Consider the following 112,776-nt stretch of genomic DNA (forward strand, 5'->3'; position numbering starts at 1 on the left):
GCATAGATTGTATGGTGCCACTGACCTGCATGGTATGTTAACATCACCAAGTTCTTTGGGGCCCACCACAATGTATGCGTTATATTCACACCATCCATCCATTGCGAGAGATCATTTTAGGGTGTGAGAAAAAAAATATGGGGAGGCTCGTCACCCCAGCATAAGCCGACAGCTTGGACACGATGTCTCATATCACCATGCCCGGCTCATGAGTTTTAATTGCTCACTGGTCGCTACGGGGAGGCTCGTCACCCCAGCGTAGGCCAATAGCTCGGACACGGTATCCCATACCACCATGCCTGACTCATGAGTCTTAGTGGGATCGTATCATACTAACGGTTATGAATGGACACATCCACTGGGAACAGGGTATCCTAGATTCCATTTAGTCGTATTATACATGTGAATATACATGATCAGTCAGCTAGTGGGCTAATTTGATTGACCTAGGGGAACCATGACACAACCAGCATTGGGTGCAAGCAGCCCGTGTAGTCCAACTACTATTGGTCGTCCGTGTTTAACCCGGGTCGATCGCAGAAGCCTAGGGTGGCTGCCCTAACTTGGGCCACCCGTTGATTTTGACGATTTACCGACTGACCCAACACTGTAGGAATCCTAAGCATCACTATGGACTAAACACTACATCATGTAATTTATAGCATACATACATGTAAGCATCAATGAAACAATACATCTATTTAGGCATTTTATTGAACATGTAAGCATCAACAAAATAACACATTTAGTTGGGCATTCAATTAAGCATATGACCATCCATAAAACAACATATTCAATCACCTAGACATTTTATCAAACACGTAAGCATCCATATACAACCAATAACATATATTATAAAAAAATCAAAATGTCAACATATTAACATGCACAAATTCATCTACAAGCATTTAATCATTAACTGAGACCTTTAAGGGTCGATAAATGGAAACCTAGAAATAATGGTCTACACCTTATTACGATCCGCTCGACTCGTGACTCTCCTAGGATTAGAAAATTGGGAGAAATCAAATATTTGCATACTACATGACATGTAAATCATTAACTCATATGATTGGGATATTAGGGTCTCGTAACTTTTTATAATTTTAGTAATTTATAGTCCTTTATCTTAGTTATGCAATCCACACATAAATTCAGCCATATGCACTAATATCCACCAAACAAATCCATTAAACCTATATTAGGCGTGATAACCAGCCACCTAAGTGTAATGGTTCTCACTTATTCTTAGCTGGAGGTCGTTGAGATTCTTAGCCGGAGGGCATTTGAGGAAACTTAAGGTCAAAGGACCCAAGTCTAGTGAATAAAGCCCTAAGGCCCTCTTTTCATAACTCCTCCATTACTCCAACAACCAAAGGGAAGGTGAGAACAAGGAGAGTAAAGAGAGAAAGAGAGAGTGAAGAAGAGTGTGAGTGGACCTTAGATCGAGGTGGGGCTTAAGGAAACCCAATCTTGCAACTTCCTACCTTTTCTCGAAGAAAATCCCCCACCACAATCGCAAGAATCGCTTCCATTGATCGTATAGGTAAATCCTTTATCCCTTTCTTAAAACCCTTGTGTTGAGAAGGGATTGGCTTGGAGTTCTAACATACAAGTGCTTGTTTTAGGGATTCCGGCCGATTGACCCCAAAATCCATGCTCCTAGGTCATTTTTCAAGTCTTCAACGATCCATAGGTTCGGACTATTAATCTTAGGTGGCCTAGCACCAATTTTAGTATGAGTCTAATGATTTTGATTGCTTGGATGATGTATTTGAAGGATCTAAAGAGAACCTAGGAAAGACGTTACCTTGATCCTTTCAATTAACATGGAATAGTTATGGAATATTTATTATTGCTCATATGATTGGGTATAAACTTGATGTCTTGTTGATTCATGTATGATATTACCCTGCAGCATGTATGATTCATTAACCTTATGACATATATGTATGTTACCCTGTGCATTTTGTTCTTATGACATATATGTTATGCTTAGCTTCTTCACTAACCCACACAACACACATGCACCTTTATTTCACAACATTGTTAGCTTTACTTGGTAGAAAAATCTGAGTTTTATGTAGAGAAGTATGAATGCATGATATTGCTTATGCTAGTTGATAATCCTGATTGTTGGCATGTTATGGATTACCCTCAAATCCTTAGGATGGTTAGGAAACTGAGTTGAGAGAAGGTGGCCCATTGGTAGGATTGCCTTGAGGCTAGGCCGGTGGATGTGGGTGAGTACAGATGGGTGACAGTAGTTGGACTACATGGGTCGTATGTACCCGATGTCGTCCGTCTTGTACACGCCTGGACTTGCAAGGTCTAGTTCATGTACTGGCCATTCATATTTGTTAACCATGTTTGTCTACACTTGTATAGAACTTGGAACACTCTTCAACCGTTGTAGACCATTGATAACCAAATTGAAACCGATCCACTGCCTCGTGAGCCGGGCATGGTGGAATGGGACATTGTGTCCGAGCTGTCGACCTACGTTAGGGTGACGAGTCTCCCTGTAGTGACCGCAAGTAATTCCTTTTCTCAGCACTCCCCATGTGCTTGAAGTCGGGGATGGGGAACTTGTAACATCCCGGATTTTCTCAACTTAGCAATGGACGTCCTTGGATGTAGAACTGCCCTAGGACCTTATTTTGTTGTAACTAGGACGTAATTTAGTTAAGTATTAATAGCTTGGATCACTTTTTATACAAACTACAAAGGCCCAAGTACCACCTCTGGCAGAATCACCCAGGACCAAAACCTTTAGAAATTAGGTTAATGCTAGCAAGTGCTAAACTAGAGTGCTTATGAAATTAATACTAATCACTTTAAATATGATCTGTAAGACCCAAAACGTGCAGTATCATCAACGCTACATTACCTTGAAATCTATAATCCATCTTAAAGCCCAGTTGCTCTCGGGAGCATCTTGAAACTTCGTATCGGACCTGGATCACACGTTGAAAATTCGATTACCCCGAAACTATACGGATATGACCGCATTACTGGACTTGATAACCCCCTCGAAAATCAAATCCTAATTGTGTCTAGAAATGCACAACTTGAGCCTGGAGCAAAGTGTGTGAGAAACGTGAAAATATTTAGAAATAAAATCTGAATTTAAGTAATCTAAGTCGTGTCACTTGCGGGCCAAATATAAGGATTCAGACCATCAGAATCTGACCCAAATACACCATCGGATCAGGAGAAATGTCCCACACATGTCGGTGTACTTGTGGCCCTGATCGAGTGACGGTGACCGTTAAACTGAAACTGGTCCGCCACGACTGATCTGTAAATCCGATCGGAATGAAAACTCAGCCTGACCTAGATCCATGATCAAGGAGCTTAAGTCCGATCGCACGTGGAAAAGGGGCCACCAGAAGTGCTCCGTTGGACTGGAACAGTCTGTATTTGGATATAACCTAAGTATACCTTGGCCCTGGGGCCATTTCTATCAAACCTGGCCCTATATAAGGACCTTAAACCCTCTCTCTCTCTCAGCCCATATGAATTTAAGAAAACCCTAGGAGAGAGAGAAGAGAAGAGAAAGGAAAAGACAGGAAGTGAGAGAATGAGTTGGAAGTTCTTCCTGAGATTCGATCCCGTTACTCCACGCACTTAGCCACCCCCTCTGTATCACAAATCCGGTATTTTCGACAACGTACTTGGGTAAGAAAACCTAACCCTAATCTATTTTAAGATTTCAGATAGTGTAAGTTATGAAATAGCTAACATAATTTATGTTATAGGTTGCCAATCTGCCGTAGATAAAGACTTAGCTTTAAAACTGAGTTCGTTATGAGTCTACCGACAAAAGGTGCAGACTATAAACGTATAGGTTATGGTTTTCAAGGCTTTCAATGCCGGTTAATGGTTTATTACTGATGTGGGTGCTATTTCACATGCCAAATGCGATGTTTGTTTCGCGTTTCAGATATATATGAACTATATGGAGTTTAGTGTATTCCATGTATTTGTAGAAAGGGTCGTATACGTATGGAATTTGAACGTGTATTTGCCATGATTAATTATCGTGTGGTTATGCTAGTTGTATGTGTAATAACTCCTTGGCAAAAGGATTTGCCCTAATACGTGCTATCACCAATATATGTCATGTATGTTGGAATATGAAGTCTAAGTGTTTGTAGAAATATCTGAATGAACAAGTGTGTAATAAATTGTACTTTATATGGGCGTTGAGAAGAGATTCTCAACTATCTTAACGATATGTATGATTTCTTCCATGTAACTTACATTCTTTGTCTATTTTACTTAGGGACTACATATGTGTTAATTCATGTTTAAGTTGAAATCCATCAAATACTCATATGCTAGTATGATTGGAATTGTTGATCCATTATTGTTCTGATTAGCTTGTATGATTATCTGTTATAATTGAATGTGTTTGGGACTATGTTATAGTACAGGTAATCGGTAACAGGCATTGAATAAGTGGCTGAGGTTGACTTCGCCACACAGGACGTGTTCGATGAGTCCGAGTCGTACTTCGGTTACCGACGGTGGTTAGGCCACACGGAGTGCTTACGCACTTCATGTTGGTCAACTCAACGTGCGCTCGTACTAGTCGAGCTCGTCAAGTAACCTGATTGACCCGATGTATGTTTACCATGTATGGACGCTACTGCTTGAATCTAGGGTACCAAACTCACCAGTGAAAACCCCTTTAAACCTTGGTACCTCGATCTACTAAGACTCATGAGCCGGGCATGGTGGTATAAGACACCGTGGTCGAGCTGTCCGCCTACACTGGGGTGACAAGCCTCCCCGTAGTGACCAGTGAGCAACCCAGACTCGTGAGCTGAATACGGTAGTATGAGATACTGTATTCGAGCTGTCGGCCTATATTGATAAGGTGACGAGTCCTTTGTAGTGACTTCGAGCGTACTCTAAGACTGTTAAAGGCTACGAGCCCTTACGTAGCAACAAGAGTACACTAGGCCTTCACTGATAAGGAGACGAGCCCTTTACAGCGACCTAAAACTGCAATATCGTATGAGAATTGCTAGGACTGACGACCCTAGAATGGATCATTGTTTGAAAATTGATATAAGGGAGGTACCTTAGCTTCCCAATCCTGCTGTATGAAAAGGACTAATAAGAACTTGGTAATCACGCTCATGCACCACATTGCATTTGCCGTTTGGCGATGTGTAGAAAGCATGAGGAAGTGACTGACATGCGCGACTGTTAGACGAAGATCGATGAGGGAGTGCAGGCGAGAGCATGCATAATTTATTCATACCATCCTACATTAATTAGAGTATCTAGGGATGCTTGATTGTATTGCTTTATCATTACTGTCTGACTGAATTGATAACATGTTAACATTTGCTTTATTGTTCCACTGAGTTGATCACTCACTCCCACGTTACGAGATGGTGTCTTGAACACCAACCAGACTCTGTTGTAGGTTCAGATAATGACGCAGCCTGCGAGGCGGAGCCGGACTTTGAAGATAATGAGGAGGCATTCTTATACATGCAGTATTCAGGTGGGTTTACATAGACTGCTCTGATCGGCGGGGCTTCAGGGTTATATTTGTAGTGGACTATTACACTTTTGACATTTTGTATTTTGAAACAATACATGTAATTAATGACCTGGTAGAGCACACATACTTTGGGGACATATACTGATTGTATAATGATACATATTCATTTCAGTCTTCCGCTTGCGTATTACAACTGTCCCTAGATTATGTTTTGCAGTTTTGGCTTAATCTTATTCATGTTTATGCACCAATACAGACAACATTTAATCATCATTAAATATGTTGCATAAGTGATGCGTTGGAATTCGAGAGTTGGACTTTTACTCGACCCCCGATTTTCAAGGCATTACAGAACCCGATGGGATTAAGGGGGGTCTTGGCCTCACACGTTGGGGGGCCTTGTCCTCACAACCAGTTCAGGGCATTGATACATGGGGTGTAACAATTTTTCTAACCTGCTGGACGAATGGAATTAATTAAGAACTCAGCTAACATTATCATCACATCACACTAGATAGGTTGACAACTCGGCAGTCGAGGTCGTAATGAGGGAGTGTTGTTCATATGTGATCGTTAGACGGAATCGCTTGGGGGAGTGTTGTGGCGAGGGCATGCATCATATCATCTATCATACATATGCATTAATAAGATTAGTCAGATGTTTATGAATGATTGTCTTTCATTAAGTTCATAATATAATTAATGCTTGTTACAACTTAAGACTAATAACACCCACTGAGTTGATCACTCACTCCCACTCTGGGACGGTGTTTTAAAACATCAACCAGATTCTCCCGTAGATGCAGGTGATGAGAGTATGAGGAGCCTGGCGGCGCGAGCCTTAAGGAGGAGGACGAGCTGTCCTACTTCCACCTGATGGACGGTTCCCCGTCGGCCCAGTAGACGGGATTTGGATCGCGGAGTAGTGGACTCAGCCCTATTCTTTTGAACCTGGCATTCTTTTTGTGATTTTGTGGGCAACACCTTGTGCAACCCATTATATATTCTTTTGGACTTGTATATATATTTTACCTCTGTCATTTCAGTAGACTAGATGTGATTGTACTTCATATCCAAGTAATTCCATGTTGCGCATTTAAACATGACTAAACGCAAAATAATAAAAATCGGTTATAAGTGATACTCTGGAACTTGGGAGTCTAGTGTATGCACGACCCTCAATTTTCAGGGTGTTACAAGTTGGTATCAGAGCAATGGTTTGAAATTAATTGGGTCATGGGTCATGAACTCATTAACGCGTCCGTTGACTCGAAAGTAAACGCAACAGCGACTTATAATGATAGGAACCATCCTAGACCCCGAACTGGCAATCGTAGATGAAAGGTAAGTCTTCCAATGAGTTAGGATTGAGGAGCGAGGGAGTGAAGCGTCGCTAAGAGTCGGGTCTGAGAGTCTTATGGTATATCGATGCATCGATGGGAACGAGCCAAAAACCGATTACCGGCTGAATGTGCATCCCCAGGTCTGTGAGCATGTGCGTGTATCCATGCATTTAAACAAGATTATCTTTATGAAATTTATTTGATGAACCTTACTTGATTAAAATGATAATCATTGTAAAATATTTGTTATACATTGTTCTTGACAACTATACTTAACTATCTAATGTTTGTTAAATCTTAGGGGTTATACCTCACTTGGATAACCATTGACGCTATCAAAACGTATCCAGTGTGCAGGACACATAGATGATGCGTATACCGGTGCTTATGGGGAGTATAAGAAGTTAGATGATCTGGTGGCTCTCCATTACAGATTTCCTTCATGTTTAATTTATACTTTCATGTATCTTAAAGAATTAAGACACTGTATTGTATAAGTTTTTGGGTAACTACTCGAAATTTTGGTTATGTATAATTGAACTCCTTCTTATACTTAATTTATTTTTATTTCATTAAAATTGTTAATTCTGAATAAAAGAAAAAAAAAGTCCGTGAAATTGGTTATCTTTAAAGGTTAACACTCAGGTTCTTGGAAAACGAGTAGTGTACTCGGGTTGCGAGAACCGGGGTGTTACACGTAATGACTTGAAATGTATACTTTAGCAATCATATTGACATTGTGATTCCAACGCCGCGCAACACGTTCCATTTCGACGGCTAGATTGAAAGATGTATACCTTATTAGAATTAACACATGGCATGCACTGTACATGTGTGCACACGTGACGTGGGGCCCACTTAGTATAAAATATCTGGAATAGTAAAACGTCACTTTCAAATTAAAAATATATATCTAACGCATTTACGTCTCATCCTTACCACGTCATGCCTATCTCACGTCTCATCGCCTCTATATTCAACGATGACCATGTTGTCCTTGTGTATAAAATCATCTCACGTCTATCTCAACGACTGTGTGAAAGAAAGCGAAAGGAAAAATGAATGATACAGAGGATGAAAATATATAATTAAATGAAAGATTAGAGGAGATTAGGAGGAAGGAAAGGCGATCTCAACTGTTCATATACATCCAGTGTCCAAATCAACCATTGAGGTGAGTGCACGGGTCGTTTACCAATTGTCTTGATGTCGGGCCCATCAAATGGACTCCATCTTGATGTATATGTTGATATCTATGTCATTTTTCTATTTTGCTAGAAGGTTGGACCCACCTGTCCATACTACCCAGCGGAGCTAACGTGTGGTCCAACTAGATATGTATATGATTGATATATATGAATTTCATAATGGTAGAAGCTCATTTGATGGCGGAAATTTCATTTTTTTTCCTGTTTATTCCTCATTTATTGGGTTTTGATGGATATGCAAAGCTTAGTAAGCCCACCATGAGTTGGCCAATCTCATAGACGGAGTAGATCACTCACGTGGACCCTACGTATGTATTTACAAAAATAAACCAAAATAGGTGGTTACTATCAAATACACTCCATGCAGATGTCCACGTCAATAGACCGAGTGAAGTTTTTACTTGTAGACCTACCTTGAGGTTTGTGTTAAATCTTGACTGTTTATCTATTATGCTAGAGCATTTTATGGCTAGGGCCCAAATTTTTGGGAGAGTTTAATTATAAGTGGGCCATGTTATAGGGAATTGTGGTGACAGTAATGCTCACCATTGAAACCTTCCTGGATATTTGTCAATGCATTTATTGCCATGCTCATAAAGTCATATTGACATGTACGTGGTGAAAATATAACAAAAGAGGTGGCCCACTCATAGAACCCACATGTTGTATGCATGGCATCCAATCCATCCATCCATTTTGCTAGGCCATTTTAGCCATTGGTTCCAAATATCGGCTTAACCCATATATGGAGTGGGCCACACTATAGGAAATAAATGAGATAAGCATGTCCACCATTGAAAATCACCTACTATGACATTTATTTTCATTTTCATATGACTTTTTCAGAAGAAGATACAAGCTTGACAGTGACACAAAAGTGGGACAAATCTAGATCTCAGGTGGACCTCATCATAAGAAAACAGTGGGAATTGACACTCACATTTGGAAATTTCCTAGAGCCGTTACGTGAGGGCAGGAGCCTTTGGGCGGTAATAGGGGTCCCACTGGTGGGACTCAGCTTCGTGTATATGTTGTATCTATGTCGTCCATCCATTTTTCCATATTATTTTAGGGCTAGCAACCAAAAATCAGTTAGATATACTTTTTAGGTGGATCATACCACAGAAAACAATAGGGATTTGAACGGATATCATTGGAATCAGTTGAGTCCACTGTATTTGCAGCATGTGTGGGACCCAACCTGATAATTATTTACCACCAATCTATTGATAAGGTCACACCAACCTGGGTTAAGGGACCATATAATATCAGTTTGATCCAAAGTACAATGGTCCCACCATAAGTACTGAGGGAGTGGGTTTTAACCACTGTTAGAAACTTTCTTGAGCTGACCGTCATGTTGTATTTTATTCATGATGTTCATTCGGCAGTGGGACCCACCATAATGTATTATTTATGCCACACCATTCATCTACTCGTCTAATCATTTTAGGCCATGAAGCCACAAATCAGGCCTACCCATAGTTGAGGTGGCTCATGCAATAAGAAATAGTGGTGTCAATGATGCCAACCATTGAAGCCTCCTTTGGGGCCACCTTAGTGTTTATTTTTCAATCAAACCTGTTGATAAGGTCAGATAGACCTGTAAGAAAGAAAGTCACAAATGTTAGCTTGTTCCAAAACATGACCACTAGTCACTTTGGGGTTGACCGTGATGTATATGCTTTATCTAAACCGTACATCTGTTGTACTAGCTCATTTATGCGCATATGCGCAAGTATGGGGCCAATGCAAGTCTTAAGTGAGCCATGCCACATGAATATTTAAATTTCTACTAGAACCGTCATTTGGGTCCACACTCTTTATCTTAAGCTACTTAATGTTGCTTATCACATGATCATGTATGTACCAAAATTTGGTAACATGCTATTATACCTGGCCTTGATAAGGTCGACACGAATAATATGCTTAGCATAAAACATATCATGCTCATTTATATGCTATACGCATCATCTATATGCCTGTTATGGATTTTGATTGATCATAGCATACGCTTTTCAGATTTATATATATAGGGGACCTGTATGAGACAGGGTCGCTCGCATGATCATCATATGACTTGATGCATGACTTGAAAGAGTGATTCACACATAATGTATTATGTATGGCATGTTGCATCTACTCCCTAGCAAAACCAGGGAAATAGTTCCACGGTTAGGATATGGCTAGCATATATGAGTATGGACACCAAAAACTATTGAGGTTACAGAGCGTCACAGGCGTCCCTGGGTGAAAGTCCCTTAACCTTGTGCTACCAGTAGGATGCTCAAATATCTGGACCGAGTGAATTTATAAGCGCATGAGGGCTGGATATGGTAGGCTGCGTCTCCTAGTGTGTCGTGGTCGATTGGAAGGGGATTTGACCTTACCTGCCCGAGTGAAGATAGCTATATGCTCGGTTGAGTTTGACCAGCTTGTGAAATGAGTTAACTATCGGCGAGTCGGGTGTATTTTCGTATACCACTGACGAGGCAGATAGTGAGGTCTCTTGCACTCGCTTGGTCTCGCGCGCGATAGGCGGTAACTAGTGTCGAAAGTGTGCTAACCCCAATGATGATCCAATTGTGAACTGTTATGAAATGTGGACTAGATATCAGGATTGGCAGGTGACATGGTAACCATACATTTCATATAACATTTGAGATTGTAGATGCGTAAATATAATTCAGTATTATACAATCGTGGGCCCAATTCCCAATAGGTATGAGACTATTCGGAATCAGGAGTCTATCATTCTGGAATTATATTACATGTTTGCTATAAGACTAACATGTGTTGTAATCCTGGGTGTGAGGCCCCTACCAGCATACGATACTACGCACTACGACTCGTTCCTTCATCATGCATTTTCATATTGCATATCTGTATATGATAATTGGCTCGATAGGCCTTTTACTTTATATAACCTTGGTATGACCATTGACATTTATGACTTGACAGCATAGCTCTCCATCATTTCCATATACTCTAATATCAAGTGCACACACACATGCACTCTCTAAGCTTCGTAGTAAGCTTACGCACGTTCTTTACATGCAGGTTATGCTAGATATCATTAGTAGTGAGGCAGGAGCACACGCATGACCTTTTGGAGTTTTTATATACGTATTATATTTCCCTTTTCAGTACTGTACTCAAATCCTTTTATAATGGATATATGTGATGTTGTTTGGATTATGGTACAATCATGGTTATGTTTCTCATATATATATATATAAAATTTACCTTGAAAATCCTTCTTGTGGGATTCCGATTTCGGAACTTAGCGTAAGTTAGGAACCGAAATTGGAGCGTGACAATATGAGTAAAGGCTTGAGGGCCACCATGATCACAATGTGACATTAATGCCATTTAAAAAAAAATGAGGTGAATATATAACTTGAGTAGGCCGTGACATTAGAAAATTAGACCCATCGGATGTTAAAATCAAGCAGGGTCCACAGGCTACTTGGGGGCAGGGATTGGCTAGTGACCCCAACAACAGCTAGCTAGCCGGTGTCAAAGCTGTGTGGGCTCCACTATGATATATGTGTTTTATCCACACCGTTCAACAATTTTCCCATGTCATTTTACGTCATAACTATGAAGACGAGGCACATCAAACCCTCAGGCAGATCACGTCATAAGAAAACAGTGTTGATTAAACATCCACTGTTAAAAGCTTACCATGGCCCACTGTAATGTTTATTTGCCATCTAGTCCCTGGATAAGATCACACAGACTTGAATGAAGTGAAAACAAAAATTTGAGCTTGATACAAAAACTTCTGTAGGCCTTAAAAAGTTTTCAATGGTGAGTATTCAATCTCCACTGTTTCCAGTGACACGGTCCACTTAAAATTTGTTTCTGACTCATTTTTTGGATCATGTTATATTATAAAATAACAAAATGAATGAACGGCCTGGATAAAATATATACCTCATTCACATCAGAGATCTTTGACACGAGCTACTGGTGTTGGGGCCCAAACTGCGTCCCAGCTCAGGGTCCAGTCCTATCGCTGAAGAAGAAACTGTCATAATCCAACCTAACCTCCCATCCGTGGCTTGAAAAATGGACGGCTGTTGAAAAACAAGGCCCATTTGTCTACGGATTGCATCATCCTTTGGTGTAATTTTTACACGGTATCCCATGAAAACGTGTGGTGGACGTCATGGAAAGACAGCTTGGATGAGTACACGTGCATACATACAACGAAGTAACCGCTGCTACTCGGGCACGTTCAGTCGGGTCCAAGGTAAAACCGAACTCGAACCCGACTTCAACCATTTACAATTCTTTTGTACCCGATCAGACCCAAATAAACAACCCGACCGAACCCAGCCATGTCTGCTTAACTCGACTCCGGACCAATTTCAAATCAGGTTGGAGTATTCCAACCCCGACCCAACCCGAAAACCCTGACTACACGACCCAACCAGAACCGGACCCGAACTCAAGTTGCAGCTCTGCAACTAAAAGATCATTTTACATTTAGTCCCGTGCCAATTCCACTCATTGTTTGAGAAGAATGGAAAAGCTTGGAATTAGATTAGATGGAATTGCATTAGGTCTTGTGCCAATCCCGCTCAATGTTAGCAGAGTTGCAGCGAGAAGAATGGAAAAGCTTGGAATTAGATTAGATGGAATTGCATTGGGACTTGTGCCAATTCCCCTCAATGTTAGCAAGTTATGTAGGTCTCACCATGATGTGTGGGATATATCCACACCGTACACCCATTTTTTGAGATCATTTTAGAGCATGGGCCAAAAAATCATTTAGATCTAAAGCTCAAGTGGGCCCCACCATAGAAAGCAGCAGGGATTGAATACCTACCGTTGAAAACTTCTTTGGGGCCACATAAGTTTTAGATCTGCCATTTTTAGGCCCATGCTATAAAATGAGGTTACAAGACAGATGAACAGTTACGTGTTATTCTCAATAGTTTTGAAAGATGGTAAGTATATCCATTTAATCTACCACCATATTACAAACATCGCATCGAATTAAGCTTATTCCATGGTAACAGGGGACCGTCACTGCCATACGTAATAATTAGATTTTTTTAATCCTATCCCACCTCATCCTTCCCAAAACCATGCGCCGAAGACCTCCGACAGAGCAAATTAGGTGCGTTCGGTCGTCGCCCAAGATGGTGCAGCACTTAGAGTATATATTTTATATCCACATTGTCAATCCATTTTGCAAGATCATTTTACAGCATAATCCTAAAAATGAAGAAGATTCAAATCTTAGGTGGACCATACTATGCGAACAACGGTGACTGAACACCCTATCATCAAAAACTTTCTAAGGCCCACCGTAACGTTTATTTTCCATCCAACCCGTTGCTAAGCTCACATAAACCAGGATGAAGGTAAAAAAGCAAAGATCAGCTTCATACAAAACTCTTACGGCCTATTAATGGTCAATCACCACTATTTCCTAGGTACGGTCCACCTAAGACTTAGATGTGTTTTATTTTTGGGCTTATGCTCTAAAATAACCTATAAAAACAGATGGACGGTGTGGATATAGAATACATGCATCAAAATGGACCACACAGTAAGGGCCGCACCTTATCCACTCCCATGCACTGAACCAATCCTATATTGCATTTCTTTTATTTCCTGATTATCACAGAATATTTAATTAACATAACTGCCTAAATAGATAAAATATAAAAAGATGAAAGAGTCATACCTATGGCTTGGAAATGAAGCAAAGGCAAGGAGATTGAGTCAAGCACGTGAGGAATCATGTTACAGAAAGTGGCCAGGAGCCATGGAATGTCTCTTGCTTGTCAACCAAGCCACAGATATTGTACACATGTAGATGGGCCCACCTATTTTTCCTCCCTTAAAAATCAAGGTTAGGTTGTATCACGTCTTTATTGTGATTTTTTTTATAGATGGTTCCTTTTTGGTATTTTAAGAAGGGGTACGATAACATACGTTCGGGTGTATTGTAATAACTGTGCATTCGATCTGTGAGGGGCACACCTTGATATATATGTGGCTGAAATCCAACCTGTCCATCACTCTTTCCTCCTCATTTTAGTCCTATAAAGAAAGATCCAGTAGGAAGCATGACTCATGTGGGTCACACCAAATGGAACAGTGGTGGATATTGGGAAAGGCATGGGGTCTACTATGTTGTTTATATGTCATCGGAACCATTCATCAGGTGTAACCTACGAGGATGAAGGGACACAGTGAAATTCAGGCCATTTAAAAACTAAATATATAGGTTTTATGTGCCATTGGTCATTGATCCCTGTGGTGTGTCCCAACTGAGCTTTGAATCGAGATGATTCTTTGGATGTACGGTAAAAATGAGGAAGTACACCCGATGCACTGTTTTTAATTTGGACTTCTTACTCTAGGTGGGCCCCACATGGCTCTAACATATGCGATCATATCCCTTCTGTAAATATCACATGTTTAGGACATCTGACCAGTGCAAAAGGTGGGCCCCGTGAATTACCTGTTCAGAAACCAGGCCGATCCACTCATTAGGCCGGCTGTAGGTGTACAACCACTCAAACCGCCCACGGCCGTCCATTGATTTCAAGGTGTAGCCTGCCATCCAATGAGAGCAGATCCTTTTTTCTACACAAGGGGATCCTAGTGGTGGGGCCCACTCACCATTTTCATGGCTTGGATCTCCTATATAAGTAACATGTAGGTGGGAAATAGCACGATGCATGCTATATTAGCTGGCATGCAAAGTTGGCTCGGATATTTTAGGTGGTGTTTGGACGCACAGTTATGATATTTTTGAGTTTTAAAAAGCGTGGAAATCCGGTTGTCAGAAGGCACAGGACACGCTTCCTTTTGTATATACTACGAGGAAATTATACGAATACAGATAGCCCACAGCTTCGTACGGTACACGTATTTCCAATCCCTACCGTTGATTTGTTTTTTCCACCAAGTTATGACTATAGTGAGAAATATTTATGATTCTATAATCGTCATCTTTCAATCCTTTGGCTACGGATGGACGGATAATAAGAGGGCTATGAAAACGGTCCTCATTCAATCAAAAAGAAAAGTCATAATATCGGTTGATCGGATCCTCCTATCTGAAATTTATTTTTTGTCTTATAGTCCATCCAATCAAATTTATAACATCTGATGGTCCGGATTCCAGGAAACGGGTCCCACCTGTCAGAACTGAAACTCGTGTATACTGTGAAAAGATACGAAACACCGCGCACCATTTGATTCGTCCAATGCAAATGGGCTCATGCTACTGGACGCGGATTAGGTACCACCCCCGCCTGTCCCGAGTTCGGAACAGGCTGGGCCTCTGAAGGGCCCACCATGATTTATAGATTTATCTGTACCGTCTATCCATTTTTCTATGTCATTTTATGATAAAAATATAAAAATAAGAGATATTAAGATATTAGTTGGACCACACCAGTGGAAGAAGTAGTAATAGTGACTCCCGCCGTTGAAACCTTCGTAGGGCCCACTGTGATATTTTTTTTCAATCCAACCTGTTCGTAAGGTCACATATACCTGGATGAAGTAAAAATAAATAAATAACATAGATATCATTTTGATCCAAAACTTTCATGGCCCCTAAAAAATTTTCAACGGTACATATTTAATCCTCACTGTGTGGTCCACATGAGCTTGAACTATCTAATTTTAGGTATTTTAAACTAAAGTAATATGTAAAAATGAATGGATCGTTCTGATAGACTGACATGTCACGGTCGGACCTTCAAAACCACAGCCTGTTCCGAGCTCAGTACAGACGTGGGTAGTATCTAATCCGCGTCCCGCATTAAGACACCTAGATGGATGGAGATTTCAATTTCTTCCCATTTATTTTATCATATTTACAAAATTGCCCCTGGGAGCTTTAAAAACGTGCATGCAGCATCACGGGCAAGAGTACAACTCCCAAGGACTGCAGATACTCCCACTTCCTAACTAATCTAGATATCATCTTGATACAAAACTTTAATGGCCCTTAAAAAATTTTCAACGATAAATATTTAATCCTCACTGTGTGGTCCACATAAGCCTTGTATACTACCTAATTTTAGGTATTCTAACCTAAAGTAATATGTAAAAATGAATGGATCGTTTTGATAGACTAATACGTCACGGTGGGACCCTCAAAACCCCAGCCTGTTCCGAGTTCAGTACAGACGTGGGTAGTATCTAATCCGCGTCCCGCATTAGGACAGCCAGATGGATGTAGATTTCAATTTCTTCCCATTTATTTTATCATATTTGCAAAATTGCCCCTGAGAGCTTTAAAAACGTGCATGCAGTATCACGGGCAACAGTACCTAACTTCCCAGGACTGCAGATACTCCCACTTCCTAACGAATCTAGATTCTGTACGGCCAAACAGGTTGCAAGATGATAGATTTGCTCCTTTGAAATCACTTTCCTTGGGAATCTGTTCGTTAGTTGGGAAAAATAGCCTTTTTAAGAGTTTATTTACGAAATTGCCCCTCGTCGGTGATTAAAATTTAGGGTCACGATCATGGTCCAAAGAGTCGACGGCTCAGATGCATCGAACCAGATCGAATGTTACCGAACCTGAGTCGACTCGGACGAGTTTGGGCTCGTGGGAGTCTTATAAAACCATGGTGGTGATTTTCGGAAGCGGATTGCGTACTGTCCCCGTGCGTCCAGGCAAGGGCTCTGTGGGCCCCACCGTGATATATGGGTTTTATCCACGCCGTCCATCTATTTTTTCACATCATTTTAGGTAAACCACTTGGAAATTAGGCAAGTCCAACTCTCAAGTGGGCACCACAGGAAGCAGTGGCGATAATGAAACTCGCCGTTGAAACCATCCTAGGGGCCACCGTGATGTTTATTTGCCGTCCAACCTGTTCCTAAGGTCATATAAACGTGGATGAAGGGAAAACAAAAATATCACATTGATCCAAAACTTCTGTCGCTCATAAGAAGTTTTTAATGGTTGGAATTCAATCCCCACAGTGTGGTCCACTTGAGCCCGATACATGCCTCATTTTTTTTACTCGTGTACTAAAATGAAATTTAAAAATGGATGGACGGTATAGATAAAATCCATACATCACGTTGGGCCCCACAGTTCCGCTTCCGGGATTTTCAAAGGGGTTCGTCACGTGAGAGGGCCGAACATATGTCAGAGATGTAGGCATCTGGTGAAGGTGGGGGGAGCGGATTAGGTGCGGCCCCGGACTCACCTAAGACGGTCAGCCCTTACCGTGGGGCCCACCTTGATGTATATATTCTATATCCACGCCGTTCATTCATTTTGCGAGATCATTTAGAGGATAAGACGAAAAAACGGAGCAGATCCAATTCTCAGGTGGACCATACCATAGGAACTAGTGGTGGGTAGGTAACCATTTGATATCGGCCGTTGAATTTCGATAGTGAACAATATCTGTCCACCCGATGCACCCATTTGGTGGATCTGCAGTTATTTTGGCTTACGCTCTATCCACAATGATTTGAACGGTCTTGATTGACATGCATTTATGCCATGTTTTTACTTAGCATCAATCACCACCATCTAAGAGATGTGGGGAAACGTAGCCAGTAGACTGTGGCTTGAAACATACAATACCTACCCACTGAGACGGCTGATCCCACCACAACATCAGTTGAAGATTCTATGGCCGGATTGGAATTGAAATATCCCACCCAACTCACACCCACTTCTTATTTTTTATATAGTGAAAGAGTCTCCTCTATCCGTCCAGGAAAAAAAAAAAAAGTGTGGAAAGCTTTACACGTGTCATGTATGAGAATAGAGCATAACTGTTCATCCGAATGGTGGGCCCCACCAATGAGGATTCCAAGTTTTTGAGTTAATTGCAGCTACCTCTCCTCTTATGGACGTGGATTGCCTGCGACCCTCCGACCGCAGGAACTTCCTGCTGTGGGAAGCTAGGTGGGACCCATCCTCGTGGTTGTGAGGGGAGCGGATTATGTGAGACACCCCATACACTGAGGTGGGTAGGACCCAGGATGTGGGGCCCACTGTGATGTATGTGAAACATCTAGGCCGTTCATTTGTATTGAAAGCTTCTTTCAGTACATGATTCAAAAAATGAATCATTTCCTAATCTCAGATAGGCTATAGTACAGGAAACAGGGGTGATTGACCATTAAAAACAGGTGGGTCTATGAATTTTTGAATCAAGATTATATTTGTGTGGTCACTTTATGAAAATTTTCTTTTTAATCCTATCAATAGTTTGAATGGGAAATAAAAATTATGATAGGCCCTAGAAGTTTTTAATGGTGGTACGGTGTGGTAGACCAGATACTTAAAACCGCCTCCTTTTTCGCATCATTCCAAAATGGACGAAAATTAGATACTGACAAGTTCAATAGCCAAATAGCTACTGAAGTGACGTCACCAAGCTCTATAGACCCCCTCTACATATCGCATCGTTTTATTACATTAGAAAAAGAACGAGATCGATTTAAATTTCAACCGGACCACCACAGAAAACCGTGGGAGCAGTCACACCCATCATTGAAACATTTATAGGGCCCACCATGATGCATTTTTGAGATCCAAACTATTCATAAGTTAACATAGAGTATCAGCTTGATCGGAAACTTCCGTGGCACTTAGGAAGTTTTGAACGGTGGATGTCACTTTCCCCACTGTTTTCTATGTGGGGTCCACTTGAACTTTAGATCTATCTCATTCTTTCTATCATGCCATAAAAAGATCTCTACAAATGGATGGACGGTATGGATGCAACACATGCATCATGGTGGGGTCCACAGGGCTTAGTGACGTCACTTCAGTAGCGATTTGACTACTGACCTTGTCAGTATCTAATCCGCGTCCCTCTAAAATGAGGTGCCAAAACCGATGAGCGGCGTGGATGTAAGGAACATTCATCATGGTAGGCCCTGCAGTCAGGGGTTCACACGGAAGCCGCATCCTTTTGAGAAATCCTCCATGTCCATCCGTTTTTCCGGCTCACATCATGACTTACGCCAAAAAAAAAAAAGAAAAAAAGAGGCAGATTTAAAAGTTAAGTGGGCCATACGACAGTAACCAGTAGCGATTGAGCTTTACTGTTGAAATTTTTAATCCTAGAAGGGAATGGTTTGGATAGCATATAAACATCACGGTGGACCCAGAAAAGTTTCAACGGTAGGCATTTTCCTCCCCATAATGGCCACTTGAGTTTTTTAATTCGTCTAGTTTTCTAATCCGTGTCCTAAAATGAGCTGGAAAAATAAATGGACGGGATAGATTTCTCACAAACATCACGGTGGGCCCCACTTAGCTTCTTGAGGCAGGAACTTCGTGCGATCAACAGGCAATCCGCGACCGGCAATTATACTTATTTCGTCTCAGCTTTCGGTAATTGTATATACCTTCCTCTTTTAAAAAAATTAATGGAATATTTCAAATTACAAGCGCATCCTTTTATTTTTCGGGTATATAAAAACTCATCCAACCCGTCCAGCATGGTCTGTCCACCTTAGAAACTGTACATCCAAAAGACCATCAGAATCCAACCATCGGATTGCCTCCGTTGTAAAAAACATTGGACAATTATCCAAAAGATTCTAAATTCACGCGTTGTCCACCTGATGATGGGATGAACCTGATTTTTGGGCCATCGAATTTTCATAGTGAATTGACCATATTGGACGGATTGGATGATATAAAAAGATCACAGTGGGCCCACATGTATTCAGCTAGTTGCATATGAGTATGGTAAAAATAAAATGGTCGAATGCACCGAGATAACATGCTATGACAGATGGTGATTCGTTAGATATGGATAAGTAGAATAAGTTATTTTACACTCGCGCGTGGGGCCCACCGTAATGCTTTCATGGCATCCAACCCATAACCCATCCAAGGGTAGTTCAACCATGAATTTAAGATGACTCACCACTCAAGCCTATCCAACCATCACATGAAGACTCTTGCGTATGGGGCCCACCATGATATTTTCGCAGTATCCCACCCATCCAGAAGTGAGTTCGACTCCCATTATGAAATTGGGGTGGGTCAAAGCCCAACCATCATGTGGGTCATCATATGAATTGGAGGTTGGTGGTGGTCCAATTTTTATTTTTTATGGTGTGGCCCACCATATTTTTTGTGGGATCCAACTAACTTGGTAAGTAAGTCCTATCCTTATGATGGAATTTTGAAAAGACATGCTTATAAAATCATCAGGTGATCCCATGGATGATGGTTAAATAGATCTGATTTTTTTAGGGTCCTACTTTCGTGATCGGGCCACACTTCTCTATGGATTAGATGCCATACTCAGAATGTTTTTAGAGTCATGCTGAGTGGAAGATTTTAATCTGAGAGACACTAACGGTTGGGATCGTCCAATCAGCTTAACCTTTTCGAGTTGTGGGCCTCTGTGGTGGGGGCCACCTGGTGATTAATCTGATTATTATCGACAATGCGTTACGTTTTTTTGAATTTGTTGTGGGGCCCGCAGAGATGTCGGTGAGAAATTCACCCTGTTTATCGGCCCTCTCGGTCTTGTTAGGAAATGATTTTTAAAAAGGAGGCAGATTAGAACTTAAGTGGACCTCGCTTCAGGAAACAGTGGGCCCACCATTGTGTTTTTATGCCATCCAAATCATTCATAAGGCTATTTTAATGAGGAAGAACTGAAAACGTAAACATTAAGGCCATTCTAACGGTGGAGATGGAATGCCCACCGTTGAATCCTTATGGGGCCTCAGAAGTTCAGTTCAGTCCAGCTAGATGGACTTTATAAACGGTTTGGATAGCATATAAACATCACGATGGCCCACTTTATCCTGTAAGTGTGGTCCGCTTGAGTTTTGATCTACCTTATTTTGGGATCATGTCTTAACAAGAGCTGCGGAAACTGATGGACAAAGTGAATTTCACAGGTTCATCATGGCGGGCCCACGAAGCTTCCAACCACTTAGAAGGGAGTGGATTAGGTGCGGCTCTGCCTCACATAAGATGGTGCGACCCTTACCATGGGGCCCACTTTGATATATGTATTTTGTATCTGAGCCATCCATCCTTCTTCTTTTTTTTTTCTTTTTTCTGACACAAGCAAATATATATATATATATATATATATATATATATATATATATATATATATATATATATATATATATATATATATAGCAGGCCAATTCTTAAATGGACCATGCCATAGGAAAAGGTGGTGATTTGCCATTAATAGGTTAAAAAAAGTTTTGGATCCAAGCTGATATTTGTTTTTTCTTCCCTTTATCCGAGTTTATGTGGCCTAACGAATAGGCTGGATAGCATAGCAAATAAATATTATGGGAACATTTTGTTGGGCCCTAAGAAGTTTTCAATGGTAATGCATTCAATCACCATTGTTTCTTATTGTATGGTTCACTTGAGATTTAGATCTTAATCATTATTTAGCTCAATCTTTATAAAGATCTAGCAAAATGGATGAACAACATGAATATACAATATGTGTATCAAGGTAGGCTCCACAATAAGGGCCGTGCCTACTCGGCTCCTGCTAGAAAAAGAGAGCCCTTTGTTGATACCGGGCACTAGAAATGTGCACGAGATGACTCAACTCGTCCGACTCGTTTAGAAATAACTCGATCTGAGCTGAGTGGGTCAGTCGATTCAAACTCAAACCGGGTCGAGTTCAAGTCACCTAATAACTTAACTCGACATAAAATCTAACTTGGTACTGACTCCACTCAATTTGAAATCCGACTCATGCATATATATTCAAAAAAACCACATCGTCAGGTTCATTTAGGTTTGGGGTTGTGAATTAGCATATGGTTACCTGTTGCACTGGACCAACTCCGTGTTGTGATCACATTGAACTCAGTCTGAATTAGTCCAGGCCAAACTTGAACTTGGATTGGCTCAGGCATGCTAGACTCGGTGCCGAGTCGGGCCAAGATCAGTAGGTCTATTTTAAAATCAGATCGAGTCAGGTCAGCCCTATGTTGGTCTGACTCTCCTGGATTCCCAATGTACCTGGCATACGTGGAGCAAGGAAGGGAGGAAGGAAAGTGTCCATCACCACGGTGGGGCCAGGGCAACATGAGTCCAAAATGAAGGGGAATAATCCAATATATAAAATAAATAAATAAATTTGACCTTATCATCATTATTATTATTGCATTTTGCTTTCAAGCCTTAGGGCATTGCCACGTGTCATAATAGCATATGCGCGTGACATCAAGTGGACAGTCAATGAGACGAGATGGTGGGCTCTTAAATAGGGACCATGTTTGGATGAATTCGAACCTAGCCATTGGTTTTGAGCTTAGGAATACATACCACATACTTCCAACAAGTGGGTCTGATGGTTCAGTGATCCAGACCATTCATCTGGTGAGACATGCATCCCTCGTTGGTGTCCCCAAAAATCATATAGATTGGAAGATCCTATCCACCCAATCTTTTGGCCTTTTCTCCCAACGATCAGCCTATTGGTTTCATACCAGTCAAAATTCTAGGCCACTGATTGAATGGCCGGGATCTTCCAATCTATGAGATTTTTCGGGCGTCTCTCATTGACGTTGGGGCCATCAGATCTACGGTCTAGATCACCGAACCGTGGATACCAGTTTTGCGGACAAGGTGTATTCGATCCTGCTCATTCGGCCCGAGTCGAGTCAAGACTCACCGGATCGGGTCATACCAAGTCCGAGTCAACTCGGACGGGTCGCATCAGACTCATCCGAGCGTTAAAACCATACACTTTCGCAAATTTGATACTCTTCCTTTCCTTGAATTCCTTTTGCCGCAGCGACATCCGAAAATCTCATCCTTATAATCTTTTGATTCTTTTCTCATTCAATATGGGCTGTTGATTAAACAGTCCATACGATGGCCCACCAAAACATCCAAATGCGGGCGATAATTTTATAGTTGTTGGGAAGTGACTGCTACCATTTTAGTTCAGGCCATCATTCAATGATCTCAACCCTTCATCTAGTGGGGCACATTGTGGATGGATGGTATTGCAAAAATAAAAAATAAAAATGGACCATCCATGCCATCTGATCATTTACCCAAAATGGATGGCCAGAAACAAAATATAGCCAACAATATATATGTAATGGGAATAGTCCACCATTTGGATGGCCAGGATTGTTCGAAGAGATCTTCTTCATACTTCATTCACCAATCACCATGGCAAGAAGTGGATGAGAGGGGAGTTGATCAGTAAACTGTGGGCTCCACCTGCGAATATGAAACACGTGTGTAAGATCCGAACCTTCCATAAGGGTGGACACGATAGTTAGATCTTCCGAAGATAAAATCAGACAATTTCATTTAATAGGTGGGCCACAACTTTACAAATTAAATAGATGGTCCAGTCCAATGTCTTTGAATGGTTAGACCCACCTGATGGATGGACTAGATTGCACACACATGTATACCAACCACTTTGACATATGTGTGGTCCCCAGGAAGTTTTTAATGGTGGGTGTTCAGTCACCACTATCTTCCCAAACATAGTCCACCTGTGATGGATGAATTTCACTTTTAAAATGAGCTGGCAAAATGGAGGGATAACGTGGATATAAAACATATATGTTGAAACAAAAATCCGATTAAACTTTTTTAGACCTTTGAGTAACTTTCCAGGAAGAAGATAAAGGAGATCTTAGTTAATGCAGGGATCCTCCGATGTTAAAGTTAGGATAGGAATTTGGATCCGATAATACTGAGGGTTCTTGGGTGAGAAATATTCTGTGTACCTTTTCGTGTAGATGGTCCCTTATTTATAGTGTAGAAGGGCTAGTCGTGGTTCTCGGTCTCAAGCATAGTCTTTGCGTATGTTTGATCAACCGTCGCGCGGGATTTACGCAGGTGATAAGTGTTGATGTGATTAGCCCTATAATAATGTAATGGATGGTTGAGGCTGTCATGAGCTGAGCCATTAATCAAATAAGTGTTAAGGTCGAACTGAGGCCGAGCCCTCGACCAATTAGGCTGAGGCCAACCTGAGCCGAGCCTACGATCAATCGGGCTAATATCCATGGTCGGCTCAGGGTGAATTTCTACACTAATTGTCATTGGTGGACTGATCATCTTCTGATAATACAAATCTTCCTCATAGGTCAGATAAACTTGATAGAAGCTCGAAAAAGTATGGTGCTGAGGTCAAGGCTCGAGAGTTGCACTCTTTCGGATCGATTTGAAGTAGACAGTTTTTTAGAAGAAGCGTGGTTGCGTGCGTCCAGGTAAGGGCTCTGTGGGCTCCACCGTGATATATGAGTTTTATCCACGTCGTCCATCTATTTTTTCACATCATTTTAGGAAAACCAGTTTGGAAATTAGGCAAGTCCAACTCTCAAGTGGGCCACCACAGGAAGCAGTGGCGATAATGAAACTCGCCGTTGAAACAATCCTAGGGGCCACCGTGATGTTTATTTGCCGTCCAACCTGTTCCTAAGGTCATATAAACGTGGATGAAGGGAAAACGAAAATATCAGATTGATCCAAAACTTCTGTCGCTCATAAAAAGTTTTTAATGGTTGGAATTCAATCCCCACAGTGTGGTCCACTTGAGCACTGTAAATGCCTCATTTTTTTTTATTCATATTCTAAAATTAAATGTAAAAATGAATGGACGGTATAGATAAAATCCATACATCACGTTGGGCCCTAAAGTTCCGCTTCCGGGATTTTCAAAGGGGTTCGTCACGTGAGAGTTCCGAACGTATGTCAGAGATGTAGGCATCTAGTGAAGGTGCGGGGGAACGGATTAGGTGCGGCCCCGGACTCACCTAAGACAGTCAGCCATTACCGTGGGGCCCACCTTGATGCATATATTCTATATCCACGCCGTTCATTCATTTTGCGAGATCATTTAGAGGATAAGACGAAAAAAGGGAGCAGATCCAATTCTCAGGTGGACCATACCATAGGAAATAGTGGTGGGTAGGTAACCATTTGATATCTGCCGTTGAATTTCGATAGTTATCCATATCTGTCCACCCGATGCACCCATTTGGTGGATCTGTAGTTATTTTGGCGTACGCTCTATCCACGATGATTTGAACGGTCTTGATTGGCATGCATTTATGCCATGTTTTTACTTAGCATCAATCACCACCATCTAAGAGATGTGAGGAAACGTAGCCAGTAGACTGTGGCTTGAAACATACAATACCTACCCACTGAGACGGCTGATCCCACCACAACATCAGTTGAAGATTCTATGGCCGGATTGGAATTGAAATATCCCACCCAACTCACATACTCTTTTCACTGCTGCTGTTTTTCAGCGTTGCTTTCACTCCCCTTTGACCAAAAAAACAGGCCCTTCACCTCCAGTCTCTTCCAACGAAGAACTGAAGTACAAAGTACGAAAGGTTTTCTTCTTATTTTCGTTATGAAATCTCTGTGAAGCATCTAAATATCCATCTAGATATCGTTATTCTACATTTTTCATATTTCTTCTTGGCTAGGGTTATGTGAAATCTAACGAACTGGTTGCATCTTCTTAAAAAGGTTCAAAATATTCCCTCATTATAAAGCACCTCTCTTCAACCTGCATTTGACTAGTACTGTGGCAGTCGGAGGTATAGATCTTGAAAAAAAAAAGAAGCTACACTCGTATAATGGCATTGCATGTAAAGTTTGGTCAATTCCATGTGTTAGGCTTAGTCAATTTCATGCGTTAGGCTTAGTCAATTTTATGTGTTGATCGATTGAATCCATGTCAAACTCGCTCAATTCAATTTGAAGCTCACTCAATTCTATGTTAGGGCTCACTTGACCTGTTACTAGGGTCGCTGAATTCCATGTTTACCTTGCTCAATTTTATGCTAGGATCGCTCAATTTAATGTTTGCCCAACTTAATTTCATGGTAGATAAGGTCAATTTAATGTTTGCCTTGATAAATATCATGCTATGATCGCTCAATTTAATGTTTGCCCAGCTTAATTTCATGGTACATAAGGTCAATTTAATGTTTGCCGCGATAAATTTCATTCTAAGATCGCTCAATTTATTGTTTGCCCAGCTTAATTTCATGGTAGATAAGGTCAATTTAATGTTTGCCTCGGAGAAATATAATGTTAGGATCGCTCAATTTAATGTTTGCCTAGCTTAATATTATCCTATGCTCGCTCAATTTACAGTTTGCCCATTCAATATCCATGCAATGCTCGCTCAATTTAATGTTTGCCATGCTCAATATCATGCTATGCTTGCTCGAAAAAATGTTTGCCCAACTCAGTATCACGCTATGCTCGTTCGAAATATTGTTTGCCCACATCAATATCATGATATGCTCGCTCGATTTATCGTTTGCCCAGCTCAATATCATGCTATGCGCTCTTGATTTAATGTTGGCTTACATAGCTGAATTTATAGTTTGTCCCGCTCAATTTTCAGTTTGCACCATTCAATTTCATGCTTGTCGCGCTAATGTGTCGGATATTCCCGCTAAATTTTTCGTTTGTGTAACGACCCGTCCAACCAGTACAGTGTCCTGGGGCGTCCACGTAGGATTTTTTGCAGGACCGAGCATTTTAAGCATACGCGGTGGGGGTACCACAAGCTAATTAACCTAGGATTAGCCCTTTGAATAAACCAGACAGGCCATGGCAAGACCAAGTGCGGGCCGCCAAGCCGGATGACCATTTACACTGAGCAACAGCCCGTGAGGGCTATACCGCGACGACAGAAGGTCAGAAAAATTTAAAAATTTAGGGAACCATAGAACTCACTGGGCCTGTGGACCATCGTGGACCACGGACCCAGCGGACGCTCAGAAGTGGGATCTGGCACTGACTAAATGCACCCACCCATGTTAGGACCAAAATCTGGCGCTTGCAAATGAAACCGAGATTCCATGCTATCCAACCATCGAATCTCTTCCATATTTACGGTGGAGGTCTAATGGATTTTCCTACACCCGTCCACCAACTCTGGGACCCGATCGTGGGTCGGTGACCGTCGATCATAAATTGAACCCGTACGATCAAACCCCAAGTCCGATCGTCCCCAAATTTTGCATGGCCCTTTATTGGGCCATGAAGCACCTATCCTAGAAATTTCATAGCCAGAGGACTACCAGAATCACTCTAATCGCCAGAATGGACCCCTAAGGGCCGTTTAAAGATCAGAACTGTTGACTCAAACCCCACAATCGTCCATTCGTTTGTTTTCAAATTTTACTCGGGCCCTAATCGAGCTATAGGGCACATACCCGCCGAATTTGGTGGCCAAAGGAGTGTTAGGGCCACTCCAACTCGAAAAAGGAGACCTAGTAGGCTATTTTGGGAATTTGAAAAAACTCAAGGCCAAAGGGCCCAAGTCTAGGGGATAAACTCTATCTCTCATAACTCTCTCTCTCATTTGCTACAACCACCAAGAGGGAAGGAGAGTGAAGGAGAGTAAAGAGGAGAAAGAGTGAAGGAAGAGATCTAGGGTGGACCCTAGATCAAAGTGGGGCCCTAAGAGAGCCAACCTTTCCAACTCCTTACCTCCCCTACAAGGAGAAACTCTCCTCCTTGACTTCAACAACCGACCGTGGGTCACCTAGGTAAGGTTCTCACCCATTCTTCATGAAATCTATGTAGGAAGGTGGGTTTGGCTTGGAATTCTAACATGCAAGAGCTTGTTGTAGGGATTTCGGCCGATCGACCCGAAATCCCTCTTTCCTAGGGCGTTTTCCAAATCTCCAACGAACCATAGGTGCGGACTATTACTCCTAGGTGGCCTAGCACCAATTTTAATATGAGTTTAATGATTTTGATTGCTTGGTTGATGCATTTAGAGAATATAGAGAAAACCTAGGAATTTATGCTTATTTAGAGTGGTATGGAATCGTATGTTTTATTTAATTTCCTCACATGATGTTGTTCTTGCTTCTTACATAACTTGGTGAAATTTGATGATCACTTGTTGATGTCTCATTGGAATTGCTCATATGATAATACCTTATAGCATGCGTGTCTTATTTATTTCCTGTGTAAATTTATTTCCATGAGTTGTTGGAAGTGAGCAACTTCCTCACCAACACACACACACACAACACACTTGCACCATTGCTCCTAAATTGTGTTAGCTTGCTTATTAGATGACCTTGAATTGTATGTTGAGGTGTGAGAACGTGATGATGATTTTGCTAGTTGATAAGCCTGTCCGTTGACATGTTGTGGACCACCATCCAAACCCTAGGGTTAGTCAAGAAATCAAGGAGAGTTGAGGCGGTCCCGTTGGTAGGACCGCCTTGAGGCTAAACCCGCGGATTTGGGCGAGTGCGGGTGAACGACAATAGTTAGACTACATGGGTTGCTTGCACTCGATGTCACTCGCCTCATGCTTGCCCAACTCAGGTGGTCTATCCTACTGTCTGACCAACCTTGATTGTTAACCCTACTTGTTCACACTTGTATGGAACTTGGAACACCTTACAACCGTTGTAGCTCATCAATAACCCACTTGAAATTGGTCCATAGCCTCGTGAGCCGGGCATGGTGGAATGGGACACCGTGTCCGAGTTGTCGGCCTATGCTGGGGTACCGCGCCTCCCCGTAGTGACCGCAAGCGATCCCTTTCTATTGGCACTCCTCATGTGCTTGAAATCGGGGATGAGGAACCCGACGGGATCACGGATGCGGGGCCTCGGCCTCACGCATTGGGGGGTCTTAGCCTCGCACCCATATTAGGACATTAATACGTGGGGTGTTCCAGATTCTCCAATCGGCTGGATGAATGAACCTAACTAATAACTCGGCTAACACGATCGCATTGCATCGTAATAGTTAAGTTGGCGACTCGGTAGTCGAGGTTGCACTGAGGGAGTGTTGGCATTGGCGATCGTTAGATGGTGTCACACGAAGGAGCGTTGTGGTGAGGGCATGCATCATTTCATGATGCATACATGCGCATTAATAAGATTACATAGACTTATGTGATTATGCATGTAACATCCTTGATTTTCACTATTTTAGATTTTCAAAATCCATCAATTTTTATTTTTATTTTTTATTTTATTTAATTAATATAAATATTACTTAATGACCATTAGCACTCAATGTCAGTTTATACAGGGTGTACCAGTGAAGAACCGCACAAGTCCGGTTAATCATGTAATGTCCTGCCCAACCAGAACAGTGTCCTGGGGCGTCCACGTAGGATTTGCTGGAGGACCGTTCATTTAAATTACTCATGGTTTGGTGCCACAACTAAATTAAGTTAGGATTAGCCCATTAGAGTAGACTAGTCGGGTTGTGATTGGGCCAAGTGCGGGCCATCAAGCCAAATGGCCATTTACACTTGGCAGCAACCCGTGCGGGCTATACCGCGACATGGGAAGGTCAGAAAATTATAAAAATTCAAGGGAGCATAGATCTCACAGGGCTTGGGGACCATCGCGTACCACAGACCCAGTGGACACCCAGAAGTGGAATCTGGCACTTGCCAGATGCACCCCACCAATGCCAAAATTAAAATCTGGCACGTGTAAATAAAAACTGAGATGTGAGACATTTCAGCCGTCAGATTTCTTCATAATTTACGATGAGGGTCTAATGTATTTTTCTACGCCCGCCCATAAAATCTGGGTCCCGATCGTGGCACGGTGACCGTTGATCGCGAATCAGACCCGTGCGACCAAACCCCATATCTGATCTCCCTAAATTTTGCATGGCCCTTCATCGGGCCATGGAGCACCTATCCTATAAGTTTCATGGTCAGAGAGCCACCACAACTGCCCCGATTCTCCAAACAAGCTCTAGACCGCTCGTTGGTGAGCCACTAGTTCCAAAATTATAGAATAATGTCCGTCTCATTGGACTTGACGTCCATCGCGGGAATCGGACCGGGGTACTGTCCAGAACCGCTCAACTTGAGCCGAAAGACGAGTGCATGAGAAATGCAAATACCCTAAAGGAAGGAGTTGGAACTTAAGTGAATTGGGTCATCCACTCTTATGCAAAGTTGAGGATTTCGGACCGTCGGTTTGTGACCAAACTTCACACATAGAGTAAGGATATTTCCCTTCTCATATCCGTATAGCCGCGGCCCCGATCGACCATCGGTGACCGTTGAACAGATTTCTTATCATATATGTCGATTGGCGCATCCAAATGGCGGGCCGATCATATTCACACGTAGATCATCATTAGGGCTAGCTATCCTACGGTGTGTATTGACTTGTACACCCCATAGTGGGCCCTAGAGCTTAGAAAGACCCTCTCATAGGTCTAGTATAGTAAAAACCCAACACTTGGGGCCATTGTCACCAAATCTGGCATTATAAAAGGGCCTCATTTGGGGCACCCCTCTCTCATACGAATTTGCCCTAGAGAAAGGAAAGGGAGAAGAGAGAAAAGAGAGAAAGGGAGAAGAGGAAGAGGAGAAAGGAGGAGAAAGAGAGAGGAAGAAGAAAGGAAAAGAGTATGTGGTAGGAGGTGGGGCCCAAGGAAGCTCAAACTTGCAAACTCTCTACCCATTCTCCAAGGAAACCTCCACCAAACCCACCCATGCCAAGAAGAGGAGGTAAGAATGGTATATTTCCCTTCAATAGAGCAACTTAGTGTAGATTTATAGGCATTAATGTTGTCTTCTTGATTTTGATTTAGGAAATGGTGGTTTTACCCAAATCCCCAAACCCTAAGATCTCAAAGAATGGAAATCTCCTCTTAAGGTGCGGACTATTACTCCTAGGTGGCCTAGCACCAATTTCAATATGAGCTTAATGATTTTGACTGCTTCCTTGATGCATTTAGAGAATATAGAGGAACCTAGGAATTTATGTTTATTTAGAGTGGTATGAAATTGTATTGTTTTATTTGATTTCCTCACATGATGCTATTCTTGCCTCTTACATGACTTGGTGCAAATTTGATGATGACTTGTTGGATTGCTCATATGATTGCTCACGTGATGATGCCCTATAGCTTGCCTGCCTGCCTTATTTACTTCATGTGTAATTTGTTTCCATGAGTTGTAGGAAGTGAGCAACTTCCTCACCAACACACCCAACACATATGCACCCTTGCTCATAAATTGTTAGCTTGCTTATTAGGTGAATCTGGATTATATGATTGAGGTATGAGAACATGATGATGATTTTGCTAGTTGATATCTCCGTCCGTTGACATGTTGTGGACCACCATCCAAACCCTAGGGTTGTCCAAGAAAACGAGGAAAGTTAAGGCGGTCTCGTTGGTAGGACCGCCTTGAGGCTAAACCCATGGATTTGTGCGAGTGCGTGTGGGCGACTGTAGTTAGACTACATGGGTTGCTTGCACCCGATGTCGTTCCTCCATGCACTTGCCTGGACTCGTGCGGTCTAGCCTACTGTCTAACCAACCATGATTGTTAACCCTGTTTGCTCACACTTGTATGAAACTTGGGACACCCTACAACCGTTGTAGCCCAACAATAACCCACTCGGAATTGGTCCACAGCCTCGTGAGCCGGGCATGGTGGAATGGGACACTATGTCCGAGCTGTCGGCCTACGCTGGGGTGACGCGCCTCCCCGTAGTGACCGCGAGCGACCCCACATTCAGCACCCCCATGTGCTTGAAGTCGGGGATGGGAAAAACCCGACGGGGTCAAGGATCGCGGGGTCTCGGCCTCACACATTGGGGGGTCTTGGCCTCGCAACTAGTTCAGGGCATTTGATACGTGGGGTGTATCAGATTCCCAAATCTGCTGGATGAATGGACTTAACTAAGAACCTGGTTAACATCATCATTGCATGGCATTAGCTAGGTTGGCGACTCGGCAGTCGAGGTCGCACTGAGGGAGTGTTGCATTGGCGATCGTTAGATGTTGTCGCACGAGGGAGCGTTGTGGTGAGGGCATACATCATATCATCCTGCATCCATGCACATTAACAAGACTAGATAGATGTTTATGATTGATTGTTTTTCATTAAATTCTTATTATAATTGATGCTTGTTGCAACTTAAGGTTAATAGCACCCACTGAGTTGATCACTCACTCCCACTCTGGGACGGTGTTTTAAAACACCAACCAGACTCGTTCATAGATGCAGGTGATATAGATTTCATGGAGCCTGACGATGCGAGCCTTGAGGAGGAGGACCGGTTCTCTTCTTCCAACTGATGAACGGGTCCTCATCGGACCTGTAGATGGCACGTTGGATCGCCGCGCTGAGGGCTCAGCTTTATTCTTTTTGACTTGTTATTCTTTTTATGAATTTGTTGGGCGTCACCTTGTGCGCCCGTTTGTATTCTTTTAGGTATGTATATATAAGTATAATTGATTTTCTTCTATTTCAGTAGACTTGTGTGGTTGTGCTTCATGTTCCAGGAAGTTCCAGAATGTGCATTTAGACTGGATTAATTGCATATTAATGAAAATTGGATATAAGTGACCCCGCATCATATCATCTATCATACATATACATTAATACGATTAGTTAGGTATTTATGAACGATTGCTTTTCATTAAGTTCATATCTGTTACAACTTAAGGTTAATAGCACCCACCGAGTTGATCACTCACTCCCACTCTGGGACGGTGTTTTAAAACACCAACCAGACCCATTCTTAGATGCAGGTGACTCAGGATTGGAGGAGCCTGACGAGGCGTGCCTAGATGAGGAGGACGAGCTGTCGTACTTCCAGCTAATGGAGGGTTCTCCACCAGCCTGATTGGTGGAGCTGGGTCGCTGGGCGGGGGAGCTCAGTTCTATTCCTTTGGACTTACTATTCTTTTGTGGTATTGATTGGGTAGTGTCATGCACCCCTTTTGTACTTTTGAACCTGTATATAAATGTATGGCTATTATTCAATCATTTCAGTAGATTAGTGTGGTTATGTTTCATGCTCCAAGAACTTCCAAGCTGCGCAACTAAAACTAAATAATCGCATTAACGAAATCGGCTAAAGGTGGCTCTCGAGAACTCGGGAGTTGAGCGTATGCGCGACCCCCGAATTTCAATTTACAGTTTGTCCCGATCAATTTCATGTTTGCCCCACTCAATTTCATAGTTTCCCGCTAATTTTCGTGTTTGCCGCTCAATTTCATGCTTGCCGCTCAATTTCATGTTTGCCGCTCAATTTCATGCTTGCCCCACTCGATTCCTAGTTTGCTGCTCAATTTCATGCTTGCCCGCTCATTTCCTAGTTTGTCCCGCTCGATTTCATGCCCTGCTCATTTCCTAGTTTGCCTCGCTCGATTTCATGTTTGCCTGCTCGATTTCATGTTTGCCCCACTCAATTTTATGCTTGCCCTGCTCATTTCCTAGTTTGTCCCTCTCAATTTCATGCTTGCCCCGCTCATTTTCTAGTTTACCTTGCTTAATTTCATGTTTGCCCTGCTCAATTTCATGCTTACCCCGCTCATTTCCTAATTTGCCCCACTCAATTTCATGTTACTCCCGCTAAATTTCTTGTTTACCCTACTGAATTCCTAGTTTGCCCGCTTAATTTCATGTTTGCCTCGCTCGATTTCATGCTTGCCCCACTCATTTCCTAGTTTGCCCGCTCATTTCCTAGTTTGCCCGGCCTGAATTTCATGTTTGCCTGCTCAATTTCATGCTTACCCCACTCATTTCCTAGTTTGCCGCTCAATTTCATGTTACTCATTGAATTTCTTATTTGCCCCACCGAATTTCTAGTTTGACCGCGGAATTTGATGTTTGCCTTCTTGAATTTCATGTGTGCCTCGTTCAAACTGATAATGCTTCCCTCGCTCAATGGCATGATAGATAGCGTCACAAAATTAAACAAGCACCACTTGAAACCATTCGTTAACGATGAAGGTCCTTCATTATTTAATCGAGTTTTGTCATATGGCATGGTTCCATTGATTTACGATTCACTGATAATGTGTCATTGTATTAGCTTTCAGATAATGACTGCAAGAATCATGTACTCTTTTGGCGGGGAGTTAGAATTTGAAAACAAGCGATACTCGTACACGAGTGGAACATCAAAACAAATGACGCTACGTCTCGAGACTACATACATTATAGGTCCAATCGAGATGATCTTATACCTGTTTAAAACATAATTCGATGAACTTTCAAATTATTTTAAAATTATCTCATTTGGACACTATTTGATTATCTAAAAGTTTGCCTACATTCCATGATAGCGTCAGGTTGTGTTGACTCTTGTTTTCAATACCTCGTGATCCCATGAAAATGGTTCTAATTTCCTCATTACAGGTCGAATCGGGGTGATCTTATGGTCATTGGAAAGATAATTCGATAAAATTTCGGATGAGTTTCGAATCTTCTCATTTGACACTATTTGACTATTCAAAAGTGGACTTAATGTTTATGATGCATTATGTCATGTTCCCTCCCATTTTCAAAATCGCGCAATCTTTTTAAATGATCATAACTCTCTTATTATAAGTTCGATCAGAGTCATCTTGTGCTTGTTAAAAAGATAATTTGATGAACTTTCTAATGACTTTGGAATCATCTCATTTGGACATCATTTAATCATCTCATTTCCAACTTCCAGTGATCTCAAGAAAATGATCATAACTCTTTTGTTACAGGTCTGATTAAGGTATTTTGGGCTATTTGGAAAGATAATTTCAAAAACTTTTAAATAGCTTTGGAATCATCTCATTTGGATACTATTCGACATTTCAAAAGTGGACTAAAATTCAGCTCATGGTAAAATATCAATCTATGCCTAATCTTTCAAAGAAAGAATAAGAACATGTCTTCTAAAAGTAAAGTTTTTGATATCTCTCCTCTCCTTATATCAATTTTATCCTAAGTAGGTCTATCTGAGCATAATATTTGCATAAAGAAGTATAACCTATTTTCTAAAAATTGAGTTTTCGTTTTCTTTTTACCTTTCTGTTTCTTGACAAAAGATCTTCGTAAGCAGATTTTTTTTTAAGAAAGAAGGACCCATTTTTTTAAAATGGTACATAAGTTAGAGAGTTTGCCAAAGAGTAATTGAATTTTGAAAAAGGAACATAAGTTAGAGAGTTTGCCAAAGAGTAATGATAAGTAAAGGTACAAGTGCATAAAAAATGAAAAAGGTTTTTAGGGTATTTTCGTCTGATGAAAATGACAACAGTGCACAAATGTGTAGAAAAATAATGTTTTTAAAAGTGATGATATTTTGGCACTCCCATAAAACCTTGGGTATATAGGTAAAAAACGCAAATGTCAATGTAGAATGTGAGATTGAAAAACGCGATCCTTAATCAAAGAGCTACATGCATTTGTTGTTTTGAGTACGTGCATTGGTTGTTTCTTATGACAAAAAATCAATGCAGAACATTTTTTTTTTCTTTTTTAAATAATGGGAGTAGAGTGCCAATATATCAGTAGCACAATAGAGTTATTCTGACTAAGTCTCCATGTTTCGAAGAAACCAGCTCTCTAGGCGGGATCTTTCCAACATTCACATTTCATGCTCCAAACTATCAAATAATTATTTTTCCTCATTCCTATTATAACGGCAGCCCATCTGCCTTTTTCATTGTAAACACAGCAACTTATGAGGTATGAGGCACTCCTTGCATGCAAAGCGGCATACTAGAAAAAGAAAGAAAGATTCACCTTCTATATGGATGTCAAACCCGGACTACAAAAACTCATATCTTTGCCTTGATCCCATCCTTCACTTACTAGTGTGGGCCCTAAGCGGTTCCCAGAAGGCTCACGCTCCTTAACAACTTCACTGATTGGGCCACCGGGCACCCATGAATTTAGTTATTACAGTACAAAATCCATTAGTTGAGTTGACACATGAGCTTGATTTAGTTAATGATCACGAATATTTCTAAGTCAAGAGGTTTTGCATTTGCCCAAAGGTGCCTGAAACCAGGATTCACCAGTCTATCAGACCCATATAAGAGTGTTGTTATACATATTCGAAAAAAAAAAAAAAACTATTCAAGTTAACAAAAAGTCAAAGAGTCATCCACTCAAAACAGTCAGGTGGTCCAAAATTCCATGACCCACGTAATACGGCTTGCCTCCTTCCACATCTCTCCAGCCTTCTCACAGTCAAAAGCCCATTTGATGACTCGTCCAAGTCGACTCAGTTTCAATCAGGATCTGTATCTGTATGGTGCAGTGACTTGGGTGAGTCACACCGATTTACCCCCACTCAGGTGAGTACCGAGAGTCGAGCCACATCCAACCATTTGTCAACTGAGTAAGAAAAGTGAGACCAGGAAAGGTGAGCGGAATCCTGCCGAAAAGTGCGACCAGGAACGATGTTCCTGCAACACAAAGCCATGTGGAGCCCACCAAGATATCCATGTGAAATCCACTTCGTCCATCAATTTCGAGAGTTCGTGTTAGGATGGGAACCCAAACCTGAGGCAGATCCAAGATCCCAGTCGGCCACCCCACGTGAAATGGTGGGAATGGAAACTGAGATGTGGTTCTGTTGAAGCATATTTAGTTTTAGTGTTGTTGGACATAACCCACATGGCTTTAGTGTTGTTGGAAACTGAGATGTGGTTCTGTTGAAGCATATTCAGTTTTAGTGTCGTAGGACATAACCCACATGGCTTTAGTGTTGTAGGAAACTGAGATGTGGTTCTGTTGAAGCATATTCAGTTTCATATCTATATATCGCAGATCTAGATTCTTCGATTGCATACCCATCAGCTATCAGCAGTGGCAGATCCTGTTCCCACTCGCGGGCACAGGAGCTTTACAGCACTGATGAAATGATTCCATCTCCTAGCCCAGAGTAGCCTTGTGCAGAATCAGGTGGTCCTTCCACTGAAAAACTATTGCATGTGCCAGCGCAACGGCTTTCAGCTAGCAAGATAAGGCTTCAAAACCTAGCCAGGTCAGAGTGTAAGCTAGTGATGCTTTCAGCTACTGAACTCTTTAAGTAATTCAAATCATGGGTCCCAATTTGGGGTAATCCAAAACCCAAAATTAACATTCCTTGGTCTGCCCATCAGATTGGTGGACGTTGATCTATGCAAAAAATAAAAAATCCAACGGCCTACTTTCCACAAGTACGTGAACGTTGATTTGACAGTATGCAATATATATATATATATATATAAAAACATCCAACTGCCAACTTTCACAAGTCACAGGTTAGGACTGCTCAAGCAAACTGTTTATGGGATTCAGAATTAGTGACAGTGGGTTCCACAAATTAGTCAGTTTAGTGGGAGCTTGCATGCCAATTACACAATTCCTGTGTGCCTGTGTATCAGGCATCATAGTGCCAGAGTATCAAATAACTCCCCAAAACGAAAGTAAAAAGGGTATGTACTCATAATTTGTTTCACAGCGATTCTTGCAAGAGATCGAAGAGGGAATCCACAACAGGCATGAGTGCGTGGTTGGGCCAGTCATCAAGTAGGCCCCACCATTAACTACAAAATTTAGACCGGTGACCAGTTCAAAAACCAAAAATCCCTAGGCAATCATCTGGGTCCTGTCAACTTGGAAGACTCGACTCGATATTTAATAATATAAATTAAAAATATTACAAATATTAACAGAAACATAAAACAATTAGATTAATATAAGTAAAAACAAATATAGAAAAACTATCATCAACCAATCAGCTGATGCTCTGGCTAGGTGCATCTCCCTAGGTGAAGGTCAGGTATTTGATTCCCTCCTATGACTGGTCAAGTCGGCTCGAGAAATCTTCCAGTGTCATGATTGACTCGGACCCATGACCGAGTTTCTCTGACCAAGGTCAGTTAGACTCGGCCGAGTTGAATTGTCCACTCATAACTAGAATTCTTGTTGGAAGCTGAGACATATGGAGAATGAGTAAGTTAAGTTGTACCAAAAAACACTTCATTTTCATGCAATTCTTTGCTCTACAAAAGAATTAGTATGATGAGTTATACAAAAAATCACTTCATTTTCATGCAATTCTTCTCCACACACACACACAACCTCAGCCCACTTACACTGCTCTGGGTGTGTGAAATGTGTGCATCCCACCAACTGAGCTCTCCCAGGTAGAAAAATCTTACCCTTGAATAGGTGGATAACACATTAAGAAAGAAAATACAGCTGCTGTTCATATTCGATTAAAAAAATAATAAAAAATGTACCAAATAATTTGTCCCTCCATCCTTCCCTGGCTGTGCACTGGCACATCATTTAGGAGATGATTTGATGATTTTGACTTGCAAATATTCGAAGAGAATTCAAGGAGATGGGGGGAAAATAACACTTCAAAGTTCCAATAACATTATCAAGGAAAAACAATGCCTTAAAAAGACTTTGGAATCCTTCGCCATCTCAGTTGCACAAGTTCCATCCGTGTTCCTCTATGTAATGATACAACGTTGCCTTTCAAAAAAAAATAATAATAATAATAATAAATCTTAAAGACTTTGAAACCCTTTACATAGCTTGATCTGAAGGTTTCAAACGTTCATCCCATTTTTCACAATCTGTGCAATGAATGCTACATGCAGGCCACTCAAACATGGCATGCTACAGGGGAACTTTGCATACATGCATTTAGAAAATCCTTTTCCATTTCAATCATTGCTGAAAATCCCCAAACCTTGTGTAGTAAAAGAAAATGCTTCTTGTATCAGAGGCCGATTGTCAAAAGCAGAAGCCTGAATTTCCAACTCCTAATTAAAAAAAAAAAATTGCATGACCAAACCTCAGTTATGTGGGTAAAGAGTGCGGGAAAAAAAAAAAGCAGTAGATATACAATATGAAGTAACAGCAGCAGCAACCACAAAGGACTCACTGGATTCATGCTGCAATACAAAACGATGAGCTGAGAGTCGGTGGCAGGATGCAAACAAGATGTGGCCCAGCAGGGTTGCAGCTTATGTTGGCATCGCCCACATCGGGCAGTCCAAGATTAGGTGGGCGAACATATCCAGCCACCAGTGGCACAAAAGTAATCGAGATAACTATCCTTGAACCTGCAATTTTTGGAGTTTCAACAATGTGTGATTAAGGAATGGGAAAACAAATAGACAGGTCAAGTTTAAGCAGTATGTGAACCTGGCTTTGTGGATAGTGATACATGCCCACGCTTCCTCCCAGCAATCATCCAATTATGTCGATTTGCTTTAACTTCATACAACACCTCATCCTGTTGCGCAATGAATACAGTAAATAAACTTGATTTTGTAGGGTTGGGAAACATATGCCTGAAATTTTCTTTTTTAGCTTTTGAAAACAAAACCCTATAAAGTTTGAAAAGCAACCCTATAGCATTTTGGTTCCAAAAGATAGCAAAGGGGAGTAGTCAACAATGTGTCCTTTTGTTTCTTCTTCTTCTTCTTCTTCTTTTTTGAAAAGTGACAGAATTTTTTAAAGAGGAAAGAAAAAAGAAAAAAAAGACCACAACAGTTGAGAATCAACTGACACTCTGTCACTACACCAATCCGGCACAAATGTGGAAAACAGTGCAAAACGCACACTAAAAGGAGAATCCCATAGACCCAACACCTACGAAAACTGCAAGGGAGCATCCACAACCCCACCCAACCCATAAGATCCACCATTTATTATTATTATTAACATTTTCCCCTCTCTTTCTCTACAAGTGTCTTTCTTTGTGATAGCTATAAATTCTGAACTATAAATTTCAGTTACAAAAGATTGCAGCCAGACATAATGAGGGTCTGAAAAGAAAACTTATAAACTCATCTGAATACTTAAAAGTTGCCAAGATGAAGGCTCAGTCCAAGTTGAAAGGAAATTTCTCATTACTTACATTGCCAGACAAAGTTGGATCCCCTTTGAAATCCCTCAATCTTTCAACTCTCCATCTCATGGTAACCAGTTGTCCAACTCTCAGGCCAGCAGTAGGCAGAGGAAGGAAACCAACTGCCAGGCATGGGTCAAGGACAGGCCTCTGTAAAACAAGAGCGCTCTTGAAGAGCAATTCCGTTCCACTGACAGTCTCAGATGCAGCTACCACAGGTGTATGTGCTCCAACGGTTCTATCACCAGATATTCCATATCTAATGTTCAAGATACTGTCCGTTTGTAAGACCTCAGCCTCATCTGTAACACCAAAGTCGATTAGTATTTGCATGTCAAAGAAAATGCATGCGGTGTAGAGAAGATGAAGAGCCATGTAAACAGACTGCAAGACATGAAATGGTAAGCAGTAAATTATATTTCATGTATTCCTCAGGAAAAAAGGAGGCGTGCTTTCAAGGACATGAGGCCATATCCTATAAGCTTAAGAAGTCGTTCAATTACAAGGATTTTCTGCACACGTCTCCATAGTTATAACATGCTTATCATGATCCACAGTTTGTGTCAAACATTGACACATAAAAAGGAAGCTACTTCATATTACTATTGCTACTTTGCAATGCATTATGCATCAGATGTGCAAGTGAGGAAGCTAAAGTGCATTTTGAGGAGCTTTGAAACAGGTACAAGGTGGCTGAACCTAATAAAAAAATCATAATTGGAAATGCATTGAATGATCACCAATATGAAAGGCCTACTCTAGATCTGGAGTATTGAGAGGAATGCTTACCTAGCGATAGTATAGTTACCACATGACATTATATTTACCCGATGGCGATGTTGGTTAATCATCTCCTTGTGTCGAGAATATTTTGTTTCTTCACTTCTTTCGATATTCTTCCCTTTTCTTTTCTTTTTATGGCTTGTGGAAAGAGTTGATTGTTTGCAAATATGGACTCGAGAAGGACAGGTGGTTTGCTAAGGATTCCTCTCTCTATATAGAGCATCAATAATCTGGAATGTGATAATGAGGCTCACTAGCAGGTTTAAGGTATCAGTTATTCACTGGGTGATGGGAGGCGCATTCGGTTTTGGAGGATTCTTGGTGTGGGGATAGGCTGTTGTGAGAAGCTTTTCCTAGATTGGCAAGATTAGCCCCAGAGCCAGGAATCCTTGTTTGGGGCTCTCCACTTGGAATCCTCCTAGCCATGGGAATCTTTTAGAGGAATTGGAAGACATGAACAATCTGTTGTCTTTTCTTCAGAGCTGCTCAATTTCCAACTCTAAGAGAAACACTTAAGCTGTGGAACTGGGATAGATCTAGGAGGTTTTCTGTAAGATCCCTCAACTGCGTTATTCGCTCTTTTGGGGGATCACTGGGTGCCCCAACCGAGTTCATCTGGTCTTGGAGGGCCCCGTAAGATTGTGGACTTCACATGGTTGGCTGGTAGGAACAGGGTCCTCATGATGGACAAGCTTCAGAAATGGCGCATGATCAACTCCAATGTTTGCATTCTGTGTTTGCGGGATGTGGAATCCATAGACCATTTATTTCCGCATTGCAATTTGATGAGGTATGGGATAGGTTTGTTGGCCTTCTCCAGTATTATTAGGTGATGCCCAGTTCAATTGGGGACATGTTTCTAATATGGCAGGGAGGAGGCGCGGATCTCAAAGGGAGAAAACTTTGGAAGCTCTCCTAGCCAGGCTTTTGGCTATTTGGGAGGAATGGAATGGTCAATGTTTGCGTAACCAGAGGTGGATTTTAGACAGGTGAAATTGGATGCTATGTATTGGGAAGCCTCTATCAAGTCCTGTGCTAGCTGTGCTCTAGATTCTACGATATCTTTTTTTTTTTTCTTTCTTTCTTTCTTTCTTTTTGAGTTAGATATCTAATAGTTGCCTTAACTAAGAACATAGTTGCCTTTCAATAAAAAGTACATTGTTGTATTTGGACATGTCATTGAATCAGAATTTACTTAATCCTAGATATTTTAGGCCTTTGATAGAGTGGAGTGGTGGAACAAGATTCATGTAGTAACCCCAAGTAATTGGTATAAGGCTTACATGATGATGATGATATTTTAGGCACTTGAGTTAAAATAGGAGGCATGCCACACAATTAGAACTGAGGAATTAGAAAGAATAAAAAAATTTACAGAAAGAATGGTTCTGTTGTTTTGTTTAGAGAAGTTTCTGGTTTCTACCACTTCAAACTAAACACTAAGATCCATGTCCACAGAAGAGAAGGGCCACGCAGATATCTGTAGTTTTGTATAAAGATTGAGTATTGGTGCATTTCCAGAGAAGCATAATAATTTCACAGCCTTTACTTATCTCACACTTGGTGCATTACCACATCAATACAGACACTTTCATGATTGTCACCTTTTCTAGAAGCCTATACGAGAATTCTAAATAATATAAATTCATCATAAGAAAATTTAAACAACAACTTGTGCCTTACCTACACCGGTCAGGATACCTAAGCGAATGCCAAAAAGGATTCCTGCTCTAGAGGATGGAGAGATCACAAGTGGGAAGAAGCTTGAAGTTGGTCTTCCGTCACCCTTTCCTATGTGGACAAATCCAGCTTGAAGATCCAACCAAGCATCATATATGGTCAATGTAGCCTTCACTTGAGAGTGTAGTATCACCTTGACACGCCATAAAATAAAAGATTACTAATATTCAAAATAATGCCAAAACTATAATTTGAATTCTATGTAACAAGCACACTCCACTTCTCTAAAAGCCTATTCATGTGACATCACAAATCCAAGACATTCGTAAATATTGACTCAAAAGAAGCTGAGAGAGCCCCGAAAGTAAGCCCTACAACCTTCAATGCTTAGCTCTTAACTTTAAGTTCTTAAATCCAAATTGACTTACATGAAAAACTATATCCTCAATACTTGGCAGGACTTGACCAAGACAACTCATTTGTGAAAAGAGCAGTGGAAGCGATGGAATTGAGGCAGAAAAAGAACAAACGCTAATACTCCACCAAACATCCAAAAAACAAAAAACAAAAAAAAAAAAACAATAAAAGATTGGGGCAGAGAACCCTCAGAGAGAGTAGGAGTCCATAACCTGTTGTGCTATTCAAGCAGGAGCCCAAGGTAGGGGAAGTGACAACAGTCACAATACACACTGCGGTCCAGCTAAACAGCACTTGTGCGGATGAGATGGTAAAAGGACCCAAAGTCACACATGCCAATGCATAACCATGGGAGAGATCAGGGGCACTTATTCATTGAGGATCGCTATGAACATATCCTAGCCCAAAAATCAGGCCGGTACACCCATCCGGTGGGCCACAATTTTATGAAAAAAAATGAACCTTCAGACAAGAATGACCAGTGGGCCATATTTAGATTTGTAGCCAACCTGATGACTGGACCAACATTAGTTTTGGATCAGGACAAATCCAGTGGTCCCCACCTAATATATGACCTGGGTCTTGCACACGTGACACCTCCATTTGTTTGAGAAGCCACCTTCACCCATCTCACTTGCATGAATACCATCCACTATCCTCTATATACAGATACAAAATTTAGAGGATCAATAACGAAAAAGAGAGAATTTTAACGATCCAATACCTGCAAAAGTAGAGTATCATCATTGCATTTATCTGTAACCCGTGTGCTCACATGGAAGGGGTCAGTGAAATGCACGGCAACAGTCCTGCACAATGGGGTGTTGTACTGTTTCAAAATCTTTTATGGACAAAGGGAATGCCAGCAAAATTGAGGCCTATGTTTAGAAGTAAAGAGGATAAGGAAGAAATATGCCTTTCAAATGTTTGGTTGTGAGAAACCCCAAATCCAAGTTTCAGAGCAATTGTCCTCATTCCATCCACAACACTCTGTTGCGAGGGAGTGACTAACCACAAAAGGGAATCTTCTGTCAGCGGCATAAATGATAAAGCAGATGGTGGCAGCATGCATATTTATATAACAAGGCAATAAGTGATGGTAAACCTATAAACCTGCAGATGTTCCTCTTGCTAGCCTGTTGTCAATAGCACGGACTGGAAACCACAAAACTGAAGTTATATTGCTTGCCCAATCTGGTAATTCTATTGTTCCATTTTTAAGTTCGAACTGCTTAAATTCTTCAGCAACAGAAGGCTCATCATTTCTTCCATCATCTGCATCCCCCTTCACAGTTGTGCTCTGCACTACCTTTGTATAGCTGTCCATCTCAATCATATGAGACTCCTCAATCATCAGCCCCGGGCCAGTATCGATGTGTAGGATAGCACCTTTGAGAGAGTAGTTAATAGGCTTCACAATAAACCCAACCCATTGAGGCTCATTCATTAGCAAAGCAGATGAAACGGCTGCAGCAACATCAACCAAAGCTCTCGGCTTGAAAACCTACGAAAAACAAGTTCATTAGACACAGATGAAGAAAGTGATTTTGCTCTTTGGTCAGACCTCTCTCCTACATATACTCTACCTACACCTGCCTATGAGACTACTGTGTCCTGGTAGATTTGCATATCTAAGTGAAGGTAACAATAACTGAAAATTTAGTGAAGTAAACTACATGTCTTGCATCTACTCATCCTCCAGTCTTTTATACTTATTAAAACTTCAGAAGTATATGTTGAATATGTTTAGCATGAAGCAACTTTGAGTATATGTCAATGGTTCCATCACTCTTTGATGCTCACTACAGATATGAAAAATAAAAAATAAAAACCGCCAAAAAATACTCATAAGGCACCAAGCGCATTCACTGACCAGTGGATCATCGAGTGGAAGATGATTTGATGATTGTAGTGTGGAGAAAAGAGGAGAAGAGTGAGAGAGAAGAAGAAGAAGAAAGAGGAGAGTTTGGGGAAATGTTGTGTGTTAGCCAACATGCCCTAACACACAACGTTTTATTAGAATGGAGCATATAGTACACTGCAGTAGAAGAGGAAAGAGTGCACATGCACTTACATTAAAAGAGCCACTAACCACACACTATACACTAACACTCTCTAGACATCGTGCCCTCTGATCCACTCATACAGACTCAAGGCAGATTGTTCCATGGTAACAGTTGCAACAACTAAGGGGTGGTGATTTTGCATGTGATCATAGCTGCTTTCCAGATGGCATGCCTCCCCAATTGTAGTAGCTAAAGAGATTTACTTAGTTCCATGAAGTTTATCATTTGCTCAATGATGGTGAAAATGGAAGATCTTTGAGAACTATTAGTTCAAGAGAATGGCAGAATCATAAGGGAATCAAAAGAACATGCTACATGCCCTGTTTAACATAGAACTCAAATGGGATAAGCAAGACCTGATTGGTTTGCTCGAGAATTATGATAAGATCTCCCAGTAGTCATTCCCACAAAATTGGGAATCAGGTGCAAAAGGAGGTTTTGCCTTCGCAAGGATTAAATGATCGTTGCCTGGACGTACGAGTCACAGCCGGCCGGGAAGAGGAGAGATCAATGACCGAGCTACTAGCTACTAGTTGGAAAGGAAAGGATAAGACCACCTTTCGTACATTTCTACTGGTCCAAACATTCGAATAGCGAACAAAAGACCAGGAGCCATTTGGCCAAAGAAAGCACTTCCAGCCCTTTTGATGTGTGATGCACCTCAAGTGCAGTCGGGATACCACCAAGTGCAAGTGGTGGAAGGTGAATGCCAGGATGAAGCTCAGAACACCATAGACACAATGGATGATCAAAGGGTACATAGTTGAACCCTCAATGTCCATCATGCAGCAGAAGGGATGGCCAGGTTTGGATAATCAGTTTCTGGAGGTGTATGGGCCCAGCCTAAATCCAAAATAATGCAGGCATATCAAATTGTACCAGCACTTTCTTTCTTTTGGCCAAAAGATTTCAGAAAAAAATATATTATAAAAAGAAGGTAAAATGGGAAACACAAGAATCTATCACTTATTTGTGTTTTTGACGTGCATTCAATGGTGCACTAGACCATTCTTTGGTTGAAATTCTCTGTCCGCCTGACCTGCTAAAACGTCAATCTGTTTCTCCATATCATTTTAGGCAATGGGAAGAAAAAATGAGGAAGATCCAAGTCTCAAGTGGGCCGCACCACATGAATTAATGCCTGCTGTTGAAACCATCCAAGGCCCACCGTGATGTCTCCGTGCGTCCAAACCAACCCGAGTCAGGGCCCATTGAACCCTCTCGAGCTAGCCAATCCAATGGACGGATTGGATCCTTCAAATGGGGCCTGCCTGGGAGGGAAAAACAAAACAAAACAAAACAAAAAAAAAGAGTGTGCATGGGCTGTCTGGGTGCTGTACCCAACGCCCAGAGAGGGCAGACGCCCTTCTTGAGAGTGGAGTGGAGGCCCACTCGTGGGACCCACCATGGTGTATGTGTTTCATCCACGTCATTCATCCTTTTCTTAAGATCATTTTAGGCCATGGGCCGAAAAATGATGCCGATTCAGATCCCAGATGGGCCATACCGCAAGGAACAGTGGGGGGTTGGGAACCACCCCCGCCTCCCAGGCGCTACCAACAACGTGGGAGTGGGGTCCCCAGTTGTGGGTCCCACCATAATTATGTGTTTAATCCACGCCCTCCATCCATTTCTCCAGATCATTTTAGGCGTTGGGCCCAAAGATTAGGTCGATCCAGACCCCCAGGTGGACAGCACCACAGGGATCTTGTGGAGAATGGACCCCCCTTGGATTTGGAGTTCCTGGTTTTGGACATCCCTTGGATTTGGAGTTCCCTCGGCAATGTCTAGCACTCTAGATTCAGAATCCCTATAATCCAAAGGTAACTATGCAGAATATATTTTCAGGGGTTTGAATTTAATTATTAAATCAGATTTAATATCTCTAATTGGTGTACATACGTAATACACTATGGTTGTAATAAATCCGTTGAAATATACACTTTGCTTGGAAATGATGAAATCCCAAGACTCGGATGGGCCACAAGCATAGGATCACATTCTAGTGACAAACCAACGATGTGTAACAGTCAATTTACGTCAATAATGTTCAAACGGTGCAGATCATCATATTAAAGTAATTATAGTGATGTTGTTGATAATTTGATTGTTTTGGGATATCATCAATGGGTCATGTGCCCAATAGATTGGTAGCCTAGTGGCACACATGTTGCACATATGGGTGTCCATCCGGGTCATTCCCAGACCCCAGTTGGCCACGCCTTGGTGTATGTGTTTTATCCGTGCCTAACGTCTAGTTACTAGACCTCTTTATGGACAGGTTGCATGAGGAGCAGATGTTAGTCTAACGTGGGCCATGCCATGTAGACTTTTACATTGTTAGTGGGGCTTGCCATTCGGGTCCCACTCTCTATATATACAGGACCAATTAAGGTCGATTATCACATGATATGTTGGATAACATGCTAGTGCACTTAGCCTAATAGGACACACTGGTAACATGCTTAGTGTAATGGATATCATGCTCATTCATATGCCCATACGCATCATTTGTATGCCTGTTGTGGATGACGATTGATCATAGCATACACCTTTTGGCTTGAGATACTTAGGGGACTCTATATGAGATAGGGTCGTCCCACATGATCACGCAGTATGTGTAGGTTTGGTGGATGACTTGGATAGTATGACTCATGTATTTTGCATTCTGTATGCCACGATTACTTTCACACCCCAGCAACATCGGGGTTGTGACCTCCGCAGACATACCGTGGATGGCCAGATTGGATACCGGAAATATGTGTTCTAGCGATGTCCTCGAGTGAAAGTCCCTAAACCCTGTGGTACTAATAGGATGCTCCAACGTCAAGAACAAGTGGATAACATGAGCGCCCGAGTGTCAAATACCAGTAGGTTACGTCTCTCATTGTGTCGAGGTCGGTTAGAAAGTGGTGTGACACTATCCACCCGGGTGTAAGGGGCTATATAAGCTAGGTTGAGTCTGATCAGCTCGTGAAATGGGTCCGCTATCAATGAGCCGATGGGCATTGGCATACCACTGACAAGGCGGATAATGAGGTTTTTTCAACTCACTTGGTCATGTAAGCGATGGGCAGCAGCATTTATCGGAATGTACTAGACCTCAGTGATGTTTCCAGTAATGAATTGTTCTAATACGTGGACTGATTGAGGATTGGCATGTTTGTGTTGCATCTCTAGCATATGACACTTGGCCATATAGTCCTTGCATTGCATAGCCTTGGTATTGCTAACAACATCATAGACTTGGCAGTTTAGCCCTCCATCATCTTCCGCATACTCTGATATCTATATTCTTGTCATACGCATTGCGCACGCACAAATGCACTCTACTGAGCTTCGTAGGAGGCTTGTGCGTGTTTGTTTACGTTGCAGGTGATGCTAGGGCGTATCAGTAGCATTGAGCCCGGAGCATGAGCCTGATCTTTTGAATTTTGGTTATATTTTGTATTTCCCTTTCAACATTGTACTCAGATTAATTAGTGGATATGTGATGATGATGCTTTTGTGACCTTGGTACACTTATGGTAATGCTCCTTTACACACAAAATTTCACCCTGTAAATCCTCCTTGTGGAAACCCCAGGATCGGAACCTGGCATATGGAAGCTACGAATCGAGAATGGGGTACTATGGAGGTTGTCGGCACTAAATTCGATGGCTGGCAATTTAGTAAGCCCGGTTCCCGAGTTTGGGGCGTGACATGAGTTGGTATCAGAGCATAACCTGGGAATACCTGCGAATAACATCACATATCTGCTAATGGTCTTAGATTAACTATCATTCACCACATGATTGTAGTGAACTTAGAATGATTAGGACCCCGAGCTCGAATACTTAGAAACTCACCTTAGAATCATTTTTCAAACTTAATTTAAAATAGGATTCATTGTTGCAAGCCTAGAAACTTTCTGATATAGCTCCCTAACGTGGGTGCATTCGAGAGCACCCAAGGCTAAAAGGTCTCTTGTTCCTTCCTATAGAACATGGCACCCAAGAGGTTGGGGAGTGGGGCTGGCATATCTCAGTCAGGTGTGGCCCTAGCGATATCAATGAGTATGGACCAGTTTTAACAAATGCTGCATGCGATGACCTCTATGCTACAGAGGCAGGATAGGTGATCCACTGATACACTCGTCTAGATCGAGCAGGAGCACGCGAGCTCTCTTTTACGCGACTTTAAACGGCTCAATCCCCCACACTTCCAGGGCGAGGCAAACCCGACAATAGCAGAGCGATGGAAGTCAGAGGTAGAAAAGATCTTTAATACCATGAAGTACATGACGCAGCAGCGAGTCCCTCTAGTAGTATTCCTTATACAGGGTGAGGCCGAGCGTTGGTGGGTGTCGGTTACCCGAGCAACAAGGGCCGATTTTGAATGGACCTGGGAGGACTTCGTGGACCGGTTCAACCAGAAGTTCTTCCCCGAGCACGTCTGTCAGCAGCGTGCGTTAGAGTTCGAGACTCTAGTCCAAGGAGATATAACTGTGTCTCTGTATGAGGCTCGGTTCATCGAACTGTCCCGATTCACGCCATATTTAGTAGGACATCCAGATGAGCTTCCACCCATGAGGGACATCCAGCATGCCATTGATCTAGTCTCTGTGTCGACTCTACCAAACCTTCCTCATTATCGAATGAACCCTACGGAGCATGCAGAGTTGAAAAAGCAAGTAGATGAGCTCCTCAGGAAGGGTTTCATTCGGGAGAGTTTGAGTCTGTGTGGTATACCAGCGCTTCTCACTCCTAAGAAAAACAGCACGTGGCGCATGCGTATGGACAATAGAGCCATCAACAAAATTACGATCAAGTACCAGTTTTCCATACTGCGTCTTGATGATATGTTAGATATGATAGCGGGTGCCACCATATTTTTGAAGATTAACCTCAAGAGTGAGTATCACCAAATACGTATACGCCCAGGAGATAAGTGGAAGATAGCCTTTAAGACGAATGATGGGCTATACAAGTGGCTAGTCATGCCCTTTGGCTTGACTAACACCCTGAGCACATTTATGAGAGTGATGACCTAGGTGTTGAGACCCTTAATGGGTAAGTTCCTTATAGTGTATTTTGATGACACTCTTATCTATAGCACATCAAAGGAACAACATTTCCACCATCCGAGGCAAGTTTGTGAGATCCTCAAAACTGAAAATATTTATGCCAACATTAAGAAGTGCACATTCATTTCAAAGAACGTCATCTTCTTAGGGTTCATCATATCATCTGAGGACATGAGAGTGGAGCCCGAGAAAGTTAAGGCCATAGTTGAGTAGCTTGAACCACACAATATTCACAAGGTGCGAAGCTTTCATGGCTTAGCAACTTTTTATAGGCGGTTCATCAAAGGATTTAGTTCCATCATGGTTCCCATCACGGATTGCATAAAGAAATGGGAGTTTGTGTGGACTAAAGCTACCTCTAAAGCATTTAAGGAGATTAAGAGCAAAATGAGTGAAACTCTCATCATGCGCCTTCCAAACTTTTCTAAAGTCTTTGAAGTTGCGTGTGATGCATCCGGGGTAGGTATAGATGGAGTGCTTAGTCAAGAAGGACACCTCGTTGCTTATTTTAGTGAGAAGTTGAATGAGGCAAAGCAACGATATTCCACCTATGACAAAGAGTTCTATGCGGTTGTCTCATCCATGCGCCATTGGTGGCATTATTTATTACCACAAGAATTCGTCTTGTTATCTTCTGACCACGAAGCCTTACGTTACCTCAGTTCCCAGAAGAAAATAAACCCCGGGCATGCTAAATGGGTCCAATTTCTTCAGGAATATTCTTTTGTTCTTAAACATAAGGTTGGGGTCGAGAAAAAAGATGTTGATGCCCTTAGTCGTTGTGTGGCGTTACTCCAAAGTACAAGTGTGGAAGTGACTAGGTTTGAGCGGCTGACAGAAGAGTATCCCACATGTCCAGACTTTGGTGAGTTATATGCATCACTGCGAGATGGTCAGTCGAGCGACAGCTGCGGGTTTGTCATCATTAATGAGTTCCTATTTAAAGGTGACAGACTCCGCATTCCCCGTACTTCCCTCCGTGATTTCCTAGTTTGGGAACTTCATGCAGGAGGAGTCGTCGGTCATTTGGGGAGGGACAAGACCATTGACCTTGTGGATGATAGGTTTTATTGGCCAAGTCTCAAGTGAAATGTAGTCAAGATAATTGGGCAGTGCAAGACTTGTCAATTGGTGAAGTAGAGAAAGCAACATATAGGATTATATACACCTTTGCCAATGCCCCATGCTCCATGGCAAGACATTGGTATGGATTTCGTGTTGGGCTTACAAAAAACTATCAAGAAACACGATTTCGTATTTGTGGTTGTGGACCGTTTTTTTCCAAAATGGCCCATTTCATTCTGTGCTCGAAAACGTCGGATGCCTCCAATGTGACTAAACTTTTCTTTGGGGAGGTAGTGCGTTTACATGGTCAACCTAAGACCACAGTGTATGATCGTGATGTACGCTTTATGAGTTATTTTTGGAAGACACTATGGCACATGATGGGAATAAGGCTTCAATTTTCATTTGCATATCATCCTCAAACAAACAGTCAGACTTAGGTCGTCAATAGGAGCCTTGGAAATTTTCTTAGATGCCTCGTGTGTGATCACGTCAGAACTTGGAATACTATTTTGCCTATAGCCGAGTTAGCATATAATAGTTCTATTAATAGGTCCATAGGCATGAGTCCATTTGAGCTTGTGCATGGCTACAAACTTAGGAAACCTGTAAATCTCGTACCTATGTCTGTCTCATAGGCCATCTGAGTCGGTACATGAGTTTGCACATCACATACGTGAGTTACATAGTGAGATCAGGAAGCAGATTAACTTAAGTAATGAAAAATACAAAGCATTTGTTGATTCTCATCGCAGATTTTAGGAATGCCAAGTAAGAGATTACGTCATGGTTCGTATGAAGCCTGAGCGGTTCTCACATGGGGTTGTTAAAAAGTTGCAAGCGCGTAGTGCAAAACCATACAAATTACTACAGAAACTGGGTCCTAATGCGTGTGTAGTAGACCTTCCACCTACTATGGGAATCAACTCTACTTTTAACGTGGAAGATCTAGTACAATACAAGCGTCTTACTAATTCACCTTCTGATCCATTTTCAGGCCCTCTGATGCAGGACAATTAACCACTTGCTCTAAAAGCTCGAACTGTTAAAGCATGACGAATTAATCCCTTTATCTCATAGCCCAAGCCCCACATCTCATCGGTTAGGACCTCGGCCGAACCCCCCTCGTGGGCCCCAAATCACATGGGTACCGCCTCGCACGGGCTGCCCACCCCGAGTGTGTCCCCGCATCCCACAGGCTATCCCACTCGAGCACGGTGTGAAATGCACATTAATCACCCCCAATGAAGAGTCTCGAACACGAGACCTCCCCCGTAAGCCCCGCCCACCCCAAGTGTGCCCTTGCATCCCACAGGCAACCCCACTCGAGCTCAGTGTGAAAATGCCCCTACGTTAATCACCCCCGGTGAGGAGTCTCGAACACGAGACCTCCCACTCTGATATCAATTTAATGCAGGACAATTAACCACTTGCTCTAAAAGCTCGAGCTTTTAGAGCAAGTGATTAATTGTCCTGCATCAAATTGCATTTCCCTCCCACAGACCATGACCCAATCCCTAACCTATGGCCCCTAACTAACCAATCATCCCAGCCTTTGCCACCCTTACCCTCCTTGTCTGATCGAAGTGAACAAGTTGAAATTGTATACATATTGTATGAGGAAGCGGTTTCCACTCACCATGGGGGATTTCAGAAATTCCTCATCAAGAGGAAGCACAGACCGATTTCAGATAGCACCTGGATTACAAAGGCTGAGCTGCAGACTTTGGATCCTAACATCTTGGAGCGCTGCATGAGTTTTATTCTGCCAGAGGTGAACTCTTCTCAGCTGATGAGAGTTGATGAGGACATCACTTCACGGACACCTTTGCGTACGTATCAGAGGCGGACCACACCGATTTCTCTATCGCTAGGTGAGTACCCATGATCATGTTGAAAACCCCATGTGCATGTGCGAGCATCTGGAAGACCCCACATTGGGAAGATGCACATGGGTTACTTTAGGGAGTGATTTGGACCGTCGGATTTGAGGGACGTGACGATCGGGTCGTTGAATCACATGGATTACATGATCTGGTCGTTGATCGTGGACTATTTTCATCATCATTGGACATTCTTATGTTTTAGGATTTAGTTTATAGTTAATTTATTCTTTGGACAACTTTTGAGCGATTTTATTTGATTTTGCATTAGAGTAGGGTTATTTTGGTCAAAATTCACTAAACAGGGTTTAATTTGTAATTTTGGAAAAGTTTTGAAGCTATAGAGAGGGTGGCGTGTGATCTCTTCATTGCTTTGTTTTGTGAAAAAGAGAGAGAGAGAGAGAGAGAGAGAGAGAGAGAGAGAGAACTCCTTTGTTTTCTTCTCCAATCTTCATGTGATGTGAGAGTGTCTTCCATGTGAATTGGAAGGAAGATCGGTGCGAAGCTTATCTTCAACAACGAAAGAGCGAGGCTTCCTTCTATCCCCTCACACTCTCATCTCTTAATCAACAATTGAGGTATTCCTTCAAGTTCTTCGTTTCTTCCTCCTCCTTTCTCCAATCCATCAACAACCTTCCGATCTTCATCCTTTATACATTTCTCGACGAGCCAAACCCTAGAAATCCAGAACCCCACCTACCTAGCCCACACATGACCATACGGCCACACGTGTGAACCCATAGGGTTGGCCGTACGGCCCCACCCTTGCTCCTTTGGCTTTCCACTACCCATACAACAAAACCCTACCTTCTCTTGTCCAAATCCTAACCCTAAACCTAGAAATCTCAAATCTTCATATTTTCCCAAATTACCAAACCCTAGTTCTTCACAATCTTCAATTAAACCCAAATCCATAGATTCCTTCCATCCAAAACCCTAATTCATTATCCTAGTACCTAAACCCTTTAACCCATTTATCCATTTTACCCCATTAACCCTAATTCCAAGTTTTCCTCAATTTTTCTAAACCCTAATCTCACCCTAGGTAGTATCAGACCTTCCCCTTTGGAATAGGCTTAATCCTATGCTATTTGAATGCCCTACATCCATTAGATCCTAATTTCCCTTATTTAATGGTCTTGTAGGATGATACTTGTTAACCTAGGCTTGAAATATGCATGATCTCCTTTTGGAATTTTGTTATTTGTGATGATGGTAGCAAGTTTTGTGATTTTTATTAATTAATTTAATTTTGTTGGTTGATCTCACACAATATTTGAGTTCATGCATCGGTCCTACATTAGAAATTCTAGTGGATCTCTTTTTAATGTATAGGTGATCCTATGGGACGATTTCTTACTCCTTTCATAGAAGAAAGAAAAGGATATACAAGAGGTGAATGATGCAAATGGAGATGCTGATGATGAAAGGGTTGGTGGAGGAATGGATGCTGATGATGATGACTTGCTACTTGATGAGGAAGATGACCTCTAGAGTCGAGATTTTGGAGTAGTACGTTTAACATTTTAAATGGGCTTTGGTTACATGAACATTATGGAATTTGTACTCCACAAATTTGTGACTTAAGACTTTGGAGATTGTATAATCTTTGTTATTTTTGTTCTTTTGTTAGTGATCTATTTGACATCATATGCCTTTTTCTTTAATTTTCTTTGCTATTTTTATATTTATTTATATTATTTATCCTATTTTAAATTATTTTAATTAAAAAAATAAAAGTATCGTGTAGCTTATGCTACACGCTATAGATGGTTGAATGCTACGCTATTTAAAACACTACCTCCCACAAAGGTCCCATGATAAAGGAATGTGATGAATATATAGGAGGCAGAATTATGTGTTATTTTGCTAAAACCTTAAGGATGATGAGATGAATGACTTGAAATGCTCAATAAAATATTGATAGATGTCTTCATAGAGTCCAATTACAAGGATCGTAAGATTTAACAGGGTTCCAAGACAGCATTTTGGCTACAAAATCCTTCTTTGGCATGATGAGCCAGAGTTTTAAGGACATGTACAATATGGTTCTTTGGGGAATTACTTGAAACTGGGTCAAATGAGCTGATGCAGGACAATTAACCACTTGCTCTAAAAGCTCGAACTGTTAGAGTATGGCGAAGTAATCCCTTTATCTCATAGCCCAGGCCCCAAATCCATGGGTTAGGTCATCAACTGAACCCTCCTCGTGGGCCCCAAATCTACGGGCTCTGCCTCACACGAGCCACCCGCCTCCACAGGCCCCAAATCCATAGGTTATGCAGGCCACCCACCCCGAGTGTGCCCCTGCATCCCACAAACAACCCCACTTGAGCCCGGTGTGAAAATGGCCCCGCATTAATCACCCCCGGTGAGGAGTCTCGAACACGAGACCTCCCGCTCTGATACCAATTTGATGTAGGACAATTAACCACTTGCTCTAAAAGCTCGAACTGTTAGAGTATGGCAAATTAATCCCTTTATGTCATAGCCCAAGCCCCAAATCCATGGGTTAGGTCCTCGGCCGAACCCTCCTCATGGGCCCCAAATCCATGGGTTCCGCCCTCTCGTGGGCCCCAAATCCATGGGCTCTGCCTCACACGAGCCACCCACCTCCACGGACCCCAAATCCATGGGTTATGCAGGCCACCCACCCCGAGTGCGCCCCTACATCCCACAAGCAACCCCACTCGAGCCTGGTGTGAAAATGCCCCCGCATTAGGGCAGTTTGCTATTAGAGGCACCATTATTTGGAGAAGGCTTTCTTCTGCCATCATGTGGGAGTTGCCAAAAGAAAGAAATAGTAGGATTTTTTTTTTATATAACAAATCATCTTTGGACAAGTTGTTAAAAGAAGAATCACTTCCCATCCTTAGTAGGGCTATCATTTGGCCTGAATTCAATGGGACCATGGGGAATGACCAGTTTCAATCAGTAAGTGGTTATTAGCTCGATGGAGAGGATCCCCAAGGCAAAGCTTCTTCATTCATCTCCCCAGGCCGGCATTTGGAAAGTCAACTTGATGGGTGTTTTGTTGGTAGTTTGGGTCTGTGTAGAATTTGAGGCATTCATAGAAACTACATAAGGAGATGTTGCCATGAAATAGCCTTGGTTCTTATTTATTTTTGAAGAATAACATTCATTCTACTATGGCAGAGGCTCTCGTTGCTCATGAGGGTTTTAGAATTTTCACAAACCCTTTTTTGAGTCCCTGATGGTGGAAGGGAGTTCCCATAGTGCTATCAGTTGAATTTCCTCCAAGGAGCCAGGACCATGGAATTGGCTTTTGAGAGAGAGAGAGAGAGAGAGAGAGATGTACCTTCAAGACAGGTTTGGTTGGCTTCTCATAATTCATGAAATCATCGCCGTCCGGGGGACCTCCTTTGGAGAAACTATGAGATCTGAAACTTAAGTGCCCAATCCGTCCCGTAAGAACCCCCAAGATATATGAACCTGGCTTTTGTGGTGGTAGGGAAAGGGTAATAGTGTTCCTACCAGGCCTTAGTACAGTAGCAGTGGAGCTTCTTATCAGCTGAAAAGTTAAACACATGATTCATTTTACTGGAACCGATAGTCCAGGAAGAAGAAGAAGAAAAAGCAACTCAAATAATTATTTGTTACTGTAATGAAAATCAACGAGATATGACAGCAACACAGAGCATACCTTTGCACCTTCATCTGCACTAAATGTTGCTATAAGTGTAAGACTAAGCGATTCGAGAGTTATATCATCAGGAAAGCCACTCCAGACTGTCACTGATAGAGTGCCAGGATCCCTGTCATATAACTCAAGTGGAGGGCCAGGATTTCCAGAGAATGTGATTAATGATGATACATCCAGCGGTACTTGGTGCTTCATTTCACTATGTGCAAGGCGCAAAACCTCTGACTGGAAAGCTTGGCGCTCTTTAGTCAGGAATAAACCTTTATCAAGGGCCAATAATCTGACACAAGATGAGAGATAGCCAGCTTCATCATTGAGTATCTTCTGGCACTCTGCAAGATTTGGGAGGACCTCTGCCAAGAGTTCCTGCCACCCTTCACCAGCATAAAGAGCACAGACCTTCTCATATGACTTTGCAGCCAGATCATAATTACCATGTCTGTAGCAGACAGCTGCAATTTCACCATCAAGGACAACTCCATGTCTTTTCCACCAAGAATGGTGGTAATTGTCAGCAGCACCTTTTGTTAGCTCGAGATATTTTTGCTGCAATGGGAAAAGTTATGATTTTTCATATGTAATTACAATTGAGAGAGCAAAAATATCTTCAAACATCGACAGAAAAAGCACATGAATAACACACTTTGACATGTCCATGCAACAAAATGTATGGCAAAGCGTAGGGCTCTCAATGGGTTGGGCTTGGCCTGTCAAGCTCCCAGGACAAGCCTTTCACTGAGTGGACTCAGGTTTATTTCTTATGTGGGCGAGGCCGAAGCTTATATTTCCCAACACTTATGATCCCTTGCCCAGCCAAAGTCCAAATCTATATCTTCCATGGGCTGGTCTTGGCCATTACCTACTGGCCCCAATGTTGTCAAAATCATTATCATTTCGCAAATCGTAATAAGGGTTGAATCATATCGAATCGCAAATCTTATCGCAAGGAACTTCAATGATTTTCAATGATTTTCTTAAAATTTTGAAAAAAAAAAATCTGCAAAATATAAATAAATCAGGAAAAAAAAAAAACTCAATAATCCTCACAAGGGACTTCCTATGGCAAGGTGGGAAAGTTAAGAAAAGGTTTCATCTCATGAATTGGTCAGATGTGTGTAGGCCGAAAGAGGTAGGGGGGTGGGTATCCGTCCCTTGGGATCCATGAATGAAGCTTTATTGGGGAAATGGATTGGGAAGTTTGGGGCTGAGGGCGCCTCGTGGAAGGAGGTTATCATAAGAAAGTATGGTGTGGATAGGGCAGGTTGGTGGCCCAATAGTGCAGCCTTGTATAGCGCCATAGGGATTTGGAAGCAAATTATGAAGCTTAAAGAAAGCATCCTTGAAGGTATGGTTTACGGAGTGGGGGATGGGGTGAGGGTGAGATTCTGGAAGGATTTTTGGCTTGGTGATAGAACTTTGCAAGAGTTCTACCCGAGCCTTGCCCAAGTCGCGTTGGATCCAAATCTCTCTGTTAGTAGTTGTTTCTCTTCCATGGGAAAGGTTTGGACTCCTTTATGTAGAAAAGCCCTTCAAGAGGTGGAGATTGTTCTTCTTAGCAGGGTTATGGGCCCTTTGGAAGGAACCCTTAGCAATCCCTTACGGTTTTCTGTTCTACTAGATCTTGTGTTTCAGTGGAGGGCGTGCTTTTCTTAGCCGGTGGCTCGCGGGTGGGGGAGGACCTTTGGGTCTTGTAGTGGGGTTTTCTTTTTTCTCTCTCACTCCTTTCCTTGTATTCTTTCGGCTTTTGCTGCTTTTTTAATAAATTGTCACCCTTCAGAAAAAAGAAAAAAAAATCCATTTCCCATCAATATGCACCAAGTAATACCAATATATCATGATAGTGTCAAAAGATTCTCACTTGCCTTTATGTTTTGTCATTCAAGAAGTTTACCTTAAAAACATCCAAGACTCCTTTAATAATTGATGTCCTTTTTTTTACCTTTCTTGAGCATAGAATCACATTGGAAAAGCGACATTTGATTCTGTAGACCAGCGAAAAAAGATATTTTGATTTCTAACCATCATGACCACAATACATATAGGTCAAAATGATCGCAACCATCTATGAAAAAACATTCCAGGTAAGTCATGCGTATCATTTTTTTTTAATGGCTACATTACAGCCATGACAATTGTTATGTGACGGTAATGGTGGTGACCGTTACATGATATGGGACCGTAATGCTCAATTTGAAAAAATTGACTCGTAACAAGCCAATACATGGCCGATAGAGGGCCAATACATTTTTTTCCTTCAAAAAAAGTTCAACTGTTACAAGGCCATAATGGCCATTATGATGGGTGTAACAATTGTTATGGGGCGCAGCCATTATGAGGGTGTAATGGCCATTATAGTATGCATCATAACAACCATAAGGCTGGCTGTTGCGGCCACCATTAACATTATTTAATACTATATCAATTTGGTGTTTCAACCAATTAAGAAGTAAGAAATCATAAGAAAATGCAAAACAATTCAACATCAAAGAGAATATCTATCATGTAATCTCTTGTAAAGATATAATAAAGTAATCTTAAAGCCCCCACCAATTTATAAACATAAAATGAAAGCCAAGTAAAGCTTAAATTATAAAAGAACAGGTATAATCTGATTCATAAATCATAGGATTCATCTAAAAAGGATTCAAGTTGTGAATCAAATCATTTTGCTTCAGATTTGACCAGAATCGTAAATTGTAGGATTTTGACAACACTGGTAGGCCAACATGCCAGGACCAGGGGCCCGGGAACAAAATTTCAGGCCTGAAACTTAAACCAGCTGGGTTTGGCTGGTCTCCTAGTAAAGCTGCACAAAATTCCTATTCAAAAGACAGGATGGGCAGCCAGCAGCCCAACAATATAAATTGTTCCAGCAACTTCTAATCCCTATTGTTGGGGGGAAAAGAAAAGAAAAACTGACTCCCCAGGCAACATAGGAAGAATATTTACCTCAAATTCCTGACTAGATGATAGTGATTTCCATAAATCAGGATCCGAAATTGTACGACGCAGCGCATGTTCTGCAGCAACATGGATTTCTGAAAGTCTCATAGGCCTATCAAGTGATAAAGAAGAGCTCTCAAGGTTTCCAGGTCCAGAGTTAATTCGTGACATAGTGCTCACATGTGCTTTATTTGATGGAGATGGCCTCGAAAATCCATCAGAACCTGGGCTGCCAGCATATCAATTATATAAAGACTCTAGAAATCATCAAGAAAATGTAGAGAAAAGATTAAAAGAGAACCCTGAAAATCCAACAACACTACATTTTCATTTACCCATCAATAGGACCCTGGCGACTATCGAATAATTCAAACACATTTCCAGCCGAAAGGGAAGCCCTCCGACGATTAGCCTCCCGCAGAAGTAAAGAAGGTTCCAGAGGTAATGGTTTCCTCTGAATATTGAAATGCTTGGTTCTGGGATTTGTTTGAAAAATCATCTGTAAAGAGAAGTCAAGGTCAAAATCCAAGCGATGCAGGATAGTAGATAGCAAATAGTAATCCTTACATAATACCAGCAGCAACTTCTAAATTTAGGATTGGAAACTTGAACAGAGCGAAGAGTTCTTTCTAGATTAGGATTGCAATTGGAGCAGTGATTTTTTCTATCATGAATTGAAAACTAGAAACGATGAAAAACCAAGAGAAATTAGATGCCACTAGGTGATAAGTGTGGATTGTGGAACCTCACATCTTACTTTTTTTTTATGACTGCCTCAGACAACAAGTAATAATACTCCATGCCAAGTGCCAACTAGAATTGTGCACATGATAACACCTAATGAAATGACAAGATTTCCCTTCAAGAAAAATAGATACTATTGCACAGGCAAAGTGGACTTTACTCATGTTCGCAAGTGTCATAATATATGCCTAAATTCAATAATTCTGTTTCACAAAGCCTTAGGAGTTCAGAAGATTTTACCTACAGGTGTAGCCAATTACCCTAAAAATCATTGAGAAAAAATAACTAAGATACAAAGTTATCCTCTTCTAAGTTTTCCTCTTCTTATTGTGAATGTATGCTACCTGTCATAAAGCTGAAGAGTCCGTGAATCATATTCTTCTCCAATGTCCATTCTCTTGGTGCACATGGTCTCCTCTTCTGAGGCTCCTCGGTGTTATGCGGGTTATGCCAGAATCTATTCATCTTATGCAGGAAGCATGGAAAATGTACTGTTTTCAGGGAAAGGAAAACTATTGTGGCAGCTATTCCTTCCAGCAGTCTGGTGGGCTATCTGGATGGAGTGAAACAATCAGGCCTTTTGTAACCAATCAAAGTCTCTTGGGAATCTGACGCAAGGAATTCAACAGCTAGCACATTGTGGAGCTTCACAGAGGATGGAATGCAGTATTGGAGGACCAAGTTCACCTGGTCGCAGTCAGGCTTGCATGGGTTCCCCCTCCACAAGGGCATTGGAAATCGAATGTGGATGGTAGCTCCCTTGGCAAACTGGGCCCAGCAGGGATAGGAGTGATTTCATAACAGTTCGAGTGACGTTGTCTCGCCATCAATTGGGCTCGATCATCTTTCCGCTATCCCCGATATTATCGAAATATCCTCAATATTATCCGTATCTCCAGCTCAGTGATACCGATAACACTGGTAGCAATGCCAATAGCACTGGCAGTCTCAGAAATTATAGGCATCAGCGATGTATCGCTAAGTATCTCCAATGTATCGATATTGCCAATGTGTCGCCAATATTTTAGACTGTAAATTCCAGGTGTTGCTTGTATCGCTAGTGGATCAATGATATCTCGATGATATTGTCAATGTCTCGATATTGCCAAAAATCTATTTACTAAATTTTTAAAAAATCCATTTCAAATTTTTTATATGGTCACATGGTTGTGTGCAGTGTTCAAATTGTCGACAATAATATGGATCGTATCGCAATACTACCGTTATTGCAACATGGCCGGATCGTATCGCGATACTATCATTATTGCAAAATGGGTGATATCGAGACCACAATCTTTGGTTTCCTTTCCAATTGCCAACGATTTCTCAGCAAAATATCATGTGTTGTCGATATTCTGAAATATCGATGGATGTTTCGATGGTTGGATGGATAGATGAGATGTATGGGATGGTTGCATTGGTTTCTTATGATAACACATGCTTTTAGGCCCCCATTAAATGAAAACCTTATTATGTATGCATTCTTTTTCTAATTTTTTTTTTATTCCTAACTATGCAAATATGTGTATTTTAGCATCTCCTGAAGTTTTATTGAAAAGTTCCACTGTTTTCCCTATATTTCCCCGCATTTTCGGTTACCGGTGATATTGATAATGTTTCCACATCCCCAGGCAATGAAACTTGTAGTGATACCAATACCAAACACTGAGCCAGTTGGAAGGAGGAAATTAGAGAGTTAAGTGGAATTGGCTCGATTTCCTTTTCTCATGTCATGAGGCAAGTGAATTCAGTGGCTGATAATCTTACTAGGAAGGGAAGCTCTTTACCTGCAATTGTTGTTGGGGATGCATTGCCACTAATGTAGTTGTTGTTTTGCTCTTTTGGTTCGTTTCTTTTTCTTTGTTTTTGGGTTCTTTTTAGTAAATTTCTGAATCTTCAACAATAAAAAAATAAAATAAAAAATAAAATAAAGAAGAGGAAGAAGAAGAAAGATACAAAGTCTTCCATACGATGCATTCCGAGATGAGTTTAAACACCACGAAAGTTTAATTCAACACACGGTGCCACATCTTAAGATAACTTTATCTTATGACTCCTATGTCCCTCTAACAAAATTGCAGAGCTAGTGTAATATCCCGAAAATTTTCCACACGAGTGCTCTCTCACATGGGTAAACATGTGTAATCTAACAAGTAGAAAATTTTCTTAGAAATGCTTAGATAAACGTGGATGCACACCCTCTTATACTCTCACATCCACACTATAATTAACCTTAGATCTGCATATATCCTAATGTATTCGATAGTTCACGAAGCCAACCGCTGAATCTATTCATCATCACTAGCTGAAGATATATGATCAACCACTTCAATTTTTGGCCACCCAACCATAGTAAACTAACTACGAGATCTTCATATTCGCTTATATACACATCCATTCAAGAATTGGACCCGTTTATCTTACTCGCCACCCAAGTAAATCTTTAACCTAACATCAGAATCATGATCTAACGACCTTGCCCTCATGTACATCCTATTACAAATCCAGAGCCAACATATATCCTAACCCACTTGATTCTATAACAATCCAACTCGCTGGGAAAACTCCTTATAGGCTGATTAAGCTATCCAACTGCTTGATTCCAGTCTGCACCCTTACATCATCACTAAATAGACAAATAGGCCATCTTAGTTGTTTACATCCCAGCATATTTGATTTTGAACCCATCATCCTAATTCGAGTGCACTAAGGAGTAGTTTAGACCGTTAAAGTTTGATTCCAATGGCTATAAACACGCCATTGATCATCTTAAGTTTTTCCATGGTGTATATATGCATAGCTGACACTAAACCTTAAGGGAAAAAAAAAAAAAAAACCTATTTCTAGGAACCCAATCGTGATGAAATTTCAAACAATACTCAGACATCACAATTGAACCGTACATCTTCAATTTCAGTACCTAACTCACAAGATCCACCATCCATCGGATTTCGCATTATATCTGATGGATGACCTGCCTGAAAATCACAAAACGACCTTCTTTGCGATCCACGGATGATCCTCGTCGAATCTACCGATTTACATTTCACACTAAGACACGCTTAGGCGTATTCCTGGAGACCACAAATCCATTAGGAAGAATCCCACGTGTCCTATAGTATCCCAAATTAAAAAGGTTTTAGTAGAGTTGCGCGAATAACTCAAATTGTACACCCTCATCCAATAAGAGCATGATTAGACTGTTGATCCGGATGTCTGACCAAACATCTTCACCTAAACGCACCAAAGGGACCTCGTGAACCCTTAACTCGTGATTTTAAAGCTGATCCGACCATTGAATTTCAAATCTAAGCATTTATAGCCATTCAATCAAGATAGTTGATCGAAATCATCTTTCAATGATCTAAGTCGTACATCGGGTGGACCAACAGACACCACGACCACTGGATGACTACAAACTCAACCCCTAGCTGATCATACATATAGACCAAGCGCGTGAGCATGAAGGCCAATTGGCAGCTCAGTGTACAACAAGTTTCCCTCCCAATTTGGAAGGAAACACCTTCCGTTTTCTTCGTCCCAATACAGCAAGCATCAACCGAAAGATCCCATCATCAGCAGATCTAAACCATCCAAATTATGGACCTCATACGTATAAACCATCACCGTTCATGTGATCAAGATATACCCAAAAATGTCTCCTCTGAAAACTGATTTTCCAATTCGAAAGCGATTTTCCTCCTCCGAAGCGTTGCCACAACATCGAAAATTACAACGCTGTCGATCTTCACCATGCATTAGGGCAATCAAATCTGTCCATTACCAACTCTAGTGCCAGAAGTCGTTCGTCGTAACTGTCACTACGAAAGCCTAAGAGAGAAACCAAAGCCAACCCGGATTCTCGTCCAGCCACTCCGGATCTTTAAGATCACTATATGTCAATCCATAAATCATCTTACGCCTCCATTCCTATGACTTCATGCACAAGAATTCAAAACCAATCGAAACAATCGCGTTCCCCGCGATTCTCATCCATAAGCACGCACGACCCAAGAACCCCTCTAAATATGAATCCACCGACGAAAGTTGGAAGAAGCTTCAAATCCTCACTTCCATAAGCTTCATATGAATGATCTGGACTGCCTAGAAGAAACCCCACAAAGAAATAACCCCCAGTTGTGATTCCAACATTAATGACCCCCATCGTCCTCGTCAAACAACAACAGTCGTAGAATCTTGTTTTACCACTATTTAAGGACCCAAACCGTTCATATAGAGGACCACCTAATGATCATATGATCACTAGTTCTTGACCAAGATCAAATGCCACACTATGGATGTATCAAACCGATCGATAAATTTCGAAAGAAAGCTCAAACGCGTACACAAAACATGTCTTTTTAAGAAATTGTGTAAACTCAATGCCCAATCCTCATGTGACTCTAATTTTCGGAATTCTCCAAATAAGAGAGCCTATAAAAACCCTCCTACAATTGGAGGAAGAGAGAGAGAAACGAGAGAGAATTGGTCCGCTGAGTGCAACTCGCCGGGACCTATAGAGTCAAGTTGGGTTGAGTTGAATCCAGCCTCTAGTCTTGGACTAAGAAGAAGAACGAAGAAGAAAGAAGAAGAGGGAAGGAAAATAAATAAATAAGAATAAGAAGAAAACAAGAGTCAACCCGCTAAGTCTGGACCGAGTCAAGACCAGTTGAGTCGAATTTTATTCCAGCAAAGAGTTGGGAACCCCTAAGAAAGTGGAGCATTCAACTAAAAAAGTTGTGCATCGAATTCGAGAACAGGTTAAAACCGAGTCGCGACTGAGTCAAACTAAGTCGTATCGAGTCAAGCCGAGTCGAGCCCGATTTGAGTCAAAATCGAGTGGAAAACTGTATGTGAGTGATCCTCTACTTTTCATTTCCTTCCTTTAATTCTAGTTTCTTACATACATCCTTCCTCTTGTTGAATTTTCATCTTTTTTGCGCGTTTCATGATCCTTGGTATGGGATCCTCCTTACTATAAAATTTGACATCATGTGTATCTGTGATAGTTCCTTTATTGATCTGAGTCTAGCCCTTTTGCGCTGAGGCTAGCCATTTTCGCTTTGAATTCGATCCTTTGTGAATCGGGAATAGCCTCTTTTTTTCCCTTTGACTCGAAGGCATTCCCCTCGACTTTACATCCTTTAATTTATTGAAAGTTGATGCGTTTTCTTGATTGTATTATGTTGATGATGAGCCTATCATTACCTCTTTTGAATTTGATTTGCGATGTACTATTCTTCTTGAATTTATCATGTATTCTTGATTCATAAAATTCTTGAACTGTTAATGTATTCTAACATGTGTACCTTACATTGCATGTTAATTCTTATGTCTACATACATCATGATTGTGAGTGCTTGAACCTGTATGCTTGGATTTGCTTGAATTGCATTGAAAACATAGAGTGCTTGATGATTGCATTGCATGTCTCTTTATGGAACGCATTGAACTGAAATTTATATTAATTGATATGGTGGCCAAGATCGAGCGAGAATTCCCTTGGCCTTTATGGCAAGGATGATTGCTACAGTGGGAGAGATCGAGCGGGGGTTCCCTAGGAGATCATACCCGCATTACATGCATAACTAATGCATCATGACATCGTACCTATTCTGAGAATTTTGAATCATGGCATTGCATCTTGCTATATGTTTTACCTATCTCCATAAGGTCTATTTTAAATTCATAACATCCTTAATCCTTGTCTTGAGTTGTACTTCCTTTACGTATATTTGTCTGGACAGTTATCTTATTAAGCCGTGCTTTTCTTTCCTTTCTCAAGTTTGTATCAAATTCGTTGTGGAAATGATCTCATTGGGCTTCTAGCTCATCAAATCAACAACAATTGTAGGTTTGCAGGATGAGAGAGGAACTGAAGATGAACAATACTTAAATAGCAACATTCATTAGATTTAGTTCTTAGTTTCATTTTTACTTTAAATTTTTTATTTTTTTTTGAGAAATTGTACAAAATTAAGAAAGTAAGTGATGAGAGGATTCACTGACGATAGTAGAATTGAAATTTTGAAGTTTAAATTTTAAGCTTAAATTAGTTTCATTGTGGTTTTGATGATTTAATCATGGTTTGGTTTGGAAGAATGATGATTTGAATGTTAATGGGGTGAATAAATATATGAAACTATAGTTCACACCCTATAACTCGGGATCAGGGTCACCGTAGTCGAGTTTCGATTTTCGAGGCGTGACAGTTAGTGGACGGTTAGAATGGTGGTGAATTCATGTCCCGATGGGATCATGCCTCACAAAATTATGTGGGGAGTTTGCAAGGAAAGAAATAGAACATTTTTTTACGATTCCTCTCTTAAGTCGGGTCATTCTTGTAACCAAGATGAAATCATAATTGGCTAATTGGGGTTGTCTCGAATATGTTCGATGAATTCACAACTTGGACCTCATCCATGCATGGAAGGGGGTCATTGATAATTACCTTGGAAGCCTTCTAAAGCCACCCTACAGTCCTTCTCATCCAGGTTTCTGGAAGCTCAATGTGGACAGAGGCTCCTTGGGTAATCCAGGGGAGTCTAGGTATTGAGGAAGCAAAGGTTGAAAACGGCATCATCAAATTCTTCTTTTTTGGGCAAGTAGGATTGGAAACTCTAAGAAAGCAGAACTTTTGGTGATTAAAACTAGGTTGGAGAACTTTGCTAATGAGGTGAGTTTCCCTCATTGGCAAAGGAATTAGTCCTCCACTATCATCTGCGATTCAAGGAGATATCCATCAAAGAAGAATTTAGCCTCTATCCTTAACGATCTAAAGGTGTGCTCCCAATCCTCACTTTAATGAATTTTATATCCTTACTTTTGCCCTTTGTTAAATAAATGTCTTATTTAAATAATAATATTTTTTTAAAAAATGGATAAGATAAGATCATTACAAGAAGCAATCATACTCCCTGAGTCCTAATTTGATACGAAAGCTATGCATATATGATAATCAAAAAATTATGAAATAAATCTTTATTTAGGATATCTTCTCTAGGGTTGTCAACGGATCGAATCCTACTAGACCCATACTCGAACTAATCGAGGCCTTGATCTTGTTAGTTCAGGTCATGTCAGGTATGGGTACCAAATTTGATGTCCTTGACCCGGATTCGGCCAGCTTTGGGTAACCGTCAATTCACACGTAGATTTCTCAATGGCACGTATCAACCATCAAACCTTGCAAGAGTATGAACCATCACATTTTGTAGCATTATTTCAACTTAAGCTAGGCTCACATGATAGTTCATGACCATTTTTAAAATAGTGGCGACTCTTCAACCATACAAATGTCCGAGACATGTCGAGTCTAGCTACCATATTTGATTTCCTTAACCCAGATTCGGCCAGGTTTGGGTACCCATCAATTCACGCATATACGATTTCTCAGTCGCACGTGCCCACCATCAAACCCTACGAGAGTTTCAACCATCACTCTTTGTGATGATATTTCAACTCAAGCTAGACTTACATGATAGTTCATGAGCATTTTAAAATTGGTGGCGACTCTTCAACCATACACATGGAGGAGTTGGTGGCAATCTAGACCTGCCAAATCACTGATCCAATTCTGGATGGAGCAAACCCAAAAATTACACTCCCAAGGTCTCATGGGATATTCATGATTAAGAAACTGCAAACATGGTATAGAAGTAGCTTAAATGAAACCATCAAAGATCGTGGGCCCCAATTTTGATGGCCACAAATTAGAATATTACACATTTGATTTCTAAAGTGGCTGATTGTTGGGCAAGAAATGGACAGCTATATGTTAGGATCACTTAAAAAACATGAATTTTTTTTATCATCTGATTACAGTAAGTCCCAAAATTTGGACAATTAAGTTTCAGTTATGCTTACAATCGCACCGCCATCAATGAGTGCCTGCATGTCACCCATCACACTGCCAAAGTATAAAAACAACAATAAAAACAAAATGGGCATGGGAGGCATCATTACTACCCACCATGATTCATCAAAAAAAAAAAAAAATGGTCAGTAGTGTCAGAAGAATCATACTCTAGTAGAAACATCTCTTCACAGCACAAGTGGTGGGGTACATCATTTAGCATCATTCACCTCATTTGTGCTACTTTGGGTTGCAAACTTTCTAAAATGCACCAAGATTTTTATTTTATTTTTTTTAGGGATAATGAAAATGTTATTAAAGGCCCGCTTGCAAGCACAATAGGAAAAGAATACAAGGAAAGGATCCCAAAAGGATTACAACCCTAAGATTGACTTAATACAATTAGGCTCAACATTAAAGAGGGCAGCCCATTCAAAAACAGACAATTTAATGACTTGCAAATTATCTTATCCCATTACCCACATTCAATTCGCTGATGATACATTGATCTTTTCCGAAGCAGCTACAATATATATCGATAATCTTCACACAGCCCTTCACTACTTCGAGGCTGTTTCTGGGCTGAGAATCAACATGGCGAAGTTGAAGTTGTTCGGGATTAACGTGCAATCAGAGGATCTCCACAATTTTGCTGCTACCTTTGGTTGCCCAACAGATTTGTTTCCCACCTCTTTTGTGAGCCTCCCCCTTTCCGTTGGCCCTCCCCCTAAATCGCTATGGGATAAGATAATCTGCAAGTTCTAGAAATACCTGGCAAGATGGAAATGTCGCTATTTATCCTTGGGAGGCCGGCTAACCCTTATCAATGTAGCCCTCTCCAACCTTCCTTTGTACTTCAAGTCCTTGTTCAGATGCCCCTCTTCTGTGTTGCAGTCCATCAACAACCTTAGAAGAGATTTCCTATGGTATGGGAAGGAAAATCAGAGGAAGATCCATCTCCTCGAGTGCAAGGAAGTCTGCAAGATATTCCGAGAAGGCGGTGCTAATGTAAAAAATCTGAAAATTATGAATCAAGCCCTGCTCAGTAAATGGACCAGGAGGCTAGGTGCTGAAGGTGATGCCTTTTGGACCTCGATAAACAAAGGAAAGTATGGCTCTTCCCCAAGCGGTTGGTGGACCAAAAACTCCTCTTCCTACAGGGCCTCCTACTTATGGAAAGGGATTCTTCGGTTGAAGTAGGTAGTCCTCCAGAACATAAGTTTCGAGCCAGGCAACGGATCTGCCATCTGATTTTGGGAAGATTTATGGGTGGGTGAAGAACTACTGAAAACCCGCTTTCCAACCATCTTCCGCCTCGCCCCAGTCAAAAACACTTTCATTTCTGACTGCTTCTCAGTTACTGCAGCCCAAACAGTCTGGGATGTGAGATGCTCCAGAAACCTCCACGACTAGGAACTCTCTGAATACATGGATCTCCTAGACTGCATCTCCAAGACCATGCCGCAGCAATCCTCGCCTGACAGACTTATCTGGAGGAATGACAAAACCAGCTCCTTCACGGTCAGATCCTTCTATTCCCACATCGCCCCTAAATCGCATCCGTCCGTCCCTGCTTCCCCCTTCATCTGGAGGTACTTAGCGCCCGCCAAATTCACCTGTTTTGGCTGGCTGGTGGATCGAAACAGAATTTTAACTATAGATAACCTCAAAAGGAGGGGAATGCAGATCGTCAATGCCTGCTTATGTTGCATGCAAGAAGCAGAAACGGTGAACCATCTTATGGTGCACTGCCCCTTTATTTATCAAATCTGGCTCGACTTCTGTCAGCAGTTCAAGATTAGTTGGTGCATTCCAGACTTGGCCCTCAACCTTCTATCGACTTGCCAAGGGTTCAAACTAGGAAAAATCAGAACGACTATTTGGAGAATGGCCATTTTAGCAATTTGGTGGTCCATTTGGGAAGAGAGAAATGAAAGATGCTTCAATGACAACTCTTCTTCTGCTTACGCAGTTGGTTCCAAGGCCAAAAGGTTGTTGTTCGAATGGGAGGTCAATGTCAAGGGATTGAAAGATTGCGATCTTTGTTTTCTAGGCTGTTAGTGGCTGTCTGCTACCTCAGCAGATTTGCTTTTCCTTTCTGCTTTCTGTATTCTCTCCTTTTTTTATTTATATTATCCCATTGCTTTAAATTTATTTTATTTTTTTTTAAGGAAAAAAAAAAAGACAATTTAATGGAGTCCACCAAGGCCTCACTCAATCCTAAGGAGTCCCGAAAGCATCATCCATTCTGCTCACCCTGAATAGCCCACCACACGGCAAGCAAACTCAGCTGCAGATAACCGTAACCTTCTTTGTCACACCACCACCATGTCATGCCCAAAGAAAGTCTCTAACTGAACACGGCATAATCAACGACATATGAATAATGCTATGAAGTACGTCACACTTTGAAGGTGAATGACAAAAGATGAAGAGATGGTCGATGGATTCGGCATCTTGTCTACGCAAGCAACACATGTTCGAGATAGCCAAGCCACGCTTCTGAAGGTTGTGAAGGGTCAACACCTTCTTTCTGCCCACCAACCAAATGAAAGCGGCAACCTTACAAGGTACTCTCTAAGACCTGAAATGATGTGTGAGCTCCATCTAAGATCGTCGTCTCCGAGCAAAGCATTTTATAGAAAGAGCTAACTGAGAACCAACCCAAGCTATGAATATCCCACACCATAGAATTGGCTCCACGAGACACGTATCGAAGACGGGCGAGGAGGGAGAAAAGCTCTTCCATCTCACTATATAAAAGATTCCTCCTGCATGGGGGCATCCAACATGTCGAGGAGCCACTATAAGAGAAACAATCCGCCACTTTTATTTCTTCAAAGATCGCTAGACTAGCAAAGCTAGGAAAGTCCAGGTGCAAAGGGTGATCGCCACACTAAGAATCCTTTCAGAATATAATTCTAGTACCGTCGCCCAGGGAGAATGAAATACCTTCCCTAACGTTCCCTCTTAAAGCCGATATTGATTTCTATATGTGAGAAGCCCGATAAAGAGGAGGATTCCTTCACCTCCTAACCCTCCCTCTTTAAGTTCGTACTTGCAAGCTATTATCTGACACCAGAAGTGTCCTTCCCTCATCCAAAACTACCATAGCCATTTGCCGAGAAGGGCTAGGTTTATAGTGGACAAGTTCCATAATCCCAAACCACCTAGAGAAACATGCTTACACACCTCCTCTAGGTGAAACTTGTTCCCGCCTTCCGATCCCCTCCATGAGAAGTCCCTTCTCAACTTGTCCAATGATTCCCGAACTGCTTGTGGGCACTCGTACAAGGACATAAAGTAAAGCAGCATATTAGAGAAAGTTGTTTTGATTAAGATCAAGTGGCCGCCCAAGGAGAGAAAGTGACTCTTCCATTTAGACAACTTCCTTTCGATTCTCTCTATCACCTTGTCCCATAAATGCTTAGCAGGCTTCCCAATGCACAATGGAAGCCCCAAGTAGGAGGAAGGGAAAGAACCCAACCTTGCATCCGAACACCATAGCCAACCTTCTGATCTCCTCTGAAGAAAGATGAATGCCCAACATTTCGCTCTTCCCAATATTGATCTTCAAACCCGACATCGCCTCAAAACACGCAACTATTTTTTGAAGATCGGCTATCATTAAGTGATTAGCATCATATAAAATAATTTCCATCCGCAAACTGAAGGTGCAAGATCTAATCTGCCAAGTTGGCCACCCTAAAGCCGCTAATGAGATTAGTCTCTCGACCAACGAAAGGCTTTCACTATGACTAAGAAAGGTAGGGAGGGCGGGTCCCCTTGACGAAGGCCCCTAGACGGCTTGAAGAAGCCTTTAGGGAACCATTCACAAGCACCAAAAGGGTTGGAGAACTAACGCACACCTGGATCCACCTCCATTTTTATCCTCGGCCCAACCTATCCAACATGTAATCCAGAAACTCCCACTCTACATGGTCATAGGCCTTCTCAACGTCCAACTTGCAAATAACCCCTTGATTTTTCTCTCTAAATCTACAATCAATGCATTCGTGAGCTACGAATGCACAATCCAGAATTTGTCTTCCTGCCACAAAAGCCCCTTGTCTTTCTAAAATAACACAGCCCAGCTGATGGGGACATCACGCGCACACGCGCACTCACGCCGCCCCCCCTACGCACGTACGTACGTAGAAGGAGGACCCCACCATCGATCTAGCTCGATGACAACGTCCAGGGAGGGCCTCCTAGCTAGAAGTCAAGTTTTGGTTCAGAAAAGTGGCCCGATAGTCAAGAAAAGCCCACCATGGGATCTCATGATCATGGCCCACTCGTCGGATTGGTTTTATATTTTAGGTTTTGCTTCTTTAGATTTCCTTGTTTGGTTTTTATTTTAGTTCACTTCATCGCCAAGTAATAGGTGTCACACATGGTGCGAGTTTTTGGGTATAAGGTTCTCCCTATAAATAGGCACCCCTTGTAGTTCTTTTCATTCATTGAAGTTAATAAAAAATTCCTGCTTTATTTTTCTGCTCTCTTCGTGAGTTGTGGAAGAATTCAAAAATGGGTGCGAAGCCCTCCCTTTTCGAAGGGCTAACTACCGTGGTGCGAAGCTACATCGATCCCAATTCATCCCCATCTTCCATTATCTTTTTTTCCATCTTCCCCCACCATCCGTACTTCAAATTTATCCTTTTGTTGCATCAGATTTCTTCATTACAGCAGGTTTCCAGATTTCGGCCAACAGGCGAGCTGAAACTTCGGCGGAGCACCACGCACAAACCGTACATCGGATCGAGCTGGGACTTGGGGGTTTTGGAGTCCATCCCTGGCCGACAAGGGCCAAGGTGGCCTTTTTCTGAATAGTGGGCCCCACACACGTGCGGCCGGGATCACACGTACGTCCGTCTGGGCTATTGTTGCTGTCCACACGCAGGATTATCTTTTGGCTCAAGTTTTTATCCTCTCATAGCCGTTTTTTATGAATCCTAACCCTAGATTACATGATCCCTAATTGATTTGCCCATTTTTATCACCTTAGGGTTCCTTGAATTGAAATTAGGGAATCCCTTGGATTAGGGACTGATTATTATGCATGAGTAGTTGATTTTATTTCCCTTTGACATCGTTTGGTTTATAATTTTTATTGGTCCAGTCCTAGCCTGTGTCGGCTTGGACCCGCATAGATTCCCCTTTTTAATTGAATGTTTGGATTTTCATGTGGGATGTGGAATTTGTGTGATTGTCTCTGAATTGGTATGATCTAAGCCTGAAATCTTGCATCTCATACTTAAGTTTCATGTCCTGCATCACCAGCACACCTCGAAATCGCATTGCAAGAATCTTGGCCAATATTTTGTACACACTCCCAATAAGGCTAATAGGCCTGAAGTCTTCTAAACTTTCAGCCCCTTCGACTTTTAAGGATAATCGCAATGAAGGACACCCCCAATTCACGAGGCAAGTGATCTTCTTCAAAGAATTCTTCAACAAATGCTACCAAATTTGCCCGAACTATGCTCCAAAACACTTAAAAGAAGGCAATGGGGAATCCAGCCGGCCCAGGAGCTTTGTCCCTACCCAAGCTGTCCACCGCCTCCTTAAGCTTGGATTCCAAAACCAAATTTTCCAAGATAGAAGCTTGATCTTCCAATAGGCTATCATAGTAAAGATTATCTAACCTCGGCCGAATCCAATGTCCTTTCAACAAAAGTTGTTCATAGTACCCCACAATTGCCCCACAAATCTACTTCTTTGTTTCGAGCCACGATTCGTCCACAACAAGAGAAGAAATTATGTTGGCTCTAGGTCTTGCCGAAGCAATGCTATGGAAGTAGCGCTTGTTCATATCCCCTTCCTTCAGCCAGTGAGTCCTCGACCGTTGTGTCCGCTTGATCTCTCCCTCCTTTAACATCTTCAAGTAGTCCAAAAACAATTTCAAACATTTAACTTTATCCTCTTCAGGTAGCTCTCCTCTTCGATGTCAATAGCATGGAGATCCTCTAAAATACCTGCTCTTTCCACCTAACCCCCAAGTATATCCCTCTTCCAGATCTTCAGATTTTCTTTTAGTGGCTTTAGTTCTTGTGTAATTGGTTCCTGCCATAGCCGAAACCTGAAAGGACAACCACTATCCTTCAACTAGCCCGAAGAACCCCTCAATCTCTAGCCACCACTACTCGAACTTGAATGGTTTGGGACCCCAGCTCATAGAGTCGACCTAAAAAGTAATAGACCTGTGATCATATATAGGCCTTGGAAGAGCCTTACATTGGGCTAGTTGGTACCTATCCATCCAATCCGAGGACACCAGTAATCTGTTAATAGTGACAGAATTGGGACACTCCTCCTGTTGGTCCATGTGAATTTAGCTCCTGACATAGGAATATCTAACAATTCAAACTGCTAGATTCGGGGATGAAATTCCTTCATGCTTCTGGTCTACCGTGAGCCATTCAATTTCTAGTAACTAAAGTGGGTTATGTTGAAATCCCCCCAAATGCACAAAGGGATAGCCCATCTAAAAGGAATAGCCCGAAGCTCCACCCAAAATCCGGATTGGAAGACAACCTTCCAAGGCCCATAGACAGAAGCAAAGAGCCACCTAAGGCCAAAAGAAATCTCAGAAAGGACCACAGACAGAGAAAATTCACCGCACCAGTTGTCCTCTTTCCTCCGCTTACTCGAGTTCCAAGCCACCATAATACCTCCTAACGAACCTTCAGCATCTAGAGCAGCAAAATCCTTGGTCTTCAACCCCCCCTCATTCAAAATATTGTTGTCGAAAGCATCGCACTTGGTTTCCTAAAAAGCAATGATTGGATCTATGATTTCCTACACATCTCCTTAATTTGAAGCATTTTGGCTTGCACCCCATCCCCTAAACATTCCAACTTAAAACATTTATTAGGAAACAGACCTCGCCCTTCTACCCCTCTGAGACCTATTGATGTTGCTTCATGCCTCGTAGTTGACCAAACTTTCAAGTCTTCGAAGCTCAATATGCCCCTTCAAGTTATGCTTCGTTGATCGCTTGATCCCCGAACTTCCACACTATTCGATGAACTAAAAAGGGGCCACTGCATCCTCATCACGAGCATGAAAGGAAAGACCAATCTTGCTTCCCACTCTATCGATGACATCCTTGGTCCAGTCGAGATCCTCTTTCTGCAAAGGTTATCGAACAACAACCCTTCACTTGTTCTTGGCATGTCTATGAATTAGACCTCTCAGCAGTCATGATTCACAGTCAGTCCGACTGTGACCTGCAACGAGGTGACGTCCAACGTCTCTATTATGTCATTGAGTCCTCTTCTTGGGATGGAGTAACGAGCTTGATATGATCCAGTAGATCAATAAACTCTAAGACCTCATCATCCAATAGGTTCCTACGGCATGGAGGACTCCACACAACCAAGCCACCACAGATAGAGAAGCATTGGGAAATTGCAACGGAGCGATCAAGAGCAAGAGCGACTAACCTTGGGAAGTCATCTTGGAACGCTTTGTCACCACACCAAACATATGTCCAAAAACGAATCTAATTCCCCATCCCAAGGACGAAAGCAATCCTTCTGCGAACTAAATGCCTAATCCGCACTATAACTTTCCAAATGCAAAAAGCATGGTATAAAGAGGATCTCTTCACAAACCATCTTCCCTCTTAAACTCTACTTGCTGACAATGATCTCCCTCCAAAGCCTACCCACTTTGGAACCAAACTTCCAATGCCACTTCCCTAGGAGAGCTAGATTCATGAGCCCCAAATTTTTTATTTCAGCACTCCCTTGGATAATAGGCTTGCAGACCTCCCCCAATGAAGAAGGTGAAACTTTCGACCATCCATATTCCCTTTCCAAAAGACAAAAGAAAAAAAAAAAAATCCATTCTCAACTTTTCTAATCTATCAAAGACCGAACTAAGCCACTTGAAAAGAGACATGAAGTACACAGGCTTGTTTGAAAAAGCTGCTTTAATGAGAGTCAACCTCCCTCCCAACGAAAGATAACAGCATTTCCAACTAGCTAATTTCCTTTATATTCTTTCAATCACCTTGTCCCACAAATGCTTAATAGGCTTGCCAATACACAAAGGCAAACCTAAGTTCGTAAAGGGGAACACTCCTATCTTACACCCGAAAACATTAGCCGAAGAAGCTAGCTTCTCATCAAATACATGCACCCCCAGCATCTCTCTCTTGGCAACATTAATATTAAGCCCTAACACTGCTTCAAAGCAAATGAGAATTTTACTGAGATTGTCTATAGAAGTCGCATCCGCATTACAAAACAAAAGTGTGGCTGATTTGGGCTCCACCTTCGGAAACTTTGAAGCCACTAACTAAGCCACAGTCCTCCCCTTTATAAAGCATCTTGCTAAGGGCCTTGCCAACACCCACAAAGAGATAGGAAGAATGGGGATCCCCTTGCCTAAGATCCATGGTACCCCTGAGGAAGCCTTTGGGTGAGCGATTAACCAAAACAACAAAAAAAAAAAAGAAAAAAAAAAGAGGCAAACTGCACACAGGACCACATCCAACCCCTCCACTATAACCGCAACCCACCCACTCCAACATATAGTCTAAGAACTCCCAATCAACATGATCATAGGCCTTTTCCAGATCCAACTTGCATGCTACACCACTTCTCCTTCTCTATATCTTGAATCGATGCATTCATGGGCTAGAAGGGCACTCATGATAATTTGTCTACCCATGACAAAGGCCCCTCGATTTTCAACAATAATATTAGATGGAAGTGTAACTCCCCAAAACCATAACACCATGATTCTCACTAAAATCTTATACGGGCCCCCTATAAGGCTTATAGGACGAAAATCTTTCAGCTGCCCTGCCCCTTCAAGCTTAGGAATGAGGGCAATCAAAGAAGCCCCAATGTCGATAGATAATCTATTACACTCAAAGAATTAGCAAAAAAAAGATAAGAGAGAGAGAGGCAAACTGCACACAGGACCACATCCAACCCCTCCACTATAACCGCAACCCACCCACTCCAACATATAGTCTAAGAACTCCCAATCAACATGATCATAGGCCTTTTTCAGATCCAACTTGCATGCTACACCACTTCTCCTTCTCTATATAGCACTCATGATAATTTGTCTACCCATATTAGATGGAAGTGTAACTCCCCAAAACCATAACACCATGATTCTCATTAAAATCTTATACGGGCCCCCTATAAGGCTTATAGGACGAAAATCTTTCAGCTGCCCTGCCCCTTCAAGCTTAGGAATGACGGCAATCAAAGAAGCCCCAATGTCGATAGATAATCTATTACACTCAAAGAATTCGCAAACAAAATCCATAATGTCCCTTTTGAGAGTGGGCCAAAAAAATATGGGAAAAAAAGGCTATAGGATAGCCATCGGGACCTAGGGCTTTGTCACCACACAGAATCATTTGCTACTTTGACTTCCTCTATAGAAAACGGCATTTCAAGAGATGAACCCTCCACTTCTATAAGCTTATCAAATGACAAATCATCGAGCCACAGCCTATTCCATCCATCCCCAGAAAGCAAGTTACTATAGAAGCCAACAACTGAATCCCATATCTTCCCTTTATTGAAGTCCTCTCACCCTCTAGGACTAGGCTACTAATACAATTGCATCTAGCCCAAGCAATTGCTATACTATGAAAATAACAAGCATTTCTGTCACCTTCTTTGAGCTAAACCGCTCTAGATCGGAGACACCATTTAATTTCCTTCTCTTTGGAAGGATTAGCATGACTCAAGATAAGGGCATCCCTTTTGTCGATCATCAGCCGATAGGGTACCTGCCTCCTCCAAAAGGTCGAGATCATAAATTTCCTTGGTCATGTTAATGAACTCAGCCTCTCTAGCACCCAAAGCCTCCTTTTTCCAGATTTTGATTTATTTTTTTTTCCTTCAGAAGCTTGAGTTTTCTACATATTCTAATGCGTATAGCCTTTTCTTTTACACACGCACTCACACCCCACACACACGCGCGCCTGTATAACCTTCCACTTCCATAACATTCCACTTATAAGCTATCGAATCCTTAAAGCCAGCAATTTCTACCCACACCAACTCAAACCTAAAAGGTTTAGGGCCCCAATTATCATCAAACACTTCCAATACAATAGGATGATGGTCTGAAGTGGGTCTCGACATCCCACATTGGCAAACCAAATGATATTTATCAAGCCAGTCCGGGGAAATAAGAAATCTATCCAACAGAGATAAGATGGCATTCTGTTGACCATTAGTCCAAGTGAAGTCGACACCCTCCATATGCAAATCCACCAATTCATGCCTAGCCACCCAATCTGCGAACTTCATCATGCTACTAGTGATACGGCCCCCATTGGACTTCTTGTGCAGAAAACGAAGCATGTTGTAGTCACCTCCAACACACCACAGTGAGTCCCACTTTTTCCTAACATAATCCAATTCGTCCCAAAACTGATCTCTAAGACTGCTAGCACATGGACCATAAACCGGAATAAAGACCCACTTGTTCCTAGAGGAAACCTCCCGCAGCAAAATAGATAAAGAGAAAGACCCCAAATAAGCATCTAGCTTCCCCCACAGATTTGTATTCCACGCCACAAGAATTCCCCCACAGCCCCAACAGCATCCCACCCCCTTTTTTTAATACCCCAAATAGAGTTGAGAATACCTCTATCAATAGACTGGAGCTTTGTCTCCTATAAAGCGATGATTTCCGCCTTCACGTTTTTGCAAACCTTCCTCACCTGTGCTCTTTTGAACTTGCAGCCCAATCCTCTAACATTCCAAGATAAAACAATCATTAAGAACAATTCTCATATGATGTTCCAATCCTCTTCCCCACTTGCCTCCACTAGCTTTCCTTGCCAAGTCGTAATTGACTGAGCATTCCAAGCTAAGAAGCTCCCTCCATCTCCTTGGGGATTTTTTACTCTTCACCATATGAGCCTCTTGTTGTCTCTGGGCAGCTCTACTTCCAACAAAATGGAAGAAATCGGCCACATCTTCGTCCCCCACTCCAATGTCATCCCTACTAGACCCCCAACCCTCTCAAGCACATCTTTCAACCATTGGAACTGATCTTCTGTTATCACACCTCTTCCCCGAGAGAACTCATCTTCTCTCTCACATGGAGAATAGGAGCAAAAGGTTACCTTTCTTATCCAGTTAGATCTGATTTTTCCAAATCCATGGGAATTGCGTTTGAAGCTTCTTGTTTTGGTAAATATTGAAATTTAGTTACTTCAAAATTGAGATAATCAAGTTTTTTAATCATCCTTTTATATAAGATTAATCAATTAAAGATAATATATGCGATAAATTAACCATGAGATCAGGGTACATGACGTGTACCCGGTTCGGTACTTGAACCAACCCAATATTTAAACAGGTCTAAAATGGTGTATCTGAACCTGTCTCAATTTCTTTAAACAGGTCTGAAATTTGGATCCATACCTGTTTAAAGTGGGTTGGGTCCATCGGGTACCCACGAATCCAAGTACATGTTCACAGTCCTAATCTTCTCCAAAGATATGGTGTACAAGGAAATACATTTCTTTCAACATTTATCGTATAGATAGACTTGCCTTCTCTCTAGCAAGCACCTTGGATGAAGCATCAGGTGGAACTGAAGGCCAAACTGCTGGCTTGGGCCAGGGTAGCATGCTTAAAGATGCGCTGCTCAAAAAAGGGAGATGCATTAAGTACAGAGGGAAATTGTATTGAAATACAGTAAAATGGCAAAACATCGAAGGTTGTGGCACAAATGCACTATCGTCAGCAGTTCTTTTTTTCCTCTGATTGAGAGATTCTTGCTCATTTACGAAGCCATATTACAAAATAATGATAAAAAAGCAGAACAATGAAATACAGGTTGGGTAAGTGGAATGCACAGAACTAACTCCAGTACATTTTATCTATTAGGATCACATTTGTACCTGTTGACAGGACTTCTTTCTATGTCCACCCCATATCCAATCAAATATGCAAGCCTCATGAACTGCCACATCCACAAATAACTTTCACTGAACAGGCACATCTACCAAATTTATTTATTTTTAGAGGCAACGGAAAGAGAATTCATTAAAAAGGAAAACAAACAGCTACAAAGCCAAAAAGAGGACAAAAAACAAAAAAAGGAGAAGAATACTACCAAATTTGATATAGGAGAACGAAGAAAATGCTGAATAGAAAACACTTGAATTAAAGAATACTCTTCAAATATGCATAACAATCATTTATTGAACTTTGATGTTATCCCTGTTCATCCCAGGCTGTTGCAAGTAGGAAGCCTTCCCTGCCAGGTTTTATGAAGCTGAATTTGACACCATCTCCTTTGGGAATCAAGGCCAGCCAGGATAGGATATATCATTCGAGCTTGTTTGGGGGCTCCTCTTCAAGCTAAATGGGACTGTTGGGCATGTGTGATTCAAATACAGCAGAAGTGTGGGTGTTCCTGTGTGGATTAAGAGTATGAATTTGTTCAGGCCCTTTAGTTGTTGCAGGTGATTCCTCAAGTGTCATTTGGTGGCGAAGTCGGGGATCTCCCCCTGGAAATTGCCATATGTGATAGGGGAAATCAATACCCGGCCAAGGAGTTTAATATTTACTTTCATCATACCCTTTCGGTGGCCAAATCAGTCGTGCACTTGCTTGCTAGAGAACATAGTGTAGCAGCTCCTGCACTCCATATCTGATGTGTACCTGAAGGTCATGTCATATCTATTTTGTAGCTGTCACGCCGTGTTATTCTTTTTCGCCTTTTTGGATCTTAATAAAATTTCTCATTAACAAAATGCACATAACAATCCAGAACCAACAAAAAATAATAATAAGGTAACCACTTCGTCAGAAACTGAACGGAGACACTTGTTCTGATGAAATTCCTGGGAGTAAAACATGACGCCTCTAACACCATTGATCTTTCTAAAACCCATTTATCTTTTCAATACATGGGCTTAAGAAGGAAGCCTCTATCTTTCTTGGTTAGAGATTTATTTTGCACATAGTACGATGTCATACCAGACAGCAATTAGAATAAAATATGCACGTTAAGTAATTTGAAACATGAATATTATTATGGCCAGAGGCCTATGCACGTTAAGTAATTGTGTATGAAACATAATAAAGGTTACCTTAACCCGGCTAAGTGAATAGAGATCCCCTCGAAGACGATGGAATTCCTTTTCAACATCAGGTGCCACAAGTTCTCCATCATAATGAGTAAATGTTGACTTGATTAATGCGAGGCAAGCAGTAATTACCCATACTTCTCGCATGCAAAAAGGTAAGGTATTCTGCAAATACATCAGAATTTTTTATTGAAAGTTTGAAACAAATAAGTTAGGTTAAAGATGTTTTCTCAGCTCCATACAACTGGAGGTAAAACTTTAGAAAGGAGATACAATAGAACACAAAAAGAGGTCTCAAATCAATGCATGACCAGATGGCATAGTACATACTTCATACTGTGCCAAAGCCTTGGAGAAGCTGATTATAAATGAGTAACCCCTTGATGCAACTTCAACTGGACGATTGAGCTTGAACAATAGCTGCAAAATTTAAGACATGAACACACAGGGTGAGAGAGAGAGAGAGAGAGAGAGAGAGAGAGAGAGAGAGAGAGAAACAAATAACAAATATCCCACATAATATAGAACAGGATTTTCTTCTTTCAATCACGTAAACGCTTCAAGAAAGGCCACCCTTTGTTGTAACTCTATGTTTTAAGCCTCAATAAGCAAGGGTCCTTATGATATAAAGTATTAATATTTTACATAAAATTTCAATTTCAATATAGAGGCTTTGCAATAGAGTTTCTTAAGCTTTTTTACCCTTCGATGAAAAAGGGAAAAAGGAAGCCGTTATAGATTTATGAAGTTAGTTTATGGCTTAGATAAATATGAATGATAACAGTACGAAATAAAGCAAGTAAACAACGGCATATTTGGGACAAACGCGTATCACAAATTGGCACTTTCAATTACCAATACAATACAGGCTGATACAGAACCATTGGCCCATCACAGACCTATATTGCGTATCACGTGAGCTGATACTTATTGTATCAGATATTTGAAACCATGAGACAAACTAATTGATTGTAATCAACCTGCGTAATAGACTATTATATAGCACTTGATCATAATCAACCTATGCAATAGTCTATTACATTGCGCCTGCGGGAATTTTATGCTCTCATTGCCTGTCCCCAGCCCAAATAAAGGAGGATTGCGTCAGGTTGACAGCTGGTGTCAAACTTATGCATAACTTCCAATCCGACCCCAATTAGTTGGGATAAGGCTTAGATGATGACATTTAAAACCATGAGACGAACAAAAAAGAGACAAAGCCATCTAGTAAACAAATGAGAAAATTTGGGGATACCACAGAATAAAAGAACTCTGCAGTTACAGCCACTTTTTTAAAACCTGGGTTGGTATGGGTGGTCGGACCATTTTGGACCGGAACCATGGGACTTTCCGGGCTGGGTCACTATAATGCCCATTTTTGGATTGAACACGCTGGCTTTCCAATCCGACTGTTGAACAGTTTGACCAGATAATTTGGAATGGAACCATCGGCTTTTTAACTAATTTAGGTATGACATCGTGAAGACATCATGTGTTGATCCAGCTGGACCGGCCGTCGGACCAGTTTGGACTGGACTGCCGAGAAACAGGTTCACATATGGTACTGATTTTCAAACATCGGTTATAAAAATTCTCGTACAATGTCAAACTACTTATGATGGATTGATGATTGGATAAGCATGGCACATTAACTCTTGGGGAGATAGAGGTACATCTATGGTAAGAGTGCATATCAATTGCATGAGTTTGAACTTAATTGTTCCAGACTGCAATCTTCTGAGTCACCATCTAAGCAAATTCCACAAAATGTGCAAATTAAAGAAAATTCAACAAGCATTTAGGTGCCGTCAAATACAGATGCATTTGTGTAGAGTGTACAGTAACATAGCAAACAATAAGTCAGGTTCATCCTTGGTTCAACTTAGAAGCCACTTCAGTCTAAATGAAGTTGACTTACATTTGACGATGCTAGATCGAAAATATTAAGCATTTTGGCAAGGAAAGACAGAAGTGACACTTTATACAGGAAAAGTAACAAAAGATTCATGAAAAGGTGGGTTTTCGATGCATAGTAGAGAAACATAAGTTCTTATATTTTTTTAATTTGGTTCGTATTGTACCACAACATGTTTATAGGAAACTGTAGCTGAAATAAGGATGTTGAGAAGGATAAGTGGCAAGATGAGGAAGGATCGAATTAGAAATGAATGCATCCAAGGAAACTTGGGATTAGCACCAATAGGTAATAAGATGAGAGGAAGTAGACTAAGCTGGTTTGGTCCTGTGCAACGGAGAACAAGAAGCACGCCAGTTAGGAGTGAGTTATTACCAGTTGAAGGCTCTAAAAGGACAAGAAGAAGGCCCAAAAGGATGTGGATGTAGTAAGAAAAGACTTGATGGAGTGGAATGGAGGAACAAATTCACGCAGCCAACTCCAATTAATTGGGTTGAGGTATGGATGATGATGATGTTTTCTCCCACCTTCAGGGAGGCTAATTAGGACATGAATCTCTGGCTAGAGAGGGTGTGCACTGAGTAGGCCTTCATTGTTGTAGAGAGGCACCATTTCCTGTAGATGTAATTTGTGCTACATCGCTACTTTTCTCCTCATAGATTTTATTGTTACAGGGAAAGGGAAATAAATAAAGTTCAGTTATTCCAGCATAAGATTAAACAAGAATACAACTATCATTTATGCACCTTAGATTGGCAGGCAAACAAATACTGTCTAAATTCAAACTCTCGAAATGAGTCGTCTAGAACAATCTGTGACAACGGCTTGTATCCAGGGTTTAGTAGTGCCGCCTGATCATCGCCATGGTCCAATCCACCAAAATCCCTGAGTCTATTACCTGAAGCATTTACTGCATTTTACCAAAAAAAAAAAAAAAATTGTCAATGGCCACAATACTTCATTACCTTCCACTGTAATTGGATACCCACATATGACAATGCATACATATCCAACTTTCTAATTTTGGTAGCTCTCTTTTCATGGGTATAAAAAATTCAAAACTATTAGAGCAGAACTGCATTTATATTATTTTCCTTAATAACAGGATCTAGTGTCCAAGAAGAGTGTGGGATGCTTGCCAAATGAACTGTAAATGATCATGTAAAGGCATGACATTGCAGTCACAAGTAGAAGAAAAGATTTTGGAATAGTAACAAACAAAAAATAATAAAGGTTAATTTTCATTTAGGGCCCGTTTGGCATTACTTCTGGGTTGTGCATGATTGATTTTCAATAAATAATTCTTTGATTGATTACCAATAGACATGTTTGGTAAACACACATGATAAAAACTTGCCAATGATCGAGATTTTGCAGGTGTCCATCAAGACAGTGGTCTGATTCAGTGAACCACAGACCCCGCATGTATGGAATTATATTCCTCACCAAGCTAAGAACATGCCGAGGCGCAAGTTGGGGCTTGAGTGGGTACATGTGTGGCCCATCTTTCACAGTGGGCCATACTGCCAATGGACCCTGCCCCAAGATCTACCAAATGGGAAATTCTAAACTTGCAATAAGTGAAAGAAGAAGCATGAACTATCCACATTCAAAGCAAGGCCAAAATATTGGATTGCTAAATCTTCCTATGCGGGAGATCTTTTGCACATGGTCCATCCACAGCAAGCCATACTGGAGTGCAAGTTGGGGCCTGAGTGGGTAGTGTGTGGCGCATCTTTCACAATGGACCATACCACTGTACCACTGGTGCACCATTGCCCCAAAATTTCCCACATGGGAAAATCTAACCTTGAAATAAGTGTTTAAGGGAGGGAGGGGGAAGAACTGTCCACATTCAAAGCAAGGCCAAAACGTTGGATTGCTAAATCCTCCTATGCAGGAAATCATTTACGCATGGTCCATCCACAGTGCAGCTCATGGAATCAATGGTATGGATCCACCTAACCACAAGTCCCATTTGTACAAAATGAGGCCGGAGGCATGTATAAATTCCAAGGGTGGTTGATCATATAAAATGGGCAAAAACATCAAGGAAGACCACTAATAGGGGATAAACAAAGAAAGAAGAACACTTATTGTACAAGGCCCAATATAGATAGGTCATAATTCGAAAAATCCTAATAAAAGATCCTTTATAACTAAGTGATTGGTAGCGAGAAAATGAACAGTCTATATCTCTGTATAGGTTAGTTTTTAGGAGAGTCTTCAACCTTAAGATTTGAAAGGACATAGAAGGGATTTGAAATATAGGTCGGGGTATTTGGGACATTTCAAAAATGTGAGTCGTCAACCGAGGCCATTTGTCATTTGAAAAGCCTCTAGCACCTACTTTCTCTCCCCATGATTCTCTAGCCTCTCCTTTTTGGTTTCTCCCCAATCTCTATCTTCCTTCTCTCCACATGCAACGCACGTGCCTCAGCCCTAGTGAACAATAAAGTAAAATCAAACTAAAGGATCTTTAGAACAATCATATTGAAGGCTAACAAAATGGATGGTTGGCATTAACATTAAAATCTTAAAATGGAGATTTACAGTGACTGTCAGTGATGTGTGCCACCACATGTACACGCCACTGTCCGATTTACTGGATGTGAGGATATGTGTGATTCACCATATGTGAGGATGCATCACCAAGGATTTTTTAAGATGGGAAAACTCCCTCATTGTTTTGGAGATAAGCGCTTATCTGAAAATTGATTCTCAATAACAATTGTATATTATAGTTAACCAAACATATTTAATGTCAAAAAATTGCTTTGTTAGAATTATAAGTGCCTAGAAGACCTTATTCTAGCAACACCAAACTATCCCTTAGCTGATTGGAACTCACTTGCATAATAACAAGATCGTTGTTCTGCAATGCCTCGCCATGGGTTTGGGTCTATCAGGTGAGTAGCATAAAGGTCAGTTTCCACATCTCAACCATACAACAAAATCTTCTGCAGAAATGGACACAAGCTTACCATTTTTGCAGGCGAGTTCAGAACCAGAAAAAACGCCATAAACAGACTAGAACTTTACCTAACACAGGAAATATGCTGAGAACTGATCCCATCATCAACAGAGTTCAAGTCCCAATTACAAAGATGGGGAAGCTCCATACCCGAAGTAGCTGAGCTATATGCCATGGTGTTGGCTCTGCCACAGGAGTGGACTAAAGTGTTTGAGGATGCATTGCCAAAGCATTTTTGAAGATGGGAAATGCCCCCTCACCATTTTGGAAATAAGTGCTCAGCTGAAAATTAATTCTTAATAACAATTGTATATTATTGTTAAACGGATATATCTAATGTCATCCAAAAAAAAAAAAAGGCCTTTAGAATCATAAGTGCTTAGAAGTGCTTACTCTAGAAATGCCAAACTAGCCCTTAGCTGATTGGAACTCACTAGCATAATAACGAGATCATTGTTCTGCAATGCTTCATCATGGGTTTGAATCTATCAGGTGAGTGGCATAAAGGTTAGTTTCCACATTCTCCCCATACAACAAAAACCTTCTGCAGAAATGGACACAAGCTTACCATTTTAATAGGCGAGTTCGGAATCAGAGAAAACACCATAGACAGACTAGAGCTTTACCTAACACAGGAAATATGCCAAGAAACTGATCCCATCATCAACAGTCCCAAGTCCCAATTACAAACATGAGGAAGGTCCAAACCTGAATTAGCTGAGCCATAAGAGTGGACTATTGAAACCTCTATGAAACCAGCGATTTTGGTCCAAAACACCATGTGTGACTCTGCCGTTATTCATGGTAATCAAAAACAAAATTGAGAGAGTTGCCTTCAACAATTAACCAAACCAGCACCACTTGATACCCCACCCTTGATCCATTTTGTTTGATTTATATCAGTAGGTAAGTTGGGATTGAACCTGCAACCTCGCCATTACCTCCAGTTTCACTTCCTCGCCAGTCACCACTGTGACCCCACCATCCTATGCATCTAGGAAACCCCAGCCAATTCACATCCTCACCTGGCTTTCCTTCTAGATATCTAACAAATCAGGTCCAATTTTGTACGACATAATCACCCATTTTTGCCACTATACAACTTGTAACCTAGTTCCTGATGCAGGCTATGAACGTTGGATAACTACAACTAGCTCAACCTCACTGTTGTTAAAGGCTCCAGGCACAATCATCCCTGGAATGCATGAAACACCTAGGTGCCCTCCTGGAGATTACAGGCGGATTCTTTAATTTATTTTGTGCCATTTGTGTTATATATAGATGCATATTGGGTTTTTTTTTAATAGTTTGTCTGAAGCTAATTTTAAGACAATGGAATGAAACTGACTGTTAAGTAATTATGTATTTTGAGACAACAATAGTTAGACACCACTTCCAAAACCTTACATCTAGTCAAATATTCCAATAAATCCACAATGTTAGGATAGTATATGTATGCACAATGGGATGTACAGCTATATAATACAGTCTTACATACAGTAGCACATGCATTTACTATCCTAACACACAAAACCCTAGAATTTTAAATTCCCCCAATTTTCCAAGCCTATAAACCCTAATTTCATAAAGTTCCTAATTCCACTTACCTCAAAACCCCATATCCCAAATTTTCCATAAATTCTCCCAATACTAAATTAACATCTCCCCTAGATTCCCCAACCCCAAATCACAACTTTGCCAAAATTTATAAATTTTCCCAACACTTAACATCCAAAATTTTGATATCACCAAATCCTTTAACCTATATTTTCCAATTCCCCTAAAATCCCCAATTTGCCATCTATCTGTTGTATGGCACAAATGGAATCTTAAATTACTTTAAGAAGCTCAGTGTGTGCTTAAATCACTAATAGAAGAAGAAATTGATATGAGTTCACAGAAAATCTAAGAAATTCAGGTTCATAGGTATTGTTCCATAAATCAAAGCTTTATCTAAAAGAAACTATGAAAAAGTGTCCAAAGGGGGGGTTTATAAGACCCATGCGGCCATGCCTAAAGTCTTTTCATCCTTAATGGATGTCAAGATACCGAAAATAGCATTTCTTTAAGGTAAGCATAAGGTTACCTCACAATATTTTGCAAGTGACAATCAGGTGCACACGTGGGGACAGTGCCTCACCTAGGGCCCAATCAAGGTGCAATGGCCCACAACATGTGCGCTTGGAACACCTTCTACACTACTCAACCTTGGCCCACATACAATCTAAATGTAAGTAGGATCACAGTACTACAATAATCAGCCCAGCCCACAATCTCTCCAACAATTGCTGTTCCATGAAGAATGACATGAATGTAGCAAACAAAAGAAATAATTAAGTGACCAGCGTAGCTTTACCAATTTCTCACATAGGTTTAGCATACCCCTCTCCTCTTTTCTCATTATCACTAGTATTCATATTACCACTAAGAGCCAAATAAACCTAAATTACCTGCCGAAGCTCCTAACCATCTAGACGATTAGTCGAAGCTATTCTAATCTCAACCTCTATAGGACACAAAACCAAACCAACTACGTTTCTAATAGATCCTCTAAATCTCTACTAAATAACGTGAGCAGTCATGGACAATTTTACTACACAATTTAGTCTTCAAAGAGTTCTGAACTTTGGGTTTTCAACTACATTTGGAAATCTACTGATGTGGAAAACAGTGGAAATGTTGAAGGGGCAATTGTCAATACAAGTTTGTTTTGCAGGTTGATTTCCATGGAAATGTTGATATGGTCAACAGCAAGAGGCGCCTCTCATTATCATGGAAATGCCCATAGATTAGCTTTTTGGGAGGAAATCAATTAACTAGTTTTCTGAGGAAAAGTGAAATAATGATGGTCAATTTCCACAGTTACTTCTAACAATACAAACAGCAAAAAACATAGAATCCAATTTCATTTCCAGCCATTTTTTATTTTTTATTTTTTTTCGAAAGGTATTTCCAGCCATTTCTAGTTTCCCAAACAACCACTAAGACTAGTTCTTGCTAGGTCAGAATATGTATGTACATACAATTGTACGTCAATATGCTATCCTAACAAATCTAGGCCTATTTTGGGGATCGCATTCAATAGATCAAAGAGCGATGAACCATTTTGGGAAGATTGAAAAAAAAAGGGTAAACCATCACTTTCATTTTTTTCAACTTCTTTTTTATTGTATTATGTAATGGACCTCAATCCACAAATACCATGCTTGACTCTGTTCAGTCAGGGACTATTTTGTTGACTTTCAGCAAGTCAAGCCAATCGAAAGCATTCTCATGGTTTAATGCACCACCAAATACTTTTAAAAAACCAAGGTTACCTAGATCGTGGGTCACTCTGTTACATGGTACAGGAACGGGTACACGGTATGCTATGTCCTCCAATGTGTGGTACACTAGGGTACAATCATGTGGGTTGCTCTAGTACATAAGCTAGGTATACACAGTAATTGATATTGTAATTTATACTGAGATGACAAATATTATTATTATAGGTCCCATATGGATAATATTAAAAATGTGCATGCTGTTATTTAATTCTCATCATAGATCTGTATTATGAATATAGATTGACATTACAAGTTAATCTACACTAGGAGCATAGAACCATAATTCGGATAGATAAAAATAGCATTCTGGATAATAAATGATTCATAATCCAGATCATAGGATTTGGAAGAGAAAACCCAGGGAGGCTGGAGATTTAGGTAACATTGATTAAAAACACATGAAAAAAAAAAAAAAATTGATAGATTTTGGCTTTTTACAGTCCACCTAGTCTCATATGTGCCTCCTAATACCGATGTACAGAACCTTGGATGGATTCCAACCTTGATCCATTTGATAATTTAGGTAATTTTTAGACATGAACCTGACTCAATTCAGATCCAGATTGTTTAAGCAAAGACGTTTGAATAAAATCGGCTCCATCTGCACCTTTACTTGGACATTCAATCTTGACTTTTATAGTCATTTTTTGCTTTTGGATTTTATCAACCATTTTTTGCTATCTTAAGAGTCATGCTTGAGCCTTATAAGACACAATGATCTATAGATATCTTCATGTTGATGATACAATTGTAAGTAAACTAAAAAACAAAAATATAAATGAAGGCTCTAACAAGATCTCTAATAGAAGTTAACACAGTACTCACAGTACTCAATTGAATACCCTGAAAGAATTTGAAAATGGGAAGAAAATAAATGAAATAAAGATTTTACAAAGTCTAACAAGCTACTAGTCTTTAAGATACCTGTTTCCAAATAGCAAAGTTCCAATTCATCATATTCACGTAGCGCATCTTCATGCAGATGAGCCATCTCAAACATGAAAGCTAAGCTCTCCTGAAAACAAAGGAAGAAAATGTCAAATCTGAGCAAAATCTTTCAAAATGAAATTGCTCCATTTGAATTCATCATCGCAAATAACAGTAATAACAATGTAAAATTGATAAACAAGCAATCTCATTTTCTTGGCAAATTCAAAGGTACTAACATGTTAGTTATGAGGATGGACCTTCAAAATGAAGAAGTTACAAAAATTCCACACTGGCATGAAGCGTTGTTCACTTAGCTTGCGAATCTCGTCCTCGTAGAACTGAACACGTCTATCCAACGTATTCCTGATGGATTCCACCATCTTCGATTCCAAATCTTCCCAAAAGTTTGTATCAGCTCCATGTAAATCTAATTTGCAGCACCTGAATTAAAGTTACAGGACCAGCAAAAGAAGAGAATATCATTCATCTTCAGACAGCTCAACCTGACAAAAAAAGGAACCTGTTTTGGCTACAAATTTGGAGAACACTAGTACTCCTGGAAAAAATTGGGACGACTATAGATTGCAAAGAAAAGATTGAGACCCATATGGTTTTGATTCAATCTAAACCTCCAAAAAAATATAAAAAGAAAGTTAAGTATAGCAAGAAGAGCTTATAAAAGAAACTGAATTCCATGATGGTTTTGATTTTATATGAACTTCTAAAAAAGAAAGAGAGCTATGATGAAAGAAACCAGAAAAAAAAAAACCAACTCGAAGCAACGTACTCAAGTACAATAGTAAAATTTATTGCTACAACTCAAAAGGTGAACTGAAATGGAGCAATGTATAGTACTTTTGCTTGCTTACCTTTCTCTCTTTTTTGAGCTAAAATCAACTTCGAGTTTGGCATAAACTTTTTTGGCTAATTTAACTGCCTGGTCATTGCTAGGTGAAGCTTTTGACACGAACACAATAAACCACTCTCGATCATCATTTTGAACAATTAACTTTAACCGTGGTTTTAGGATGGTCTTGAACTCATCAAGGTCCTGGAAAGGAAGAAAATATACACAGCCATGCCAAGTACACAGAGGCAAAAGGATATCAGAATAAGCATAGCTTTGAGCACATAAAGGAAAACAGCACCTGCAAAACTAAAATATACTTTGATGATCAAGACTAGAATCCATCTTCCATCTAGACTGATATGCAAACAGAATCAAACTATCGACATGTTAAAAAGCACCCACGCATGTTGATTGCTTTTTCTTTATTTAATTTTTTTCCTGAACTTATCTCGCTGACATATTAAAGATGTATTAATGCTTATCATCCAGAGAATATAACAAACCCCTCCCAAACTCCCTCAGATGAACAAATTACATATTCTAGACATTACGTCATAAGTACCTTTGAAGTGCAAATTATACTGGTTGATCTTAAAAATAAGTATGCTACAAATTACCAAAATGGATATCGTAAACATGACAACAATCCCAAGATTCGACAGCAAGGATCACAGACAAACTCTGTCCACCACAGAAATTGTACCATGAGCTCCGTACCCAAAACCCATTTCGCACAACTGGACAGTATAACAATCCTAACCCCAACCCTTAATTACACCAAAAGCATTAACGCCGTCAACCTTCACTAATATTCTACAAACCAAACCCTGAAATTTCATCCCGAAGACTATTGAGCATAAGACTAGAGGACTATTGAGCTTGCTCAACTCTTGTGTGATTCGAACTTTCAATCCAGTACGCCGAACTTCATTGCAACGAGTTTCTTCCTTGATCTAGTCGCGATATTTTGGTATCAAAGAAAGTTCTGCTCTTGGGAGATGCTTTTTCTCTTTTACTTTTCTTTTCTCTTCCCTATCTTCTTTCCACAAATTTTGGCCCAATATTCAACCCAAATGCACCCTCAATTCAAGGTATTCCAAAACAGTTATGTAATGGCAATATCGTCACGATAGCAGTGGTAACCATTACGCATTATGGGGTCATAACAACCATTATGGAAATTATGACCTGTAAGTGTAACAGCTCGCAACAGAACTATAATGGCTGTAATGGGCCCATAATGGTCCATAACGGGGCCGAAATGGGTTTTTCAGAAAGGAAAAAAAAAAAAAAAGGCCGTAACAGCCCGTATTGTAACAATAAGGCGGTGTCATTACTGTTATGGAATACATTGCTCAATTCCCCAAACCAGCCTGTTATTTTAGCCCTTCACCACAAACCATATATAGCTTCCATCTCACCTAAGCCACCACCCTATATCGATCCACATAGTATCAAAACTTACATGTTGTTAAACCAGTAAACAACCCATAATCTATCATACACCCAACCTTCCCAAAACCTTCCCCTTCACATGTCAAAAAAAAAAAAAAAAAACCTATCAAACCCACCCTACCAAAACCTTCCCCATTCCCAAAAAACAAAATAACGAAAAATTAAAAAATAAAACCCAAACCATTCCTTTTCTTCCTTTCCCCAAAAAAAAAAAAAAAAAAAAGGCCCACCCAAAGCCATTCTCATATACTTTGCGTAGATCTGCAACCATATGAGCACTAAAAGAGGGATGACTTACACTGGTTAGATGACTATTGAACCTCAGAATGGGACTATAACAACCTTGCAGCGAGTGATCGACTTGATCATGAAACAGTTAGACGATATGGAGGCTTGTTTCACAATCAAAGTAAATACTCTGGAAGGACGGATGATTGTTCTTGAAAAAACATGAAAGGGAATCAATCCACACTGTCAAACATTTATGGATGTTCGTGAGGAAGACTTGGAATCCGGGATGTTGACCCAAGGCATCCTGGCTGAAATGGTGATTTCCACGAGGAGGACTATGCGTCGGGCTATAGGATCCAACAACATTGCTCCACACAGCCAGGAACAAGAGAAACAAACAACCTCCGACAAAATTACCCAAATTATTGAAAGAGGGAGGCATGTTCGCACTATGGGCCTCACCAAACATATCAAGATTGAGATTCTGAATTATGATAGTAATATGAATCCTAAGGTTTTCAATAACTAGCTAAAGTCAATAGAGCAGTATTTCTACTAGTACAATATAGAAAAAGCAATCAAGCTATGTTTTGCTACCTGAAACTTGCAGCCCAAGACTAATGGTACGTTGTCAAAGAAAACTTGCAACAATGTGACTTTCCTCCTATAGGCAATTGGAAGAAAATGAAGGCAAGATTGAAGCACAGATTTCTAACATTGGATTTTGAGACAACTTTCTACTAGGAACTCCTCGCAATGTGGCAAGACAATCTAATTGTGGAGAAATACGCATAGCATTATTATGAATTGGTGATCTGTCATCTCTAAGCAACAAGTGGCGCGTTATTGCAATGGACTATGGTTCAACATTTTGAAAATATCTAGAAAAATTCCTGGGCTGAAAAATTGCGAAGAACAATATTTGTCACTATGGTTCCAATCAAATGGCCAAATTAGTGGTTCCATTTGCCCTACATCTCTCCGTATTGAAATGACACCCTAGATTTCTTATCTGATTATTGCTTCTCTTATTTCCCATTTCCTTTATTCCTACATGTGACTTTTGCAATCAAAATCCACATTGAAACCCAAAATCTGGTACAGACAATCTGAAATCTGTTTCTTTCAAGTTGCTTTCAGATCCCACTTCGTACTGCATCAGAACAGCTTGGTATATCCTGCATTTTGGAGCCAGGAGCCACCTGCACCCACTTATGATACGCATGTATCTATGGATCCTGCAGTCAGTGTTTTAACATGCAAACAGGTCCGAATCCCTGATCCTCTCAAGGAATTCCAATCCACAATGTCAGTTTTGGTGTTCATTACCTAGATGCTGTAATTTCACATTTGCTCAAGAGCCGATTGTGTGAAGTTATGCCCTGTTTAAAACCATGTAGCACCCAACCAAATCAACCATTAAAAGCCGAGCACAAATTGTTGGGAGAAAGACTAAGATGATGATGATGACAATGATGATGAGGAGGAGGAGGAGATGGCATGGGGGAATGTTTCCAAAGAAATTATGCATAGTACAAGTCTTAACAAGTTTCCCGCCAACCTTTGTGCAAGTTTCCAATGACTAAGATGCGGGGTTTGCAGCAGCACTAGTAACTCAAAGTTCATTAATTGACAGACACAGCAAATTTATGCACTCCACATTTATGTTGATATAACTTCAACAAACACAAAGCAACTTTGACTAGGTCAAATAGATCAAGATGATACCTCACAAGTAACAAGAACAACAGTTGCATATGGCTCCCGGAACCAAAATACGGACTGCTCCTGAGGGAAACGGCTACGCAGTCTTGCATCTGTTGTTAGGATGAACTCAGCAGGCAGTTTCTCTACATACACCGGATTGCGAGTCTTGTTATTCAAACAAGCCTTTTTGAATGGCAGACGTTCCTCAAACGCATCTTTGACAGTCGGCCACAAGTCACTTACATCTTCCACTGGAGAGTAATGCAAGAAAATAAAATATGAGCCAGGACATATGGAAGAGCAAGTGCTTACAAAGCTGGCATTTGTTTTCTCCCGAAAATCCTTCAAACCAAAACCAAAAAGGAGCAGTTTCTCCCAAAATCAAGACAGCGGGAATTACTTATACAAACGGTTCAAGGGACGTATGATAAAACTTAGATGTTCATAAAGGATCTTATAGAGAATTCAAGCATATCCCAGGAATATGAACATCTCAAACTTGAATACATCATACAACAGATATTTACGATTTGACTCGCAGTTAAGTTTTCAGTTCATTTCACCAAAATTGCCATCAATATTCGAAAAATGAAACCCTCAAAAAATCAAAAAATAGATGAACGTATGTTCTCCTAAAATCCAGAAAAAAGCAAGCTTTAATAGAACAAACAATTTAAGACATGTACACAAAAGCAAAACATCTTTCTCAGGTGATATGACTTAGACTTCTAGGTTTTTATGGAATCGATCTCAGAGAAATCTCAAGCACTCAAATCGATGACAATTTTCTAACATCTAAGGAGCCGGATTACAGTTTGAGATCCAAAACATAGCAAGGGCACAATGGCAACTGGCAACTGCATCCACAGTGATGCAGGACAATTAACCACTTGCTCTAAAAGCTCGAACTGTTAGAGCCCGAGTGCGCCCTTGCATCCCACAAGCGACCCCACTCGAGCCCAGTGTGAAAATGCCCCTGCATTACACAGTATACAGCATATGTAGTATAGGTGGCAGGCGGCCCAGCCCTGTAGAGCCAACTTGGCCGAAATGGGCAACGTGCCCAGCCAATGATGAATGGCCCCGTCCAGTTATCAAGTGGTCCACCATTAAAAGAATGGGAAGTTTAAAGACACTTGTTAGCAATTCCCATTCAATGTACATGTGTGTTCTAAAGACACTAGTTGGATCCAGGGTCATTGGGTCATGTTTCAATGATCCAAACCACTCGTATGATGGGAATTCTTGTTGACAGAGAATGCCCAAAAAATTCTTAGATTCGACTATTCAAACCTTTGATTGGTTAACTCTTTTCCTTACAGGGTTGATCCTATAGAGCCAGGACCAGAGCCTTTTTAGCCCAATTAGGACCAGGCCGGGCTAGGGGCCAATGCTTTGGGGGAACAGGGTTAGGCTAGGGCCAACCCTGGCCCATTTCCACCTCTAATACATAGTACGTGACAAATAGGAACATCAATTAGATCATCCAAATTGCTGGGCCCACTATAGATAGACCACTGCCAATAATAACACTGACATACAATTATAATAATCTGATTTTTTGAATTGGATTTGGACGACTGAACCTTTCTTTTTTCTAACAGTCTATTCGACGGTTGTGGAATGCACAGTGAGGATCATTTACTGGGGCGAGTTCAGGCTATATTCAATCCACAGTGGGGCCTACAACTTGAAGAATCCGGACCATGGTGCACATACTCTTACTTGTATCTGAATGTGCTGCTGTCCCCTACAGTGTAGGGAACTCACACTGTAACCTAGCCCTTTCTTCAGATACTCATGTAAATCAGACTCAAGCCAGATCCGGTAAAAGATTGTGCAATTCACCAAATCCGATTTTTTTAATTTTGAAAAATGAAATCCGCATTACTCTGAAAGAATGCGAATCTCGACCAATCGAGATCCAGCCAAAAAAGAAGAAAAACGAAATGTGATTCTATGAAATTTCTCGATTCGTAGAGAGTGACAGGAAAGGAGAGAGAAAAGTAGGGTTTTACCTGCTATGATAAGATGATCGCAGGCATTCTTGATCGTCTGGAACTGAGCTAGGAAATTAGCCATGGCGGATGATCAAGGAAAATCATAGGCAAGATAGGATCTGTGGAGAGAGAGAGAAACAGATCGAAAGGGGTTTTGATGTATTTGGAAGGAGAGAGAGAGGAAGAGAGGCCCTCGAAGCAGGCAGGACCAGCAGTGACAGCCCGAGAAATGCGCAAGCGTGAAAGAAAGGTCGAGAGAAGGACGAGGAAGGTTGCTCTTGTGAATGGACTAAAATGCCCTTATTTATCTCCGACGCACCGACCAAGATGACTTGTGCGGATTGGATACTGAACACTTCAGTAGCCTTTTGGCTACTGAAGTGATGTGGCAAAATGCCATTGGGTAAATACGTTCCCTTCGTATAAATGCTGCTCCGTTAGATCCGTTAACGGATCTTTCTCCGTTTACGCCGTGCACCCACTCGGCCAGGGAATCGGATTGTCATACTTCAGTTGGGCCCACTGTAAATTTATGTGATTTATCCGTACATTTAATTTTAGGAGTTGAACCCAAAATTGAAGCTTCTAAAAATCTCAAGTGGACCATACCATAGGAAACACCGGAAATAATGATTTCCACCGTTGAAACCTTTCCCAGCCCCACAGTTATGTTTATTTTTCACCCAAATTATTCAAAGGATCAAAAAACATGGATGAAGGTTAAAAAAAATATATAATCTTGATCCAAAACTTTTGTGGCCCCTAAGAATTTTTAATTCAATTCACACTGTTTCCCTTGGTGTGGTCAATTTTAGTATTTTATATGCTTAGGTTTTGAGCTAAGGTCCTAAAATTATCTTATAAACTGAATAGTATGCAATCCGCTTCCCTTGGCCACGTACCGATAAACTCCGCATGCGCTTTCTTTGGACGCAGATTTCTTCCTGCACTTGGGAACCGGGTAGGGCCCACTGTGATGTTTGTGAGAAATCCTCTCCTTTCATCCATTTTTTGGGTTCATTTAAGTACATGATACCAAAAATGAACTATATCCAAAGCTCAAGTGAGCCGTACTAAAGGAAAATGTGATTAGGAAAATTCCTACCACTAAGATTTACCTAGGTTCGACAGTGATATTTACAAGCCAACCATACCGTTAATAACTTAATTCCTACTGGGATGAACTGAAATTACAAATATTAGCATGACTCAAAACTTTTGTGGCCCACAAATATTTCAACTGTGGACATTCAATTATCACAATTTTAGCCCACTGGAGCTTTGGAAACCATTCATTTTTGGCTTCGTATCCTGAATTGAACTCAAAAAACGGATGGACAAGTAAGATTTCTCACAAACATCACAGAGGATCCCACCTGAGTTCCCAAAGCAGGAAACAGGAAATCCGCTCATTTTTTTTCTTAAGATAAGCAATTACCTGTGCGTAGCCGAGTGCGTTGACAGCCTAAACGGAAAAACATTCACCAACGCATCTCCGTTGAAAGAGCATTTATTGGAAACAAACAGCCCGTTGGTATCCACCAATACCATTTTGCCACGTCACTACAGTAGCCTTCTGGCTACTAAAGCGTTCAGTATCCAATCTGTTCCCTGGATCTGACTTTATTCCGATGGTTCATCACTGTTTAAAATGGAGTTTTGTTAGAAGACATTCCAACGGATTGCAAATTTGCAATACGTCGAACTTTAGCTTTTGAATGTGGATCGTCTTGCAATGATCTAGGCCGTTCATATAATGATTATCAGTTTGTGTGGTGGATAAAAGCTAATGAAAGTTCTCAATTGGTTCAACCACTTGATGGTTTGGCTCTCTTGCTTTTAACATGGATGGTCATCGTAACTTTACATGATCAAAGAGTTAAAAGTATCGAACGTTAGAGTTTTTGGGAGGATTCCTGTCACATAAACGGATTCGGTCATTGTCACATATCCAATGAGCTAGAGTCCCAACATGTCTCATTGGAAATTACAATACAACTACATCTGCTTGATAAGCTACTTATATCTTAAGAAATTTTTTGTTTCACTTATTTAGTAAATGAGTATGTTCTACAAATAACATGTTTATTGATCAAAAAGTTGAAAAGCACATATGACTTCCAAGATAATGAACAATTATCTCTTAAGTTTGTTTTGTCCCCGACACATCCATCATCCATCATATGAAACGTTTCTTGGATGTAGGTCATTTATTATTATGGCCCAACCTTTAATATGCATTATTCATTATGTAAGGCCCACTCTTAATGTTGGTCATCCATCAAGTAGGGCCTCCCATCAATGTTATTATCCATAATGTGGGGCCTACCTTCAATATCCACCGCCCATCATGTGGAGCTCACCTTTAATGTGGAGCATTCATCATGCAAGCCTTACCTCCAATGCGGGTTGTCCATCATGCAAGGCCCGCCTTGGATATGGGTCACTCATCATTAGAGCTAACCTTTGATGTAGACCATCCATCATGTGGGGCCCAACTTCAATGTCCATTGCCCATCATGTGGAGCCCCCCTTTGATGTGGACGGCCCATCATGTCGGCCCTACCTTTAAAGTGGGTTGTCCATCGTACTAACCTACTTTGAATATGGGTTTTTTTATCATTATGGGTCAACCTTTGATACGGACCATCCATGTGTGGGCCCACATTAATATGGGATCGTCCATCATATGAGGCCCACATTTTATGTGGACCATCCACCACGTGAGCCCCACCATCAATGTGGACAGTTTATCAAATGGGCCCTCCTTTAATATGGACAGTAAAACAGACCCTCCTTTGATAATAAGGACATTGACAATCTAATGTTAAGATAATATCATTTAATTAAAGTTGTACATAACCTAAGTGGGAGCGCGTCTCTTCCACCAAATATCATAAGGATTCATGATAGAGGGTTTCATATGTTATACAGATGATTGTCATAGAAGTAATTAATTTATCTCATTTTTTAGAATTTGATTATTATGTACCTCCCACTATGGGTAGTGGATTTTCATATCTCATTTAAAATTGATTAATTACTTCCATAACAAGAAGATTTACATAACATGTAAACACATGAGTGATTAATGCCAGTATATTATGATCATAGCAATGTGATAAGTTTGTGAAGCCTAAATGGCAACCAAAGCTTAAGTCACTGATCGACTTAAGGATTAAAAGTTTGACAACAACAATTATTAATATTGGTCTCATGTTGTGTGAATCCTCGTGGATAATAATAACATATCACACACTTTGGATGCGGCTAAGGGATAACTTACTTTAGATGGCAACTTGGCTAACTAGAGGGTTGCTTTAAACCATCATAGTAAGTGTGCATGAGAATAACCCATGATAACCTATTAAGCATCGGGTACAAGAAGCTCATATTCACATATAAGGTGCATGAAATCGCTACAGAGGTGTGCGACGCACTAACTAATACGTATGTAAGGAAGTTAAATGTACACCTTAGAGCAATACAATTGAAGTTACAGGAACACAGGATGTCATTTGGTTGCACCATCAAGAATCATATTTGTAAGATCGAGCAAGCGATAGGCGAACTTATAAACGTTGAGTGATGTACATTGTTGGAAAATTAAAAGACCATCGCTATGCATTGTTCAAATCGTGAGCCCCAATCAAAATGATTATGAACCATAATAATTTAATCACACCATTTAGAGACTTTTGTTACCACCTGGTACATGAGGTTGAAATGAGTATCATTCAATCAAATGAAGCTAAGGCCTCACAATAAAGTCCCGCATACAAATAGTTTTAATGAGATGGTCAAAAGACTGTAAGAGAGAGAAGAAAAATAACTACTAGTACAAGCCCACAACTTTTCTTAATATCAAAAATGGAAACTAAAAGAAAATGATAAAATGTTTAACGTCATCTACTTCGTTTGCAGAAACACCAACCATTGTACCTGTTGGTGTGCAAATAAAAATATGATAATTCTGTTGATGCAAAAATCTGGTGCGCCTCCTTCCTGTACTTCTCACTTGCACAATGTAGAGAAGCAAAGGGGACCCTGGCTAAAGCCGGGGAACCTCCGATGCTTAAGTCAAATTGGGATCAAGGAAGAAGGCCTTTTTGGAGGTTTTTTTTTGCGTACCTTTTATTATGAAGACGCCCTCCTTTTATAGAGGAATGGAGGTCCCACTGTGTAGGGATTTTTCTCCGAATATCTAGGAGATTTGATTTGATTACAATTTGTTTACGGATGCTTCCCGATCCCGAGATTGTCGAGGTCGGAAATCCTTTTACAAGATTTTTCAGAACGGAATTTGCATCTACTCCGTCTCTTCCTTGCTCGGCTCGGCCTTAACCGACTCTGGTAATAAAGGAGTCTCGGCTAGTTACAAGGGTAGGGATTTTTGCCTTCTATCAAATGAAGTAGAGTCGGACTATGCCCGACATCCCTTCTTACTCCGATGGCCGACACTATAACTGACCTAATATGGATCGATTTTATGGTCGGTCAGGTAACTTTTAGCCTTTGGGCTTTAATCAGCCCCTTTAGACGTTGCTAGCTCGTTATCCGAGTCAACTTCACGCATCTTACATGTCTTGCCTTAAGACTCCCGACTTTGAAGCTTTCGGTCGGATCCTACCTCCCTGATTCCGAGCTGAGTCTCTCCTTTAGGCATTAATTCTCTTGCCTCGGTCAGGCTTGTTGCCTCGAACCCTCGGGCAGTATCAGTAGAGTCGGTCCATTCCATAACCGAGTCTCTGGACTTGTCATATTTTTCCCCAACAATAAGCCCCCTTACTCCTTGCGCTAGTTGTGCTGACACTCAGGAGTAATGAGTTTCTCAGTCGGTTCGCGCTAAAGTCCGAGGTTGTGATGAAGCATTTATTGCTTATTGGGTCGTCCTTAACAGGCATCGGTTTGATGCTCGAGGTCGCACGAGCGGACAACCGTCAGTATGTTTCATTCACTTATAAGCGTCGGACGCGTGGCGAGGGCGTTACTTGCGTCCGTCAGCGTACGCCACGTGTTGGGCGGGGGAGTCAAAATAGGAGTCGATTCAACTCCTCCTTAAATGCCCCTGCCACGTGGCAGAGCTGTAAAAGGAGCGGGGTACCTTTTTCCCATTTTTGTGCCCGTCTCTCCCTTCTCCTCCGCTGTTTCTATCTTCTTTGCCACTATCGCCATTTTCCCTGCTATTTCCATCTTCTCCTTCCTCTTTGCTTCCCTGTCTATGTGCTTTTTCGCCTCTCTGGTGACTTGTTTTTACTCTCTCCCTCCCTTTCCTTTTCAATCTTAATGGCAACACGTGATTTCTCAAGTCCCTGGGAGGAGATTTTCGGTTATGAGGACGAAGCGAGACATCTCTAGAATGTCTTGGAATCACCCTCATTGCTGACAAAGATGGCGATTGGTGCCAATGAAGCTTTCCAATTCTCTTAAAGAGTATATGGAACTTCAGCGGAACATCCTGCTTTGGCTGGTCCTTCTGGCAGTAGCATGTCACTGATGACTGTCCTTAGGAGACCTAATCCTCTTGGGGATGACTTAGAGGAAGAGGATGAGGAATTTGAGGAAACTATTGAGTCGATTCCTCTTAAAAGATCGGCTCAGATTGCTGAGTCGGCGGACGAGGAAGGGGAGGCTACTGAGGGAGGGGTGACTGGAGACGAACAGAGGGGTCTGATCCCCTCAGTATTAACCGAGGTGGACTTGGACAGAATCTGAACCGTGTATCATGTCCTGGACTCAATCATCATTCGTCTCCCCCTCCCGAGTGAATTACTTGATCGTCCTCCTGCTGGAATGGTTGTGATTTTCTAAGTCGCTATGCAATGTGGCTTGCGTCTGCCCATTCAGCCTGTTGCTCGAGATTTCATGTCCCGACTCCGGATTGCCCCCGGACAAATAGTTCTGAACAGGTGGAGGAACTTATTTGGATGTTCAATGTTGTGGGCTGAGACAGAGCAGCCCCCACTGACCATTGATGAGTTCCTCTATCTGTACCAAGTACAACCCAACCCTAATCAGCCCGGCTGGTACTTCGTGTGCGCTTTGAGTAACAAGGGCGGTCCTTTCATAACCGACCCCTACCTCCAACAAGTACTAGAGAGAGAGAGATGATTCTGGGCATGTGGTCGCTGGGAGACTGCCGAGCCAGGACTCTTCGAGCCTCTCGCTCTTCAGGCCTTCTTTGAAGAAGGTGACTCAGCATGCTTTTTCTCTTTCTTTCGTTGTCATGATACTTTTGAGTCTGACTATATGTATTTTGTAGATATTCCCAAGAAAAGACCGAAGCTAAAAGTCGGCGCCCTAGCTCGGATTAAGGATCTGTGGGCGCTAAGTAAAGAGGATCTGTCTTGGAAGACACTTCTTCAGCCGGAGCGTCTTCTTTTGTCGGGTTTAGACTCGGACGTGACAGGTATTCACTGGCTGTTCCGACACACTTCCCTTAACCTTTTATTTAACTCTGTACTTCTTTTGACGCAGATATAGCTGAGGCTCGGCCCTTTCTTAAGCCAGCTTTCAAGATGAAGGCTCCTCCGAGATCGGTTCTTCTATCGGAGTCTCGGCCTTCGAAGAAGCCGAAGACGGCTCCAAAAGCCAGAGGGCCAACTGGCCCAGTCGCTCCTACCCCGGTTGTCCCGACCGTGGTTGTGCTCTCTGACTCTAATGAGAGGGCGGAAGAGATGGACGTGGTTCCTGCCGAGTCTCTGGCGGCTCCCGAGCCAGGACCCATTGCAGAGGAGGTCCCGGAACAAAGGGAGGAGCAGAGAGGAGAGGCTTCAAGGGAGGAGATGACTCAACAGGAGCCTTCACCCTTCCAAAAGATCGTGTCGGGGATGGTCCCTTGGGCCATCGCTCACGGAAGCGAGAGAGACTTTGCTAGTCTATACAACACCCCCTCGACGCAAACTCTTGGTCGTGCAGCGAAGATACTCCTTGAGGTAATGTTTGTAACCTCTCTTTTTGTCTATGATTCCTTGTATCGGTGATTCGATCTGACTTTATGTTCTTCTTTTGCAGTTGGCCCCTTGTTTGGTTAAAGCCTGCTCGGATCTGACTGTGGCTCTGAAGCAGACGTCTGAGGCGGAAGCAAAATCCGAGGCTGCCTTGACTCGGGTTAGCGTTCTGTTGGGCGATTTGGGGCATGCTAGGAAGGTCGTTGATGATGCCAAAGCCGAATATGCTCGCGTGGCCTCGCTATTGATAGAGGCTCAAGAAGAGTGTCAGCGAATTTGTCAGGTTCATGCCTCTTGCGCGAATAAGTTGGCTCGGACCAGGGCCGAGGCTGAGGCGGCTGTGCAAAAGGCCATGTATGAGGTCATGGAAGCCAAGGAGGCCAAGGATCAGGCCGTACAGGCCTTTCTCGAGTCCCAAGAATTTGAGGAAGAGAGAGATCGTTTGTATCAGAGTGGTTACAGTGCTTATATCCAACTGATGAAGACGTCTTTCCCTGACCTTGACCTTTCGGGATTTGACGAATGTGCCTCAGGGTCTGAAGGTCAGGAGGTTGAGGTTACCGGGTCTGTTAATGCTACTGCTGGTGTCGAGGTGGGACCTGAGGTGGCTCCAGAGGCTCCAGAGGTTGCTCCGAGTGATGAGCAATAGCCGAGCTTCATTTTTAGCACTCACACCAGCACTCGAGCTCCATTTTTGGCACTCACACCAGCACTTCAAGCACGCCAATCTTCAGGGCTGACTCGAGAGCATCTGCAACCGAGAGAGGATTTTTCATATTGAAGCCGATTGTCTCTGCCTTTATCTTTGTTAATTCCTCAATGTAAATGTAACCAGATGTAAAACAATTAGAGTGATGAATGAATATACTTGGTTTTATTAAACTGACTCAGTTTACATGTTTTTCCATTGTTTACTCTTTTGAGTTTTTCCTAACACATATTGGCCGACCTAAGGATAGTAAATTTTGAGATGTTCGGCATTCCAGGGATGAGGCAGTAACTGCCCATTTAGGTTTTCCAACCGATACGTTCCCGATCAAATGGTGCTTGAGACGACATAGGGTCCTTCCCACTTGGGTCCCAGTGTGCCCGCACCAACTTCCTTTGTATTTAGGAATGTTTTTCGGAAGACCATATCCCCTACTCGGAATCGTCTGACCTTGACTCGGGAGTTGTAGAACCGAGTCACTTGTCTCTACCGTGCCATCATTCGCTACCGAGCTATTTCTCTTTGTTTCTCCACAAGGTCGAGTCCAAGAGCTAAGAGTTCTTCATTATCTTCTTTATTAAATGAACTGACTCGGGCTGAAAGCAGTCTGATCTCGACAGGAGTGACGGCTTCCAAACCATAGGTAAGGGAGAAAGGAGTTTCTCCCGTAGCGGTCCGAGCCGTGGTTCGGTATGCTTATAAAATCTTCGGTAGTTCTTCAACCCAAGCTCCCTTGGCTCGGTCGAGCTTGGTTCGGAGGTGTTGTTTAATGATTTTGTTGACCGCTTCAACCTGACCATTCGTCTGAGGATAATGGGGTGATGAATACACATTCCTGATCCCAAGATTATCGCACATCTTACGGTATCTCCTATTGTCGAACTGCTTCCCATTGTCAGTAATGATAGTTAGAGGTATCCCTAACCGACAGACTATGTTTTTCCATACAAAGTTTGTGATTTTTTGTTCGGTTATCCTCGCCAATGGCTCTGCCTCGGCCTACTTTGTGAAGTAGTCCATGCTACGACAGCAAACTTGGTTTCACCTTTTCCCATAAGGAGAGGTCCGATGATGTTAATTCTCCATTGCGCAAAGGGCCAAGGATCAGTCATAGGAGTCAGCTCCTCTGGGGGTTGTCTCGGAATGACCGTGAACCGTTGACACTTGTCGCATCTCTGGACGAGTTTATGAGCGTCGTGCTGGATAGTTGGCCAGTAATATCTCTGACGTAAGATCTTATGTGCGAGTAACTGTTCTCCTAAATGATTTCTGCAGATCCCTTCATGTATTTCTTACAGCACATAATCGGCTTCGTCAGAATGTAAGCATCGTAAGAGGGGAGCATAATAACCTTTCTTGTATAGTACCCCGTTGAGTATGGTATAATGGGAGGCTCGAATCTTCAGTCGCCGAGCTTCGGCACGATCCTCAGGCAACTTTCCACTATCGAGATACTGGACGATTGGGTCGAGCCAAGTAGGTTCCGAATCAATTACATGTGCAGTCGGCTTAACTGGGTCATTGATGCTCGGCTTAGCAACGTACTTGATTGGAACATACCTGGGTATGTCGTCTTCGTCGGCAGAGGCAAGTTTTGCTAATAGATCGGCCTTAGCATTCTGTTTAAGGGATTCGAGTAACCATACATTACCGAAAACATTCGATTAATTCTTTCGCTTTCTCCATGTACACTTTCAACTGCTCTTTACTTGTTTGATACACGTCGATGACTTGGTTGACGACCAACTATGAATTGCTGAAAACATGAAGATGTGTAACTGTAAGGCCCGTGTCTTAGACCGTACCGTTCTATAGGCTTCCGCGGTTCTCCCGATCGAATTTCGGCAACCCGCGACTTATAATCCGTATTTGCGCATGACCCTAAGTCGTATCTCGCATTTCAGAGTCGGCTCAACCTGAGACTTGTACCCTAGCGACTGCGCCGTCGTCGTGGTTCCGACGCCGCGTCTTGCGCGCCAAGGCGATACCCAAGCCAGGAGATGTGGGCTCGCATTCAGTTCGAGAAAAACGCCGCACGTTACAAATACCGATGAAATCTTTACGACACATCCCATCACTCCCACCACTCACCTCCATCCCCAAGTACAACTACCCATCCCCAAAGTCAACTCTCCCCATCACCCATCACTCACTCATTATCTCTCTCCCATCACTTCTCTTACATTACTCTCTCTCTCATCTCGATGGAGCAACCCGCGTCCGATGAGAGAGCTAGTGTAGCCCACCTCCCTGTCTCCCATCTCCACCATCCAAAAACGTTGAAATTGTCTCTTTGGGACGCGGAAGAAGGAAGAAGAGATCTCAGGTGGGCAATCTTGGATTTACATTGTTGCATGACACCGTTTAATAGCTCATTTTAATCATGTTTTACGAGCACTTCCCGGATCAAGACTCCCATCACTCGAAAACCCCCATCATCCGATCCGAAACTCCATACAAGACCATAAATGAACAACTACCCATCCCCAAAGACAACTCTCTCTACCTGATCTCTGGATATACCTCATCTTCGGTCTCAACACCTATGGACGGAGGAGATTTTGTACATGCACTATGATGGACCCCGTGTGCATTGCATGTGCACCAGCCGTGCACCCGTGTTTCATTAGTGGAGCCTATCCATCATCCATTTGGGAGATCTGAACCATCCGTACTCTCCTCGGGGTGGGCATAAATCCTAGCCGTCCTTCTATTGCACGCAAACACACGCAGATTGCATGAAAACGCAGGTATGGACGGTGGGAGCAAAGATTGCTGGGCCACACCGAATCTGAAGCCAGCCCAATCTCGACGAGAATCATTCTCTTCCGCCGACCATTTCTATTTCCAAGCAATCCCTCCATGGAGTAACTTGCGTCCATGGGAAGACTGACGGTGAATTGAACTAATTCGTGGTTCACCATCCAATCAGGTTTCACTGGTTTTTCGAGGGGAATCGAACGAGGAAGAGAAACAGAGAAGACAAGGAGAAAAGGATTGAAGGAAGGTGGCTTTTGGCTGGAGCAGGGAAAGAGATGGAAAGGAAAAGTTTTTTTCTCTTTATTTTTGTTTGGCTTCTCTTAGCCCTAAGAGGTGAAGCTTGTATTGAGATGAGAGACTCTATTTATTGATTTAATTATTTAATTGTGAATTAAACTTAATTGTGGTTTAATTATTAAGGGATGTTTGTAGTTTTTAATGGTCTACCTATTACCCTATCTCCCATCTCCACCATCCAATGATCATCTCCACCGTTGAAATTGTCTCTTTGGGACTCTATCACGCATTGGCGGAAGAAGGAAGAAGAGATCTCGAGGTGGGTGATCTACCGTTGTTTTTTTTATTTGATGGCCCACTTGTGGTGGGACCCAATTGTAATCATAAGAGGGGCCCATAGTGGCGGGGTCCCTCCACTACACCTCTCTCTCTCTTATGATGATGATGAGAATGATGTATGGACCACCTGATGTACTTGTATCCACGCCATCCAGGGCCAGTGGCCCACCCTGATGATGATTTACCCACGTTGTCAGTCTAGCGAGCAGGCTCATCTGCCTATCCGTTTTAGACAGACCTGGGCGTTGGTAGGTCACGAATATCAGCTTTATAGAGAGTTGTGGGCCACACGTGTGACCCACCTTGATGAGGTGCTGATCCACACTATAGAACGGTGGGTCCCTTACAACAAATATTGTTGGATATATATCCGTATTGTCCAACCTCGCAGCAATTGCTGCTTGACTTGTGACGTGTCCATACCGTCTAACCATTTGGAGGTGGTGTGGGGCCCACCCCATACGTGCTGCACGTGTGGGATGGGACCCACCTTGATGTACGTCTTCTACATCCAAACTGTCCTTTGATTTGGACGATGGGGCCCACCTTATGACGCTATATTTTTTGAGCCGTCCATCTGTTGTGGCCTCATGTAGTAGCTGTTGCTGTTGCAATTTACAACCAGCAAGTTTTGTGAGTCCCTTTGATCCACGCCATCTGATGGAGCCTACGTTGATGTATGCTTCAGATCCACACCGTCCAGATTTTTTGGTGGGTGGGCTGATCTTGGGGTGTGCATTATATCCTATCTGTCCAACCATCTGACGATGGGCCACACTATGATATATGTGTCTTATCTCCACCGTTCACTGGACGGTTGACGCCATCGTGATGTATGTATCCCGAGCCGTCCATTCATGGGGCCTGCCTCTTGTACGTGTGAAATCCTCACCGTCCAGCAAGGACGGTGGGATCCACCGTGATGTGAGTGATTTATTCACACTATCCAAATGCGGTGCATGGACCCCCATGCTGCATGTGCTTCATCCAGCCGTTTAGTTGTGGGCCCCAGTGATGTATGTGTTATATCCAAACCGTCCCTCCAATTCACATCCAGACCATCCATCGATTTTGCTGGTGGGGCCCTGCCCTGATGTATTGTTTATCACTGCCGTTCATCCAGCAGCAGATGGCTGTTGGGTTAACGTCAACAATCTTGTGGAGCCACACGTGCTATACAAGCACTGTCCGTACTTGGACGGTGTATATTCTCACCGTCCATTCGTTTTTCCCTGGCAGTGGATGAGGCCCACCTTGGAAGTGTGTATTTTAGATCCACACCGTCCAGAGTGCTGGACAATGTTTGGGTGGTGTTGTGGCCACACCGTGATGTATTTGTCTTATCCACACCGTGATGTATTTGGGTGGTGCTGTCTAATGTTTGAATGGTGCAGATTTACATAGACCTTGTGTTGGATGGTGCTGATTTACCTCGATAATGTTTGGACTGTGTCGATCATTGTTATAGAATAATAGTGTACAGTGATACACATGTTACACCTACAACTATTGAAATGATTTTTTTAGTGTAATCCAAGCTCTCACTTGGGATCCACCTTGATGTATCTATGACCCATCCATGAGGCCCATTTGATGTATTTGAGGCCCAGGTGTAGGGCCCACCTATTATGTATATTAGGCCCATATGCAGGGCCCACCTGTTGTGTATATAAGGCCCATGAGTGAGGCCCATTGTGATGTACTGAGGCCCATGGGTCGTAGCCCATTAAGATGTATTCCTGGCCCATATGTTGTGGCCCATTGTGACGTATTTTCGGCCCATGTGAGAGGGCCTATTGTGATGCATTTGAGGCCCATGGGCGAGGCCCCTCTGTTTTTCCATTATTTGACCGAAATTACCCAAGTTTTGAGAGAAAGAAGAAGAAAATGAGAAAATGAGAAAGAGATGGAGAGTGAGAACTTAGAGCAAGAGTTCTCGATGTTAGAAGGGTGTGATTTTTTTGATCTAACCTCAGTAGCTACCAATTCCTTGGTGTCGAATTTGCCTTTATTTTGGATTGAATGTAACAAAAAAAAATGCTTTCTACATTTCGATTAAACCATTTAGTGATAGAATCCCTTAATCTTAATTGGATTTCCTTTGAATTTGGTTTAGAAATCAGTGCTTTTTAAAAAACCTTAACCCTAAGTGCAAGTAGATTGAGTAACCCCTAATAAGGTGAGGACCGTTTCTTTTAAGATACTTTTTATCATCCCTTGATAGTGATCAGTTAGTAGATTCGTGATTGGGTTGAGTTTCCATATGTTAGAAATGCTAGAATTACTTTATTATTATATCTCATATGATTAATTGCTATTGGTCTATACATGCCTGATGAAATCGCCAAATGATAGGGAATTACAATTTTGGGATTCTTATATGCTTCTTATTATGTTGCAATTATAGGAATTGAATTGAATGGCAGAGTAGGGTTATGTATACATATTCACTTGGGTCATTATGCTGTATATTCAACTGTTGTGGATTAAGTTCGGAAACTATTTGAGCAAGTGTAAGGCCTACCCTTGTTGGCAATTATAGGATTGCTCGGTTGACCGAGGTGAAATATGGATGACCGACAATAGTTATAACTACACGGGTTGCCTTGAACCCAATGCTAGTTACGCCGGTGTTCCCTATAATCGATTGGATTAGTCCAATGGGGAGCTGATCATTCATATGTTTGTCTGTTATAATACTCTTTAGAATCTAGGATAGCATGATGTTCATTGAATTAAAGTTATAATTTCAACCATTGGCATAATCTTAAGCAAAGTCTTATGAGTCGAGCATGGTGGTATGAAATATCGCGTTTGAGCTGCCGACCTATGCCGGGTGACAAGCCCCCAATAGTGCTCCAGTGAGCAGCAATGGAGGTGATAAGCCTACCATTTATTTGTTAGTTTTGGGTGACAAGCCCTTACCATTTTGATTATATTTTTGGGTTTTGAACCTTACTTTTGGAATGATTATTCATATGTCATATTTGGGTGATAAATCGTAAATTCGATATAGGGACATTGGTGATGAGTCACGCAATCCAGTTTATTCAACTCATGATATAATGATTGTATCCTAGCTTCACCAATACAGTTGTATGTAAAATAAAATAATCGTGGTATATTTTCGTGGATAATATTGGTGACGAGCTACATTACTGTTGGCTTTATTTATTATTTTCACGGTGATGTTAGTGATGAGTCATATCATTGTCAACTTTTACGTTAGGCACAAGGTATGCGCGTTTATCATGACGTAATTGCATTAATTAAGCAGTTTAATAAATTTTTACGATGATTGTGCTATCATTGACTGTGCTTGATTGTGTCGATAACTTGTGTAACTTAGAAAAATTATAACACTTAGTTGATCACTCCCTCTCTCCTAGGACGGTGTTTTAAAACACCAGGTAAATATTGTTTATGCAAGTACCATGGAGGCTGATGCCCTGGATGAGGCTTACCCAAACCTCGTTGACAAGACATCGTACTCTCAGTTCTTGGACAGGCATATGTAGGCTGGCTAGCTTCCGTTGCAATTATTTTTTGGATCTTTTGTGCATGAATATTGTTGATGCTGAAATCCCGACGTCCTCCTTAGGATGCTAATGGACCTGCAAAAAAAGACAACAATGGAGACCATGACCACAACAAAGGACCCTTCGATGCCTAAGTCAAGGTAGGTTGACTAGGTCTAGTGGAACGTCAGGTTTGTGGGGTGTACTTTTTGCATACCTTTCACTATAGATGAGGCTCTTATTTATAGTCTCTTAGTGCTAGTCACGTATATGGTAATGAATCTGTCATTCAGTCGCGTAACATTGGGAGGATCATTTTCAGAACCCAAGGTGCTATCCTCGGCGAGGATCTCAACGAAGATCTCAGGGAGGTAATCCACTAGAGATCTCCCGGTGGTCAGTATTTGATGAATGGGATGGATGAACACTATCGATCATGGTGGGCTTATATGTAAACCGTTCGTTAACCTCAATAGTAGGATGTTAATCAGAGCCAAAGTGAATGGAGGTCGTTCTCAAGGCCAAGCTCTTATCCGACCTCCTTTACTTATGTTGTGCTCTTCCTCATTTCAAAGATCAAGCTCTTATCCGTGTGGTCTTAGACCTATAACAGATATTATACTGGACATGAGTCCTTATCTAAGTGGAGGACATCACTCTCAAACACACTGTTCAAGTTATCTCTAATGTAAGGACATATCACGGCATAATGAAAGTGACACCGCTTATGATCAACTCTTAAAATCCAAGGATCCCTGGATTTTGTCTAAACGGTGGTGCAATGCTCACTGCGTCATGAAACGGATATTTGGTGGGGTACGGTGGGACCTACACTTTTGCTACTCGAGATAACTACATGATTGATGACGTGCAACCGTATGGTAATGGTGAAGATTCCAATTATCAGAAGGTTCGCATTCTCAATTTCACTTAACAATTGGTTCATGACCCATCCACCATGGGCCCACCTGATGAATGGTCTGATGTACAGGTGGCAAATTGGCATATGTTGGGGTCTAGGAATAAAAAATCCAGTGAACCCACCAGGCCTATTGGGTGGGCCAGGCATGTATGGATCAATCAATGTTCGGGCCAGGTCTGGTCTCTGGTCATTTTAGCGACCGGTCTGGTGACCGGGCTGACTTTGTGTGTGCATGTGTCCATGTTTCTTTGTACATGTTCGGTCCTGATCAACACTTTTAGCCCAGGTGGGCCCAACACTTGCTCATATTGAGCCCCGCCCAGCCCAAGACTTAAAAATTGTGAATATCCCTAGACCAAATGGGCCACATCAGCGGCGGTAGGGATTAGAATGGCATATTTGTGAGATGATTGGGCCATGTGAGGCTCAATCGTGGCGCTTATCCTCGGCGAGGATCTCAACGAAGATCTCAGGGGGCTGACCCTCCAAAACATTGCTGTTGTCAGAAATGTAGCTCTTTCATCAAGTGGGTCCACCTTTTTGGTTAGGTGGGCCACACTTGTATATTGAATAAGAATAGCCATTTTTTAAAAACAGATATCGATTGAAGGGTGAAATGCCCGGTCTGACACTCGCTGAGTATCATAGTTCTAAAACCCGGTGACTTAACTCAGAACTAAAACTCGGTTGAGTCGACTGGAATCAATTCGATTTCGAACCAGTACAAAACTCATTAGGAAGCTCAACTAGATTATGACTTAGCCAGACTCGTCGAGTCAGCTCATTGACTCGGTCAAAATCGATGGCTAGGGCTGTCAATGGGGCGGCTCGAGTCAAGCAAATCTAAGTTTTGAATAGGCTCAACTCGAACAATTCAAAATCTAGGCCGAAGACAACCCTAGGATGGGCCTGTTGAAGCCCTACCCATGACCTCTCTCAGAGTGTCATGTGACTCTACCCACCCTACCAAGAGAGTGGATTAGGTGAGACC

The 112,776-nt window shown here is 41.6% G+C and overlaps 1 protein-coding gene across 4 annotated transcripts; it reads right to left on the reverse strand.

Annotated features, from left to right (window-relative positions):
* Window positions 1-37,257: 37,257 nt before the first annotated feature.
* On the reverse strand, window positions 37,258-96,664 carry LOC131253650 (trafficking protein particle complex II-specific subunit 130 homolog). Of its 4 annotated transcripts, none has more exons than XM_058254739.1 (22): window positions 96,369-96,664; window positions 94,372-94,601; window positions 90,977-91,158; window positions 90,365-90,548; window positions 90,102-90,192; window positions 83,624-83,787; window positions 81,293-81,382; window positions 80,966-81,127; window positions 79,769-79,830; window positions 79,418-79,508; window positions 59,609-59,772; window positions 59,280-59,502; window positions 56,331-56,876; window positions 55,986-56,198; window positions 43,701-44,091; window positions 43,504-43,594; window positions 43,312-43,396; window positions 42,174-42,363; window positions 39,717-40,009; window positions 38,999-39,089; window positions 38,736-38,916; window positions 37,258-37,769 (listed from the first exon to the last, which is right to left on the reverse strand). In XM_058254739.1, the coding sequence occupies exons 1-21, from the start codon at window positions 96,430-96,432 to the stop codon at window positions 38,741-38,743; spliced, it is 3,783 nt and encodes a 1,260-aa protein (XP_058110722.1). In that variant the 5' UTR covers window positions 96,433-96,664; the 3' UTR covers window positions 37,258-37,769; window positions 38,736-38,740. The 4 variants fall into 4 exon arrangements, with proteins under 4 accessions (XP_058110722.1, XP_058110723.1, XP_058110721.1 ...); XM_058254740.1 differs by having other exon boundaries at window positions 38,697-38,916; XM_058254738.1 differs by lacking the exon at window positions 37,258-37,769 and adding an exon at window positions 38,185-38,613 and having other exon boundaries at window positions 96,369-96,662.
* Between the last annotated feature and the right edge of the window lie 16,112 nt (window positions 96,665-112,776).

The sequence above is a fragment of the Magnolia sinica genome, chromosome 8 (assembly GCF_029962835.1).
Source record: "Magnolia sinica isolate HGM2019 chromosome 8, MsV1, whole genome shotgun sequence".
Classification (NCBI taxonomy): domain Eukaryota; kingdom Viridiplantae; phylum Streptophyta; class Magnoliopsida; order Magnoliales; family Magnoliaceae; genus Magnolia; species Magnolia sinica.

Excerpts from the sequence above, each read along its gene's own strand:
- LOC131253650 (XM_058254739.1), bottom strand. The coding sequence starts at position 96,432 with ATGGCTAATTTCCTAGCTCAGTTCCAGACGATCAAGAATGCCTGCGAT. Across the intron at positions 90,549-90,976 it reads AGCTCAAAAAAGAGAGAAAG|GTGCTGCAAATTAGATTTAC; the intron begins GTAAGCAAGCAA and ends ACTTTAATTCAG. Across the intron at positions 44,092-55,985 it reads CAACCAAACCTGTCTTGAAG|GTTTTCAAGCCGAGAGCTTT; the intron begins GTACATCTCTCT and ends TGTTTTTCGTAG.